Here is a 116,599-nt window from a genome sequence, read left to right as displayed (position 1 = left end):
ATGTCTTATGGTATGGGCTAGAGCAATTTAGTTACTTTCAATGATAAGTCTCGGTCTTATCCTTGGCTTTGACAATGTGAAAGTGACTGAGGTAAGAGCGATGTTAGCAGTGCCATTCCTTATGAAGCCAGTCCGTGCTATAAATGGTGTGAAAATATTGCTCAAAGGGTCGGCTGGTTCATGTATTTTAGTGGACTTGGCAGACTGCTATGTAATAGCAACATCTAACTCAGTGAGTGAAGCAATGGGAAACTACTTCACCCTTCATTTCTATAGTCCACCTCTTCAGTGATGCTTAGGCCTTTAATGACAGCCAATGGCGGAGCTGTTGAGGAACCAACCAACCTGCAGGCTGAGGGTTGAACAAACACACACACACACACAACGTTACCAACATACCTTATTTCGAGCGAGATTTGGATGGATATTAGTGCTCGGCAAACAAGTTGTTTTTAGAAGACGTTTGCAAAATAACTGTTATTCAAATACCGAAAAATTCCCGTACCACAGGATATTACGTAATACTTGACCGGCTGACTACCAGCGAAGTGTCAGCTAATGACTTGAACGTGTTTAGGACAGGGCAATCCTCATCACTTGGAAGAATGGGAATGGTCGTATTTGTGTCTTTAATATGAGCTTAAAGAATACTAACCCGAGCGAGTGGCTGCGTGGTTGGGATCATGTACACTGACTGACAGAGCAAATGCGACACCAAGAAGGAGTGGTCAGAACTTTATGCCAATTGCAGGGTAGACTGACGTCACTGAGGTATGCTCATGATGTGAAATGCGCCGCTGTGCTGCGCACGTAGCGAACGATAAATGGGACACGGCGTTGGCGAATGGCCCACTTCGTACCGTGATTTCTCAGCCGACAGTCATTGTAGAACGTGTTGTCGTGTGCCACAGGACACGTGTATAGCTAAGAATGCCAGGCCGCCCTCAACGGAGGCATTTCCAGCAGACAGACGACTTTACGAGGGGTATGGTGATCGGGCTGAGAAGGGCAGGTTGGGCGCTTCGTCAAATCGCAGCCGATACCCATAGGGATGTGTCCACGGTGCAGCGCCTGTGGCGAAGATGGTTGGCGCAGGGACATGTGGCACGTGCGAGGGGTCCAGGCGCAGCCCGAGTGACGTCAGCACGCGAGGATCGGCGCATCCGCCGCCAAGCGGTGGCAGCCCCGCACACCACGTCAACTGCCATTCTTCAGCATGTGCAAGACACCCTGGCTGTTCCAATATCGACCAGAACAATTTCCCGTCGATTGGTTGAAGGAGGCCTGCACTCCCGGCGTCCGCTCAGAAGACTACCATTGACTCCACAGCATAGACGTGCACGCCTGGCATGGTGCCGAGCTAGAGCGCCTTGGATGAGGGAATGGCGGAACGTCGTGTTCTCCGATGAGTCACGCTTCTGTTCTGTCAGTGATAGTCACCGCAGACGAGTGTGGCGTCGGCGTGGAGAAAGGTCAAATCCGGCAGTAACTGTGGAGCGCCCTACCGCTAGACAACGCGGCATCATGGTTTGGGGCGCTATTGCGTATGATTCCACGTCACCTCTAATGCGTATTCAAGGCACGTTAAATGCCCACCGCTACGTGCAGCATGTGCTGCGGCCGGTGGCACTCCCGTACCTTCAGGGGCTGCCCAATGCTCTGTTTCAGCAGGATAATGCCCGCCCACGCACTGCTCGCATCTCCCAACAGGCTCTACGAGGTGTACAGATGCTTCCGTGGCCAGCGTACTCTCCGGATCTCTCACCAATCGAACACGTGTGGGATCTCATTGGACGCCGTTTGCAAACTCTGCCCCAGCCTCGTACGGACGACCAACTGTTGCAAATGGTTGACAGAGAATGGAGAACCATCCCTCAGGACACCATCCGCACTCTTATTGACTCTGTACCTCGACGTTTTTCTGCGTGCATCGCCGCTCGCGGTGGTCCTACATCCTACTGAGTCGATGCCGTGCGCATTGTGTAACCTGCATATCGGTTTGAAATAAACATCAATTATTCGTCCGTGCCGTCTCTGTTTTTTCCCCAACTTTCATCCCTTTCGAACCACTCCTCCTTGGTGTTGCATTTGCTCTGTCAGTCAGTGTAGCTGTTGGCTTGCATAGCGGGTTTGAACCCCACTGTCGGCAGCCCTGAACATGGTTTCCGCGGTTTATCATTTTCACACCAGGAAAATGGAATAGCGTATGGCTTTTAGGTCACGGTCTTTATCGTTATCTTGAAACCTTTGAAGAACATTTAGATCATCTTAAGTAAGTTCGAAATCGCCTTCCTAAGGCCGGGTTGATAGTTAAATAATCTAAGGTAGGTTTTGCTAAGCCTTCCATGCCTTTCTCTAGGGCATATAGTGTCGCCCGAAGGAGTTTCAATAGACCATTCTAGAACGCAGGGTATTCGTGACTTCAAGCCTCATAAGGATGTTAAAGGAATTGCTAGGTTCATCGGCATGGTGAATTTCTTCAGGAAATGTATTCCCAAATTCGCTAATAGGGTGGCTCCCTAAACCTACTTCGTAGGAAAGGTGTCAAGTTTGAATGGGGGCCATCGCAGCAAGCTGCATTCGAAGATTTTAAGTTAGCTCTCTGTAACACCCCAGTCTTAGCTATGCCAGATTTCTCTAAGAAATTCATAGTTCAAACCGATGCCTCATTATCTGCTGTTGCTGCTGTCCTCCTTCAAGAAACCGAACTCGGAAGGCGGCATATTCCCTATGCGTCTAGGACCTTATCGGCTCAAGAAGCCAAGTACTCCATCCATGAATTAGAAGGACTCGCAGTCCTGTTTGCTTTGGAGAAGTTCCGCCTGCACCTGGAACATTTTAAGTTTCAGCTAGAAACGTACAATCGGGCTTTATGTTGGGTTTTAGCGAGGCCCCGTCGTACAGGACGTATCGCTCGTTGGGATATCAGTATTTCGGCTTTTCAGTTTGACGTGTGACACCTTAGGGCATCAGAGAATGTGGTCGCGGATGGGCTAAGCCGCACGTTTCCCGGTGGCGTTGAGTCCATTGAGCAGGAAGAAAGTTCGTCTCCTTCTATTTCCATACCTTCTTGTGTTGGTGCGATTTTGACTGATGCCCTTATGTTATTCCGTTCCGCAGTTCCGTGGTTCTAATCCTGGTTACAGAATGTAGTTGACAAAAGCGGAGACACAGAGATTTTCTCCGGGTACTCCGGTTTTCTCTGCCATCTTTCATCCCAGCAACACTCTCGAATGTTATTTATTCTGCTAGTTATTAATCATTGCGCAGCTAAAAGCCTGCACCCGGGGGTTTGAACCCTACTGTTTTTAGCTCTAAAGATAGATTTCCGCTGTTTCCTATTTTCAATACTGTCATACCATTATAATTAATTGAGAAACAAATTTCTAAATAATAATAACAACGAATAGTCTTCCCTCAGAGAAGGCCTAATGGTGGTCTGTTTTATTTAACACCCTTGTAGGTGACTTGCATGCCGTGTTGAAGTTGACTCAACCAGTACGCTAACGATTTCGCCTAAAAACCCTATGTTAGCAACCGTTTTCAACCGTGTTCAGAACTTAACTGCGGTCAGCACGACGGACGATATTCTTTGATTTCTAGACCGGAGTCGCTATCTCACTATCAGAGGTTAAGCAGTCCTATAAATGCTGCAACCATTCCGGGGCTGTGCAGCGGGGCAAATGTTATAGGAGAGAGGATTTGCCATGCTGACCCCATGACACCTCGTAATCTGCAGGCCTTCGGAGATTGTGCAACGGCTACTTAGTGGGCCAAGGCCATTCAAGGGGTAAAGTGCTATGGAGTTTGGTAATGGGATTTACAACGCGCAGGTCGCCAACGGGTCAGGTTGTGATGTTTGGAACATCACAGCATGTACACAATTTTCGAACTTTTGCAATTAATTGGAAATATGTATATATTTAATTAGTGGCAGGTCATTTTTAATTATTATGCTTATACATAGGATTTTTAGTTATCCATTTCACATCATCATCACATTCCTATGTATCAAGGCTCTAACGTATTCTGAACGAATGACTTCTTGAGTAAAGTCTTACATCACTCATATTAATAGCTTGCAGTAAATTTCCAGTAGCCGAGGTCAAGTGCCCCGACTGACCATGTTATTTTTAATCCTTTATCAGGAAAAAGACGTCATTAAGCTTGCAAGAGTCCTTACCCCTTCCATATTCTGAAGAGACAGTTAAAGCCTTGTTAACGCCTACTTTTCGAAGTTCGCTGCATGACGCTTTGATTGCCCGGGAAAGTTCAACCCATATGAATGGACGTTATGGAACAAGATGATGGATATACAACGATGGATAGGAGAGGGGATGGTACATTAGATCTTACTGGACCGTGTGATATGGTATATGGAGGGAGATTTTGGAGCCTATATACATCCACGACAAGAGCTGGAGAGGGTGTAATTCTAGTCAATTCTAATGTATTCTATCATTACATCGGAAGAGGGCTGTGCGTCTTAACATCGGAGAAGGTCTTAACTGCTGAAGATCTTAACTTAGTTCACTTCGCATCTGAACAGAGCACTACTCAAAATTACTGTCACCGAGTCCTGATTACCTGAGAGTTAAAGTCAACGAGAGGCCGGTTTTGACTGGTATAGGACAGGAGAAATTTTGTTATGTATTTAGTTATGCTACAATTCTGCAATACGAAAGAATACAAGACGTGTATTCTGTCCATGAACGTAACCTAAGTTGGTTTTGCTATTGGATTTTTTTTATTGGCTTTACGTCGCACCGACACAGATAGGTCTTATGGCGGCGATGGGATAGGAAAGGCCTAGGAGTTGGGAGGAAGCGGCCGTGGCCTTAATTGAGGCACAACTCCAGCATTTGCCTGGTGTGAAAATGGGAAACCACGGAAAACCATCTTCAGGGCTGCCGACCGTGGGATTCGGACCCACTATCTTCCGGATGCAAACTCAAAGCCGCGCGCCTCTAAACGTATGGCCATCTCGTCCGGAGCTATTGACATTAGGACTCATTACACCTTTATGTAAGGTGTACTGTAGGAAGTGTTAAAGTCAGGAAAGTCATTGTTCAATTAGTGAGCTATGCACGAATCAGAAATAGGACTGGTACTTACAGCGAGAGATGACGACGTCAGCACGAGAGGTCCATCAAACATCAGCTGCTACATAGATCGTGTCCAGATAACAGTTCAGTTTATTCAATTTATTTCATTCAATCTTTCTTTTGATCCGTAAATTCAGAGTTCGTAAATACGCCGTCACGTTTTTCAATCTTAATAAATAGTTATCTAATTGGTTATTGCAGAAATTATTATTAACGATCCTTAATTACCAAGTTAGAGTGCACTTACTGGTTAGTGTTCCGTCACCCCACTTCTGTGCGAGAGTGGGTACGCCACAAGGTCTCGGGGTTTAATTCCCTGGGCAGGCCAGGATATCCGATAGAGAGGTAATCGAAATTGAACAGTGTCAGAATCGAATAACAATATAACAGGTAGTCATACTGTTAATTTTATAGTTTTAACATTTTTTCGATAACACCGCGGTGCAAATGTGATAATTATTTAAATCTAATTCTCATTGCAGTATGAAATGGGTACTGTAAGTGAAAAGTAGTGTACTTGCATGTATATGCTGAATCATACATCCGGTCTAGCGTGTGCAGGCAGACGTGTAACTGTTTATTACAAAAATACATGTATATTTCTAATTTATGAGTAAGGTAAGGTAAGGTAATAACAGACTATGTATGCTCTAAGCACGATATTGTGCCATCTTGCTCTTAGTAGAGGGCACAGCTCAATGATTTTCCGGTCTACTGTAACAGGATGGAACCTGCACAGATTGCTTATGCACTGACGACATGTTTAGTTCGATAAGAAGAGGTCACGCTATGACGTCGTCGGATGGGGACGTAAAGCCTTGAGCAAAATGGCAACGACGCACTGCACCATGCTCGCGAGTTTAATATCATAACAATGACGTAAGTATATTTGCAACAAAACAGGTAATAGATGTTATTAATGTATAGTTAACATGTAATGATAAATGATTTAGTCTGATCCTCTCATCCGTTATTCTTTGCAAACTAGACCGGGGATTGATATCAGATAGCTCTTTAATTGTGTTAATAACAATATTATGATTTTTGTTTTGTTCGAAAACCGTAAAATTAGATGTAAATTATTGTTCATTACATTATTCATTTTACCTTCCTTGCGTTATAAAGGGCATCCGGAGGAGGAGGCACAGCACAATGCTTTTCCGGTCCTCTGTAACAGGATTGATTGTCGACATTTCTATTCTTGTTCAGGTTGGTTCGATTCCATGCAATCATCGTCTGCCTGCGTGTCAATTTCTATTGTTTTGTTTAATGAACAGGATACCGCGCCCTCCTCCAACTTTTTCTGTTCAGAACACGAGGGAATGTATGTTGACTATTCAAATCTTTACTAAAAGATAACAACAGACCATGTATGTTCTAAACACGAAAAATCGTTGCTCCTGGTAGAGGGCACAGCACAATGCATTTTCCGGTCCTCTGTAACAGGATTGACTGTCGACATGTTTAGTCTTGTTCAGGTTCGGTAAGGAGGGGAGGTTACGCGTCGGATAGAGACGTAAAGCCTTGCGAAAAATGGCGACTGGAATTCCGCGCGGGAGGAGGAGGGAAGGGGCATCTGATAGTAAAACTAGGTCAACATCGCTGTTTACACTTCTTTTTATAGATTTTGTAGTTCTATAAGAAAAAAGGAAAATGTGTTATTACTTATATTTACATGACAAACAGTTCTACTTGTAACAGGTAGACAATTGTTGTTGTTATTGTCGTTGTAGTGTAAAACTATACATCGTATCTACCTAAGTGTACAAGTTAATATTAAAACATCTACTATGTTTATGTGTGATCTTTGTAGTGTGATTGTTTCAAGACGACATAAAGCTGTAAAGCATAACTTCGGAATATATGTATGCAAACAATATACTGCTACATTCAACAGCCGTAATAATCTCACACGACATGTGAATTCTAAACACATTTTGTTTAAGTAATCTGCCAATAGAAGGCATAGAAACTTTGACAAAATGTCGAAAGCGCGATGTAAAGAAACACGATGGAAACGATATGACATCGTCTCAGCCTACTACAAGTTCTGTTACTATCCTCACACCACCCGATAAGGAGAAGCAAGAAGAGGAGATGCATGAGAAATAAGAAGAAAAAGAATAACTCAATGTTTCTTTTCCATCAGAGCTTTCTTATTCTACTTAATTTCTATGCCAACTACACGGTCTGTTGCTATGCAAACATCTCAAGAAGAAAAGCAAAATGCGGTAGTAGAAGATAAAGAAAAATAAGATTTTACCGCTTCTTTGCTGTCACACTCTGTTAAGTTTTTATCTATTATTGACATTGCAGAAGCACATATTACATTAAAACAAGTTTTTCCGTTTCCTAAGCATCAACTGTCTACATGTATTTACAATTTTAACAGCAAAACTCTGTTACCCTATGCAGATTACGATTACAACTCCTAAGATGCTGGTTACACAGTGTATGAACGAGAGATTCAAGAAATAGAGAAAGGATTACGCCGTAGGGGTATTATTGTGTAATAGCTCTTTAAGTGAATACACACATGAGTTACAACAACGAACTCATTGCACCTACCGTTGTAGACGGTGACATCACATGTACAAATGGGATAAAAAAACCATAGCAGTTTGTATAATTTTGTAAATAATTATACAATAAATATTTTATTAATTTTTAAATGTTCCACTTGTTGCATTCCCTTTGCCTCCTTCTACCTTTTGAAAAGGCTTGAGTTTACTAGAGAGTAACAAAGCTATGAGCAGACCTCTCACTAACACAGGCGCACAACTAAGTAGTCTGTCGGATGAGGACATGGCCCCTCCAAAATGGCTTCTGGAAGGGTATCTGACCGTACAACTGGACCAAGATACCGACTGTATAGTTAGGCCCCTCTCAAAATGGCAGTGGGGAGGGAGTGGTGGGAGGGATATCTATCCATAAAACTGGGTCCAAGGTTCGCCAGTCGATGCGCGCGCACCGACTATCGTAAAATTTCGAGATAAGTTTACATTTTCTTCTACCAGAGCGCGCAACTATTACCAATCGATGCGCACGCATAGAATATCGTAAAATTTCGAAATGAGTTTACATTTTCTTCTACCAGTGCGCGCACCTATTACCAGTCGATGCGCGCACATCGACTATTGTAAAATTTCGAGATGAGTTTACATTTTTTCTACCAGAGCGCGCAACTATTACCAGTCGATGCGCGCGCATCGACTATCGCGAAATTTCGAGATGAGTTTATATTTTATTCTACCAGAGAGCGCAACAATCGCCGTCGATGCGCGCGCATGGCTAAATCCCGTCATGATAAAAGCTGCGAGGTTATGATCGTTCACTTTTCAAAATTCCGCGCCTCATACCTGTTAGAAGTACGTGGCTATGTCCCGTCAAGATGACAGCAGTGAGGGTAGCCACGTTATTTTATTCAAATTCCGCGCCAAACAAGTGCACGTGCTCGAATAGTCAGGTCAGGACCTGTCAAGGTAACAACCGTGAGGTCAGGGTCGTTCAATTTTCCATAATTCCGCGCCTCACACTTAACAAAAGAACGTGGTGTGTGGCTAAGTCCCGTTAAGATAACAGCAGTAAGGTTAGGGTCGCCCTCTTATTCAAATTCCGCGCCAAACAAGTGCACGAGGTTAGGGCCTGGCAAGATTACAGCAGTCAGGTTAGCCACGTTCTCTTATTCTAATTCCGCGCCAAAACAAGTGCACGTGGTTTGGATCTGTCAAGATAACAGCAGTGAGGTTAGGGTCGCACACTTATTCAAATTCCACGCCAAACAAGTGCACGTAGTTTAGGACCTGTCAAAATGACGGCTGTGAGGTTAGCCTCGTTATCTTATTCAAATTCCGCGCCAAAACACGAGTACGTGTTTAAAAGTGAGGTTAGGACCCGTCAAGATGACAGCTGTCAAAATACGAGCACGTGGTCTTGTTTGTAAACAATAGCACGTGGTTGTGACGTCATTGGGTCAATGACCTTGCCAGGGGTCAATGATATTGTGAGAAAATGCTGACGCAGCACCCATTGTTTTAGAACACACATTGCTCATACTACTTATCTCGTAACTTTAAGAAATTCGTTTCATCTAGTCACCTCCATAGTATAGGCTTAGCCTCTTTAACGTCGGGCCATAAGCCAACATAAGGTTTTAATTATGTTCTGGTATATTCCCAAGGAGTGTAAGTGTTCGCCTCCTAACATTTTGATTTTCGGCCAGTAAGTTAAACCTTTTATTTTTTTAACTAAGACCAGGTAGAATGGGCACTTATTGCCCTTGTTAAAGTTCACTGCTTTCATTCTAATTTCCTATGTAATTTCGACGGTTGAGCAAATAAGACAGTGTCTACTGTTGGTTTAAAAAATGTAGATTGTGCGTTAAAGAAGGCCTGGAACTTGTAAATATTCGAGAATAGTCTCCTTGTGAGTAATTGTGTAAATTGCTCCTTCTACTGTTGTAAATTTTGGAGATCAGTTTCCTTGAGTTTTTATGGAAGAGAGCAGTGGTGCTCTTTGTTGTAATTGTAACTGGGGAGCCTCGAGCTCAGCTTTTTAAATCATGTTCTAGACTTTTCTTGTAGTGTTTCTCGAGCTCACGAGCTAGACATTTTACCTGATTATTTGATATTTGCTTAGCAAAGTGTAAAGTTTAAAGATAAAGGAAAAAAAACGAGGAAAGGAGCATATTCCAAGATTTTAAAGTTTTAAATGGCTATTTAATCTTTTACCTATCCAACTATTCATGCCCGCACCTTCTTTCACATCTGTCCACCACAGTATCACCGTAACATATATATATAAGAAAACATAAAGGACCAATAATACTGCCTTGAGGAATACCCATCTTAATTATTACAGGGTCAGATAAAGCTTCACCTACTGTAAGTCTCTGAGACCTACTTTCTAGGAATATAGCCACTCATTCAGTCACTCTTTTGTCTAGTCCAATTGCACTCATTCTTTCCTGTAGTCTCCCATGAACACCCTATCAAATGCCTTACACAGGTCAGTCGCGATATAGACCATCTGACGTCCTGAATCAAAGATTTCTGCTATACGGTATCTTGCTGGAATCCTACAAGTTGAGCTTCAGTGGAATAACCTTTCCTAATCCCGAGCTGCCGTCTATTGAACCAGTTATTAATTTCGCACACATGTCTAATATAATCAGAAAGAATGCTTTCCCAAAGCTTACATGCAATGCATGTCAAACCGACTGGCCGGTAATTTTCAGCTTTATGTCTAAGCACCCTTTCCTTTATACACAGGGGCTACTATAGCAACTCTCCATTCATTTGGTGAACCAAAGTTCATGTTTTGTTAACAAAATCTACCGAAAATGTTATTTATTTTCTTATCTATTTCAACCAAAAATAACAAACATATAACATAAACAATAGAAATAGGAAGCTTAGGACTTAGTAAATTTATATGAGAGGAGAAAGAACTCCCGTTTGGAACATTTAAGAAAGCTCATACCAGGAAGTCTTACCAATTTACATTTATCAGAGACAGACTATCCTTTACAAGAGCAGGAGGAAAAACAAAGAGTCAGTCCAGGTCAGATGAAGAAACCATAGCTTCTAGAATAAAATTACATAGGACGGATCTTGTTCCTTGAAGTATAATTTGCAATGTATACCTTATAAGCGCCCTTTATGGGGCTAGGAGATTACATTAATGTTTATAATCAAAAACCTCTAACACTTGAAGCAGCAAATACATTATGCTTTGGAAAGCAGCTAATACCATTAATACCGTCCGGCTCTATGGCTAAATGGTTAGCGTATTGGCCTTTGGTCACAGGGATCCCGGGTTCGATTCCCGACAGGATCGGGAATTTTAACTACCATTGGTTAATTTCGCTGGCACGGGGGCTGGGTGTAAGTATCGTCTTCATCATCATTTCATCCACATCACGACGCGCAGGTGTCCTACGGGTGTCAAATCAAAAGACCTGCACCTGACGAGCCGAACATGTGCTCGGACACTCCCGGCAATAAATGCCATACGCCATTTCATTTACCATTACTACCCTTATCAGATAGGGAAGGGGCTTTCGAAGCACCAACTGAAAGATCCAGAAATTCTACAGGAGCCAAACCCCATACTACACGGTCATAAACAGTAGAGACAAAGCTTAACAAGAAAAGCCAAGAAAAAAATATGAAGCCGGAATCTGGAAACATTCCAACACTCCGAGTACGATACCAAAAATAACTCCCGACAGGGCATAAGACCCAAAAATTCAGGAGGTAAGTTATTCTTTTTGGTGACCAAGAAAAGAAACAAAATCCAGAAGGGGAAACAGGAGAACTTTTAATTTTAAAACTTAGCCTCCAGCAAACAAGGAGGAGCAAGATCGAACTGGGCTTACTTTAATGTAAGGTTTTCCTTTGGTTTGAATGTAATATGTAGCTTTTCTGGGCTGTCGTCGGACTTAATGTAATCACCCCTCATGGGGACTTTTGAAGTGTAAGGACGCGCGAGTGTGTATCCACTTTTCTTTTATTCACTTTGTTTTCTGGTCACAAGTTTCTTATTTTTCTAAATTTAGCTACCCTCTGTAATGATCTCTACTCATCCCCGCCGCATTCATCATATTCTGCTGCTTTCTTCCGCCGTTACCTCCGCACACCGCTACGACGACGGTAGGAATACTGCCAGCCGAATCACCTGTCATATTCAGATGACGTCATCGGTTCTAGACTCTACTCTGCTTCCTGGATGTTCTCAGTGTTTACAGTGCTATATGTCATGTCATAACTTCGTATGTGCCACTCCAGTCCGGGTCTATGTATAAATGGTTAGCGCGCTGGCCTTTGGTTCATGGGGCCCGAGTTCAAATCCCGGCCGGGTCGGAGATTTCAACCTTAATTGGTTATTCCCACGGGCTCGGGGACTGGGTGTGTGTGTCGCCCTTAACTAGAAAATAAAAGGGAAATAATGAGAAAAATAAGAGAAACATAAGTAATTAAAGATAATAAAAAATAATAAAGTTGTCTCTCCAACTGGCTCTGTTTGTCTTTGATTTGAGTCGTATTTCGGCTGTTGTAGAGGGAGGAAGATCTTTGTGTAGCACTGGTGTACATTTCTATCCATTTTTCCATTCCTGTATGGGACTTTAAAATTCGACCATGAGGTATTTTAAACTTCATATTTGCACACTTCGCATCTATATGAACAGGTTTTTGAGTGGTTGTACTCAATCATTTTTCGATAGGAGGGCGAGTGAAATATTTAAGATGATACAAAAGAATTCCATTTGAATAGTATCTAGACTAGTAACTAGACTATTGTATTTCTTCCATATGAAAAGCTCGCTGTCTTAAAAACAATAATGGTCGTCTGTGCCGAAGATTAGGGCAGTAGTACTATTTTACTCCAATCAATCTTTATATGCCGAAGATTAGGGCAGTAGTGCTATTTTACTCCAATCAATTTTTATATGTCGAAGATTAGGGCAATAGTACTATTTTACTCCAATCAATCTTTATATGCCGAAGATTAGGACAGTAGTACTATTTTACTCCAATCAATCCTTTTATGCCGAAGATTGGGGCAGTAGTACTATTTTACTCCAATCAATCTTTATATGCCGAAGATTAGGGCAGTAGTACTATATTACCCCCATCAGTCTTTATACTCGAGGACAGGCTATTTCCTTTACGTCGCACCGACACAGATATGTCTTATGTCGACGATGGGACAGGAAGGGCCTAGGAATGGGAAGGAAGCGGCCATACAGCCCCAGCATTTGTCTGGTGTGAAAATGGGAAACCACAGAAAACCATCTTCAGGACTGGCGACAGATGGGTTCGAACCCACTATCTCCCGGATGTGAGCTTACAGTTGCGCTCCCCTAACCGTACGGCCAACTCGCCCGGTCGAGAAAAGGCTTGCTAGTATTCATTTAGAGAGCTTCTTGAGTCGCTGAAGAGTTAACGTTTTGGATAAGAAGTTAATGGCTTACTATAAATACAGTTATCGTTTACGTCAACTTTAAAGTTTAAAAGAACGCAAATAAGGAGGGCGACATGTTAATAGTTTTAGGTGGATGGATATCATTTCAGAACGGAAGACAGAAGAGTAAATGACTAATGAACTAAATCGTGTGGCTAAAAATAAGCTATTAACATCGCAAGCGATGACTTGTGCTTTTATGGATCTTCTCAAACAGTTGACCATTTACTGTTCGACTGCGCCATGTTTGGAGGGACAAGATTCCAACCTGAGTGTCACCTAAACAATTGAAATACGGAATTTTCAAAGCCATTATACCATCTGTTTAGGAAATCCTGTTGCTACAAACAGTCCCTTAAGTTCATTCACCGAATCTCCAAAAATTTAGTTTCCTTATTTTGTGTCAAGGACCAATAGTTAATTAACTGATCGAAACTATAACGCTAATATACTCATGTACAATAGGGTTCAAACTGTTAGGATATACAATAAATAAATACATATGTAAATCGTATCACTAATTTATTACTACATAGTTTCTAATAAGTACAGTGCAGATGAATTATTATCAGCTGTAATGTGTCACCTGGCGGAGCAACTCCAGAGCAGCGTACGGATTGTCTGAAGGCACCTGGAAGGAAAACAGAAAGGGTTTCACTTTAACGAACAAGACCACTTTTCATTGCAGCGACAACAATGCATTTCAGGCTGAAAGTCTCTTTATATATTCCTGGAATCATGTTAAAAGTGAATAGTGATGTCATCACTAATCTAATATCTGCTAGTGCAGATTGTGGTTGGGGGAGGGGGGATAGAACACAGACCATGGTATCCAGTGCGGTCGCGACCTGTCGAAAGGGGTGGAAAAAAGCTATCAGTGGGAGTGGATACCATTGGGTCCCTAGATGAGTCTGACATTAATTTACTAGTACCATGCTTCTGACTTTAATTTTTATAATTTGACTTCACCTAGTCGATTTTTGTTCTCTTCCAACATAGACGATATTGAGTTTGCGAGTCCTTTTAAGATTCTGTAATTTATACGCCCTTCGAGGGCCTTACATTTCTTTTGCTGAAAACTTATTCTTCGCGGGGTTGAAACTTTTTATCTATGATTACCGTTAAGAAGTGGCGGTTATCTAATAGCATTGCCATAGGAAAGAGAAGTATCAAGGGATGACAGGAGATTGTGTAATAGGTGGCCTAAAGAGTGAATGACAAGGTCAAAATGTAAAAGCAAAAGAAAACTAGTAGAATTATATAAAGTAAGTACAAATTTGACAACGAGGATCTAAATCTATCATAATAAAAGGAAGTGTCTGTCTGTCTGTCTGTCTGTCTGTCTGTCTGTCTGTCTGTCTGTCTGTCTGTCTGTCTGTCTGTCTGTCTGTCTGTCTGTCTGTCTGTCTGGCTGGCTGGCTGGCTGGCTGCGTATGTGTGCGCGATGCTCAGCCAAATCTACGGCACGCAGAGATGTGAAACTTTGAACATAGGTAGATGGAAGGGGGTCCGAATGCTTCTCGAAGCCGGATTTTTCTTTTTCGCTTTCGTTGGTTAGTTTTGAACGAAAAACCGTCGGAAAACGTGTGTTGGGATAAGACAAACCAACGTGCTGTCACCAAGATTAAATTTATAGATTCACTGTCGCTGTGCAACATACATAATATAGGTAGAAAACACAACTCAAGGAGCCATTTTAAGTCCAAGGTGTAGGAAACCATTTTCGGTCCCAGACACGAAGAGCCATATTCAGTCCTTAAAATACGGAAGTGTTTGTCTGTGTGTATGTGTGCGAAGCCCAGGCAAATCTACGGCACGCAGGATCTGAAATTTTCAACATAGGCGTATTGTTCGACGAATATTTATACAGGGAAAAACCTGCCTTCATTAATAAATTGTTCATATTACTTTTAATCGTTTTAATAATTTATGTATTTATTTACTCATTATTTACTAGATATTCATTTCATTCACTAATATTTCAGCGAATACGAGGATTTCACTATACCAGCAATAAAACGTGAACAGTATTTTCTTTCAACTAACTCAATTTTATCTCTTATTATTTAATTCGGAGGAAACATGTAAGTAAGGAACAGTTCATTTTTCCAATAAATCCACTTGTTTTTTACATATTTATCCTATCCGGCTGTCCCCATTTTACCCCATTATCAATTATTAATGTCGACTTTCTTAACTGTATTATTTTCTTCCTTAATTTCTCCGTATGTATGCGAGTGCTAATCCCAAAACCTGGACATTGTTTTCTTGGAGGAAAAATTCCAAGCTGTTCAAATGTTTAACTTTTGGCCCCGAATAATATCGAAAATTGAAGACAATTTTAATTACGGTTCATATCTTCGTTTCGGGGTAATTGGTGGCTGAACAGTAAGTCGTATAACAAGACAGATATCACAATCGTCGCTCAGGTTGGAGATATCTACAACTTTAGTCTTATGACTTTTTGTCGTATCCCTTGTACGTTAGATAGAGCTGCATTCCTGTATTTAATCAAATCTCTCCAACACAACTGTGCATGGCATTAGGGAAAAGGAGCCTGTCTTTATAATGAAAACTCCCGATCTCTATTGTGAATGGCAGGTAAATGAGCCTGCAGTAACAGTAGAAATTCTCAAACTCGATTTTGAATGGTAGTATGAAACGTAGCCTGCCATTATCACCAAATCCCCAATGCGCACCTTATGTCGGAAACAACTTCCGGGGTCCTCCCCGTGGTGTTTCTAGCGCTAAGAGACATGCAATTTAATATAATCTTACTCACTGCGTGAACAGTTACTTTCGTAGAAATCCGTATACAAGGTAGAATACCGTAGTGAAGGACGGGTACATTTGCTAGTATGTAGTACAAGCAGAAATAAGTGGGAAATGAAATCTAAAGCTAGTAATAAGGGTATTCATGAATATGTATCTTAGATTCCATGATTTAATTAAAGGCTACGAAATACCACTTAAGTATAAGTTTAATTATTGAAGATGCGTCCGAGGAGAATTTATTGGATATATGTAAGTAGATTATATATTCACAATTTTTGTAACATTTTGTTAGTTGTAATATCTTCAGTATTTTGTATTATGCGCAACTACTGTATTATATATATCGGTAATGCTCATCGCCGATTGTGAGAGAAGAGTATTCATTCATTCGCTGTCCCACTTCCCCGTAAAATGATAATGGCCATTATAGATTCCTCAATTGTCAGTCTCGTGGATTTCTTCCTTTGTTGGTTTGGGTAAAGAAGGTTTTCTATGCTTTCCCATTTTCACACTAGGCAAATGTTGGAACTATAACTTAATTAAGGCCACGGGTGCTTGTTCTTCTTCCTCTTCTTCTCGTATTCCTTTCCTATCCCATCGTCACCATAAAACCTAGGCCTATCTGTGTCCCTGCGACGTAAAGAAAGCATAACCATATATTTAAAGCTAGTCTCCTCTCAACTCACAAAGCAATAGCCTACTATTCACCGGGATCAAACCGTCCCAAACAAATTCATAAACACGCACATTTAAACTGAGATTATGTTTTTAAGTTACACTCAAGGCGGCATACAACAGTATAGCATAAGCAGAATAGTGATGAGCCTAATCGTCATAGATAAATATTAATCTAAAGGCACACTTATTTCGTTTCGATTCTGATATGCACTGTAAGCAGACCACTATTTTGTCATTCGCACGGAGCTTAACAGCGTTTTATCGGCGTTACCCAGCAAATATCATGTCATGTTGTTGTAACCACAAAGACGCACATAGGAGATGCTGTCAATTATGTACATTGTTTTATTTAAAAATTATATACGCATTATACATACACACACACTAATAAACTGCCGTCTTGGACAAAACACTCCTACGAAGAAGACATTAGCATGTCAACCGACTACCAACACAACAGGGTTTACACACTCGGCTAACGACTTCCACTACAAGTCTCGCTAAACAACTCAACTCCACTACCCACGACTGTCTCTTTATATACATTGCCTGGCCAAGCTTGTAGAAGAGTATGACACAACATTTTTTCCTCGTAATTTCTAGAGTTTCCAATAGCCTATTTACAAGAGATGAATTTTCTATACAATTCTAGTGACAAGATACGTTGTTCTGGACTATTACTGTGTGTTGCGCAACATTACACTGGATTTATACATTATATTTACAGGCAGTAATAAATTATATACTATTAATTATGTGTTCTTACATTGAATAATGTCATATTAATATACGGTACATACACCACATGTATCATGACATAACCTCACATGTTTTGTTACACAAAATTTACAACACGCAAATATTACGATCAGGATTTATACCAAATGAAGTACGTACATAGCTATGCAAATAATAATAATAATAATAATAATAATAATAATAATAATAATAATAATAATAATAATAATAATAAAAGTAAAAAATTTCATAGCCACACCTCACAAGTAATAATAATAATAATACCAATAATATTAATAATAATAGTAATAATAATCGAGCTCGATATTTTCATTGTTTACCCATGGGTTGGAGAATTGTTTCTTATTATACTAGTCCATTACACTTGAATCAATGTATTGCGTAGCATAAACCATAAACAAATGAAACAATGCTATGACTCAAGAGTTTCGTGAAGGCACTGTGCGGATACCCAAGCGGGTAAAGAATGATCACTGCTCACTTAAGTAGCATCTCTGTCTCTCCCTCTCTCTCTCTCTCTCGCTCTCTCTCTCTCTCTCTTTCTCTCTCTGTCCTTTTTTCTGCGTATTTCCTCTCTGATAACAATTTATCCTTGTTTCTACGACTAACTACCGATCGTCCAAGAGGTCCGTGAGGTTATGTTTATGCAGGGAATAAAACTGTCGGGACTTGCTGTATCAAGTGAAACAAAAACTATTCGTTCTTTTATGGAACAATATGAATCAAATTACTTACCATGTGTCCTGCTCTTGCGATCCAGTAGAAACTCAGGTTCAGGTTGCTCTTGACGTAGCCCTCCAACATTCCGTTAACGGACAGCGGCTCATGAGCAGCATTACGCCAACCTTCTGCTCCAGGCCACTGCAGTTTCTGCACCCAGCTGAGTGAACCTGCATAACAATGGGTATATTAGATAGGAGAACGTGTTCTGGTGGGTTATATTTTGTAGAAGAAGCAAATGCTTGTCAACACAATCTCCTGTTGTAGATTTTGTTGGTGGTTTGTCTTAGAAATTCGAAGCATCGTGGTTGGAATTCCCGTGTACACTTCATAATACAAAAAGTGTTCAATTGAAAATTTCGAAATCTCCTATGACTAACACGGATAGGTAATACACAGAGGTTAGCAACACTTTGTCAATAAGCGAGAGAATTTCAGTTAATTCAGAAAGTGTTTTAGTTATGATATTCAGTAGCGGTGATTAGGTGCGGCGGGGTGGGGGACAGTCGTCCCCATCCCCCACTTTGTGGAGAAAATACTACATTTTATTTCGTTTTACCCGGTTGAAAGTAGGAATTATTGAAATGTTGTCTTATCACGTATTCTTTCCTTTATTTTCTTTAATTATCAACACAATTTATTAGAGGAAATACGCACAAAACGTCGTTCGTCGCGGCTAACCGATTTGTATAGCGCCACAGCAAGTAGTGAAAACTTTGCATGTTCTGTGAGGAAGGGTAGCAGGGGTATATTTTTTGCCAAGTTCATGAACACTGAGGTACCCGCGCGCATTCGTCAGTCTCATTAATGTATGCAGTGTGTAGTCATATGGTTCCTTCGGTGGACGTTTTATTGAATAGTATTGAATCACAATTTCAAAAAACTATTATTACCACACTTAAGTAGATAAACTGTCAACCTTTACTTCTCTGTTGAAATTCGCTCAGATTGCATTCTGTAGTATTTTTCTATTTCGAAATATCCCGACCCCGCCCGCTATATCCCATAAATCCGGGTACCTTTTGTTGTCTGTATATCATCTACCCTCACCCCCACATCTAATTCTCAATCGCCGCTGCTGATGACATTCGCAATAAATTGCCCTAAACGGTGCTTGTCACTTTGAGGGCCTGGGACTTGCCTTAACAAGTGTTCGACAGCATTATCGTGATGTTTTCAGCTTTCAAGTTGCGCACGTCTGCCCTCAGATTATCCCATAGAGTTAGTAAAATATACCACCGCATTATCCAACCAATGCATTCTGTGACGCCTGACGGGACGGTACTTTTCCGCTCGAGTATGCAGAACTTCTTTAGCAATCGGTTGTCATCCATCTTCTATACATATTCCAACTATCTTAGACTTCGAATTTTGATGTCCATAATAGTATGTGTTCCACTGCAGAAATCCCTCAAGCTAAGCATTTGTTCTAATTCTCCATTCATTGTTCATTCATATGACACCATACAATTTACATATTCCATTCCAAAATACCTTCTTCTAGTTAGGATCTAAGTTTCTTATTCATATAAAACCTATGGTTTGATTATTGTTAAGTACGCCAAGATTTTCAAAAGTTTTGTCACTATGAAGGATCATAAAATGCTTTTTTTTTTAAGCTACATCATTATTAATGACAGGATTTTAGTGGTGAGGTTGAAGGTAGAGAGAGGGGAATTAACCTTGGTAGCCGTGTATGCTCCTGAAGAAAACAAACAGGAAGAATCTGAACGGTTTTATGAAGTTCTTCAATCAGTGTTAGATAACATATGTAGAAATGACTTTGTTGTTCTGGCCGGTGATTTCAATGCTCGAGTAGAAAACAAGCCAATTGCAGAAATAGTGGTAAATAAAGGCGAACCAACTTTAAATGAAAAGGGTAAATTATTGATAGAATTTGCACCCTATAATCTATTAAAAATTACTAACACCTTCTTTGAGAAGAAAGATATACATAAATTTATATGGACTGCAAGAGGTCAGCGATCAATTATTGACTATATAATGGTCAATAAAAAGTTAGACCCAGATGTAACAGATGCCAGAGTACATAGAGGCAGTGATTTATACACAGATAATTATTTAGTCATTGCAAAAATCAGAATTCTTGCTAAATGGAGAAAAAGGCTGAATAGAAATATCCACAGAAACCAAGAAATCTATAAGGTAGCCTATATTTATTACGGGATGATGGAATAAATTACTTATATCAAAATCGGCTGCAACAGGATTTAGTTCAGACTCCGACAAGTACTAATATTAACATAGAATGGGAAATCAAAACCTCAGCAATTCAAAGGGCAGCAGATGAAGCCATTGGAATGAAGAAGAAATTTAGGAGAAAAACTGGGCTTAAAATATGCAATAAAGAAATTTCAGAAGCTGTCAAGCAAAAACAAATATTATACTTGAAAAAAATACATCATAGTACCCCATAAAATGTGAAAGAATATAAAAACAGCAGGAACAAGGTCAAGTCACTAACGAGAAAAATCAAACAAGAATCATGGGATAGGTTAATAAACTCAATAGAAGATAGTATCCATGGTAGGCAAGAGATGGCATATAAGTTAATGAAGCACCTCAACAGTGATGAAAGAGAAACTGCTAATATAAATGTAATCGAAGAAGAATCATGGATACAACACTATAAAGAATTGTGGCATAACGGGGAGTATGGAGAGAGTCAGGAAGATCAAGATATAGATAACGACGTTGAAGAAATTGACCTCATAGATATAGAAGAACTTAATACTGTTCTGAAATCCTTCAAAAATAGAAAAGTACCAGGGTTAGACAATATAAATATGGAGTTGTTCAAATATGGTGGGATAATTCTTAAATTTAGATTGTTACATTTCATTAATCTTTGTTGGAAAAGAAAAAATATACCCGAAGTATGGAGGAAAGCTAAAATAATATCACTTTTCAAGAAAGGAAATCGAAGTTTTTGCAGTAACTATCGAGGAATAAGTTTTTTAAATGTTGGTTATAAAATATATGCTAAAATAATAAACAATAGACTTAAAATCATTGCACACAATCTCTTATTGGAAGAACAATGTGGATTTAGAAAAGGCAGATCCTGTACAGATAATATATTTAGCCTCAAACAGATACTGGAGAAGAGAAGAGAATTTAACTTGAATACTTATGTCGCTTTTGTCGACAATGAAAAGGCTTTTGAAAGGGTAGATAGAGAACAGTTACGGACTATAATGGTAAAAAAATCGATACCCTAAACATCTTATTCGAGTTATCCAAAGTCTGTACAAAAGGACGAGAATTGTGTTAGATCTAGGATACAAACTAACGGAAGAAATATTAATTAATCAAGGTGTACGTCAGGGATGCAGCCTCTCTCCAGCACTATTCAATATATAGACGGAGTACACAGAAATTGGAAACGAACTTTGCACTCTGGAATAAAATTGAACACAGACACATACATAAATACTATGCTCTTTGCAGATGATCATTTTATCCTGCAAGCTGATGAAGATAAACTCCAGAAATCAATACATCAGTTAAACACCATTTGTAAATGTTATAATCTTCGGCTACCCAGAACGAAAACCAAAGTTATGGCATGGCAAGGGAAATATCCTATCAGAGCGAAGATAGTAATTGACAATCAACCAGTAGAACAAGTCTCAAATTTTATGTACCTTGGTTGTGAAATATCTTTTAATGATGATGACGAGGTGAAAAAGAAGCTTCATCGATTTCAACATATGTGTGGGACAATTCGCCGAACACTGAAAGGAAAAGTAAGAGAAGATACTCAACTTAAATTCTATAAGACTATGGCTGTACCAACTTTGTTATATGGAAGTGAGACATGGGTGGATCAAACAAGCTAGCCTGTAGGAATAAAATACAATCATCTGAAATGAGATTCCTAAGGTCAGTGAAAATATACTCCCTAAAAGATAAAATACGAAATGAAGAGATAAGATAATAATTAAATATACTCTCAGTGAATTAAAGAATATTCCAAAACAGGATAAATTGGAAAAACCACGTTCTGAGGATGGATAACGACAAAATCCCAAAACTTGCCCTGAAGAGATATTGGTCGTCCTATGAAGAGATGGAATGCAATCTGACGTCGGAACAGTCTACTAGGCTAATCCATGAAGAGGAAGTAAAAGTAAAAGTATTTATGTAATGTGTTCCTTCATTCAATACCCGCAGGCGTTTTTCGCTTGTTTGAAATATGTCCACACCGAATGTACTATAGTTATAAGGGCTTAAGTGAAACTCTGCATTGACTCACATTAGCGTTCGTAGTGGTACGAAAAACAAACTGCTAATCTAATCGACTGGATAACGATGATTAAGGAAAGGATTGTAATTTTTTGGAATAAATAAAGAATTTCTTATACTTTATTATATTTTGTTTACCTAAAATTCGAAGCTCATATCCCTAGGATGTTTTCAACATGGAGTTGCTTGCTGAAGAGCTATAACTGTTGATTTTTAACTATAATGGCATATATTTCCCATTCCCAACAGCGATTTGATGTCTACAGATACCTCATTGTCTTTTGTTATTAGTCCTCCAAGATATTTACATTTTTTGATCCACTGAAATTCTTATCTCGTCTTGTTCTTCGTGTCAGTCAAGTTTATTGACGTTCTCTGTTGATTTCTATCATTGAAATATCATCTTTGAAGGTTACGTCTGGCATTGTCTGACCGAAGATGTTTGAGGACGGAATGGAATTCATTTTTATCTGTCCATATCTCGACCCCTTAGAGTAGGTTTCCCTTAACCTATCACTTCCCAAACTCAAGCTTAGTTCACTGCAGATTTACGTCGATCAATGATGTACTGGAAACTTAATTGTTGCAGTGAAGTGAGATGTAGTAAATAGACTCGTTATGTTCTTCAGTATATGGCTGTAAACAACAGATGAAACCAAGAAATGATCGAATGATCGAATACTTTTATTATAAGGCGTTAGATGTAATCTTAAACTGTCCGATTCAGGGCCGAGAGATTTCTTGGTGTATTCAGCTTCCGGACTGTTCTAGTCCCTATTTAAGGCGGACCAGAGCAGTTCGGTCTGAAAGTGAGTGCTACTGTGGACATTGACAGCTCGAGTGGAGGTTGAGCCTGAGTTAAGAAGATAGTTTGTGTGTCAGTCTCTGTAAGCAGAAGCGACGAGTGGGAATAATAATTGAGGGGAGGGGCATAGAACAGTCATAAAGTGGTGAGTTTTTTATGCTCTCTGAGCGAATTTCGATATACACATAAAGGTTGACAGTCTACTAACTTATGCCGGTAATAACAGTACTATACAACAGAACTTTCACCAAAGGAACACTAATTACGCATGCATTAGTACGGCGTGATTATACAATTTAAAAATCATTTAATGTTTGACTACACAGTAACAAACCAACAGACACTAGATAGAACTGTACAGAAACACTGACTGAGCGAGACTGACAGACCGACGAATGCGCGCGGCAAGCGGGTGACCTTGGCAAAAATATACCCCTGACACCCTTCGTCGTAGAACATGCTACACATTGCTCCGAGGGTCTCCACTACGTTCTTTGGCGCTGTACCATTCGTTTAGCAGCGACGAACGTGATTTTGGCGCATTTCCGCGAAGTATATTTCTTAATAATTACATAAATTAAAGGAAATAATCAGCTGAACGGACAACAGGATTTGCACATCTCTTTTATGAGTCCTAGCTTTAGGCGGCTATAATTGAATAGAAACGTATTTTTTCTCCACAAAGTGCCCCCCCCCCCATCCACTAATCACCGCTACTGTCTGTAAGTGTTCTGTCTGTGAAACTGTGTCTGCCTGTCGCCACAGGAGTGAAATCTCTCGGTCCAGCTGCTGTGAACGAGAGTGATCTCTGGTGCAGCGTGGTGGGATCGGCAAGGGGCAGTGCACGAAGACTGTTGGAGTGAACGGCAGGTGTGCATCATACTGGATTGTGAGACTGTTATGCGCGGGCGCTGAACTGAGTGGCTGTGGAACTGATTTAGACTGTCAGTGTCAGTTGTGGAAGAGTGAGTGTGATTTGTCTTAGTGATAGTGTGACTGAACAGTGAGAACAGAGGGAGAGAGAGAGCGAACGAGTGTAATTGTGTGGACTGTGTTAGCCTAAGGTGTGGTCTTGGTGTGCCTGTGCAGTTGTGTTAATAGATCTCAGGTACTCGTTTTCGAGAATACGTTTTTCTCCTCCAATTCTTCTCTCTGTTGGCTCTGTGGAGATGTCGCTGATGACTGATCAAGTCAACCTACGCATGAAATATGCGACAACATAGGTTACATCTAAAGTTGGGGGTATGGGTGTAGACGAGATTGGATCTGACGTAGTTTCCGCTTTCCATAGGTTTCAGTTCCTTGGCTGCGACGTGCCAGCTCAGACATTGAGACAACTTCTGCAGTAGCTTTGCGCCAACAAACACGGTTATGTGCAGTTGTTTTCCAAGTGTTAACATTTATATTGGTGCTATTTATAGTGTTCTTAAGCGCATCTTTATAACGTTTCAAAGGAGCACCTCGAGTCCTTTTGGCATGACCATTCTCACCGTACAGAAGTTGTTTAGACAGTCTATCTTTCACACGCTGGATGCGGCCATCCCATCTAAGGCGATGAGTGATAATGAAGGCTTCTATGCTCTTCATATGCGCCTTGTCAAGAACTGTCATATTGCTTATGTACTCATCCCATTTGGTGTTCGTGATGTATCTAAGTTTCTGCTGATTTGAAGCTCCATTACGCAAGTATTAGGAGTCAAACTTTGAAAACGGAGCCTGGTGCGATTGAACAGTCCAGCATCATACCGAAACTTAATTTCCACACTTGCGTGTTCGATAGTGCCAAGTTCAGACCAAAATGGGTGGAGGCAAGCACGTAGCCTTGCTTAAGACCATTTGTGATAGGAAATCCTTCTGATAGCTTATTCAGGTGAAGAAATCGTCCAACCATTCCATCCTGAAGAGCATGGAATAAACCTGCAAAACGGTCAGGACAGCTAAAGCGCCGTAATTCCATATGTATTAGGTAGTTTTTTGAATATTATGCTGTTAGGGTGCTATTACACAACATGCGATGCATGAAGAGTGAATTCAGAATAGGTGATAATTAGTTAGTTCGCTAAAATGAAAAGCTACGCTCTTCGCGGGACGCAACTTACGTTCCTCTAAAGTTCAAAACCCTAACAACCGGCTCCCGATCAGTGCCCTTGGCTTAGTATGAGATAAGGATTATACTTATTACACATATTCTTATTCTAATAAAATACTTCAAATATGTGTGTGTCTTACCTGGAGTATCGAACGATTAAGTCCAGTAACGCTGAGTACCACCACGTCCAGGTTTGAAAGACGTACTTGTTTATTACCGGTTAATATCCCGTTTGATGTGTTGTAAGTCTTCCTTAAATCAAATCCATCATTATCAATCTCTAAAGGCAATGCCTTGTCTATGCATCCATTATATTTTGTCCTCAGCTCCTCATTTCACTTCATAATAAGAACGATAATGAAGACTGTGCCAAGTCTTGGAGGAATTTTTTCCTCGGTCGTCCTAGGAATCCCTTCTCCGTGATTTTTCCTTCCAGCAGATTGGTAAAAAAAGGCATTGTGTCGCAGGATATGGCCAGTAAATTTAGCTCTTCTTCTCTGAATCGTTAACATCAATTTTCTCTTCCAAAATCAAATTAAGAAGGTTTACTGTCTTCAGACTAAATACAGCATTCTTAGATTTCTCGAAAAGTAATAGAAAGGATAGTTTCCCAACTGAATTTCCTCCTTAAACAATAATTATCACCACTAGTAATTGGAGATCTACGGGCGATTCCATTAAAAATGGCAACAATGTTTGGATTCCGGGTATTAGGCCTACGGTCTGTGGACTGATGTAAAATTGCTTGCTTGAGACTACAACAATAACACAATGATGCCATTGGGTGAAAAAATCTTATTGCAAGAAAAATATTTAAAATAAATTAATTTTACCTGGAGTATCAACGATTAAATCCAGTTGTCCTGAATACACCACCACGTTCAGACTTGTTTCGTTCAGCAGCCTCTCCACTGCGAACAGAAATAGAGTAAAACATGAAATACAGATCTCTCTCTTTTCTTTCTTTATTCTTACAAGTTGCTTTACGTCGCACCGACACAAATAGGTCTTATGACGACGATGGAATAGGAAAGGCCTAGGAGTGGGAAGGAAGCGGCTGTAGCCTTAATTCACGTACATCCTCAGCATTTGCCTAGTGTGAAAATGGGAAACCACGGAAAACCATCTTCAGGGCTGCCGACCCATATCTTCCGAATAGACATACTGGATACTGCCACAGAATTTTATAATGTAGCCCAATATAAAATATCTCCGGTATTGATTATGGAATTCTACCTCTTTTATTCATATAAACGAATACATTATGATCTTTTCCTACATGTTGGTGTGTGGTGGGGTGGTTGTAATTTTACTTCTCCCTAGCAAAATTGTGCATATTAAATGTTTAATTTTCAGAGTAGTTGAGAGTTTGCTAAAAGAAACAGGAATTCATTGAAATATTTTACTCTCAATATCTAACAAACTGTGCTTTGTAAAACAAGGAGCTAAATACACTTGCATAACCTTTTAGTTGCCGGACTCAGTGACTCAGACGGTTGAGGCGCTGGCCTGCTGACCCCAACTTGGCAGATTTGATCCTATCTCAGTCCGGTGGTATTTTAAGATGCTCAAACATGTCAGCTTCCTCTCGGTAGATTTACTGGCACGTGAAAGGCCTCCTGTGGACCAAATTCCGGCACCTCGACATCTCCGAAAACCGTAAAATTAGTTAGAGGGCCATAAAGCCATTATTATTATTATTATTATTATTATTATTATTATTATTATTATTATTATTATTATTATTATTATTATTATTATAACATTTTAGCTTAGAGTGGTTTTTCTCAGGAGTGTTGACGTCAGTTTTACCCACGTCGAGCTGTGTTGTTAAAAATAACTAATTCATATAATCACCATCGTGTTTCAGTAGTGTTATGAGAGCAATGTGACACGTTAAGTAACAATAATGATGTCATCGATACCACCTGAGATCAACGCCTCTGGTTTTTGAGTAGTTTCGGAACCAAAGTTGAGCGTTTCAAAATATCAGAGTTTTAAAATCCAAATATTTTCTAGAAAACACTTGCGATTACTGTGTATAAATTCTCATTGTAAAGAGGACAGGTCAGTGTAGCCAGCAGAAACTGTACGTTCCCGGTATAACGTCATCGAGTGGTGTGTTGTTCAACCATCTTCCTTCCTTTCTTTCTTTCTTTCTTTCTTTCTTTCTTTCTTTCTTTCTTTCTCAGCTCCTTTACCCTGCAAAGTTGGTTCTTCCCTGAGTCTAAGCGAAGGATCCCACCTCTACCGCCTCAAGGGCAGTGTCCTGGATTGTGAGACTTTGGGTCGGAGAATAAAACTGGGAAGTAGGACCAGTACCCCGCCCAGGCGGCCTCACCTGCAATGCTGAACAGGGGCCTTGTGGGGGGATATCTGAAGATTGGAAGGGATAGACAGGGAAGAGGGGAGGAAGCTTTTTTTTTCTTGCTATTTGCTTTACGTCGCACCGACACAGATAGGTCCTCTGGCGACGATGGGATAGGGAAGGCCTAGGAGTGGGAAGGAAGCGGCCGTGGCCTTAATTAAGGTACAACCTCAGCATTTTCCTGCTGTGAAAATGGGAAACCACGGAAAAACATCTTCAGGTATGACGACAGTGGGATTCGAACCTACTCCGCTTTCTCCTCTTCCCATCCCACTCACTTCTAAGCACCTAAGCAGCCCTTTAAGATGCCGGTTGTGAACCTATAGCGAAGCACGGTAGTGACAGTTACGTCAACGACGGGTACAGTAGCACAGGATACAGTGTGATTCAGCAGCCCCTTCTAATATCGGCTGCTGCAGCCCAACTAACGCGCACATGGTTATAGAGGTGCTGTTCCCTTACAGGCGTACTATATGGTACTAATGTTCAGCGAGCACATTTTGCATACGATTCTGAACTCTAGCGAAATGTTATATCATCAGTTCTCAAAACATGACGCCTTGAAATAATGTAGCAACGTCCTTTTGCCATGTAACTATGTAAATGTGACGTTCCTCGTGACCGGGTGTAACGAAGAGGGGAATCAATGCATAAAACTAGAGAACAGCGCAGTAATTAACATTCGAAAAGCCGAATCCGATGGTGTGTGTACTCACCTCTCGTCGTACTGTAAAGTGTTCCTAACTCCTTTACTAAATTTACAAACATATAAAACTGCATTTAAATTGAAAAATATGCAATATATGCATTTAAAATGGAAAATTGTGAAAATTAATATTCATTAAATAAAATCCACAATCGTCGAACCCTGGACTCACACTTGCTTCTTACCTGCTTACTTACACATACGTTATTTGAAGGGCGCCAGCTACCACTCAGTGCAACAATAATAGAATGAGAATCTTGACTATCTCTAGGGTGTGGGGTAATAAGCTTACTTTTGACAACATACCATATAAGTTCTCGGAAAAGGAGATTGGCGTTCGGTTTCCCCATTAAATTTGAGGTTATCTAATTCTGTCATTGAAATAATGCTATGAATTCATTTGATAGTACAAATATATTCTTTAAATAATATATAAAAAATAGTGAGTCTTGTTGCAATAAAACAGATGAGAATATGAAATTATGGCATTGCAACTGAAAGAAACTAGGCATGAATTTGAATTCTTCTTGACCGGACATTTAACAATTTATAGAAAACATATCCCCCACTGTTTCACTTGACTGTACCTTCAACACTTTGAGTGTAATTACGACGTATTCCTTAAATCTGGTGTTTACTGTAGATGTGTCACGCCTAATTTGGTGATGTGTCCATATGACTGCTTCTTCTCCATACCATATGATTTCTTGGTAAATCTGTATGGTCTTCAACTAAGTGACCGACCAACTTTGGCCTCACTGTCTCAATGACCAAAGACTAATGGCTCACTGAGTCTTCTCCATCTCGTTCACACACGTTGACTCTCGTTGACTGACCGACTTAGGCCTCTCCATCTCGTTCACACTCCGACCAACTGTCGCCTCTCCTTCCAATTGAATAATGAACTCACGCTACAAGATACAGCCACCTTATATAGGCACAGGATGGCACATCTACGTAATCCCCAGAAATAACAATAATTTACTCCCACCCGCCTCAAACCGTTGCATGTAATGGTGAAAACCCCTGGGGCGGCCTGAGTATCTGAGCGCATTGCTAAATGCTCACGATGACATAGCCATGACGTGGCGATGACTTGACAGAAATGTCAGCAGTATTGCACAATATAGCAATGTCATATCCAACATCTGATATATAACAATTCTCACTGTACATGTCTTGAGTGTTATTCTACACATACGTATATATGCATACATTTAACTACAATTATGCAAGCGACAAGCGTTGCAGAATTGAATTGAATAAGAATGATAATTACAATAATAGTAATAATATCACAGATAAAATAATAATAATACTGATATAATAATAATAATAATAATAATAATAATAATAATAATAATAATAATAATAATAATAATAATAATACAGATAAAATTATAAAATAATAAAAATACAGCTATCATCTTGTAACGGGATTTGAACCGTTACAGTACTACCAGCACGTTGCCAGCAGTGTAGCGTAGTGGATGTGGTTAGGCGTTCGCCTAGCAATCGCCAGTGGTGGTTTGAATCCTGCATAGTTCAAATATTTTTGCATCGGTATAATGTTTGAATACGTTAAACAGGTCCACGTTTAACATTTTGAAACAGTAGAATGACGCTGTATTTCATCTTGTGCCCTGCACAAACTCCGCTGGATAGGGCCTGAATGTACCGTAATCTCTGCAGTCATTCGGCATGTTTTCCACAGAGGAATACGTTGACATGCTCCTCATTTATGGAGAAGCAAGAAAAAACGCGTGCGAGGCACTACGTCTGTACGAGGAATGGTATCCCGACAGGCAACACCCGGCTACTACGACATTCCGCCGTGTTGTAGGACGCCTCAAGACAAAAGGCGTGATTTACAACCAGCCACCAGTCCGCGATAGGCCCGTTACATCGGGTGAAACAGAAGAGGCCGTTCTGGAGGTACATCGTATTAATCCACACGTCAGTACAAGGACGACTGCACGACAGGTGAACACCAGCCAGCCGTCCATCTGGCGAATACTGCATGAATATAAATTTCTCCCATACCATCTTGGACTACACCAAGAACTCCATGGACGCGATTTCGAAACTCGAATGGAGTTCTGTCGGTGGCTATTAGGCAGGCTGGACAATGATGCAGGACTCGTATCGCATATCTTGTTCTCGGACGAGTTGCGTTTCCACAATAATGGGAACGTCTATCGCCACAGCATGCACTGTTGGAGTCCGGACAATCCTCACTGGGTGCGACAGGCGGTCCATCAAGTACGATAGGGAGTGGTGTGGAATCCTGGGGGATCGCCTAATTGGACCTTATTTCTTCGAGGGCCATTAGACGGTCCCACGCTACCTGCACATTCTGCGTCAAGAACTCCCACTGCTGCTGGAGGATCGTTTGACGATGTGGTTGCAACAGGATTGGAGGTCCACCACGTTGGACTTTGCCCGTTCGTAACAATCTGAACGAATAACTTCCAGGGAAACGGATAGGACAAGGAGGCCCTGTTTCTCGGCCCACCAGATCACCAGATTTAACGCTGTTAGACTTCTTGTGAGGAGATTTGAAGAACGTCGTTTACACCTAAGCGCCGGAAAATTTCCGACCAGCTCCGGTAACTCATCACGGACGCCTGCCGAGCAATTACACCTGGAATGCTTCAGCGCGCAAGGCGACCAATTGGACACCGGGCCCGAATGTGAATAAACAAAAACGGTCATCAAATAGTGCATTTGCTGCGATAATACATTGCAGGGCAGTTGTGTTCTTATTATTTCCGGTCTGTATGTGTCCAGCCTGCTAACTAATTGGCCCTTCATAGGGCCACAAACACATTTATCCACACACAATTTGCCTGAAAGCTGGTATTGAACTTACATTGTGTGCGGAACGTATAAACAAATATTTCAAAAATGTGTAACCTTCACCCCGAAATCGAGCCTCCCACCTGACATGCAACCCCCGCTCCACCAAGCCTTTACCAAGTACACTACGATTCCGTACGGCACACGGGGCAGCTTATAGCAAGTATTAGGTTTACTGCGGTCACAATATCAATTTAGTGTTTCGCTGGCGTGTCAGGTTCATATGATGTAGAAGGCACACGTTTGTCCTCCAGTGTTTAATACGAGTACTGTATAACAATACCGTGTTCTATCATGGCGAGGCGGCAAATACCTAGATATCTGGTTGTGTTGTCTGAGCATACCGGCAGGGCAGATATTTTCAGGACGGAATGAATATTGTGGGTTGAATAAAACTACATTGGAAGGGGCGGCTGGATCACCTGTATAATTTACTGCCGTCCGCCTTTGTGGTGTAGTGGTTAGTGAGATTAGCTGACACCCCCGGAGGCTCGGGTTCGATTCCCGGCTCTGCCACGAAATTTGAAAAGTGGTACGAAAGCTGGAACGGGGTCCACTCAGCCTCGGAGGTCAAATGAGCAGAGGTGAGTTCGATTCCAACCTACGCCATCTTGGAAGTAGTTTTCAGTAGTTTCCCACCTCCTCCAGGCAAATGCCGGGATGGTACTTAACTTAAGACACGGCTGCTTCCTTCCCTCTTCCTTGTATATCCCTTCCAATCTTCCCAGTCCTCCACAAGCATAGCAGGTGAGGCCGCCTGGGTGAGGTACTGGTCATTCTCTCCAGTTGTATCACCTGACCCAATGTCTCATGATCCAGAACACTGCCCTTGAGGTGATAGAGTTGGTATCCCTGGCTGTGTCCGAGGGAGAAAACAACCCTGGAGGGCAAACAGATTAAGGGCCGGTTCTACCATCTACTGGTAAAGTGGCTGGCAGCTGCCCGGGAGGTAAACTACCTGGGGGTGTAAATCAGCTGGTACTTTGCCTTGCGTGCAACCACCTTCGCGCAAGCGCTTGGTAACTACCCGGAGCTCGACACCAATATACGGAGTTGGCTAGACTGATTTTCATCGACTTCTCGCTTTCGAGTGTGGTGCTATCTATCGTCAGATGTACGAAGCTCATTTCGATTGTCTTATTTTCCTGTGCTTGCATCTGTTGATTATCATCAAAAAGTCTAACAAGGGGAGTCTTAAGAGTTATGGACAACGATTTATGTCAAGCTTTCGTGATTTTAATCTATGAGCTTCAAAATCAATACCTAATTGGGATTAAAATCTCGAGATTACACTTTCTTACGCCAGTTATAACCTGTCATGTAAGGCAGCGTTTTTGGAAAGTATTCTCATAGTAGATTGGTCAAGTCGCTCGCTCCGTAATAGAAGGTACGCAGGTTTTCATCGTCTTTCTAATTACATTAAAAATTTGTTTTCGTTCCCTGTCGTTCTTAACTCTCTTCCACGCGCTTCCATATGCGTATATACACCCACATCTCCCTTACGACTTATTGCCTTTGAGCATTTTATCTGCAGGTTTCTATGAATTGATTAAGTATCTCCACGATGCTCTATATGCAACTAGCTCTGTGTTCTCGTTTAGTTCCACATGCTTCCATTTATTGATAATGCATTTCATTCTAATGTTTAACTTTTGGAGGGTACCGTATTGTAAATGTAAAGATCTAATCGAGGTAAATATCCATCATAGGAAGAGGAATTCGGGAATAGAATACTTTCCAATTTCTTCAAATTCATTTACAAGAAGACTATGTAAAGAACTGATTGGGAATCTGCTATCTGGGCGACAGTCCTATATGCTATATTAATCGTAACGTCACTTTCTATAAGTAGCACACATATAAAGCATTTTCCTAGTGACATAATATTGTGATTAAACATTTCAATGAAATATATTGTTAACTAAAACGTATGTAAAGAGGCATACAGATTAATACAACGCTGTATCCAGTAATCGGGAGATCGTGGGTTCGAGCCCCACTGTCGGCAGCCCTGAAGATGTTTTTCCGTGGTTTCCCATTTTCACACCAGGCAAATGCCGTGGCTGTACCTTAATTAAGGCCACGGCCGCTTCCTTCCACTTCCTAGGCCTTTCCCATCCCATCGTCGCCATAAGACATATCTGTGTCGGTGCGACGTAAAGCAAATAGCCAAATAATACAACGTTAATAATGAAAATAAAAAAGATTCGTCATAAAATAGACTCGAACCTGCAAACCTCGCATTATGAACTGAGTGCGTTAACCATCACGCTACGAGGAAGCTTCGTGTAAATGGGATACATAGGATTAACTTATACCTGGTGTCTGAAAACTGAAAAAAATAGAAAATTAAATCCCATTTGAAATTATTTCCAAATAGGTTTTGATTTTATATCCTTTTAGAGTTTCTCTGCGAAAGCTTGACGTATAAAATGTATTCCCTACCCTATCAATGCGAGAGGCTGGTGTGACCGTTGCAACTCAAAGGAAGCGTAAATGCTGAAAATCCTGCAATACAACATCGATTACTGTTACAGTATAATGCTTTTTTCAGTATACTAAGCTAATTTGAGTTGCATATCACCAGAAATACAGCTAATAATGTTCAGCTCTCAGAACTTGCCCGACAGGTAAAGTCTTATCGGGCCCTCGAAGTGGCCGATGAATTACGCGCCAGGTAACGACGATTCATCCTGACGATAGCGCTACCTGGGAGTGGTCAGACGGAAACATCCTTTTACGCGGAGGGCAAATTACGCGCTACTTTACCAGTAGGTGGTAGAACCGGCCCTGGGTAGCAGATTCCCTATTAGTTGTTTACATAGTCTTGTAAATTATTTCGAAGAAATTGGAAACTATTCCATTCCAGAATTCCTCTTCCTATGAATGGATATTTATCCCGATTAGTTCTTTACATTTACAGTACCGGTACCTTCCAACTTTATCTTCATAAAGTTAAACATTAAAATGAAATGCTTTATCAATAAATGGAAGCATCTGGAACTAAACGAGGTCACAGAACTAGTTGCAAATAGAGCATCGCGGAGATACTTAATCAATTCACAGAAGCCTGCAGATAGAATGCTCAAAGGCAATAAGTCCGTAAAGAAGATGTGTGTGTGTATACGTATATGGAAGCGCGTAAAAGAGAGTTAAGAACAACGGCAGGGAACGAAAATACATTTTAAAATGTAAATTAGAAATACGATGAAAACCTGCGTACCTTCTATTACGGAACGAGCGACTTGACCAATCTACTACGAGAATACTTTTCAAAAACGCTGCCTTACATGACAGGTTATAACTGGCGTAAGAAAATGTAATCTCGAGATTTGAATCCCAATTAGGTATTGATATTGAAGATCATAGATTAAAATCACGAAAGCTTGACATGAATCGTTGTCCATAACTCTTAAGACTCCCCTTATTAGGCTTTTTGGTGATAATCAGCAGACGCAAGCACAGGGAAATAAGACAATCGAAATGGGTTTCATGCATCTGACGATAGATAGCACCACACTCGAAAGCGAGAAATCGCTGAAAATCAGTCTAGCCAACTTCGTATATCGGTGTCTAGCTCCGGGTAGCTACCTAGCGCTTGCGCGGAGGTGGTTGGACGCAAGCCAAAGTACCAGCCGATTTACACCTCCAGGTAGTTTACCTCCCGGGCAGCTGCCAGCCACTTTACCAGCAGATGGTAGAACCGGCCCTAAGAAGAAGAAAAAAATACTGCCAGCCCCGCAGGCTAGGCGTAGCGTACCTGACTCTCACTCGGAGGCCCAGGATTAGATTCCTGGCTATGCCAGTGACTTTTACCTGTATCTGAGGGCTGGTTAGAGGTGCACTCAGCCTACGTGATTGCAATTGAACTATCTGGCGGCGAGATTGGAGCCCCAGAGTATAAAGCCAAGAATAACGTCCGAGAGGATACGTTGCACTGACCAGGTGTCATTTCGTAATCTGCAGGTCTTCGGGATGTGCAGTGGTCATTTGGCAGGCAAAGACCCATCAAGGCTGTAGCGTTATGGGTTTTGGGTTTTGTTAGGTTACGTGATGGAATAAAATGACTGATTAAAGTTGTTCATTGGTTTCAATACTTCGCAAAATGAATATTTCAGTTAGTTAAGGTGGTCGTTCTAATTATTTCCAAGAATGTACTGTTCCAGGTTCAATCGCTTCTTGTCCCATACCTTGGGATATTAATGATATGGAGTGAATGGTTTATGCAGTAACAGCAAAACAACGGTCACTCACGCCGAAGAAGGAAACGAGCCTGAAGCTGATAACAAGGTCACACCCTCCCTAGTGGACAGGCACCTGGCAGCATGCATTCACCATTTTCGTTCTCGAAGTTGTCAACATGTTACTGACAACATCGCTTTCCTCAGCACTTAAATACTTCCTGGACGTACTTACGTGACACTACACAATGCCTTCATGGAAGACTGTACATTCTGTATTTATGGGAATCCTTAAAGGTATTTCAGAAACTTTATATACACATAAATATCCTTAGAGGTACAGTATTTCAGAAACTTTATATACATATAAAATATTTAATAGCTTTCCTCCACATCATCAGGACTGACGCCTGAGAACTTCCAAATATTATATTTTGATTACGAAAGGGAACTGTTCAGTGTTACTTACCTATTTGGGTGACGGGCTTCATAAAGTCTCCTATTAATGCTGCGTATACTAATTCATTTTCGAACGTCCAGGTCACGTTTGAGGGAATTTCCAGTTTACTCTTAACTTGGCCATTCATCAGTTCAGCTAGCTGGACTTGGCCTTCGTCACACGACGAGGGTTGCTGGCTAAGGTTACCTGTTCACAATATAATGTTATTGGTAACACTATTGCATTGGAAATATTAATAAAAACAATATAACGATAATTATAACATATACTATACAGTATTAGTAATGTAACATGTTAACCTCAAATAATTCATAAACCGTTAAGGATATTGTAAATCTGTTTCACTTTTAGTAATTTTACCAAGGAGCACATAATTTAACTTGTAGTACTTTCCCAAAATGTCAATATCTGCCAAGATAACGGTACTATTTTTTAAAATATAATGTGAAATAGAATGTGAACATATACGCATAATCGAATTATGCCAAAAAGGATGGTCAACAAGAGCAGTTGCTCGACGTGTTTCCCGCTATCAAAGTGATATGGTTCAAACACGGACGCCGTACAGGGAGTCAGGAACTGTTGACCTGCCTTGCACAGGTCGTCAAAGGGCTACACTGCATTCGATGTCTGTTACTTCGAATTTCAGCTCGGAAGAACACTGAATGCAATGCTGAATTATGATATCCGCATTTCAACTGAGATTCCACGAGGCCGTAGTTCACTCTAGTCGCCATTGGCGATACCCAGCTCTCAAACTTAGACATCACGTGATGTGTTACAGTGAAGCGAGTTTGATTGTGGTACAGATGAGCCAAATATTATGCCAAATCGTCTGTTCAGAATTGGTATAAAGTCCTTTCCACTGATGAGTGTCGCATAAGCCTTGTCCCTGAGGATCGTCGGTAACCTGTTTGGAGGCAATCTGGTTGGGCTTCGCGTCTCAGACACACTATCCAGCACGTGTAGCAAGATAGTGATTCCCTGATGTTTTTGGGTGACGTCGTGTAGGACAGTGTCGCGGCTCTACGATACAGTGACAAATCCCCGCGCCCCACAGTGATACCATATAGCCAGCATTTTGGAGAAGAATTTGTTAATGGACGATGATGAGCGATCTATCGCGCGGTTCTCGTTAATGACTTCCTTCGCTTCCAACTGGGAATTCAGTTCATTTTCCGAAAGTTGCAGGACAAAAACATCATCAACCAAGAGGTTCTGAACATTCTGAAAGGTGACACAAAAACTTACATTAGAACTGACTCTGCAGGATGCGATGATGTTTATGAAGTTGGATGCGTCGTAATGTTCTCCTTCACAGTCTAATGCTGGTTTGTGCAGTGAAGCGAGTTTGACTGTGGTAAAGCTAGACAAAAATATTGTTCATGTAGAAATTCTAATGATACAGGAAGAACTTGCTTTATTCCAAGAAGAGATTCAGGAATTTTGAGATATTATTCGTTCTTAAATGGAGGCAATTTCCTCTAAATCTAGCCTTCTCTGTCACAGTCAAGAACCACACGGACAAACATTACTTAGATTCGGGATAAATCTCTCCACTCCGGTGTTTACTCATGGATAACTGTATGTATCTTGTACTGCAAATCTATAGACGTAAACGTACAACTCTCATCTACTACACTCAATATTGTTCGAGAGGAAATGTTATGATACCTGTATGATTATATACTGGGTAAGTCCTGACTTTTCTGTTGTTAGGCATCCCAACGAACATCAGTGGTGCGATGGTCGATTCTCTTTTGCCGTGTACCAAACTACAGTTGACTTTAAAACACTTAGTGCGCCATCAAAACAAGACTTCTGCAAAATAATGCAGGCCTTCGTGAAAGGTATTTACACAATGCATCAGTCATACGGTTACACAAAAAGTACGTGCCAATTACAAGCTTTCGATCGGATATGAAATTAATGCTAAAAGTGATGAAAACCGGGCGAGTTGGCCGTGCTTTTAGGGGCGCGCAGCTGTGAGCGTGCATCCGGTAGATAGTGGGTTCGAGCCCCACTGTCGGCAGCCCTGAAGATGGTTTTCCGTGGTTTCCCATTTTCACAGCAGGTAAATGCTTAGGCTCTACCTAATTAAGGCCACGGCCACTTCCTTCCCACTGATAGGCCTTTCTTATGCCATCGTCGCCATAAGACCTATCTGTGTCGGTGCGACGTAAAACAAATTGTTTGAAAAAGTGATGAAATACTGATATAAAACTTATGTGAGTTTGTGAAATGGGATGTGCCGTAGTTTTACACAGATTATGCTTTCTGATAAGCTCAAGGCAAGAATTCTCGTGGTGTAATGGTCGAAGTACGGAGATGGTACCACGTCTGTATTAGGGTGGCGTGTGCGAAACTCACTGCAACCAAATCATTTTATTCGTATCATGAGCTTGAAGGAGTTAACACAAGGCCAATCGTGCGGCATTCAACAAATAACATGCAATGTTTGCGAATGAAATGGCGTATGGCTTTTGTGCCGGGAGTGTCGGAGGACATGTTCGGCTCGCCATGTGTAAGTCTTTTGATTTGACGATCTGCGCGTCGTGATGAGGATGAAATGATGATGAAGACACACATACCCAGTCACCGTGTCGGCGAAATTAACCGATGTTGGTTAAAATTCCCGACCCCGCCGGGAATCAAAACCGGGACCCCTGTGACCAAAGGCCATCACGCTAGCTATTTAGCACAATGTTTGCAAAGAAAGAAGGACATGCAGCATCAGGCCGTCCTGATGTGTCACAGAGTCGGCGGTGAGAAGCACAATGTTCTTTGAATTCCCGTTGCTTCATGCCATGGATTGTGCCTTAATATTTTTTTTGCTAGGGGCTTTACGTCGCACCGACACAGATAGGTCTTATGGCGACGATGGGATAGGGAAGGCCTAGGAGTTGGAAGGAAGCGGCCGTGGCCTTAATTAAGGTACAGCCCCAGCATTTGCCTGGTGTGAAAATGGGAAACCACGAAAAACCATCTTCAGGGCTGCCGATAGTGGGATTCGAACCTACTATCTCCCGGATGCAAGCTCACAGCCGCGCGCCTCTACGCGCACGGCCAACTCGCCCGGTGCCTTAATATTACTCCTGAGTGGATATGATAACCCAAAGCAACTGAACATGAATCGTTTGCCAACATCAAGTAGTGGATTAGGTGTACCTATCAGAGTACTGGATATATTATAACTTCCACCGATCACAGGCCGCGCAATCGGTTAGCGCATGTAGAACAGGCACGGACTAATATGCCATGTTATGAGGTTAACTAGAACATCAAAGTAACGTTAAATACAAGAGTGTACTGATAGAAAATATGAGTGAATTAGAGAAGCGGAAGAATATGTACATCCAGTAGGCTTTCTTGGGATCGGGTAGGCAGTGTTACCGTGGTGCCATGGACGAAGCACAGACATGCTGACCTGAATATTTTAATTCACATTTTAAGTTTTGAGGATCAATTACAAGACCATTCCCGACGCATTCGAACAATAGCACGTTCATTTTGTACTGACCTGACACCTGTGCAGATCATTTCTTCGCTATGTATTCAGCAGATGAGAATGTTAACAAACTTGCTTATCTACGGTGAAGCAAGACAGAACCCACAGGAATTACAGTGCCTGTACCATGAAAGACGACAACCAATCGCAAATACGTTTAGGTGGGTGAAGCGACGTTTGCGTATAATAGGGGTGTGACAAACTGTTATTTTGTGTAACTGCTACATCTGTCACTGCTACAATAAAGTAATTGTGAAAAGTATCAGTGAAAAATAACGTCCACCGTTACTCACCTTTTACCGGTCACACATTGGTATTCTGTGCGGTCACAGCCTGGTCACGGCTTCAAGCTTGTCCCCGTTTAACGTCCAACGTTACTCACCTTTTACTGGTCACAGCCTGGTCACGGCTTCAAGCTTGTCCCCTTACAGCTGTGTTGCAAATTGTCATTCATTCACTCACACATGCGCGCACGCATCACTACACACACTGTTGAACGGCAAAACACGCATTCCAATTTGCTATAAAGTTATCAAGAGGCAGACAGGGGATGAAATGAGAAGACAACATAGCATCTTTTTCTGAAATCTAGAGGAGTGAGTTTGACAATTCCCCAGTTAAGGATGGAAGACAAGAAAACATGATCTGTCTGCCAAACCTTGCACAAACCGGTACAAGAGGATCGTTTAAGTAAAATGAAGAACCGATAATGTGTTATTTTGTTATAATGGATTGTGTGAAATGAATTAATAAAAACTTAAGTGGGTGAAGAGACGTTATCACGTTCGTTTCATTCATGACAATCTGAAATGTTTATTGTACTTGTTATGAATATTCAAACAATTGTGCTCATTGTGTTCCACGGTGTAGGGGGCAATGCGCCCGCCTGTCACCTGGCGGTCCCGGGCTCGATTCCCGGAGGGGTCAGGTTTATTCAATTATAATGATGTCAAAGTGAAATAGTATTACAAAATGCATTTTATCTACGTTCATTCTACAATATCAGTTCAGTATGGAAAGTTAGCATAATAATTTATTTATGGTACAAGAAAAATTATACGGGTGAAACTTATAATATTATAATGTAGGTAGCCTTGCACGAACAATTGAATGTGTGATAACAGTTTACACTTTAGTTACCACTACCAGATGACAGCAGGAACTTAAAAGCAATCTCCTACGAAACCGCTCTCACTTGGAAGACATGCGTACTATCTGAAGGTCACATTCTGTGTCTGTAAGGTGCTACTAGTGTGCAAGCTGCTACTAGTGACTGGTCCCCACTTCCCAGTTACTGTTTTCACTAGTATGTTTTTCTGTTGTCGTTACTCGATAACCTGTTATTTCTCGTCCTCGTTACATTTGTAACAGTGACAGACATGTAACTGGGACAAAATAACTGCTACGTTATTTTTCAGCCATCTCTAGCGTATAACTTCGTCACTTTCCCGTACAATTCCTGTTAGAGAGGAGCCAATCGCGTTCGGTTCCGGAGGAATCCTCATACGGAGTACAAGTACCCGCGCAGTAGCACAACAGGCCAAACTCAGCCAGTCATCTGTTGTAAGAATCTTGCGCACCAGTTTGTTTCATTTACAGGCGAGATTTCGAAACTCGTGTTGATTTCTGTGCGCGGATACTAAGGCTGGTTTCTCACCGAACACATCCAGTCACGTCTAGTCCGTCAACAGGAAAATCCAACACGGAAATCTCCCTTTGTTTTGGGCTACCACAGCTATATTTCATTCACACAGACCAAGTCTCAGTCAAGTCAAGGTTAAACCAGTCTCGTCAAGTCGAAGGGGAACCAAACCGGGCTTGATTCTGATGCGTCCAGTCCAGTCCAGTCCAGTCTCATTGTTTTAACAACACGAGTCACATTCTGATCAGTGTAGTTATTTAGCGTTTTTTCCTTCTTGCGTTTTGTGCATGAATCTGGAAAAGTGGCTTTTCTTTTATACAATTTCCTTAAAAGTCTGCGCTTTGTAATTATGTTAATATCACTGTAATTATAATATTTATGTTAAAATAATATAATTTGTATTGTAATTATTTTGTGTGGTGTAATAAATACGTATTTGCATTAAAGGTAGTCATCATCATCATCATCTGTTTACCCTCCAGGTTCGGCTTTTCTCTCGGACTCAGCGAGGGATCCCACCTCTACCGCCTCAAGGGCAGTGTCCTGGAGCTTCAGACTCTTGGTCGGGGGATACAACTGGGGAGTATGACCAGCACCTCGCCCAGGCGGCCTCACCTGCTATGGTGAACAGGGGCCTTGTAGGGGAATGGGAAGATTGGAAGGGATAGGCAAGGATGAGGGAAGGAAGCGGCCGTGGCCTTAAGTTAGGTACCATCCCGGCATTCGCCTGGAGGAGAAGTGGGAAACCACGGAAAACCACTTCCAGGATGGCTGAGGTGGGAATCGAACCCACCTCTACTCAGTTGACCTCCCGAGGCTGAGTGGACCCCGTTCCAGCCCTCGTACCACTTTTCAAATTTCGTGGCAGAGCCGGGAATCGAACCCGGGCCTCCGGGGGTGGCAGCTAATCACGCTAACCACTACACCACAGAGGCGGACATTAAAGGTAGTATTTGTGTTAATTTACCTTTAAAATATTGCTAGCCGAAGCTCTGGTTGTATAGCCTTTCGGTAATTAGTGTTTTTCTTTTCACCTTCTTTCGAACCAGATCATTAAGCTTCACAAACCTTCATACCCCATTCGTAAAAAAATAAAAATTTGAACGGATCGTTCACCAAGTCGGGAAACAAATGAGAGAAAGCACCATAGATATCCCTTCTGAAATTAATCGGATGAACCCACAATCGCGATCTTGCTTTTTTTTTCCGGCGAACTATCCGGCGCAAAACTATAAATTTAACTAGCTCAATTTCCATTTCCAAGGCAGAAGGACAAATGAATTCTATCCACACATTGTCCTTTCTTCTGGGGATGTAACTGGACTGGACGTGCTTGGCTTGAAACCACAAGACTTAACTAGACGGGCTTGGCCGTGACGGACCTAGACGTACCCGAACGTGACTGGATTGACTTGTAAAGACTTCCTTGGTGTGAAACTAGCCTAACGCGAGTGGCAAACGATCCCGCGTTTGTGTCTCACATTTTATTTTCGGACGAGTCACAATTTCATAATAATGGCTCTCTGAATCGTCATAATATGTACTACTGGAGTGTTGAAAATCCCCACTGGGTAAGGCAGGCAACATTTCAGGCACGATGGAGACTAAATTTCCGGTGTGGTATACTGGGTGATCACTAGAGCCCGGAGGTCCATGCACTGTCATATCTCAAATATGCATGGATTCATGCACTATCATATGGCAAGACATGCACAGTAAACTGAAAAATATTCACTATAAAAATTCATTTCCTTTTGATGTTTTGTACAACAACTACTCTAATTTATCCAAATTGTCTTGATTTAAGCTTATCCGTTTATCTGTCAGCACATCCCTAAGCACAGAAAATGATCTTTCTACGTCACAGAAAGTGACAGGTGCATACATAAATGAAGATATTTGGGACAAAGTGAGGTCAAATTGTACGTTTCTTGTATTTTCACCACAATACGCACTTATAAGCTTGACGAATTCAAAATAAGGATTTGGACGGATCACTTTGGTCCTGCAGCTACTTCTCCGTGCGATTATTGCAGACACATATGAATGTCCTCAATAACAGGTAACGATTAGCTGCTGCGATAACAAATACGTGTGCTGAGTGAGAGTTCCGGGTAGGAAATTCCAGGACAAGAACGGAAGAGGGTTCAGTGCAAAACCAAGGTTTGTAAGTCGCTATCTCATTAACGCGATGTCACAGAAGTGTGATACAAGTTTTGTTTTGTTCATCTAATATAGACGAACAAATGCGCAGCCAATGAGTAATGCAGAATTTGCGGTTCAATTTAGAGCCATGTATAACTGGGACATCTTATTCCTAAGAATTACTAAGATCGGCGTAGGGCCTCCGGCTTACGTCAATGTTTACTAAAGCAACAAATAAGAAAGTGCTTGGTTAATTGGATTATAGGATCTCTACCGTATTTACCAACTTGGGTTATCTCATACGATGCCAGGAATAAATTCTGTGTCTCTCAGTAATAGACATACTGTATAACGTGGAGAAATGTCCCAAATTTTGCAAACCAATATTCATAAAAGGCACTAGCATGCAAGTTAAGATTATATATGCGCCAAAGTCAGAAGAAACGTCATATTAGGTAATATAAACATCCAAATATGCGCTATCAAATCCAAAACCTTCCACATATGCATTATGCATGTATTTTATCTTAAAAAGGCCAAAACATGAAACCTTGCAAGGAAAAAGAACGGTTATTTGGAATCCTTATGCCATGAAACGAATATTTGCAAAGATAGAGAGAACTGTAACTAGCTTATTTCAAAACATGCATTTGCATGGAAATCCGGGCTCTAGTGATCACCTACTTGGACGATATTTCTTTGACGGTCATACGACAGGAGCCCGGTATCTACATTTTCTTCACGACCAACTACCGCTAAGGGACGTGCCCCTGGTGAGCGTGTAACCATGTGATATCGTTTTCCTTTCTTTTTGCAATTGGCTTTAGCCTAGTCGCACCAACACAGATAGGTCTTATGGCGACGATGGGATAGGAAAGGCTTAGGAGTGGGAAGGAAGCGGCGTGGCATTAATTAAGATGTCTGGTGTAAAATAGGAAACCACGGAAAACCACCTTTAGGACTGCCGACAGTGAGGTTCGAACCCACTATCTCCCGGATGCAAGTTCACACCTGCGCGACCCTAACCGCACAGCCAACTCGACCGGTCCATGTGGTATGAACACGATGGAATTCCCCCTCACATGTCAACACATGTTCACTAACGCCTGAATGCTATAAAACCCCTGTTGATGGACAGGAAGAGAAGGACCTGTCATCTGGCCTGGAGCTTCGGACTCTGGGGAGGGTGACCAGTACCTCGCCCAGGCGGCCTCACCTGCTATGCTGAACAGAGGCCTCACTGGGGAAGGGAAGATTAGAAGGGATAGACAAGGAAGAGGGAAAGAAGCGGCCGTGACTGAAATAAATATCTGCAATTATTTTTCATCGTAGAATTATGGGTTCAATACGTCCAAATAAGGTTTTAAGTATTTCATGTCAATTTCAAGGAGTGCAAGTGTTGGCCTCCTAACATTTTCCTTTTCGGCCATTAACGTTAACCTTTCCGTTTACCAAAGGCCATGTAAAATGGGTACTTGTTACCCCTGTTAAACTCAAATTTATGTATTTCATTTTAAGGCAATAAATTAGACTGTTGAGCCAATTACACTGTGAATACTGTTTGTTTTGTTAAATGTAGGTTGTGCTTTTGATAGGCGTGGAACTTGTACATTTCGAGAACAGTCTCCTTAAGAGTAAAACTTGTAGAGCAAGGAAGCCCTTTCACTGATGTAAAAAAAATGGGGAGATCAGTCTCCTTGACAGTTAATTAAAAGGAGCAGTAGCGCTCATGTAAAATTGGTAAGTAGGGAGCTTCAAGCTCAGGTTCTTAATTGGTTATTAATAGTTTATTCTGATTTTCCCTAACATTGTTACGAGCTAGTTTTGTACCTGATTTGTTATTTGCTTAGCAAAGTGTACAGTTTAAATAGAAAAGGGGAAAGGAACAGAAATAAATATAGCTCAAATTTCAAAGTTTTAAATTAATCTTCTGACATTTCTATATTCATCCATTGATGCCCGAACCTTCTTTCATCTCTGTAAACCACGGTATCCCCGTAACATTCATAATAATAATAATAATAATAATAATAATAATAATAATAATAATAATAATAATAATAATAATGAGATTGCTTTCCCTTTTGACAAAAAACATAAAAGCAGAATAGGTTTCACTACTCACCAACAATCTTTCTAGACTTTAAACGTGCAATCTCAGCTGGAACTGAGCAAAGAATATTGTAAACATTCACACCGTATGCCTGAGTTTGTATTAGATTAAACAGAGTGTCAACCTCGTAGAACGCATCTTCCCATCGCTCAGATTCCACAGCTCCCTTCACTCTTTGGGCTGCTTCGTTAATTTTCTCGAATCCCTCGTAGTCAACCAAACCCTGGGAACAGAAGTGAAAACAACTCATTAATACGTAGTGTACATGCATACATGTGAACGTACATACTGTCCCCTCCCAAGTGCTCGCTGTCAGCTGAGATGTGCCAGCGAAGTACAGTTATATTTCCTTCGAGTGTTATTTAAACGGAAGGGTAACTTGCATAATTTTCTTCTTAATATATAAAAATGAATTTTTGTTTGTTCATCTCGAATAGACTCAAAACCTACTGACTCGATTTCGCTGAAAATTTTAGGAGGTAGTTTAACGATATGCGACAGGTAAATTTTTATGATGAGTAAGTTTATGTAATTAATTGAATGGCAAAGTCGCACCAAGATTTGGATTGACCTTGATGGACAGACTCTCGCTAGGTGACAGCGACTTACTCTGTATCATGTTGGTCTGGTAAGAAATGCTGTATATAGGAGGATGGGAACACACCACTATGTTTTATGAAATACCTTCCCACATCTCCTCCTTTACCGCAGGAGCAATTTCAACCAAACCTGGTACACTTGTGACTTACTGTCTGGAGACAAACACTGTGGAGATAATGCACCCCTAGCACCTCTAGGGGTGGGAATGGGAAGGAGGGGGCATATAAAAAATAATCAAAAATAGTGACGAATCTATAGTTTTCGTGGTCGCTGAGATGGACAGTGACACTCCAGATACCGTTTACGTCAAAGTCCGGCCCCAATAGATACAGAGGGTGAGAAGAAAATGTCAAAAACTGATCGAGATTATGGATGTGTGTATATTCCAGTATAGCTCTCAACCAAACTTGGTACAGATATGACTTACTATCTGAAACAAAAATCTGTGGGGGCAAGATACCCCTAGTACCGGTAGTGGAGGAGCTTAAATGTAAAAATTATCTAAAACCACCGGTAGCGTCAAATCCTTAGATTTTGGGGTCGCCAAGTTGATATATGACACTCCGGCTGTCGTGTAAGTCAACCTTTGTACCCATATGACTTACTATGCGGAAAAAATACTGTCGGGTAATACACCACTAACATCCTTTGGGGCGGTGATGAGGAGGGGTAACATGTAAAAGTAATCGAAAACGACCAATGTTAACGTCGAATTTATAGTTTTGTGGGTTACTGAGACGAATAGTAAGACTTCGAATGCCATTTATATCTAAGTTTAGTTCCCATCGGCATGAGTGTTGAGAAGAGATGAAAACGTATTTCCGAAATGGCCGAGATTGTGGATGTATGTGTGTATGTTCCAGCATAGTTCTCAACCAAACTTAGTACACACATGACTCATGATCTGAAGAAAAATACTGTAGGGGTAAGACACCAGTAGCCGACCTAGGAGCAGGGGATGGATAGGGGTAAAATATAACAATAATAGAAAATGACCAGTATTAAGGCATAATCCATAGTTTTCGGGGTCACTGAGATTCATAGTGTTTCTCTGGATTTCGTTTAAGTCCAAGTAATTCCACTGTTAGCATAGAATGTGCGAAGGGGTGAAAAAAAGGAAACGTCCAAAGTAACCGAGTTTATGGATGTATGTGTGTATGTTCCAGCATAGCTCTCAACCAATCTTGGTACACACATGATTTACTATCTGGAAAAAAAGACTGTGGGAGTAAGACACCACTTGCACCCCTAGGGGAGGGGTTGATATGTAAAACATAAGTGAAAATAACTGATAATTGTGTTAAATCCATGGCTTTCGGGGTCGCTGAGATGAATTGTGACGCTGTTTAAGTCCAAGTTCAGCGTCCATCGGCATAGAGGTTGAGAAGGGGTTAACAAGAAAACTTCCAAAATGACCGATAGGCCTATTTGTGTTGAGACTACAGTTTTTGGGGTCCCTAGACTGATTGTCGAAAACCCCAGTGACCGTCAGAATCGTGCACATCACACCTGTAGCACGAGAGGTTAATACATGCAGTTATAAATTACTTTTATTAGTTGTTTGAAAGAATCAGCTATTTCTCTGTTATCTGGACTACCACAATGAAATAGTTTAACGCGAAATTATAATCCAAAACAAGAACTTACAATTAAACCCCTAACAATAACTCTAAATTTACAAATGTGTTCGTAACTACGAGTCAATGTTACAATAAAGAAATGTACAAAAATCACTTCAAACAGATAATGGAAATCCGAAGTTATTTTATAAATTATTGAAACAGTGAGCGAGTGTCTGTATGAATTTATCTACGTTAGAAAGGTATACCTTACCCTCTTACTGCGTGTGACGTGTGTATATTATTCTTTTGTCTTCCGGCTATACGTCAACTAAATCATACAGTGACCTAGACAATAAGATCTTATCATCATTCCTGCGTCACGAAAGGTGGTGTATTTTATAAACAGTGGGAGTAGATTTACGTTCTCATTAATATTTCGTGTTCTTAACGAAGTAGGGTTCAATCTTTATGGGTATGGTTTCACAGTGAGAACTAACACTGCAGGTAATAATGACTCGTAGCTTTAAAAGAGACGTTCTTGTGAAAGCTACGTTAATTTGGCCACATAGCTGAACCATTTTTAGTGCTCAGGTATTGAAGAAAGCAGAATATTACGGTAATAGTCATCTTTCCGGTCACAATATAAATTTTTCATCTGGATACACGAGGCTTTGCAAGATTTCATCTGTAGCTTCAAGGTGCTAAAGTTGTGCTAAATGGGCGCACCACTCTGATCTCAAGACGAAGACGACCTCTGAATCCACCTACACCACGAGACCATTCTAATATAAACTAGTTAAATAAGTACAAATTTAAGGAAACTAGATTACTTGATTTTCTGTGAGTATTGTAATTTCCACCTTGTAAATGTCACGATCTCTTCCAGCAGAATAACTTGATGTCGTAAAGCAGCATTCGTTGACATGGCTTTGGGCAGTATTACTCTCGCTTTTCCACCGTTTTTCGACTACCGATCTGTTGTAGCAATTGACGTTCACATCGTTGTGTTCATATCCTTTTCTTTCTTGAATGACCTGTAGCTATGTAGATGTGAATTATATTCTCCGACATCATTATTCTGATAGGCGACGTCGTGAGATGACAATATTACAACTTAACTTGAATAATCTTAAATACAATAAAAACTTTCCAGTCTGTCAAACACGCAGCAATTACAATGTAAATTATATATAAAAATGCCTGTAAAATACACACTAATATACAAGAATGACATGTCATTACTTTAATACTTTTGATACCTAAGCAACTTCTGGCACCAAACACAATGGTCGTCCTACTCCAACTTTTTACATTTAAAAAGAAGCAATCCGAAAAAGGTCGTCATTGACAATAAAATACGTAACCTAATGATTAAACAGAAAATTCCAGAAAACATTAGCTACAACAAACTCGCTAATTTTCACCCTAGATTAATTAACAGATCAGACACTACCTTTTCAAAGAATGAAATAAATCTGCTAGAGAACGGTCTCAAATTCAATTGCCACGAACGTCATAACGAAAACAAAATAAAACGTAGCCACCAATGAAGCCCTAAAAATAATCACACAAGAAAATTCTACCAAACAGAAGAATTATGCCACTCAATACTCGGCATTAAAAACAGTCAAGAACAAAATTAAGAACGACAACCTTATCGTCACGAAAGCGGATAAAGGTAACACAACAGTCATAACGAAGAAAGACGAGTACACAGAAAAAACAATAGAATTTATCAACAACAACAGTATTCAAGATTTACAACGCGATCCTACAAATACATTTCAAAACGAAATAAAACAAGCTATCAAGGAAACAGAATTTATTTTCACAAAATAAGAAAAAGAAAGCCTTATCATCAAAAATCCCAAACTCCCCACACTAAGAGCACTCCACAAAGTACACAAACAGTCGTGCCCCATTAGACCAATAGTAAATTTTAAAGATGCGCCAAGTTACAATTTAAGCAAACAACTAAATCTAACTCTAAAAGAGAAAATTTCATTTAAAGAAGACAGATCAATTAAAAACAGTCTAGAATTAATTAAAGAACTAAGTAAACTTAAAATAACAGAGAGCACCCGTATGATATCCTTTGACATCACCACCATGTACACCAACATACCAAGAGATGAATCCATTAAAATTATCGAAAATCTTCTTAAAGAAAATACTTCTCTACAAGAAACCAAAGAAATTATTAGCCTTCTTAGGACAGCACTACACCAAAATTTCTTTGCATTTAAAGGCAAAATCTATTGCCAAAAGGAAGGGTTAGCCATGGGCTCACCATTATCATGTATAATAGAAAACATTTTTTCTGAATAACTTCGAAAACATCTTCTTAATGGGCCAGCATTCAAAAGGAATTTTACACTGGAGGAGATACGTGGATGACGTCATATGCATATATGATAATGACATCACTAATGCACACCAGTTATTAAACACACTAAACTCTTTACACAGGTCCATCATTTTCACAATGGAGCCAGAAACTAACAAGAAAAGAAACTATTTAGACATCACAATCAAGAGGAATAATGACAACCTATCTTACAAAGTATACAGAAAGCCCATTCAGATGTAGCACACTATTGACAACGAGTCGAACCACCCAAACATACACAAAATAGCAGGACTGAATACAATGATACACAGAGCTATTTCCATACCAATGAAAAAGATGTTCTTGTAGAACGAAACATGCCATTCTTGTATATTAGTGTATTTTACAGGTATGTTTATAGTGTTATAATTTATATTGTAATTGCTGTGTGTTTGACAGACTGGAAAGTTTTTATTGCATTTAACTAAGTCGACACTGGGAAATATGGCTTCATTCTTAACAAATAATCTTAAATAACATTTACACTTTTATAAGAATAGTAGGTGTGGATTTGAGTAAGATGACCGTTGTGGATATGTTATCTCGTGCCAAATGCCGTTAGCCAGCTCATCTTAATATCTTAATTAATAGTTTTTTAATGCTATTTCTTCGGGGCATCGACTATGTGGATCTTTTGCCCCTACTGGCACCATATTGTATGAACCTATGTGTAATTGGAATGGCGGTAGTGTGGAATGTTATGTGTGAGGAAAGGAAGATTAAGGACGTCACAAACACCCAGTCCCCAGGACGGGACTGTTAATAATTATAATTTAAAAACCGTGACCCGGCAGGGAATCGAACCTGGGGCCACCGGGTGACAGGCGGACATATTGCCCACTACACCACGGGGCCAGACATACTAATAGTTAGGTCTCCCCCAAAGTTTATACTGGTGTCGTATCTCCGACTGTGGTGTTACCTATTAAGAAGTGTTTGAACTATTCTATATCAAAGAAGTTCTACGTATAGAGTTAGAGTTATCTAGCAGCAAGTGTCTAGTGCTACCTTGTGTTTGTTTCTGTCACTAGCTACCGAGAATGTTTATGTTTGGAGGTTTAGTAACCCGATCTCTCTTCAGTTGTTTATTTATTACTTTGGAGTTATTGCCACTGTTCTAAGGTTTATCAGCAAATTTAAATCTTCATTACCTCATTAAATTCCACCAATAAGAAAATGCATTTCATCATTTTTCTAGAACTATCAGCCAACCCCTCTATAAATACTGATAGCTTTTTGAGCTGTTGAATATTAGAGTGCGTTCAATCTTAGTGTGTTCTACGTAACTGAGGAGGTCTTCCTCTGGAGATGCTGGGGCTGGGGCTGGCGCGAGAAGGTAGCATCACAAGGTAAAGGCGGATTTTCATCTATGTGAACATTAACTACGTATGGCAAAAGGGAAGATTAGAGCTTCCCCTTAGCATGTTACGGTTAGGTCGACCTGCATTTACTTGGACTTTAATTTATGTAGGTGTCTCTTTCTCATTTAAACTTAAAGTATAGATTTTCTTGTCAGTCTTAGGGCTTAAAAGCAATCATCTCTAACGGGCACTTGGGAAATGAAATGACGTATGGCTTTTATTGCCGGGAATGACCGAGGAGAAGTTCGGCTCGCCAGATGCAGGTTTTTGAATTTGACTCCCGTAGGCGACCTGCGCGTCGTGATGAGGATGAAATGATGATGAAGATGGCACATACACTCAGCCCCTGTTCCAGCGAAATTAAACAATTAAGGTTAAAATTCCCGACCTTCCCGGGAATCGAACCCGGGGTGCCTGTGACCAAAGGCCAGCACGCTAACCATTTAGCCAAGCAGCCGAACGTGGACTTGGGAATACATAAGGACGCATGGGTGTGTAGCCTCGTTTTCCTCCTTCAATTTTGTCCTTGTATGAATAAATTTTCAAATTTTCTAAATTTAACTACATTCCTTTCGGACTTTAACTTTGTTTTCCTTAGTCACCGAAGTATGACTTATCCACTGCTCTGTTAGGTGTTTCCTTAGTCTTAAACTTTGGAGCGCTTGAGAGCTTTCAGCTTCCATGATTCATATTTTGTTCTCAGCATTTCTTTATAGCCGTTGTCTTTCAATTAGTCACTACTGATCTGCATTTAGGGCAGTCGCCCAGGTGGCAGATTCCCTATCTGTTATTTTCCTACAATTTTCTTCAATGTTTGCAAAGAAATTAGAAATGTATTGAACATTCCTCTTGGTAAGTTATTCCAAACCCAAACTCCCCTTCCTATAAACGAATATTTGCCCCAATTTATCCCCTTGAATTCCAACTTTACCTTCATATTGTGATCTTTCTACTTTTAAAAACTCCACTCAAACTTATTCGTTTACCAATATCATTCCACGCCATATCTCCACTGACAGCTCGGAACATACCACTTAGTTGAGTAACTCGTATCCTGTCCCCCAAGTTTTCCCATTTTTGTAACGCTACTCTTGTTGGAAATCGCCCAGAACAAATCGACCTGCTTTTATTTGGATTTTTTCCAGTTCTTAAATCAAGTAATCCTGGTGAGGGTCCCGTACACTGGAACCGTACTCTAGTTGGTGTCTTACCAGAGACTTTCCTTTACATCCTTACTATAACCCCTAAATATCCTCCATTTCTGTTTATAGCCGTGTAGTATGGGCTTCGGCTCCTGTCGAACTTTTTGGATCTTTCGATCCACGCCTTGAAAGTAGGTTCCTTATCAGATAAGGGTAGCAAAGGTATTAGCTTCTTAAGTTCTTAAAGCAGAATATGTTTGTTGTTTCAAGTGTCAGAGGTGTTTGACTATAAACATTAATGTAATCTCCTGGCTTCATAAAAGGCGTTTGTAAGATATAAATTTACCGTACTCGTTTGGAAATAATCTGCCATAAACATCGCACTCCTAACTTTCCGTGTCTCTTGCGTAAATAACTGTTAATTCAAGCAAATTATCAAGAGAAGTGTGTCTCCTAAGCCATCTGAGGTGAAGTTTCCAGGAAATATCTTTTAAATGACTACCTTTTAATTTTTACAATATTTTTCAACATTGGAATTGTCGAACGAGTTAACCATGCGCGCAGCTGTGGGCTTGCATTCGGGAGATAGTGAGTTCGAACCCCACTGTCGGTCAGCCCTTGAGATGGTTTTCCATGGTTTCCCATTTTCACACCAGCCAAGTGCTGGGGTTGTACCTTAATTAGGGCTACGGGCGGTTCTCTCCCACTCTTAGCCTTTTCTAACCCAACGTCGCCATGAGACCTATCTGCGTCGCTGCGACGTAAAGCAGATTGTAAAAACAAAACAAAAAATACAACATTGGAATTCTACTCTATAGCCAAATATCTGAACATTTTTCTCTCCATAAAACAGCATTATTCAACGCGGGATTGGAGACGTGGTCTCGACGAGGGACACGAACGTGGTATCATGGGTGATGACAACACGACACCGGCTGCCTAACATGCTGTTCGCTGAACAGCCCAGTCCTGAGATCCAGATTACGGGTGATAAGAGTGCTTTTCAAACTCTTCTTTTTAAATTCCACAAGATTAACTTTTCGTTGGTGAAATATTAAAATCAGTGACTCTTGATAGCAGTTCAACAAACAATTTATTGACTCTTACTGAGAATCGTAATAGTCCAACAGTTTTATCACAGTGTTTAAACCTCAAGTCATGAAGAAACAATAAGGCCGAAATTTGTAAGATGAATTATTTTGCGATTATTTATGAAGTGTTAAACATTTAAAGAAACTCTAGAAAAAACTTTCACAAATTCAAGTGTTGGATATTTTAGGAAAATTTAGGAAAATTTTCCATATTTTCACGTGAAAGAAACTTAATTTAAATTAAATAATTTTTTCTCTCATAATTCAAACGTGTTCATGAAAGAACTTTTAGAACTTTTAAAGGAAGAAATTATACTTTGAAATGGAATTTATTTTGAAATGACAGACAGTCATTACTATTAATTGATAGTAACTTCAAGACGAAAGTGGATTATTTTATGAAAATAACTTTTTTCAGATCAAGTGAATGATAGGGAAAATGCAAGTCATACTCAATAAAACGATAAGACCGAACTTTGTAAGATGAATTATTTTTGTGATATTTTGAGATGTGTTAAACATTTAAAGAAACTCTAGATTAAACTTTCACAATTTCAAGTGTTAGACATTTAGGAAAGACTTTAGGAAAAATGTCCATATTTTCAAGTGAAAGAAAATTTAAATTAAATAATTTTTCCCTCACATAATTCAAACGAGTTCTGGAATGACAGACATTCATTACAATTAATCTGATAGTAAATTCAAGACGAAATTGAAGTCGTTTATAATTTTTTCTGGTCAAGTAAATAATAGAGAAAATGCAAGTCATACTCAAAGAAATTAATAAATGTTGTTTTTAAAAATCAATCATTATTTCGATACCTCTCTCTGTACCTGCTCCATAAGGACCTTTACCCCACTTTGTTGACTCCCATGCCCTTCTTTATTCTCTAAATTTTCCTGGTACAATATTATAACAAAGTATCCCGTGTGTGCGTCCGCACGCCTTTCATTTTACGCTATTCGTCATGAGTGTAAGAACACATGCTGTATATAATTCTATAATTCCATGAATAAATCCAAACTCTAGTGATAGATTTATTGATAGATAGATAGATAGATAGATAGATAGATAGATAGATAGATAGATAGATAGATAGATAGATAGATAGATAGATAGATAGATAGATAGATAGATAGATAGATTGATTGATTGATTGATTGATTGATTGATTGATTGATTGATTGATTGATTGATTGATTGATTGATTGATTGATTGATTGATTGATTGATTGATTGATTGATTGATTGATTGATTGATTGATTGATTGATTGATTGATTGATTGATTGATTGATTGATTGATTGATTGATTGATTCGATAAAAGCAAACTCAGAAGTGATATTCACAAATATAATACCAGTTTACTTAAGCAAATTGATACACCTCATTACAGGTTACAAAATACAGGTCCACTTTAAATTGTTCAATAAGTTGCCATCGAACTAATAGGAGATGCAATTCATTGTATTCAGATGTAGCCTTAAAAAGTGGCTAGCTGAGTCTAACCCGTACCAGCCTGCTCATTATCAATCAAAGCTGAACAGTGGGTCGCCCAGTTTTTCTTTGCCATCTAACAGGAAGCCGAAATTTTCACGTCATATCACTGTAGGTGAGACCATACGAGCAGTAGTAGTAGTAGTATATTTGTGATAAATGTGCATTGTACTTACAGTGTTTAGCAGGAAATTGGCGTAAGACATACAAAAATCTAGCGGAGATATCCAAGAGTCCCCAAGAGCAACTCCTTTCAGATTAGCCTGCACGTTACCAGCTTCTATTTCCTGAAAAATAAAGGATTATTTATTTGGAGCATGTTGTAAGGCCAAGTGAAATATTAAAATAGTGAAACATGTGTCGTCAATTTGGAGAATATACCATGGATTCGGGAAGCATCAAGTTGCATTCAACAAACAGCATTATACCCTTCATTATTGTTTTCAAACATGTATCACCGGGTGTTATTGGTGTCATTTATTTCTTCATCGTAACTTTTCTTTGTTCCTGACTTGTAAAATCAGTGGTAGAGGGTGCGGATCATGAGCTTAAGTTCGCGGGTTAATCCTGGCTACGGCAAGTGATTTTGAAAGATAATTCCAAGTCTTGACTTCACAAATGTTAGTATTGTAAGATCTCTGCTGCCACCACATAAAATTAACACAGCCTAACTAACCGTCAGTGATTAGGTGTTTTCGGAGGCGATATCTCAAAAACTATCGTTCGAAATACTTCCCGTAAAACCTTTTCACTGTGTTTAAATTTAGTCTTGTATGGAACTGGTTATATTTTAAAGTGTCTTAAATTTTTAGCAATAACTTTCTGTAAGTGAAAACTATAAAAACGCTTATTGCGTGCTACTTGTTGGAGACAGACATAATGTTCCCGGTTACATTTTTGTAGTGGAGCTGAATGTCTCAGTCGGGAGAGCACTGACATTCTGAGCCCAAGTTCGTGGGTTTGATCTCGGCTCAGCATTTAAAAGCGCTAAAATATGTCAGCCTCATATTAGTAGATTTTCCGGTGCCTAAAATAACTCCTATGGGAGAAACTTCCTCAACGTGATGACTCCTATAAACGAAAAATAGTTAATGGGACCTAAGACACAGAACATTACATTAAATTGATCATTTTCAGGCTTAGTTATAAATCATTTTGTGACCGTGTATATTGTGTCAGCAATCACTGGGAAATGCCAACACAAAAAGTTAAAGTCGAGCGTTACATTCCCTTTTACTACATCCACGTGGTTCAATTTATCTTTATAGAATATAACCTAGTATTCGACTTAATAATGCAGCTAGATGTATATCAAATTAATTTAAAAATCACCAGACGATTCCGAGTTACCGCGGAACAAACACACAAACAAACATCGTAGTATAGTTTTGTTATATGTATAGAAGATTCAGCTGCCCTCTCAAAGCAATCGTGCATCATAATTCACTTGGTGACATTCTATAAAGCAGGAATCAAGCAGAAGTCTGAGTTCATGGACAACTATGGCAGATGGATGACTGATTCAAGAGCTCTCCGAAATTTAAATACTGTTGTATTTGTTTTAGATTTTCTGTCGTACCTTCTGGAGATAGAGAGCGAATTCTGCACTCATCTTCCCTCCATAAGACTCGGTAAAGATGTAGGTTGGTGTGGTGCGGAACTGGGAGTGCTCTTCCATGAACTGACGTGTGAAGTTGACCAGATCTGTTGCTATCTGCTGATTGTTAGTCACAAGCAGGTCATCTGATTCTACGTAACTGAAACCCGAGCCCACTGGGTTGTCGATAAACAGCACGTTTACTTCGTTCACCTAGAAGAAACAAAATGATTTTCTTGAAATACCAATGACTAGCAATGTGGCTTAAAACAATCAAATACTCCTATATTATTTAGTTATGTACGAATTAGATATAAGAGTACTATAATTTGTAAGAATCTAATTGTAAGTTTTAACGTAAATAAAGTAAGCTTATAATATTCTGCTTGCAAGTGAATGCATGCCGCTCCACCATGTCAGGCAATACAAATTGTGTATTTATAGATTTTACCGTTTTTTGATGGAGCAAAGAGGAGAAAGAAGGTGCGGGCATGAATGGGTCGATATAAGGTAATCAGAAGATATATTTAAAACATTAAAATTAGATCTATTTTTCGTCATCTGCTTTTTCTTTTCTTTTTAACAAACAATTCACTAAGCGAAAACCAGATTTCATATACAAAACTAACTCATTAGTTTAGGTACAATGTAGGGGAAATCAGGAAAATCAACGAAGTGCCAGTCCACAATGTGAGCTTAAATCTCCCAATTTACAAATGTGACTTGAGCACTACTGCTCCATGAAAATGATCTAGGAGACTACTCTCCTAACATTATACCATTTCAGCCTTCCAAAGGCACCATTCAACATTTACATTAACACTATTACCATAATAGAAAGAGCATCTATGCTCTACAAAATTTACACTTAACGTCCAGGCCTTTCAAAGGCACAACCTACATTTTACAAATTCGAGCAGTATTTACTGTCTTATATGCTCAACAGTCTAACCTCTTAACATAAAAGGAACGAAATCGAATTTCACAGGGGTATTGAATACTCATTCTACCGGGCCTTTGTGAAAAACAATAGGTTAAAGTTACAGGCCCAAAAATCAAAATTGTGTGGAGGCGGATATTTGCGCTCCTTGAAATTTGCAATGAAAACTTAAAATCCTATTTGGGTTTATGGCGCGAAGTTACAGAGTCTAACCCTATACTATACTGAGGTGACTAGATGGAGAAAGTATTTAAGTTACAAAGGTTACAAACAGAAAATGGTTACGAAAGCATAGTCACCTCAAAATCAAGTTGATAGAGAACACGAGAGGGTAGCTCACTCTCTATTCCCTGAGTATGGTTAAGATCCCTTGACTTGGTTGAAATTAACATTAGAAGTTTGAAATTTACATTTTAGAAAATTAAAGTTATATTATTAAAGATTGTAAACCTTCTCCTCGAGCTAGCTGTCAAAGACTGTCACTTAGTTAAACCAGGACTGCCATTACCTTGAGATAATGGACTACTCGATGATGGACGAGGCACCCCTTGCCTCTCTTCACAAACACACACACTAGACTGGAGCGATGAATAAGACCACCTGGTAAAAAATGTGCCAGCTTTGATGGTCAAGGGGAAAGTTCCAGAAAGCTCTGGGCTAAGGCCTGACATACCCCCAATTCTTATTGGGTAGTTAAATAAATACTAGACACAATTTGATTGGTTAAAAAATAAATATATACTCAAAATACCAAAAGCGTTTCAAAAGCGTTTGACTCGGTTAGCAGGAATCTGATATTGAAAAAGATAGAAAACATCATAGGAGATCATTACATCTTGCGGATAATTAGAAGTATCTTATCAGAGAATTATGTCAGTGTGGACGTTAATTATCATTGTCAACACCCATATTGCAGACTGTAGGAGTACTTCAAGGAGAACCTATCAGCCCTTTATTATTTAATAGAGGAACACATGATGTAGTAGAAGCCACCGCCTCAGAACAAGGTTTTGTTATCGCCGAATGTAGGACAATTACAGGAATACCTGGACAAACTAACTAAGTGGTCTGAAGAGAATCAGTTAACTATCAACAGAAATAAGACTCTAGGCATGATATTCAGAAGGGGAGGCAGAACCTCAGGCAAAGAAACTTTAATATGTGAAGACGTCAAAATTGACATAGTCAATAAGTGTAAATATTTAGGAATAACCATGCAGACCAGAGGGATAGTGTTCACGGAACACATCAGAGAGAGAGAACCATAGCAGGAATATTGACAATCAACACCATCAAGCACTTAGACCAGATCTCTATTGATACCGCAAGGATATTGTTTAGGGTTAAAATAACACCTGTGGTTACCTACGGAATACAACTCATTTGGGATTATCTTAGCAAACATGATCTAAGAGAGCTGGAGAAGGTAAAAGCGATCTACCTAAAAAGATTTCTAAGTGTATCAAAATTCACCCCATCTCGTTTAGTATATGAAATGACAAGAGAAAACTTCTTTATTGAAGATCTTCGGATTCAGATGCATCTGCCTTACACTACGAGCTATGAAGATCCCTTGGACGAACTTAAGAGCAAGAAAGAAGAAATATGGGAAGCATTCTACTCTACTGATGCGATGACAACGACGGAGTGGACAGGTAGCGGTTACGAATTGAAACATTCAGTGACCCACTTTGCTATTCATGGGTTTCATCGTAAGTGCTGCCAACGTAAGGCGTATCATGTACCAGATCTGCAATGTGTGTGCTTGTGGTGTGGCAAACGATGTGATAGATATCATGCTTCGCATTGTCAGGAAAGAAATATGTCCTTATCTGAACTAAGTAAGGAATAATTCATGTGTATATCCTGTAATCCTGTAATTACTTTTGGCCATTCGCCGCAATAAACATTATTATTACAATTTTCTATTGGCCAACATCCTAAGTTGGCGGGAAGAGATAGAAGTATTGTAAACTTTAACACACCTAAAACAAAGAATAATCAATTCAGTTTAGGAAACCTAGGAATACAAAATTACTTTTTGATTTTAGTAGTCAATCTTAAAACCAGAGGGCATAACATAAATTTATAGTAGAGACATCTGTAGAGAAATGTCAAAACTACTTGTATTAGTTGTTGCGACTTGTGGGTGGTAGATAGCGTTCTTCAACGTGCTTCATTTAAATGAACGGGGCGGGTGTAGCTCCCGGTACAATACACTGAATGGTCAAAGGTCACGGGAAGGGGTGTCCCATTAGAAAATGAGCCGTGTATGACCCCTGAGCGTCGCGGCTAGCTGTGGCGTAGCTGAGCAGTCTGTCACAGACACCAGTGACGTGAAGATTGCAACACGTCGCGAGTTAACCGACTTTGAACATGTGATGATCATTGGCGCATGGGTCATAGCATTGCGGAGATTACACGCGAATTCAGGTTTCCGAGGTCGAAAGTGACGAACGTGGTTCTTCAGTATCCAAGAGGGAATTACCGCACGGGAAGACCACAGGTGTTTAAACCGAACGAACATCACCCCACTCCGCAGAACCATACTGGGCGTTTGACGGGCTACTATGAGGCAGATCACCACCCAGTTGAATGTTGGGAGTCAGGAACTCAGTTTTACCATGACTGTAAGGAGGCAACTAGACCGTATAGGCTTAACCAACAGACGACCAACGCGCGTACCTTTGCTGACACGTCGACACAAGGCTCGACGACGTGCATGGGCCCGCGAACATCGGTCATGGACCATGGAACAGTGTCGGCGTGTGATATTGTCCGATGAATCTCGGTTCAAGTTGTATCGAGCTGATGGGCGCGTGAGAGTGTGGCGTATGCGCCATGAAACCATGGATCCTGCATGTCAACAAGTTTGTGTCCAGGCGGGAGGTGGCTCAGTTCTGGTCTGAGCGGCGTTCCCATGGTCGAAATTAAGCACCATTGTCCGGCTGCAGGGAAAGCTGACAGGTGCTCGTTATGAGGACATTCTTTCAGGCTGTCTGCATCGCTCTATGGCCCTAGAGTACCCTGATGGAGATGCGATGTTTCAACAGGACAATGCGCCATATCGCCGCTCTGTGGTGGAACTCAGGTGGTTGGAGTAGCACTCCAGCTAAGTTACGACCATGGATTGGCCTTACAGATTCCCCGATCTTAATCCAATCGAGCATTTATGGGATGCTATAGATTATGGCGAACGCCCAATGAACCCCGCACCAAATATACAAGACCAATTGTGGGCATCAGTGCAAGATGAGTGGGTCCAGATCCCTCCAAAACGATTCTAACACTTCGTAGAGTCGATGCCTCACCATATTGCCGCCATTTTGAGGGCTCGCGGAGGAGCGACTCGCTATTAATGACTTTCGGCCACTCAGTGTATGATACATGTTTTGAGAGTAGACAGAAAAAAGGCGAGAACCGTGGTAGTGAAGAGATGAAGTCTAGGTTAAGAATTAACACATAGGATGAAAACCATACATATGAAGCAGCTTCACTTGTGGGGCTTATAAGATGCATAGAAGAAGGTAAATCTCAAGAGAATACTGGACTCGACCCTGAAGGGGAGAGGCTGATTAAGCAGAGTATTGTTCTATTCGTTTTTTAAGTATTTATATATAAAGGTGTCGAAGCAATTGTGATTACAGCGACAATTGCAAATGAAGTATAATGGAGTCACTCGATTCACCCTAGAAGCTGCAGACTGAACATTAAAGACATAACTGACCATAATGGTAATGTACAGTACTAGAAAAAGGCCCATCTCTTATAGTCATAGAAGTTTATGTCACACAGAGCATGTTACATGGGGCGTTATAGCTGACACATGACGGGGTTTAATCAATCATTCACTACTGTTCTGCATTTAGGGCAGTCGCCCAGGTGACATATACCCTATCTGTTGTTTTCCTAGCCTTTTCTTAAATGATTTCAAAGAAATTGGAAATTTATTGAACATCTCCCTTGGTAAGTTTTTCCTATTCCTAGGGTTAATATTAGGTTTCACCGGGCGCATAAGAGGAGAATATGTTATTCTTTGTCCAACGTGTCTCCGTTTTTTAGGCGTCTGTAGCGTGGCGTGTGTCTTTCAGGTAGAAGAAAGACAGAAAGGAAAAGATGAGAACAGTGGACCCTTCGTAATTTTAGTATCGTTACAGGTGATGTGGTTGCTGTCTCACAGCCGTCATTAAAACAGCATAGAAAAGAAGTGGATACGTTTTTGTGCCCAAAAACACATGGGCATTTAGCCGTTATCTGGCCCATGGCATAGAGGTAACACGAAAATACATTAATATGTGGAAGATAATATGTCTTCTTTACACAAAACAAAGAAGAAAATGACAAAGCATAACAAACTAGCATTCGGAACTAATACTTCGTCCATGTGCCCTAGGTTTACCGAGTTACGAAAATAGTCCCGTTCTGAGCGATAGCTTGAGAGAGCCTGAGAATTTGACTCCACAAATGGTCGGCAATCTTCGATGGGTCGTCTGCATAGACACCAAGCTTCTTTCATTTGAACATCACCCATACGTTCCCTATGATTTTCAGGTCCGTTCACTTCGGAGACCAGGTTTAAACCGTGATACCGGGCCTGTAGGCCTGAAAGACTTCGGCTTGTTGCACGTAATAGTTATTCTGCAGGAAAACGAATCTTTGAAGATAATGTTCTGGAGCGGTAGGAAACAACGCATTCTCCAAAATGGCAATATATTTACGAGCAGATAACCAGCTGCGCTCCGAGAAGCCAGTGGAGCGTCGTCGGGAGATATCCAGTCCCAGCAAGACACGCCAAGGCGACTTTTGACGCCAATTCACACTGTGGGTTATAACTGGTACCAGAGTCACGATACGCTGTAACGGGGCCTGTCAGTTGAGATGCATGCAAGTTGATGCTTCCCCAAACCATGGCACATTCTCCAAACTGACGACAGAGGCTCCACGGGCCTCATCATGCTCCTCTGCCGTGGCCTTATTCCCAGTTACCCTCCACTATGAATATTGCGACTCCTCAAATGGTTGATCCCTCTGTGTCTCAATGGTAGGGTGTCGGTCATATGATCCAAAAATCATGGATTCAAACCTGGGACAGTAACTATCAGTTGCTGTGGTCGTGCTAGAGGGCTCATACCATCTCTCACGGGGAGAAAGGGAAATTCTAGTAGCTTTCGTCAACATTACTACGCGCAGTTCCTATTGGAGTGTTATCAGGCTTACAGGATGTTGCCTGTGAACACTCAGACGAAGTTTCGCGTTTGAACAGTATCATGCTCTCATCATAGAATGAGTAAGCCCGGCGTATAGTGTCACCGGCTGCTCGGAAGCCCGGCTCCGATTCCTGATACTATCAAAATTTCAGATTGGGAGCAAGGCTTGCATGTGGTTAAAAGGGCACGTGCAAATCCCTTCCGTAGGGGGTGAGCTTGACAAGAGCTGCACCACCTTGCGCGCCGAGGATATGAATTTACCCTACGGGCTTTGGACGTCTTTATTCTTCACCCTCAATTTCTACTGTAGTTGGAGTACGCATCGTTGTAATGAAATACAGCTATAATGCAGTGCTCAAAGAAATTTCACACGATATACGTCACGGTACCTCAAACAAATGAATAGTAGGAACTGTAGACCAATTTTAGAGGCACGTAGCGATGTTAAACACACATCAGGTTCGACGTTTCTCTGACAGGTGGCGTTTGTCGTGTCGCTCAATTTAACAATATATCATCACTTGTAAGGTCGATACTGTATAGATAGCATGTGTAGGACCGACGTAAAAATGACAACAGTGCCCATTTCTGATACTGACCGCATTCGAATTGTGATATTGCTACATGAAGGATGGTGACAAGAGGATGTCGCCGTTAGTGTTGGAGTGACATCGTGACGTCCCCATAGTTTGGAAAATGTTCAGCGAGACGCAAACGGTTCGTGATAAAAAATGGACGGGACGCCGGCACAAATCAACTCGCAGGGAGGGTAGGTATTTGTTGCATTTAGCTCGTCAGAGGGCCGCTGCTACATCTGTCTCGTTCCGCCAAGATCTATGGAGGGCCATCCGAGTGAATGTGTCAGATCAGATAGTGAGATGACTGAGATGAAGGAGGCCAGTGCCAAAATTGCTCTTAACAGGGCAGTTCGTGTGAGGTGGACAACAACTCATACCCCACGGCATCAGGAACAGTGGAAACGTCAGCACTTTTCTGATAAAGTCAGTATAAACTTGTACCCATAAACCAGGAGCATTAGAGTCTGGAGACGATCTAGTGAGAGATGGAAAGAGCACCTCATCTTAGAGCGGGCACAATAGCAAGTGGGTTTGCGTCATGTTTTGGGGTAGGTTCATATTGAACCCATGACCTTTGTGCCCTAAGAACATTATGCATAATGTAACAATTAAATTAAAAGTTGGATTCTTGATAGCATGGATTTGACACGTGACGAGGGGGTGATTACCTTCGGTCCCACGCTCTGGGGTACGTGACGTCAGCCACACGTGTCGACGGCGGAAGAATCTCAAGTCATTTTTTTGAACTATTTCAAATCGCGTGTACATGGCGTGACCCAAGCCAAGTCAAAAAATATAGTGCCTATCAAAGGGGGTCAATCATCTCACAAATCGAACCCGTAAAAATTTTAAATGTCCATGAACACTACCGCCAGAAATGTAGCAAGCATGTAGTCACTTTCAAAACTCTTAAAATTACAGTTTAGGTAAGTCAGAAAATTTATAGAAATTTTCTTGGCGGCAAAGGGAGATATCCGAAGAGAGGGGGTAACTGCTATAAATATGAAGGGACGCCATGACGAAGTCTCCTTCTCCGGCATTTGTGATACAAAGCGGACGAAAAATTGTTGAGCTGCTCTGCGAAATCAAACCAACGAAAGTAGACTGAGTTCAACTGCAGATTTTAGCCATTGTGGCTAGGTCTTGTCTCCATGAGGAGATAGTTTTCTTGAGTGAAATAATTGTACCAGATAGGACGGTCAAAGTACAGAATAAATTCTAATGTGATTAAGTAATTCGTGTGCGGAAATAATTATAGCCCATCGTGTGCGCTCAGCAAACAAGTGAAGGGTATTTTCTTTTTTTTATGCTTTATTCCAGGAAACCTGAAGAAAATTAATAATGAACTGTGAAGCCATGAATTTAAAAATGGCTAAATAAAATGCCAGGGTCGCAGGTGAGCCCTATGACGAACAATGGTGTGACTACATGAGGTAGGTGACTTTCCATCTTACTACCTCTTATATCTTGTCTCATGATCTCTAAAAGTGTATTTGAATGGGGATATACGACGCAGTGGTCACCCCTACTAAGTTTTGTAAATGTGAGAGTACGACTAAAAGAGTCATTTGTTTTATTTTCCACTTGGATAAAAATTTTGAAGTCTTGCGAGTGCCGTATAATGTTGTAAAAGTTATTGAATAGGGTTTCGAAGTGATATCACGTCCAATGTAGATCGTCATCCGTGTGAGTGTACTGCCTATATTTTGTGATGTCAAATTAAGATGTTCATTCGACGTAAAATTTTTCTGTCTGCAATTTGACGTTAATAATAATAATCCATGGTTACTCATTTTCAATCGAGTGGAAGCGCGCTGTCGGGTGAGAATCTAGGGTGATGAATTTGGTCACGGAGAGAAACGTTTTTCTAGGCCCATTTTAAACTGTGTCTGACTGACAATAAAAAGATCTAGTAGAATGTTTCAGTCATTTCTCGTAAAAATCAAGTTATTAAATACGATATCATTTATGCGAAGTTATTCATGATTAATGCATTGTGCGATATTAGACGTCGAGATTTTTAGTGAGGATTTTATTCCAGTTCTTTGTCGATGATAATTGTGGAGCTGGGAAACAGAGGTTAGTTTTGTTGATATGAGATTTGTGAATCAGGTTGGACCTGTCATTGAAGCCGGGACATGGAAGCCCGAGGAATGTTTTATATGAGTTGAGATGAGATGTGCGAATCAGGTTAGAGTCCTGTCATTGAAGCCGGGACACGATAGCCCGAGGTATATTTTATAATGTTGGGAATGGAAAGAAATTCATAGAAATCCATTGCGGTATTAATTGGCGACCCGTATAATTAGTGTGGGCATCTTGAAGCTTTATCTGTGCATTTTGTTGGTTAGAATATCGTATTTGTTTAATTTTGTCGGCAGAGTTTAAAGAGAGCATTTTGAGAAGCCAGTCAACTGGAATAAACCAGGTGTTTCATGTAACTGCCAAACGAACTTGGAGACGAGAGGCCTCAGCTGTGATAACGGGACAGGCGTGGAATTGAGATTGTACTGTATTCTCGGCCGGGGAAAACGTTAAAATGCTGGATTTAGTTGAAATTCATAGCCGGTAATGATCTGAGTATTGTGAAATACTGTAAGATTTGTTTAATTGGGGACGTAATGAACATTTGAAATCACGAACTTTGAGTATAAGGAACAGAGTAACCAAATTCAGGGTTGTCCAAAATATAGAGCGATGGTCGTGATGATTGGTTTGTCTGTGAGGGGTGTGCAAAATTCATAAATGGTATGACGAGATAGGACATCGTAATTATATGGCGAGTTGTTTGGTTTGTACGTAGATTATTAGGATATCCAAGTGTTAATAACGGTTAGGACTAGATTAGATTTTAAAAGTGTGAGATCAGGAGACAAGATATATAACTGGACATGAATTATGTAACAATTCTTTTCCAGCCAGATAACATCACAAGATTGAATTTACGTCACAGCTGCGTAGGAATTTGTGAAGAAACCAGAGTCCGCGGAGATAAAATTTGTTGTTCGTTAACATTTCGTCAAATCATTTAAATTTATTTAATTATTAAATTCAGTGAAACCGCATTTTGAAATAACTTTAATCAAGCGAATAACTTGGAGATGCATTCTGGAAATTTTAGTTTGTTTTCTGGGGAATATTTAAAAAATAAAGTAACGATTAAGGGAACATATCCGAAGGAAATGGATTTTACTGCCACAAAGTTTGTGAGCATTGCTATTGTTATAATTATTGAACTTTGATTGATTGAGCAGTGAATGTGCTGGGATAGTAAAGTGGAAACTTTGGTCATCAACCGATGTAACTTAATTGTGTTTAGCCTTCAGCCTAGAAACTTGGATGGTACTTTGATTGATTGAGCAGTGAATGTGCTGGGATAGTAAAGTGGAAACTTTGGTCATCAACCGATGTAACTTAATTGTGTTTAGCCTTCAGCCTAGAAACTTGGATGGTCAGGGGGTCATCAACCTCAGTGACTTAGATTAGGGCCGTATGCCATTGTAGCCTCATTTCCTTGCGGTCATCATCCACAATGACTTTAAAGTAACTTAGAAGATTAGATGTCGGTCCATGACATAGACGCAGGTCACATCGATTCAATTAAGGGTCCATGCCGTAGAACCACTGTGTGGCACACACCGATTGGACGGCCTTAATTATACCCAGAGTCCAGAGTTCGTGTTACGAGGGCTGGACCATAACGAATCACTATGATGGTACATGTGGTCTCACATGGAAGCCGAATTTAAGGATTTCCAGACTTTCCTTTCTTAAATGATTAATAATTGAGAGAATGGTTTCTAGTATGAATGCCCGTCAGGCAGTTACGTTAAAGTCTCACACCAGTGTTCTGACCTTTATGTAAAAATGATTGTGGTGTCCAGTGGACACAATTGACTTCTATGACACCGTTGACATATCAGATTGCTTCAGAAATTTCCTGAATAAATAGGAATCTTTTAAATAGACCTTTCATTCCAGTAGATAGATTAGAATTACTGAACCCTACCTTTACCTCAGCAAGTGACGAAGAACCCGATACGATCCAAGAGACAGATCTCATGAACTTTGCTGATAGGTAAGAAAGGTAGGTATCCCTCAATATGGACCAAAGGGTTCAATATATGGTCGACGTCCGCCTCTCGTTTCTATCCGGGGTAATATGACTAGTGTGGTACACAGAGACAACTTTCCTCCAACGTAACAGGATTTGCTAACACCGTGGGCAAGGGATTTACACTAGTGGGTGATAATGCTTCTGCCCGTCGAGACAAAGTGGTTGATCAGTTCCTTGAGATGCATTCCGTGAACTGAAGAGAACAATTACTCCCGTCCTAACGCTCTTATAAAAATTCAGCAGCTGACTGAAGCTGCGATCCAAGAGTGGGATAATCTGCCCCAAAACTAACTGGATTCTTCAGTGCTGAATATTCCTCGTTGTGTTCAAGCATGCCTCACGGCCAGATGGGGCTATATACGATATTGGTCTGCTACACAATGAACAATAATATTTATGCTCAAAATCCCACAATGCCAAATTTGTTTTTCTTTGTATATGATCTTTGTAATGTACAATGTGCCTACGTACATACACATAGCAAAATAAAATGTGCACTGAACCAGTGTATGCAAAACTTTTTAAGAGCAATGTACATAAACCATGGATTTGAGTGAACGATCTAGAATTTGAAAGTACCAATTTCCAAGGATGAATGTCTAGCATGTACAGTCGCTGTCAGTTCAGGATTCGAATATCGAACATGTGAACGATCTGTTTCCAAGTCCTATCGTTGTTCGTATGTTAACCCACTCATCTACAAAAGTGAACCTCTGAATGCCGTACATTGTATTTAAAGTGTTGCATAAAGCATACTGTCCACCTGTGGTTAGCGTTATTAGCTGCCGTCCACGGAGATTTAGAAATTAAGTTTGGCGAGAGGGCAGTAGTGACGATGTAAGCGAACCTGACAAAAGTAATAGCGAAGTGTCTGGAATTGAACCCTTAGATGACGATTAATGACAGCGCAGTGATTCCCTTTAAGTGAAGAAATAGGATAATATGTGAGTAGCACACACAATAAGATTTCTCCTAGTAGACAGTCTTCAAATATAAGGAAGAGGAGAAAAGTGCAAATTAAACAGATAACTTACTTTCAAGTCAGTGAAACAAAGGAGAAACAAGGTAGATTTATCGGCACGTAAAAGAACTCCTGTGGGGCAAAATTCCAGCACTTCGGCGTCTCCGAATCCGAACGTAAAACAAATAACATTATTAAAGGACTAAGTGTCGATGATTACTTGAGCCCAAGCACCTTACTCTACGGAGCCAGCGTCTTGACTATTACAAACAAGAGGCTTCTCAGATTGCTGGCTTATATATATAAGCTGACCGTAGCCCCAGTTTATCTCATATACACCGGGGCAAGCAGCAGACCAGTCAGATGTTCAGTAAAGGCCTGTTCATATTACATGTGCGGATCCGTTGTTCGTCTCCATGGCTAAATGGTTTGGTGCAAGTAGCCCCGGGTTCGATTCCCCGCCGGGTCCGAGATTTTAAACTTAATTGGTTATTTCCAATGGCTCGGGGACAGGGTGGGGGGGTGTGTGTGTGTGTCGTCATTAAATAGAAAACAAAAGGAAAACAAAGAATGAATGAGGAAAGTAAGAAAATATCAGTAGTAAAAAAGTAAAAAATTAAGAAATGAAAAAGAAAAATAGAAAAACTCGTGTGAGCAGGTTTCCCGGAACGAAGTGTTCATCCTATTGATACTGTATCTTCTTTAATGTATCCAAAAAGGCGCACAAAATCAGAATAGGGCATACGAAAATACGGATAGAATTTCGTATTTCGTCTACCATTTTCCATAGAGTGCGATATTCTCCTTCCCCTTTCATTTTTTAAAACACTTTATGAATTCAAATCCGATTTCTATCTCCTCCTTTTCTTCCAAACTGAGTGCTATTTTCATTCAATTGTTGGAAATGACAAGATGGGTTTACGCGGAAACGACCTGTGTCGCTCCGGTTGGGGCGTTCCAGTTCGGATCGACACGACTCGACTAATGTGAAGACGGGGGTGCGATCCAGGCCTTGAACATGAATTTGATCAGCACGGCATAATACATGTAATCTGAACCGCACTTAACGTTCTTGATGATGATGCTTGTTGTTTAAATGGGCCTAACACCGAAGGTCATCGGCCCCCACTTAAGGTTCTTACCGCAAACTCCAGAGTTTCCCTCGTTCCTCATAGGTGTCAATATCACAATTTTGAGAAGTAGTCTTCAATGAGAAATACACTTAAATAATAATTTGTAACTTATAAACCTTCTACAGATTCAATACAAACCCAGGATGTGTTCCTTTCCTTGAGGTCAATATCGAGCAGACCTATCTCCTGGAAGTTACCGTAGCCAGCTGAAGAAGACCCAGGTCCTCCCTGCAGCCAGATGACAAGAGGGCGGTCGGAGGACGCCTTGGTGTAGTATAGCCAGTAGAACATGTGAGCCCCTGGACGAACCTCATAGAAACCCCAGTCTTGATCGCCAGGTCCAAACCCTTCCTTTCCTGTCACGAGGAGGGAAAAAATATCTATATTCATGAACCGAAGAAAAAGATACAAAATGAAAGTGAAATGAGTCCACTTTTACACTCTCGTGTTCGGTATATCGGCATCTGTCTCCGTATCTCTTAAAAACAGCGCTCCTCACTATCGAATAAACGTGTATGCGGGTAATAAAATATCCTTTTATTAATTACATGTACCCGTACCGAGCGAGTTGGCTGTGCGGTTAGGGTCGCGCAGCTGTGAACTTGCACTCGGGAGATAGTAGGTTCGCACCCCACTGACCCGAATATGATTTTCCGTGTTTCCCATGTTCCCACCAGGTAAATGCTAGGGATGTACCTTAATTACGGCCACGGACACTTCCTTCCCTCTCCCAGCGTTTTCTTCTCCCAGTGTCGCCATAAAACCTATCTGTGTCGGTGCGACATAAAGCTAGTTGTAATAATAAACACGTACCCGTATGACTCAGACGGTTTCACGGTTAGTTTTTCACGCGTGGTCACGGTCTGAGAACCGTGTTTTCATTTGAACGTTACATTGCCTCCGAGTTATTTAGCTCCTCTTTCTTCCTCTATTTCTGTACCGACGCTGCATCTAACAATATTCATAAATTTTCTAATCTCTTTAGTTGAAAAACACAAAACTCCGCTTTAAGAAAGAAACGTTTTCTACGCTAGGTCACATAAAGCTTTAAACTAGATGAATAAGTACTGCTAATTAGGCTATTAGCATGCTGATGGTATGAGCTATCTATAGGTTCACAATATGTCAATAGAATGTCGTCATTGGAACATGTTTCTGCCTGAAAGTACCTATACATGCACTTCCATTTTTCACTAAAATTTGTATAACCCCCAATTATGCTTGCCATCATGTTATCCTTAGCTGATTTATTTGCTAGATTCAATTTCCTAGTAAGTTTCTTCAATTTATCCTTACTTCTACAGCCATTTCTAACTATATTTCTTTCCAACCTGCACCCCCTTCTTAGTCTCTTTATTTCTCTGTTATAATATAGTGGATCTTTACCATTCCTTACCACCTTTGCAAGTACAAACCTATTTTCACATTCCTTACCAATTGCTTTAAACCCATCCCAGAGTCTGTTTACATCTTTATTTACCGTTTTCTGCCGACCATACTTACCTTTTAAAAACTCCCTCATGCCTGTTTTATCAGCCATATGGTATTGCCTATAATTATTTTCACGAGAGTTTAATACTGATATAAACATGATATGTCTACGCCTCCGCCAAAAAAAGGGTTGTGATTTCCTGAGCGTGTAGTACCGACCTCCACCCCGTCAACGTCTCGTGTTCGCATCGCATACGACAACAGTGCGAAGATCTGAACTGCTGAATGAAGGAGTAAACCTGGATTCAGTTCACTTAGTTTATTGAGCACATTCACAATGCACCTATGATCACTTCTGAGCGGTTTTCCTCTTTTGTGCTTCCCTATACGCGATGGTCCTACCTCTTGTTCCATTTCTATCACTATGAATACTGACTCACTGGTTGCTGGAAGATGCAACATCTTATCTCCACGCTGTACAGCTAGGGACTTTCCCCCTCTACGAGAAGACTTCATGTATTACACCACGCGTTGTGCCTTCATTACTCTTTATTTAATCGCTAATTTAAAAACAATCATATATAAATATACATATATACACCGGTATATCTGATAACCTAATTTTTATTTGATTACGTACTCTTCCAAACTCTCTAAATGTAATAAAATAAATTAAAATTAATGCGGCATACTACTTTTCTTCGAACTCGCATACAGTCGAGTGAGTGCGACGGTTTCTTCTCCAATAAACATGTCTATGTCCACGTGTAAAGGCAAGGTGCTCCGCCTATTTGTTTACATCAGGAATAATCTCTTGTGAAAAGAAGTATAACAGTCCTACTTTTAATACCATTCTTTCACATTTATTTTTAACTACAACAAAGCAGCTTCGTGATCACTAATACCATCTATTACTTCGGTTTCTCTATAGAGCTCATCTGGTTTTAGCAGCCACGCAGCCAAAATATTATTCCCTCTAGTTGGTTCCATCACTTTCTGAATCAGCTGCTCTTCCCATTTCAACTTATTTGTCATTTGTTGGTCATGCTTCGTGTAGTTTTCATTACCTTCCCAATTGACATTTGGTAAATTGAGATCACCCACTACTATCACATTCCTTTCCATATCGTTTCCCACATAGCTGATTATCGTACCAAATAATTCTGAATCAGCGTCAGCGCTACCCTTTCCCGGTCTGTACACTCCAAAGACACAAGTTGTCTATTATCTTTATTAAGGATATACCAAATAATGTTTGATTCTCCAAAATAACTCATGGACACATACCAAAACTACCTTCATTTCCATCGACAAGCATTGTGCTTTCTTATTCCCTCTAGTTGGTTCCATCACTTTCTGAATCAGCTGCTCTTCCCATTTCAACTTATTTGTCATTTGTTGGTCATGCTTCGTGTAGTTTTCATTACCTTTCGTCTATTACAAAGTGGTTGATACATGAAATAATTATTCAACCATAATTTGCGGTGAAATACTTCTATAACCTTGAGAGTCATGTAGTGTATTTGCAGTGATGTATGAATATGAAAACAGCATAAATGGTGAAATTCTTTCGCAATTTCTGGTGAAGTGACAACTATTGTAGAAGTAAAGGTGATCTTTGAGAAATGCACTGCTTTTTCTTTTACAAGTGGCTTTAAGTCGCACCGACGCAGATAGATTTTATGGCGACGGTGGGATAGGAAAGGGCTAGGAGTGGGAAGGAAGCGGCCATGGCCTTATTTACGGTACTGCCCCAGTATTTGCCTGGTGTGAAAATAGGTAACCACGGAAAACCATCTTTAGAGTTGCCGACGGCGGGGTTCGAACGATCTATCCCCCGAGTACTTGATACTGGCCGCACATAAGCGACTGCAGCTATCGATCTCGGTAAATGCACAGGTAAGTACCCTGTTATTTACATATAGAGCCCACGGCAAAGCAGCCCATCAGGGCCTTGACTTGTTAAGTCGACTGCCTGCTGGTACTGGAGTGCACGTGGTTAACGTGAGGACATCCTTAGATTTCTTGAGCGGCTCCGCTGCTTCTCGTGTCAGAGAGCTGCTCACTTGTCCAACGAGTTTCAGTGAATACCGTTCCAGCCCTCAGCTAAGAGTTAAATACCCAAACAACCAAGAGTCTCCTAGCAAGAGTCAGGCCCTGCACTACGAGTCTGACATAAACATAGGCTATACAAACTTCTTATACTGTCCACATTCGGAGGCGTGATACACTTTGGAATGAGGCTCGACAAACGTTAACCTGACCTTAAATTTGTTCCGGTTTCTGTAGTTAAAGTTGAATGTACCAATTCTGATACACGTGCGAAGTGCCAATTGCAAAGCAAAGTTCACAGCAAAGTAAGAAAAGCAGTGAATTGGGGACCCCTTGATGATTTTCCCCGGACAACAATGGCAGAAAACACAGAATTCAATTTAAACATTATAATAGCAATGTATCATGATAATATACTGTCATCCTGACGTGATTTTTGGGTAATTTTTTAGTATCGCCTTCAGAAAGTACTCATGTGTGCTGCTGTTCTGGTTCACGATCCTCTTGTTCAGCTTAACTAACAGCTCGTCTCGTAGTCTGATCCTTCATGTGGATACTATTCGGACCGGAATAGCTTTTCTTGTGGCAAAGTCGATAAAACTTCAGAATGTTCGAAAGTGTGTATATGTTATGCTACAAAAAGAAACAGCTATTAGTGAGAACAGAACAGACAGAAAAGCCGATATGGTAAAGTTTCTGAGCAACGTATGCACTCCGGATACGCGACTTGCATGTACCCGGGAACCTGCTACACGGGTTACTCCCTGAGCCCAACTTGAAATCATTTTACTGAACCCTTTAACTTATCGTTCCATCGCTGGTCATCTGCCTATCGTACTCTTAGACCTTGGGGTCGTTGCGAATATTTTTTTTCTGTCACTACAACGACCAAACGATAGCGTTCAGAGGAGAGCATAACTACTTCAAATAAGGGGCAAACAATGTGCTTACTACAATATTTATTCAGTTTTAATCACGATAATTTATCTATCAACTTGGCAAGAAAAATCACTTAAAATTTTCACATGTTTTAACGCAGTCACAATACATAACGTGACTGGTAAAGTTTCATTAAAATTGTTCATTATTGTTTTTCAAAGAATGAAAACGTAGTATAAAAATCGTGGACAGCAAAATCCAGAAAACGTGAATAAAACCTGAAAATCTGGCACCATCGATCCAAACGATAACCGAGAGTTAATCCAAACGATCCGTGGAAAATCTGACCTTCAAGAAAAAGAAGAATTCCAGGTATACATTTAATTAAGGTTATCCACCAATCTACTATCCTATCGGATATTGGAAAATCCCCCGAATGGATCCTTAATCGAACCATATGGACTATCAATTGCTTTGGATAGGTTGCGAAATATTACAAGAAAGCATGGTGTTCGTTACCAGTTAACAGCAATTGTCACAATCAAAAATAAAATTCCACCATGTATTGTCATCTCGTGACACCCTTAAGTTACTGAGGAATCCCGATGTTGAAACATGCAACACCCCAAACAGATGTTCAGAAGGAACCAACAACACTTGATCCGAGGTGATCTTACGTTACATCTTCCTGAAGGAACAAAACTGCGAAATGCAGGAAAACCTTAATTCATTATGCATTCAGAAGAAATGCCAAACCCTGAAGTTAAAGAAAAGTGATAAATCACTTGAAAATGTTCTTACTAAACCAACTTTCAGGTTATATAACAATTACGTCGTTAAGTTTGTTAAAATACAAGTCCATATTAAAACACAATAAAAGGAAATCTTTCCAATTTTCTATAAATACGACTACCATTACAAATCTGTCTACCTACGCTTGTCCTATTAAACTAAACTACAAGTGATCGGTAGATCAAGTCTCTCAAAAATAATGTGAATAACGAAAAATGGAAATAAAATATATTAACAGCTGACGAACCCAAACCGCATTTCTAGTGTAAATCCTACATAAATCAACAAAGAGTCGACACATGGCATTATCAGAATATATCGGACACCCGAACAAAAAATCTTAAAGTAAAGAAAAGTAAATAAATATGAACAAAATTTCATCGAACTTGAACACGCGCGGCTAAGCAGTAAGGATCAGTCTCCATATTAGCTAGGTTTCCACGTGGAACAACCCTTACATTAATGCCACTACTGATGCAACGCTGTTATGGGAGCACCTTCTGGCTAGTGAGAATTATGCCGAAACATGGCCTGAATAGTACCTGCTAGGTTTGTATCTTCTACATTCGTATTTTCCACTGCAAACAATAACATCGTTCAAGTCGATTAACAAAAATCCCTAACCTATGACTTGACTAACGTACAGACGACGCCCTAATCCTGTCGTTGAGTCAGCGTTATTGTGTCTACTCATCCTTAAGTTATATAATACACACAGCATCCTAAATCTATTGTTCAGCCAACGTTATGGTATCTACACATCATTCATAATGTCAAGCGAAATCGAAATTTTAATACAATATCCGGATAATAAAATCTGATCCTTGTTGAGACTCTAACACATGAAGTGAAATTCGCTACAAAAATTCGCTACTCGAACCTGGAAATATTACTGTCTAATTCTACAATAAAGCGTGAAATCGAAATTGAACATGTCCGAATAGTTTAATCCAGGCATCGTCAATCAAGAGCGAAATGCCTTCAGAGCCAGTTTGCTCCCCGCTCTTGAGGAACGAGAGCAGCTTAGCGAGCTAGTAGGGGAAGAAGTAGGTGAAGTGCATGATGTAGTACGTACTGCAGGCAAGTGGCGCAGAAGTATAACACATCTTTCTGGACAGGTTAGGTTGCGACACGATACGTGTTAACTCATATGAGATGACAGTAGTGTGTTTCCGTCTTTATCCTCACACCACACGACGCTCAAATCTAGTCGGTTAACGTCGCATTTACTATGCGAGAGAGTTCAGCACAGCGTAGGCCATTGACGCCAAAGGGTTTGAAAACCTTCCTGGGAAGAGGAGTATTTAATAGTTCAAGAAAATAACACAGCAAAATGTTTAATATGTAATAAGATATGGATTCACATTAAAAAACATTAGAAGAATACAAAGAGGTTTTAATGTCACTATATGATAATTTTGAGAGTAGATTTCACGATATTGTTCGCCATGTCCTTCTCAGTGGATGTGCAAACTGTTAGACCAGAACTTCACCTAGAACTGATTGACTTACAGTGTAATACTCAAATTAAAGATAGGTTTGCAAACACAAACAGATTGACTGAATTTTATGTTCGTTTTCTACGGGAGAGATTTCCTAGATTCTACACATTAATACTCATCTTCTTTTTGTAAGTATATTCGGATTAACTTATTTATGTGAACAGAGGTTTTTATTAATGAAGATTTGTAAATCTAGACACAGAAGTAGGCTCACCGATGAACACTAGAAATCTGTTTTGCGGCTTGCCAGTACGCAAACGATAGTACCAAACATTGATACAATACTATCTAAACGAGCCAAAAGTCCCATGAAGGAGTACACCAGTGATATGTTTCAATTCGCATGTTTAATTTGTTATCATAGTCATAAATACCATACAAATATTGAAATGCATTTTAATGAGAGTGCAAAGACTATGTACAAATCACATAAACTGTATTTTCTTTCGGTAAATGTACGTGTCCCAACGCTTCATTTGATCGTGAACATGTATTTATTCAGGAAATATTGCACACTGCTGTATATTTCCTTTGTCAATGAACAATTTTCTTGTCCTGTTATACTCAGTGTTGCTAACTTAGCGGATTTTCCGCTAAATTTGGCGGAATTCGAAGACTGTCGGCGGAGAAATATATCATCAAGCGGACAGCGAATTGTTTGGCGGAATTTTAGATTTATTATAGCGGAATTTAGTGTTTTATACATTTTTACGTTTTTTAAAAGTTTGTACTCCAGTCTGTCTCCAACCTATTCCATATTTCTTATCAGGAGCTAGCAGTCACATGAGGAAAACATGTTATTTGGATATGATGTTATGAGATCATGGTATCAAAAATTTGTAATGCGTGGGGAAAGGGTACTTTTCTCTTTGTTGACGAATGACGACAGGTAATGAAACTGTGAGAGAGTAGCATTTATATTTATGCTATGAAGGAAGACCGTTTAATGAACTGGCCAGTTTTGTGTGTGGCTCTTGAGATAGGGGATTCACCTAGTTTGCACCCGGCACTAAAACGCCTATAAGTTCTAGCTCTCCGGCTCGCAGGCAGCGGGTCAATCCCAGTGAAACTCACAGATCAGGTGAGTGCTGACATTTATTATTATTATTATTATTATTATTATTATTATTATTATTATTATTATTATTATTATTATTATTATTATTATTATTATTGCTCATTTCATTGCTCATTATTTGAGATCGTATTTCTTGGCGAAATTTTAGCGGATATTTAGTAGTATTTAGCGGATCTTGAAAATATAAGTTGGCAACACTGGTTATACTCTATAATATATGTCCTGTTCGTCTCACATGATTCATGCTCCAAATAATAATAATAATAATAATAATAATAATAATAATAATAATAATAATAATAATCATAATAATTGTACCGGCTGGTACACCTCTACGCCGCTCATTTGAATTTTCCGCCTTAAAGTACTCCTCTACAGGAGAAACTCTGAACTTTAACAACTGTATCAACTCATAAGTTTTTTCAGAAGATGTCACTACCGTAAATTTTGTGATTACGAAGTTGTCAGTACTGTGTGGAGTTCAACTTGTTTTGTTTTCCATTGATCAAGAAGTGTGGACATTCTCTGATAGATGTCTCTACAAAAAACTATGACCATGCACCCTGGTGCGAAGTGGAAGAACTTTATTTGAAGAAATTTTGTATCCATAAGTTTTTTCTTTACTAAATTTCGTTCTTTCATTTGTGGGTTGGCAATATAAATCTTTTCTTTCCGCCAGTTTTGAACTTAGCCAATCCAGAATTTCTGTAATTATTTTTGACCAGTCGTGTCTTTCTTCTTCGATTTTGATGTGTAACTGTAAGCTACCCAATAAACGACTGTGGGTGTGTCTTAATTATTCATGAAAGATCTCGAATCTTCCCCGAGAGTATATAAACTGCTGATTTTCCTGTCTCTCCACCACTCGAACAACATCTAGCCTAGTGTATGGAAGTGTAGCAGGGGGCGGGTAGCGCCTCTTCCTTCGGGCAGCAGGTCTTCACAAAGGTAATGACCGTTTAACATCTTTATTTTCTTGCTAGCTCAGCAGTTTAACCCTCGGGGAAGGTCCGAAACCTTTTTTGATGTAACCTATCTGTCCAAATATGTAACGTTTGCCGTTTTGATGTAAAATTTTCATATAACTTTAACTATAAATCGGGGATACCCTCTCGAGCTCCCCTTCATTTTGAATTTGAGGTGACTACGTTTTCGTAACCGTTCCTCTACTCTTCCTTAATGTGTTAAATTTATTCTTGTATACGAGTCAACTCCATAGTTTGGGAATAGCCCCTGCTTCATCGTCTTAGTGCCTCTTAGGTTTTAAGAAGTTTCATGTAGGAGTACAAATTAACGCCTCCATTCAGTTTGCATTTTGGGCCATTAACTTAACCTATTATTTTCCTACTAAGGCCCATTAGGTTGGGTACAAGGTACCCCTGTTTCTTTGTAAGTGTGCCTTGAGGGCAGTTAATAGTAAAGTCCGTTGTGGCCTTTGATAGGCTCAGAATATTGAGAGCGGGTCAGCTCTTTTATTTGTGGTAAATGTGCCTCTAGGAGGCCTGACATTGCTAGGTGAGAGCAAGTGTTCCATGTAATGAGGAGATTTCTGCCCTTTGGTAATATGTGGTTGTGAGCTGAGTGCTCAGAAATTGTAAAAATTAGGGCTTGTGGCCCAGATTGTTAAAATATCTCTAAATCTTGGCTTTCCTGGTATTGTACCTGTTTTGACTTGTTACTTGTTATAATCTGAAGTTTTTTGTGAAAATTGTTTTGCTATTTTTGAAACTATAACCTTTAATGCAATTTTAATAAATATCTCAGCTTTGTAGTTAGATCCATTCCAGCCCGCACCTTCTTTCACCTCTGCATTCCACGGGTAACCCCGTAATAATAATAATAATAATAATAATAATAATAATAATAATAATAATAATAATAATAATAATAATAATTGTTAATTAATGTTAATGAATTGATAATTGAACATCAATTGTTAATTAATGATGTTAATCAATTTATTATTATTATTATTATTATTATTATTATTATTATTATTATTATTATTATTATTATTATTATTATTATTATTATTATTATTATTATTATTATTATTATTATTATTATTATTGTACCGGCTGGTACACCTCTACGCCGCACATTTGAATTTTCCGCCTTTAAGTATTCCTCTACAGGAGAAACTGTGAACTTAAAACTGGATCTACTTAAACTTTTGCTCTGAAGATGTCACTGTGTTAATTTCGTCGTGTTTTTGTTGACTATTTATCAAGAAGTTTGGACATTGTCTCATAGATGTCTCTACTAAAAAATTATGATCATGCACCCTGGTGCGAAGTGAGGGAACTTTCTTGAAAATATTTTGGACTCATAAGTTTTCTTATTACTAAATTTCGTTTTTTCATTTGTGGGTTGGCAATATTTATCTTTTCTTTCCGCCAGTTTTGAACTTAGCCAATCCAGAATTTATGTAATTAATTTTTGACCAGTTGTGTCTTTCTTCTTCGATTTTGATGTGTAACTGTAAGCTACCCAATAAACGACTGTGGGTGTGTCTTAATTATTCATGAAAGGTCTCGAATCTTCCCCGAGGGTATATAAACTGCTGATTTTCCTGTCCCTCGGCCAAATCATCAACATCTAACTTAGTGTGTGGACGTGTAGCAGGAGGCGGGAATCGCCTCTTTCTTCAGGCAGCAGTTCTTCAGTAAGGTAATGGCCACTTAACATCTTTATTTCTTGCAAGCTCAGCAGTTTAACCCGCGTGGAAGGTCAGAAACCCTTACTATGTAACCTATCTCTATAAACAGGTGAAGTTCTTACTATTTATGTAAAAACTTCATATATCTTCAACTGTAAATCGGGGATAGAGAGTGCTTTACCCTCTCGAGTTCCCCTTCATTTTGATTTGAGGTGACTACGTTTTTGTAACCGATTTTCTACTCTTCCTTAATGTGTTAAATTTTCTTATACGAGTCACCTCCATAGTTTGGGAATAGCCCCTGTTTCATCGGCCTAGTGCCTCTTAGGTTTTAAAAGGTTTCATGTAGGAGTGCAAGTACACGCCTCCATTCTACTTGGTGTTGTGGGCCATTTACTTAACCTGTTCTTTTTGCTAAGGCCCAGTAGGTTGGGTACAAGATGCCCCTGTTTCTTTGTAAGTGTGCCTTGAGGGCAGTTAATAGTAAAGTCTCTTGTGGCCTTTAATAGGCTCAGAAAATTGAGAGCGGGTCAGCTCTTTTATTTGTGGTAAAGAGTGCCTCAGAGAGGCTTGAAGTTAAAAGTTGGGAGTTAGTGCTCCAGGTATGGAGGGGATTTCTGCCCTTTGGTAATATGTGAGCTGAGAGCTCAGGAATTGTAAAAGTTGGGGCTTGAAGCCCAGATTGTTAAATCTCTAAATCTTGGCTTTTCCTGGTCTTGTACCTGATTGTCGGTTATTTGTTGGCATGTTGTTATTTGTTAAACTTTGAAATTCTATGTAAAAATTGTTAAGTTTTGCTACTTTCGAAAATATACCCTTTAATGAAATTTTAATTCATATTTCGGCTTTGTAGTTAGACCCATTCACCCCGGCACCTTCTTTCACCTCTGCCGATCCACCAAACTACGGTAACAATTATTATTATTATTATTATTATTATTATTATTATTATTATTATTATTATTATTATTATTATTATTATTATTATTATTATTATTATTATTATTATGCAACCCGCCTGTCCGCTGCCCTCTTGTCACGTGAATGACAGCCGTCCAGAGCGGAGCAAGTAACAATGGCTCCCTAGAGCAACTACGTGATGACGTCTGGATTAATCTATTCCTCAATACGATATCAGCACATGCAGTGAAGTTCGCTAAGTAAAAATAAACTCAACTCAACTTTCGTTTGATATTTCGTAATAGCACTGAAAAACAATAATCACTGCCATCGCGATATCCATGGCACAACTCGAGTGTGAGGCTCCAAACTGACCTTCCATGTTAACACTCCAAACAGGTATCACCGTGAACTGTCCAGTGAAGGAACTCCCCACCAATCTACTCAAGCTAAACTATCGATCTAATTAAATTCATTTTTCACACCCGCAATATTTCTAGTCAGCAATAATTTCGTCTCGTAAAGATACAGAATAGAATTCAATTTACAATAATCAAGTATTATCTTGACCGTGTGTCAGAATGTATTTCGTTCGTGAGGTCGGCTATCACAAAAATGCACTTAGCTGGTATTAAATAGAACCGTCACTTAGACTTAATTGCTGTTACCTACGGTCTTACATAAAATAGTTATCATGGGAGAACATCAACTTGTACTTAAAATAGACGTTACCACGCACTCACTTGTATTTGACAACCTTTATATTCATCAAACGTTTTGGATTGCTACAGGACATCGTTCCACTTATACAGCATGTCTCAGAAGTATTACACCTCAACCTATACACCATAATCACAAAATTCCTCTCCGTCGAAATACAGGGCCTCTTATCCTCAGCATCCTGCTTATTCTACATCACTCATGAAATAAAGACTTACTCTGGCTTTAACACCTTCCTAACTATTCTTATAACATTTCCATTACAATCATTTCCTTTATACTTGAATTTTTTTTAATACAAGCGATCATCGAGTTTGGTGGAGTCATACCGGTAATTTGCGTTCCACAGCAGAGAAAAGAAACTAAAGATCTGAAAAACATAACGTAGAGCCGCTGTTCGTACACAATAGAATCATTTCAGAGTATGAATTGTGTACCCAGAACTCACACACATTATGCTCCCATAGAGCAAAGTTGGCCTGAAAATAGAGGGATCAGTGTCTAAGCAGACCTTCCTGTAATATACCATCTTAGACCTGCACACAATTTCACTTTGTTCCTCTTCATTCACTGCCATCCTGGGGACAAAACACTGCCTAGCTACTCCTATTTCATATGTCCTGCCAGGCGTTTACCTCTTTATTTAAATTTAGGTTGCTTTTCCGTGGTTTCCCATTTTACACCAGGAAAATGCTGGAGTCGTACCTTAATTAAGGCCACGGGGCTTCCATCCAATTCCTGGGCCTTTCCAATCCTATCGTCGCCATAAAATCTATCTGTGTCGGTGCGACGTAGAGCAAATAGTAAAAGAAAAATAATTATTTAGTTTTTATTTGTAAGCTTGAATGGGCGACAACCATTCTGGATAAAATCTAGTAGGACACTGAAAACTTTGAGACTAGAAACTGAATGTTTTGTTTAAAACACAAATTTATTACAATTCATTGTTATAAATTATCAAAAATTCTCTTACGTGCGTGTATTTGAGGCTCTTAAAATATCTGAAATTCTGGCTCCCAGGATGAATTGTTAGCGTATTGACGTTAAGTCCACGAGTTCATTTAAAGGCTGGGCCGAGGACATCAACCACGTCTGGTTGATTCTCCAAGCTCGGAGACCGAGTGCTTGTGATAAACCTAATAGTACACCTTCCCATACATGCAACATATCACCCTACTAACCACCAGAGGAACATGCAATATTAAATATATCCCGTACGTAGGGTTGGCTTCAGCAAGACATCTGGCATCCGTAAAACAAGGCTTAATCCACATTAGTGCCGATCCCAAATAACTGGGAAAAGGTCAGGAAAGTATCCGGATAGATTAGCTACCTATAACTGAACTATGATCACATGAACTGATAACAAATGTGCAAAAACGTGAAGACAACCGTAAGTTTTTGGCCATATAACAATTCAAAAATATTTTCAGAAGATATTTCAACACTTACAATATTTAGACAATAATTTATCTTTTCCGTTTTCTGTATTTATACGACGCTAATAAAAGGCCCTAGCAAAACATTTTAGACAATAATGCCTTGTTCTGGAGTGTAGATGGTAGTGCAAAATTTATTACAGACATTAAAAACAAGCAATATCACAAAAATTGAAATGTTCATTTACTTTTTCAGTAAATGTTTTAAATATATTCATGGAAAAACCTTTAAGGACGGCGCAGGTTTATAGGTTAAATGAAATTGTTTTATTTTTCAAAGTCTTTAATTTCATAATAATTTTAATTTAATGGGTTGAATTTACGAAAACCCGTATATGCTGTCAAGTCATTTCCTAGTTCGGGCCTTGAACCCCACTAACACCCCGAAACCCTGGGTACAGTCTCGGCGAGAGATATCGAATTATTTTTAAAAATTACTTATCAGTATGACTAACCCTCGAACAACCGCATTCCCGGTTCACGTTATTTTCGACAAGCCTGTATATGTGCCAAGTGCTAAACTTTCGCCCTTCATGCCTATTTTCGTAAGGGCGCAAACATTTTGAAAATACTACTTTAGGAACATCCAGGGAAGCCACACGCTTCCTTCCATCGACTCTCTGGCGACAGAAGAAGCAATTTTTTTAGAATTTTTTGAGTGTAATGTGGGGACCCTCATAATGCGGCGGTCTGTCCATCTAAAACCTGAATATTGATTGGTCTTCGAGATTGCCTCGTGCAAGCGTTGCTATCTCCTTGGAAGCTCATGTTCTCCGTCGTCTCCGCTCTACTTCCTGGAAAGCGGAGTTGATGGAAATTCCCTTTAGTGTGCCGGGACGAGTGCATCAGACGGTTGAGGCGCTGTTTTTCCGACCTCAACTTGGCAGGTTCGATCCTGGCTCAGTTCGCTGGTATTTGAAGGTGCTCAAATATGTCAGCCTCGTGTCGGTAGATTTACTGGCACGTAAAAGAACTCCTGCGGGGCTAAATTCTGGCACCTCGGCGTCTCCGAAAGCCATAAAAGTCGTTAGTGGGACGTAAAGCAAATGATATTGTACCGGGCGGTACACCTCTACACCGTTTATTTAAAAGTTGTGCCAGTTGAAACTCCCCTTCTGGAGGAAGGTTGAACTTTACCTACTCTATTAATTCTCTACTTTCTCAGAAGATGTCACCACGTGGAAAATTTTGAGTTTTTGAACTGTGTCACTTTTGATGTGTTTTTGTTTCGCTTGAAGTAAGAAGTGTGAACTTTCTCTTCTAGAGGACACTACTGAAGATCAACAATAGTGCACCCTAGTGCGGAGTCAAAGAACTATTTTGTTGGAGAAATTTTTATTTCAAAAGTTTGTGTTTTGTTAAATTTCTTTCTGTTATTGTTTAAGTTGGCTGTATACCCCTCTTTTTCCCCTTGTTTTAGATTTATCCAATCCCGAATTTCTTTTAGTAATTTCTGACCAATCTAGTGTATCTTCCCCCAACTTGTATCTGTTGCGGGGTCCTATCCAATAAAAACATTGTGGGCGGGTGTTTTCATTCCCCTAACGCCTAGAAACTTCCGCGAGAGTATATAAACTGCTGATTTTAGGGTCTCCGGGCCACTTCTGTTCCATCTTTCAGTGTATTAAGTACATCGCAGGAGGCGGGAAGCGCCTCTTTCTTCGGCAGCGGTCAACAATAAGGTAATGGCCGATTAATAAATTCTTTCTTTTCTTGCTCAGCAGTTTAACTTTCGGGGCGGGTTCTAAGCGTTCAACCATGTAACCTTTTCCTAAAATGTAAAAACAACTGGTATCTATTCTATTTTAAAACGACATATCGGGATAGAGAGTGCTTAACCCTCTCGAGCTCCCACTCACATCGTCTTGAGGTGAACTTATTCTCTCAACCTATTCTTCCGTAATGTAATGTAAATTGCTATTAAGTCACCTCTGTAGTATGGGATTAGCCCTTGTAATAACGGCCTAGTGCCAAAGTAGGTTTTAAAATCAAAGTGTATTAGGAGTGCAAGTTCGCCTCCTCTCAAATTGTTTTAGAGGTCATTTAATTAACCTGCTTTTCATTTAATAAACCTCAGTAGATTGGGTATTTTACCCCTGTGTTTATGTCCGTTGAGGACAACTTGAAGGTGGAGTTTGGTGTGGCCTGGGAGAGGCTTAAATTAAAGAGCGTGTGGCTCTTTTGGAAACGGAGTGTTGTATGCCTCGAGAAGGCTTTACTGTGTAATTTGGAGCAAGTGCTCCAGGGTTTGATTGGGGTCTTCTGCCCCGTTGTTAAAATTTGTATATCGGAAAGTTGGGCTAGTTGCTCAAAAATTGTGAACTCAGGGCTCGAAGCCCAAACTCTGTAATCCCTGTAATTGTACATTTCAACTTGTGTTTCGGCTACTAAGTACCTGTTCTTTGTTATTACTTAATTTTGAAAAGAAAATATAACCTGGTTAAATTTTACTTAGTTTCTCTTCCGTAGCTTGAGACCCGTTCACGCCCGCACCTTCTTTCTCCTCTACCTACCACTAAAATACGGTAACAAGTGGTAGCAGAGCGTGGTTGAATGGGTCTCAATTTAGCCCCTTTTGACAGCTAGACATTGTTTTCATCCGAACTCTAACCATTTTCTCAGTTGCTGGAATTTTTTGATTTTTTCCAAATTGTTCTGTCATCATGCCCGGCCCTCGCGATGTTCTCCTTCTTAACTATTTGCGCAAGGAGGAGTTGATCTATGAATTGACTATTAGAAATGTACAATCTGGAGGCACGGTTGCAGTGGACACTAACAAGCTTAGAGAGTCCCTTGATTTGCCCATTTCCATCCCCAATTTGGGAGAGAAAGAAATTGACGACTCTCTTTCCACGATCACGGAGAATATTACTGGGCTAGCTTCTGTAGTTAGTTTTTTTGACGAAAATGATCCGTCTCCTAACCAAATTAAGCGTGTGCAAGGCAGGCTATATCATTTTTCGAATAGGGTTAACGATCTGTTGTCTCTAAAACTGAATGACGTTCAGAGGAAGGAAGCTAGTACGCTCCTGGAAAATATTTCCGAGTTATCTAGTAAGGTCACTCAATTGTTAACTGGGGAAGTTCCTCCCAAATCTGATCAACCCACCATAGTGAATCCAGGTAGTGAGGAAGCGCCTCCCAAGGGAGAAGTTAATAGGATAACCGTTGCTGCTCAAACTATCCCTGCCCCATTGGACAACGAATCTGAACGTCGTGCATCATTGAGTAACATCCGTTCTGAATTGACTTCCTTGCCATTGAAACCTTTACCTACTATGTCACCCGGATTTAGTAGCTTGCCTCATCCATTGGCAATGTTGCTCAGAGGTATATCCAAGTTTTCTGTTAATACCACCAGTGACGTAATTTCATTTTTAAGATTTCTAGTGGAATTTCAGGATCATGCCCTTGTTTTTTCTCTGTCTCCATGTCAAATCTTGCAAATTATCTATCCGTATGCTATTGGTATTCTCTCCGACAAAATAGTAAGAGCCATAGCTGAACAGTCATCCATCGAAGATTTTCATGCACATCTACTTGCTAATTTTATTCCTGCCCGCGCAAGGTCATCTCTGATTCAGAAATACTATTATCGAGTACAGAGGTTGGATGAAAACTTGGCTGATTTCATACAAGACATTAAGTTTTATACCAGGGTGTTTGCTCTTCACTTCCCTGAGGATCAAATTGTACAAGCTATTGTGGAAGGCATTTCACCATCTTATAGGTCATACTTGTGTTTTGCGGCGTGCCCGCAAACTTTCTCTGAACTTGAAGCGTTGGCCGTCTCAGCGGAAGGAGTTAGATACGCCGATTCTTTGCGTGTAGCGAAAGAACCCCCGCCTTCCTTTAGTAACACTCGGCCTCCACCTCGCCGACCAGTCACGCCCCGTAAATGTTATGCTTGCGGGTCGCCTGACCATCTGCGCAACAAGTGTCCGCTGATCAAGTCAAGTGGGACGAGGAATGGAGCCGGGTCATCACAAGGCTGTTTTAAATGTGGGGCTTTCTCACATATTGCCAAGAATTGTCCCAACTCAAATAGCACCCCCTCCTGCTCAACTTCTGGTGCAAATTCCACCTATGCCAATAATAAAAAGTGACTAGTGGCTTCGGCTGAGTCGACTAATCCATCTTCCCGAGACTCAGCCCCTAGTAAACAGATTGTAAATGCAGAGAACGATCAGCCTTCAAGTTCATCTTTTGAATGCCCTAAAGAATGTCTTAGGATTGCGGCGGATACCCCCGCACCTGTTCCTTTTCTTAAGATTGAGGTAAATAACGAGCCTATAACAGCTCTCTTAGATTCAGGCAGTGTTTGTTCGATTATTTCGGCTGAATGGTATTCTAAATTGAAATCGGTTTGTAAACTTCCTGACTATGTCTCTTCTCCTGTTCAATACGTTTCGGCTAATTCATCTCCATTAGAAATTCTAGGTTCCTTACTGGTCAAAATTCGTGTTTTTAAGTTTACATGGAAAGTTAAATTGTTTGTGGCCAAGCAATTGTCTTGCCCCATTATATTGGGAGCTGACTTTATTTCTCACACTGGTCTTGTGCTCGATCTCAAGTCTAGGTCGTGCACATTCAAATTTGCTTCTAGTTGTAAAATCCCACTATTAAAGTGTAATTCTGTGTCATGTTCTTCTATTTCGCCTACCCAGGATGAGATGTTGTTAGACCTTAGACATCTACCTGAGGAGCAGGCTGATAGTATTCGCAAACTGTGTCAGTCGTTTCCCGAGGTGTTCTCTGATACTCTTGGTGTTACTGACCTTATAGAATACAAAATTGAGGTTACGGATTCGATTCCTGTCCGTTTTCCACCGTATAGGCTATCTCCACCTAAAATGAAGGCTCTGAAGGAAATCATCGATCAGATGTTGAAGGACGGTATTATTAGGCCCTCTAAGTCAGCGTATTCTTCGCCTATTTTTCTAGTACCGAAACCCCAAGGAGGCTTCAGGCCTGTCATTGATTACAGGGCTCTCAATCGGAAGGTGGTGTTACAATCTGTGCCCCTTCCCGACCTTCATTCTTGTTTTTCATGGTTTCGTAAGGCCAAGTTCTTCACCATCTTGGACTTAAATCAGGCCTATAATCAAATTCCCCTTGCCGAAGAGTCTAAACACCTTACAGCGTTTGCCACGGACTGGAATTTATATGAATACAACCGCGTGCCTTTCGGGCTCCCCACGGGAGCAGCTGTGCTCACTAGGCTGCTAGATAGGGTCTTCTCCGACATCAAATTCGAGTACTTATATCACTACTTAGATGATGTCGTAGTATTTTCAGAGACTTTTGAAGAACACCTAGATCATCTGCGAGAAGTTCTTGATCGCTTTCGTAAGGCTGGGTTAACTGTTAAGTTGTCCAAGGTTGCCTTCGCTAAGCCCTCTATGTCTTTCCTAGGGCATATTGTGTCACCCGATGGTGTAGCAGTTGATCATTCTAGAACACAGGCCATCCGTGATTTTAAACCTCCCAAGGACATTAAAGGTATCGCCAGGTTCATTGGTATGGTGAATTTCTTCAGAAAGTTCATTCCTAACTTTGCTAATAGAGCGGCGCCCTTAAACCTTCTTCGTAGGAAAGGCATCAAATTCGAGTGGGGACCTTCTCAACAAGCCGCTTTTGAAGACCTTAAATTAGCTCTTTGTAATGCCCCTGTACTTGCTATGCCTGATTTCTCGAAGAAATTCATCGTCCAAACCGACGCGTCGTCGTCAGCAGTAGCTGCAGTCCTTCTTCAAGAGACTGAACTAGGGAGGCGACCCATCGCCTATGCGTCTAGGACATTGTCGGCTCAAGAATCCAAGTATTCCATCTATGAGCTCGAAGGTTTGGCAGTCTTATTTGCCTTAGAAAAGTTCCGTCTCTATCTGGAACACGTTAAATTCGACCTGGAGACAGATAATCAAGCCTTAAGCTGGGTCTTAGGTAGGCCGCGTCGTACTGGTCGTATAGCCCGCTGGGCTATTCGTATTTCCGCCTTCCAGTTTGATGTTAGACATATCAGAGGTACCGAAAATGTTGTTGCTGATGGACTCAGCCGTATGTTTCATAACGACGTCGAGACCCACGAACCGGTCGACAGTTCATCACCTTCCGAGTCCATGCTATCTGAGGTTAATGCCATCCTAACAGATGCTCCCATGCTTTTTAGGGATATCGAGAAATACCAACGTGAAGATCCGACGCTGGCTCCGATAATGGAAACCCTTTCTTCTGGGGAACATGTTGTCCCTTATGTTCTGAGGAATGGTGTTTTATGTTGCCCTTCGAGGCATGATAAGATGATGAAAGTTGTTGTTCCAGCAGTTCTTGTACCTATGATCTTCAAGTATTATCATGAGACCCCATTAGGAGGGCATCTGGGTATCTTTAAAACTCGTGAAAAGATTCGCGACATGTTCATCTGGAAAGGTATGGACGGTGAAATTCGGGAACTTGTAAAAGCTTGTAGATCTTGTTTGATCAGCAAACCCACCATGTCCACTAAAGTAGGTCTTTTGTCTTCTCATCAAGCGTCGCGCCCCATGGAACGCCTGTATATTGATTATGTAGGACCCTTCCCCCAGTCGAAGGGAAATGCCAACAAATTCATCTTTGTATGTGTAGATGGTTTTACCAGATTTTCTTGGTTATTTCCGACTAAGCTGGCTACCGCTCAGTCCACCATTACCTGTCTAAATTCTATTTTTGCTTCTTTTGGTCCGTGCCAATATATTGTATCTGATAATGCTAAGGCGTTCACATCAAATCTTTTTCGTAAATTCTGTTTTGACTTGTCCATCTCTCATGTAACCACTTCTGCTTATTACCCTCAACCATCTCTGGCTGAACGGGTTAATCGTAATCTCAGGTCCGCACTTATTGCCTATCATCATGAAGATCATTCTAGGTGGGACACGTCCCTGCATTGGTTAGCTTTTGCTTTGAATTCGGCGGTTCATGAATCACACAAGTTTACTCCAGCTTCTTTGATGTTTAAGTTTGTTCCCAACACGCCGCTCTCTAACCTCTGGTCTCTGAGTGACATTCTGCCCGAGACAATAGATCCGGACAATATTAAAGATCTTTGGAAGAAGGCTAAAGCCAATCTTAAAGTGTCTCATGAAAAGGTTAGGGAAAGGTATGATCGTGGACGGAGACCCACCCCTTTGAAGGTAGGTGACCAGGTTATGGTCAAAAATTTTGTTCCCGCGGGCAAGCTTGCCCCCAGATTTCATGGGCCATGCATCATTCTCGATTTTCTCACACCGGTTACATTGTTACTAAGCAATCCAGCTACCGAGAGGATATTTAGGGTTCACCTGTCCCAGGTGAAACCGGTGTAAATTTAGTTTCAACTTGCTTCATATAATTTGAAAGGATATGAAGGTTATATTTTTTTTTGAGTTTCACTTTTAAGGCATTTTGCACTACCTATAATATTTTGTTTCAGATGTAAGCATTTTTGTAAAACCTGTCCCGACCCGTTAAACTGCCATTCTGTCCTTTCCACGGCCATTACCACGCTCCCGTCTCCTGCTCCACCTTACACTGTGGCTTCATAATATTTAATGCCATGGATATCTACACGCCGCTGGCCCCTCAACCTCTCCATAATGCCTGTACCCTCAATGAAGACGATGGTCCAACACAATTCTGCCGCCTAGCTTTAATGTTTCAGTGCCCCCGCAGCCGCGCAGCGCCGTGCAGCAACTGGGGAGGGGGATGGGCCCCCTCCTCTCCAGCGAGGCCGACATGTGCACGGCGAGCCGGAGCTCTCCTCCCGGCCAAGGCGGATGTGCGGCGCACGACCTGCTACTGGCCCGCAGCCTGTATATGTTCACCGCGGGCGCGGCGTGTTTCAACACCTCTGCTCCCCTCATAGTGCGGGCGGGCGGTATCTCAGGGTACTTAAGGGGTCCGAGCGGCCTCCTTTTGGACGCAAGCTGCAACGGCCGGTCCGGCCATCCAACTTCATCAACATCAACTACATGGACAGTTACTATAAGAGATAACTACACTTGGGAATTCAACAGCAATATTTGGTGGACATTGCAAATTTTTTCTTCACTTCTAAGTATTAAAAGTTTATCTTCAGAAATTCAAATTCTACAAACTTAAAGACTTTCATTCACCTGCAACAATAACATTTTGAAACTGAATTAAGAAATCTTGTAAATGCTTCTGCTATCTATCAACATAATTACTTGGACTTTGTTTCAAACTGATTTCATGTGTCACCCCTGGAGGAACTTTTGGGGGGGGGAGGTCTGTACCGGGCGGTACACCTCTACACCGTTTATTTAAAAGTTGTGCCAGTTGAAACTCCCCTTCTGGAGGAAGGTTGAACTTTACCTACTCTATTAATTCTCTACTTTCTCAGAAGATGTCACCACGTGGAAAATTTTGAGTTTTTGAACTGTGTCACTTTTGATGTGTTTTTGTTTCGCTTGAAGTAAGAAGTGTGAACTTTCTCTTCTAGAGGACACTACTGAAGATCAACAATAGTGCACCCTAGTGCGGAGTCAAAGAACTATTTTGTTGGAGAAATTTTTATTTCAAAAGTTTGTGTTTTGTTAAATTTCTTTCTGTTATTGTTTAAGTTGGCTGTATACCCCTCTTTTTCCCCTTGTTTTAGATTTATCCAATCCCGAATTTCTTTTAGTAATTTCTGACCAATCTAGTGTATCTTCCCCCAACTTGTATCTGTTGCGGGGTCCTATCCAATAAAAACATTGTGGGCGGGTGTTTTCATTCCCCTAACGCCTAGAAACTTCCGCGAGAGTATATAAACTGCTGATTTTAGGGTCTCCGGGCCACTTCTGTTCCATCTTTCAGTGTATTAAGTACATCGCAGGAGGCGGGAAGCGCCTCTTTCTTCGGCAGCGGTCAACAATAAGGTAATGGCCGATTAATAAATTCTTTCTTTTCTTGCTCAGCAGTTTAACTTTCGGGGCGGGTTCTAAGCGTTCAACCATGTAACCTTTTCCTAAAATGTAAAAACAACTGGTATCTATTCTATTTTAAAACGACATATCGGGATAGAGAGTGCTTAACCCTCTCGAGCTCCCACTCACATCGTCTTGAGGTGAACTTATTCTCTCAACCAATTCTTCCGTAATGTAATGTAAATTGCTATTAAGTCACCTCTGTAGTATGGGATTAGCCCTTGTAATAACGGCCTAGTGCCAAAGTAGGTTTTAAAATCAAAGTGTATTAGGAGTGCAAGTTCGCCTCCTCTCAAATTGTTTTAGAGGTCATTTAATTAACCTGCTTTTCATTTAATAAACCTCAGTAGATTGGGTATTTTACCCCTGTGTTTATGTCCGTTGAGGACAACTTGAAGGTGGAGTTTGGTGTGGCCTGGGAGAGGCTTAAATTAAAGAGCGTGTGGCTCTTTTGGAAACGGAGTGTTGTATGCCTCGAGAAGGCTTTACTGTGTAATTTGGAGCAAGTGCTCCAGGGTTTGATTGGGGTCTTCTGCCCCGTTGTTAAAATTTGTATATCGGAAAGTTGGGCTAGTTGCTCAAAAATTGTGAACTCAGGGCTCGAAGCCCAAACTCTGTAATCCCTGTAATTGTACATTTCAACTTGTGTTTCGGCTACTAAGTACCTGTTCTTTGTTATTACTTAATTTTGAAAAGAAAATATAACCTGGTTAAATTTTACTTAGTTTCTCTTCCGTAGCTTGAGACCCGTTCACGCCCGCACCTTCTTTCTCCTCTACCTACCACTAAAATACGGTAACAGATATTATTATGATTATCGTTTTAGTGCAGCCCTTAAATAGATCGGTGATGGGAACTTGGCACGCACTCTTCTGGAACGCCGGCTCTTTACTTCAGGAGAAAGACGAACCTGCTGAGCGAGTCCACACACACCATGCAGATATTACCTTAGCTGTGGAATCTCAACTTAAATCTATTTACGAATACACTTGCAAAATTACGTTCTGTACCGAAACGACCGACCCGATGATAGAACCGGTGGAGGTACGTGCATTTCTATTAAAAATACGCTACCACACACTCGCCGCACAGCACTCAGGTCCACAGTAACAGAAGTAGAGACCAGTAGGCGACCCCTAGCTGTTGCAACCTGCTATTTAACACCTTTTGCTGAGCTTAATACAAGTGATTTTGACACAGTACGAAGGATCAAACCGAGACCAATCCTCTGAGGAGATTAAAAACTCTAAAAACATCAGATGAATGAGCCGGCTAACCGCACAACAACTAGCTCCATGGCTAAATTATTATTATTATTATTATTATTATTATTATTATTATTATTATTATTATTATTATTATTATTATTATTATTATTATTGTACCGCGCGGTACACCTCTACGACGCAAGTTCAAATCTTGCGCCAATTGAAACTTCTCTATAGGAGAAACCCTGAACTGTAACAACTGAATTAACTCTCCTGTTTATCAGAAGATGTCTCTAGGTGTATTTGATTTGCTTTTGTTGATCAAGAAGTGTGGACATTCTCTAACAGATGTCTCTACTAAAAACTATGATTATGCACTATGGTGCGAAGGAATGAACTTTCTTGGAGAAATTTTGTATTCATAAGTTTGTCTTTACTAAATTTTGTTCTTTTATTTGAGGGTTGGCAATATTAAGCTTCCTTTCCGCCTGTTTTGAATTTAACCAATACTAAATTTCTGTAATTAATTTCCCACCAATAAGGTGTTTCTTCATCGCATTGTGTATAAGTTTTTGCGCCAATAAAACTTTTGTGGGCGTGTCCTAATCATTCATGAAAGGTCTCGAATTTTCCGCGAGGGTATAAAACTGCTAACTTTCTTGTCTCCGGGCCACTCGTATAACATCTCAGTGTTTGAATATGTAGCAGGGGGTAAGAAGCGCCTCTTTCTTCAGGCAGCAGCTCTTCAACAAGGTAATGGCTCTTTAACATCTTTATTTCTCGCTAGCTCAGCAGTTTAACTTGCGGGGAAGTTTCGAAACCTTTAATATGTAACCCTCCTCTTTAAAATGTAAATCCCTTTTCTGTCTATGTAAAATCTACAAATCTCTTTAACTGTAAAGCGGGGATAGAGAGTGCTTTACCCTCTCGAGCTCCTCTTCATTTTGAATTTGAGGTGACTATGTTTTCGTAACCGTTATTATTATTATTATTAAGAAATACATCCCAGTCAGGAAATACCCCGGTAACAATGATCACATACAGCAGTGTGATAATAAAGTTAAAACATAATTACACAACAACAACAACTACTACTACTACTACAAGAGTACAACAAACAATTCCAGCGAAAGAAATTATATTACAAGAAATACTACTAGTTCAACATTCTAAATCCAGCATCATCCAGCGAGCGTGCTGGCCTTTTATCCAGAGACTCGAGGGGTACGATTCTCGGCCGCGTCGGGGTTTACAGCCTTCATTGCTTAATTCCGATGGCTCAGGGGCTGGGTGTGTGAGCCGTCTTCATCATTAGAATCTTCATAGAAGCTCATGTCGCCTATATGGTTTCAACTCGAAAGACCTGCACCAGGCCCCTTCATAGGCCACGCGGCATTATTATATCACCCAACGAGGTGGTGTTCTCGACAGGCACTGCCTAGTTCACTCTGCCGACAAATCTACTTATTTCTTTCACAACCCTGATGTTCTTCCTGACTAACCGAATGTAGCCCTATCATGCAACCTAAACTTACTTACCGGTGTCGTCCTGATCGCGAACAGTCCAGATTGCGAACAAGTGGGAAATACCAAGTTGCCCAACGCGCTTGACAAGAAATGTTGACTTGGATATGAACAAAATTCTAATTTGACGGGCTGCAGAAAAATTAACCCTCAGTTGGTTCACCAAGTTCTGGTACACACAATCGGAATACTGGGTAATGCACAAAAAAAAGTTAAATGCTTGTAAGAAAAACCCCACTAGTTTCCAAATAAACTATTTCACTTATGTATTATTTTGAATAATAATAATAATAATAATAATAATAATAATAATAATAATAATAATAATAATCAATATTCTAAAGTCTAATGCCTTGTCGATGCGACCACTCACTTCTTTCATTGTCATAATAATAATACCGGGCGAGTTGGCCGTGCGGTTAGGGGCCCGCGGCTGTGAGCTTGCATCCGGGAGATAGTGTGTTCGAATCCCACTGTCGGCAGCCCTGAAGATGGACTTCCGTGGTTCCCATTTTCACACCAGGGAAATGCTGGGGCTGTACCTTAATTAAGGCCACGGCCGCTTCCTTCCAACTCCTAGGCCTTTCCTATTCCGTTGTCCCCATGAGACCTATCCGTGTCGGTGCGACGTAAACCCTCCAGCAAAATAATAATAATAATAATAATAATAATAATAATAATAATAATAATAATAATAATAATAATAATAATAATAATACAACTCTCACTAATCCACCATAAATAACTACCCGTCTAGTTATGTTATACAATAAAAAAGATAATCTTCTAAATGGTAAGATTACCTCAAGCTAAATTATTTAACATTTTCAATAAAACATATTATTAAAAATATGGTTATCTAAAACATCCCAATGTACCAGTTAATGTTAATACTACGAGAACAAAAATTACATATGAGATGTTTTGAAAATTGTATCTGTTTTATGTATCTCACGTCAACACTAATCTCTTGTTCGCAATCTGGACAGGGTAACTTATATTTAGTTGTTAGGAATCTGGAAGGTTTTTGCCTTGTTCGCAATCTGGACTGTTTGCAATCAAGACACAACCACAGTACTTCCTTGAGTTAGACCATAAACCTGTCTTTCCCGCTCTAGATGGCTCCCCTCAGCACATACCAGACGCTATCCCGCTACACGCTCGGTCTATCGACTGGCAACTTCATCGCAGTACCCTGAGCGAAGCCATTAATCCTAGCATTCATTCAGCTGAGAACGTAGACCTCTAAGCGGAAGTAACTACGACGACCATCAGGAATACAGCTGAAACTTCCAACGTGTGACCTACTACCCGAAGCCAGTGAGGAGCTTCCTCCCCTCTGAGGTACTAAAGCTACTCACAATTAAGAACAGAGTTCGACCCGTGTGGACGAACACCAGAGACCTACGTATGAAGGCGCTCTGGTACAGAGAATAGCGCCACCATCGAACCGTACTTGAACAGCACCGTAGAGCTATATTCCAGTGGAAATTATCTGAATGAAGTACAAAACAGGCGGTTACGTCTATCTCATGGTTCGCAGGTTTACTGGTAAAAGGACAGGCATGCCCGCGTTACACGGGCAGAGAAGTTTAAACTACACTGATGAGGAAAAGGCTGACGTACTGATGGACACGTTAGAATCAACCTGTTCTCCTAATGCCGAACCTGCGAATGAGTAGAGCTGGGACAGATACAACGCAACCGTTTCGCGAACATAACCGTTGTTGAATGAAACCGTTACAAGAAAGTAACAGTTTGCAGTTGCAGTGCCACTCTGTTATTGCGTTCTACACCAGCACCGTTTCATAACCGGTACGTATAAAAAAACGTCGTTCGTATGCGTTGCATTTCTTGAAAGTGGGGTTTTCCAAGGTCAGGTAGGCCATTCTAGAGATTTGCGCTGCTATTGGCTGATGCGCCTGACGTCCCCAAGACGAGAATACAGTGCTACACAAGATTCAGTGGCTTGAGTGTTGCAAGGAACGGTCAGCCAAGTATTTTTTTTTTGAGATAATCTTGTTAGTTATTCGGATTACCGGGCGAGTTGGCCGTGCGTGTAGAGGCGCGCGGCTGTGAGCTTGCATCCGGGAGATAGTAGGTTCGAATCCCACTATCGGCAGCCCTGAAAATGGTTTTCCGTGGTTTCCCATTTTCACACCAGGCAAATGCTGGGACTGTACCTTAATTAAGGCCACGGCCGCTTCCTTCCAACTCCTTGGCCTTTCCTATCCCATCGTCGCCATAAGACCTATCTGTGTCGGTGCGACGTAAAGCCCATAGCAAAAAAAAGTTATTCGGATTACACTCCACTCAGTCATGAAATACAAAACTAGCGGATATTTAGAAGCCGCAACACTTATCGTTTAAAACTGACACGAAACCATGACTTCAAATCCCTCTCTGTAATGACAGACACTTTCACAACGGGTCGGGTGGTGGAACGCTGGCCTGAGACAAACTTAGCAGTTCTGATCATTTTTCAGTTTCGTGGTATTTGAAGGTGCTCACATACGTCAAACTAGTGTCGGTAGATTTACTGGCACGTTAAGGAACTCCTGCGGGACAAAATTTCAGCACCTCTGCGTCTCCGAAAACACGTTATCTGATCGAATCCAAATTTTAACACAATATACAATGGAATGCTTGTATACATTGTTTATCAATTTCAGAATGTTAAATTTCCATGGAAAAAAGTTATTAATTTTGAAAGACAAATTTTTGGTTCAGGGTAGTTGGAATACTTTGTTCTTTGTTACTTTGTTGTATGACTGAAATACGTAAATTAATTTACTTCTTTTATATCAGTTTGTACTGAAAAGAATGATATGGATCACTGGCTGTCCGGTACGGGGAAAGTCGTGAGACGTTGCCACGGTTGACCAAGGTTGACGCACTTCTTCATTTCTATCCATATTGACACGAGTACGTTATTTAGCAACAGTTTTATAAAACGTTTGTCTGCGCGCAACTGTTTCGGCAACAAGCGTTGTCTAACAGAATTGTTTTTGCCCAGCACTACGAACGGGGACTGCATAGACGAGATGGAGGAAAATCTGCTTGAAGCGGACGACACCCCACCCACCTCTTCTTCTTTTCCTACCGCTTGTTCCCATACCTGTGGGGTCGCGGGTGCGAACTGCGTCGCACATGTGGATTTGGCCCTATTTTACGACCGGATGCCCTTCCTGACGCAACCCTATACGAAGGGATTTAAGCACTATTGCGTATTTCTGTGGTGGTTGGTAGTGTGGTACGTTGTCTGAATATTATGAGAAGAGTGTTGGGACGGACACGTATACCCAGTCCCCGAACCAGAAGAATTAATCAGAAGCGATTAAAATCCCCGACCCGGCTGGGAATCGAACCCGGGACCATCTGAACCGAAGGCCAGTTTGCTGACCATTTAGCCAACGAGTCGGACACGACCACCCACCCACCTATGCAATTCAAATTCATCACTCCTGCTGAAATCATGCCACATATTAAGAGACTGAAAAAGCGTAAAACCCTAGGACTTGAACGGATGATTATTGAGACGTCTCCTGAGTTAGAATTCACCATTATGCACGGGAATGACTCAGACCACTGGCCTCAGGGGCTCTGAACTTTGGAGCGTGGGTTGGCGACCACGGGGCCCTTAGCTGAGTCCTGGCATTGCTTCCACTTACTTGTGCCAGACTCCTCACTTTCATCTATCCTATCCGACCTCTCTTGGTCAACTCTTGTTCTTTTCCAACCCCGACGCTATTAGGTTTGCGAGGGCTAGGGAGTCTTTCATTTTCACGCCCTTCGTGGCCCTTGTCTTCCTTCGGCCGATATCTTCATTTTTCGAAGTGTCGGATCCCTTCCATTTTTCCCTCTGATTAGTGTTATATAGAGGATGGCTGCCTAGTTGTACTTCCTCTTTAAACAATAATCATCACCACCACCACGTCAGACCACTGTTAATGTGATGAACGATCTATATTCTATGTTTTCGTGCGGTTGAGAGCGTTCGAGATCAAGAGTCTGATCGAGCTCTTCTCGGCCGACAAGCGAATTGCCTCGGGGTACAGCCTGTTCAGATACTGTCAATAGTCAGCACTTAGCCCACGTAGCGGCAGGCGATCGCTGTGTAACCGGGAGCTCACTGCGAGGTCTCTTCGGCCGGCGGCGTTTTAATTTGAAATCCCTGTATATTTCTAATGATTTTACTTGTTCAGTAACTAATTCACCTATCCTCAAAAGCACGCTTTTAGATTTGGGTAAGTTAAGGCGTATCATTGGATTTGATTTCTTCAGTGACTGGACACGCCTTAAGATGTACTGATTTCCATAGCGACGTTTTACTTCAGCAATAAAACTTCAGATTCATTGATAATACCACATTTGATGTTGCCACCCATACATTTACAACTGCTTTACCACAAATTCCGACGCCACATTTAGAGTTTAACATCCTGAATCACCATACATATGTTTCTATTTTATAATTTCCTTCACTGTGATTCGATACACCACTTTGCTTGGAATTAAAACGCTAGTGCCGGAATTAAAAAATTCAAGATCTTCGATAATATAGTGCTTACAGTTAATTAAGTTACCTGAAACAGCAGCGATGCATAGTGCCAGAAATATTCCTATTCTAGTCATCTTGGAGACAGAATTATGAAGCTGCTCGAATTTCGTTCATTATTTATATAATGTATTATCTATATGTATGGTTAAAAAAGCTTTCGGAGAGTTTCTAACAATGGTACTTCAAACTTATCTAGAAAGATACCCACGTGTATCGCATCACGTGCAAAGATATCATGTACTCGTTTCAAACAAAGAGATTTATATTTCTGTTAGATATGATCACTTCACTGAAGGGCCTACTTAAGTAGACAATCAATACATGTCTTTAGATTGCGCTCATTAAGACAAATACCGCACTTGCCCACCCGACTTCTACAAACAAAATAATCTTCATCTTATACAGGATTGTCAATAGCTATTTGGCCATATGACTGCCGTATGTTGAAAGCGGCATGGGAACAGGATTAACTCAGTACAGTGACCGTGAATCAAGCTGGGTAACATGCCTTTGATGGCGAGACCCAGTGTTTACAGTGCACTGTATCTTCTTGTATGGGCTAGAGCAATTTGGTTACTTCCAATTATGAGTGTCGGTTTTATAATTGGTTTTGACAATGTGAAAGTGACTGAGGTATGAGCGATGCTAGTAATGCCATTCCTTATGAAGCCAGTCCGTGCCATTAATGGTGTGAAAATATTGCTCAATGGGTCGGCTGGTGCACGCATTTCAGTGGGCTTGGCAGACTGTTATGCAATAGCAACTTCTGAATCAGTGAAGAAAGCAATGGGAAATTACCTCACTCCTCATTTCTCTAGTACGCCTCTTCAGTGATGCTTAAGCCGTCTATGACAGCTAATGGGGATATACTGAGGATCCAACCAACATTCAGGCTGAGGACTGAAAGAAACACACACAGGGTTACCAACGTATCTTATTTCAAACGAGATTTGGATAGATATAAGTGCTGGGCAAACCAGTTGTTTTTACAAGACAGTTGCAAAATAACTGTTATTCAAATACCGAAAAATTCGTACCAGGTGCATTCCCGTACCGCAGGAGACTACGTACCACTTAACCGGCTGACTACCAGCGAAGTGAAAGTTAATAACTTGAATATATTTAGGACAGGGCAATCCGTATCACTTGACAGAATGGTAACTATTCCAGCTTCATTATGGTCGTATTTATGTCTTAAATATGAGCTTAAAGAATACTAACCCGAGCGAGTGGCTGCGTGGTAAGGATCACGTAGCTATCGGCTTGCATGGTGGGTTTGAACCCCACTGTCAGCAGCTCTGAAGATGGTTTTCCGTGGTTTCTCATTTTCATACCAGGCACACGGTCGCTTCCTTCCCACTCCTAGCTCTCTCCAATCGCATCGTCGCCGTAAGACCTATCTATGTCGGTACGACGTAATCACAATGAAAAGAAAGAAAAATCGATAGTAGCAAACATTGACACAATACTATCTAAAAGACCCCAAAGGTCCCGTGGAGGAGCAGTACACAAGTGATATGTTTCAGTTCGTGTGTTAAGCTTGTTGTCATAGTCACAAATGCCATACAGGTATCGAAATGTAGCCTATGTTAAAGCGAGTGCAAAGAATGTGTACACCGGGCGAGTTGGCCGTGCGCGTAGAGGCGAGCGGCTGTGATCTTGCATCCGGGAGATAGTGGGTTCGAATCCCACTATCGGCAGCCCTGAAGATGGTTTTCCCAGGTTTCCCATTTTCACACCAGGCAAATGCTGGGGCTGTACCTTAATTAAGGCCACGGCCGCTTCCTTCCAACTCCTAGGCCTTTCCTATCCCATCGTCGCCATAAGACCTATCTGTGTCGGTGCGACGTAAAGCCTCTAGCAAAAGAATGTGTACAAACCCCATACATTTTCTCTCAATAAATGCACGAGTCCCTAAACGTTATTTACTTAAACATGAACATTTATTTATTCAGGACATATTGCACTCTGCTGTATTTTTCCTTTGTCGATTGCACTCTGCTGTATTTTTCCTTTGTCGATGAACAATTTTCTTGCCCCCTTATACTCTACAATCTGTGTCCTGTTCGATCCATATGATCCATGATCCAAATCATTATCTATTATTATTATCATTATTATTATTAATATTGTACCGGGAGGTACACCTCAACTCCGCTCATTCAAAACAAGCGCCTTAATGAACTCCTCTATCGACCAAAAGGTGAAATTGCTACTACAGGAAGTTGGGACATTAATCAGAAGATGTCACCATTGAAGTATTGAGTAAGTGTGTTGTTGTGAAGTTGCCTAAACTGACAGAATTTATTCGCCTTGTGTTTGTTTACTTCAAGAAGTTTGAACTTTTCTCCATAGATGGCAGTACAGAAACTAAGGTCACGCACTCTGGTGCAAGGAAGAACTATTTGCTCAACAGTTTACAACTTTCTGTTCCTCAAGGGAATTTCACATCAGAACCAATTCCACACACCAAAATAAATTGACAGGGGCATAATTACCATACTATCTGGCCGTAATGACAAAAGAAAAGGTTAGTTGTAACCGGCCATAAACAAAATGCACTCCTTCTAGAAGTAGGCTACTTAAGACCTTAAGTGGGCTTATGGCCCAATGATACAGAGATTGAGCCTATTTTAAAGCAGGGTGTCTAAGTAAGGGATATTAAATAACAAATAACTGTTAAGAATTTTGGAGGTTTTGAGAACTGTAGTCACCCCATGCCAAGTTAAACGGGAACCAACCGAGGGTAATCACTCTTTGTTCCCTTACATCACAGATTTCCCAGTAGGGAATAAAATATGGTCCACAGACTTGCGAAAAATTCTAAGTTTAATCAACCAAATGTAGAACTTTACATAAATAAAAGAGGTTGAAACATTCCCCTCAAGCTAACAGCCGGAGCTATCTCATGTTTATGAAAATTCTGCCATTACCTTACGTTGCTAGGCCTTCCAAACGCCCGCGGCCCCTGCCTCCCTTAGGACAAGCCGCACTCAAATAACTGGAGCAATCAAGACAATACGGCCCTAAAGCGTCCAGCTTTTATAGTATTTATGAGGAGAAGCTTCCAGAACTCTTTACTAATGGGCTTGATTCCTATACACATCCCCAAGTTTAATTGGCTAGAGAAAATAATTACAAAATTCTGATAGGTTGATTGCTATTAAAGAAGGAACCAGTAGAAGTGTTGACAACTTTGATACATGAACAAAACAATCTTCAGAACCTAAGGTTTGCCAACTGTAAAAATATAATCTCCTTTAAGAATTAATTATCGTTGATTCAGCCAGAGGGGGCACTTAAACTGATGATAGAGACATCTAACAGTTGAAAACTAATGTATCTTATAATACATCAGTTCAAGTCAGATTACATAGATGGCCTTATAGAAGGCGCGCAGTTTAACTGACCGGGAAAAGTGTACCCCCGGTACAATTATTATTATTATTATTATTATTATTATTATTATTATTATTATTATTATTATTATTATTATGGTAACGTTATCTCCGTGCGGTTATTGCAAGTACCGCCACAGTACGCAACCGACCTGTCGGCTGGTCTCTTCTCACACGGCAGCCTGCCGTCCCGAGCTGAACAAGTACCGCCTGCTGCCTAGAGCAACTATGTGATGACGTCTGATTTATACGAGTAAATGTCCTATACACCATATAGAGTATAGCGAATGCAATTACTATACCGTTACCCAGGTCCCAGAAACGGACAGAAATACTACTATATTGAGTTGAGCGTTAGCAAAACTCTTTGGTGTATGTTGTAATATTTTGGTGGCATCAATAGCCTTCTCGTGACACCGGCTGATGGCACTGGTGTTAAATTTTCAACGGCAATAGTGTTGGTGATTTCTTTCTTTCTTTCTTTCTTTCTTTCTTTCTTTCTTTCTTAATCCGTTTACCCACCAGGCTTGGGTTTTCCCTCGGACTCAGCGAGGGATCCCACCTCTACCGCCTCAAGGGCAGTGTCCTGGAACGTGAAATTTCGGGTGGGGATAAAACTGGGGAGGAGGCCCAGTACCTTACCCAGGTGGCCTCACCTGCTACGCTGAACATGGGCTTGGTGGCAGGAAGAAGGGATACATAAGAAAGAGGGAAGGAAGCGACTATGGGCTTAAGTTAGGTATCATCCCAGCATTTGCCTGAAGGAGAAGTACGAAACAAGTGAAAAGTACTTCGAGGATGGCTGAGGTGGGAATCGAACACCTCTCTACTCAGTTGACCTCCCGAAGCTTAGTAGACCCGGTTCCCGCCCTCGTACCACTTTTCACATTTCGTCGCAGAGTCGGGAATCGAACCCGGACTTCCGGGGGTGGCAGCTAATCACACTAACCACTACACCACAGAGGCGGACTTGGTGATTTAGAAGGTCAATATCTATTACTTTTTAATTTGCTTAGGAATAATGATAAAACATCTGGACGTGGTGGTACGAAACGTTAAAATCAGTGTTTACGATGAGCTAAACATGGGTGCACCAAGATTATTTTTTAAATAGAAAAGCAATTAACCCCTGTATACCTGTACTTTGCTCAATTAGGTAATCCTGGCAGTAAGGGTCTGCCTAACCGAGGCGGTAAAGGCATGCTCGGTTGATGCGGAAGAACGTGTGTTCAATTTCCCGTTAAGAAGACAAAAATTTAAGAAATAAGATATCCACTTCTGAAGTGGCACATGGACCTGAGGTTCATTTGGCCTGCACAAAAATAATAAGTACAAGGTTAATTCTTGGGAGCAAAGGCAGCCGGCCAAATATCTAACCACTCTATCCCACTCAGTGCCAAGGTACGGAACAGTAGAAGCCTTTATCTCCCACTCCTGCAAGAGGCTTCATGGCCTATATGAAGGTGGCTTTACTTTGCTAATCCTGGTAAGTAAATTCGTGTCCATGTCCCGAGGTGGTGCAGCTCTTTTCAGGCACTCTTCCATTGGGGGTGAGGTGCATGTACCATCTTAACAATATATCAGCACTCACGCCATTCTTAAAACTCTGGCAACACCGGGAATCGAACCCGGACCCCGAGAATGTCAGCTAATAGTGCTAACCGATACGCTATGGAAACAGCCGCTAATCCTGGTAATAAAGCACAGACAATAACATCAAGTTTTCTGATTCGCAACACACACTATCTTTATCCAGGCTTTGGTCTGGCAAAACGTTAATAAATAATTTATTATCATTTTTGTTAGTTTTAAATCAACTGTAGTTAAGCTCTGGTCATTTTTCACTTGTTTTATGCCTTAGTGGCTCAGGTGGCAGCATTCAGGCCTCTCACTGCTAGAGGAGTAAGTGGTTCAAATCCCGGTTACTCCATGTGAAATTTGTGTTGGACAAAGCGGAGGCGGGAGAGGATTTTCTCCGATTAATCTGGTTTTACCCGTCATCTGTCATTCCAGCAGCACTCTCCAATATCATATCATTTCATCTGTCTGTCATTGATCATTGCCCCAGTGGAGTGAGACAGGCTTCGGCAGCCGGCACAGTTGCAACAGGGAACAGGCTGTGGATTTTCCATAGATTCGATATTTTACACGTGACTGCTTGAAGGGCCACTGATAACTTTATCTCCTCTGGATCTTAAAAAAACAAATAAAAACAAGCAACACTTCTTCGATTGTTACTTTACACAAATCCAAGAATGTAATAGTATCGTCCTTCGCCTGATGCTTCTTCCCATACGCGTATCTCTCGAAGCGCGCATGCAAACCGCCCCTAGTCGTAGTGCACAACTCCTTTTTACAATTCCAATTAAAACCTGCACAGTGTGAACACTTCTAATGTTAATTGGTGTGATAATGAATTCAAACTCAAGAGGGGTTGCGACCCCCCCCCCCCACCATTTGGAATGTGGAAACGGAATATGACGCGAATATATGACATATACCATTGGCGGAATTGGGGTGGAATTCTCATCTTACGTTTTATATTAAATATCTGACATCAAATGGTACGGATGATCCTAGCGTAAATATTTGGGGATTGCGAGAATAACCTTCGCAGGTACAGTAGCCTCAAGGAAGGAAGATGTCTGGCTCGCGCATTCGCAGGCATATTCTTTACACCACGGTGATCTATACTGACAGTGAGCCATGTACAAGCACCATCTAAGTAAACGAGTCAGCGACCAACGGGATACAAGTGAAAATAAAATTATGTTGAAATTTAGTTACTTAATGAATTTCAGAGTATATGTTTGACACATTTTGACAAACCATTGACCATTTTAATTATCCTTTCATATTTTTCCCTCGCGAAAACTGACTGTTCTTTTCTCAGATCGCTGTATACAATTTCCTACTTATGGGCTAAATGTGTTTTAAAAACTGTGACAAATTCAATCTTATTTGATAATCCATTAGGAACTGTGTGGATAACTTTTACTAATGGCAAAATGAATTGAGGCGTCTAGTATCAAAACCGGCCAAGTCACAAAATTTACGAAAATGAGTTAAGGTTATCAATTTGAAGTAGAAGTACAGCACTATCAGGTGAAACAAGAATATGCTTTAAAATCGTCCATGTCTTCATGTTATAGAGCACAGAATTCTTCGTCGTGCAACAGAATCGGCCAAGTCGTGCAGCCAGTGAATTCAAAACCCGCCAAGTCAAGGAACGAGCGACAATCTTTATGATGCAGCATTATTGTCTGGAATCTTGTGTTGTTACATTAAGCAACAATGTGATAATATCAGTAGGCAAAATCATTCCTTGTAATGTATATTCTTTGAAGTCATAATATTTTGTTTTTTGTTCGTTTGCAACACTGATTTACGTATTCGCGGGCTTCTTACCGTCATTGGCGCCAAAGCAATCCTATTTCCGGTGTGCTCGTATTTTGTCATTATTGTGTGCTGTAACGTGGATATTGTTCCGAGTGGTGAACTGAAAGATTTACTTTCATACCTTGTGAAATTGTACAAAACTGCAACAAAAACGGCCAAGTCAAAATTTAAATTAACAAAAAGATGGGTTAATTATGAGTTATATTTCTCAAAACAGCGGAACTTAAATATTAAACCATTAAGGATATAACTGTGAAGAAAAATCTTTTCTGACCATCATTGCTTTGTCTCTACAGGTTTTTCGTCCATATTGAAAAATATGCCTTGAGTGACTTGGCCGGTTTTGATACTAGACGCCTCAATTATTGATAATTCTTGGTCGAACGGGTATTTTGTCTTCTACCCCTTGCTTCTTTCCTAATTGATTCTCCCAAACAGTCGTTATTATTTGATATTACTACCATCCGTGTTATTCGAGCTAATGACATCTTTGTGTCTTGATGCCACTCTTGGGTAATTTCTACCCAGTGCGCGTGCTAACGTAACTATTAGATTGAGTTTTAATTTTCTCGTTGATTTAGGTTTGTAGTTCGCAGTGGACAGGCTAGTTTAGCTGTGGAGTAGCATTCTCGCACAGCTATGATGTAGTGAGGTTGGATCGCTCACACCGATCTTCTGTGTTGATGTTTGTGAGAGATATTTAGCCCCCGTAAAATGTAGCACTCACCGATTGATGCGAAATTTAGGTCTATAATGCTTAACCATGAAAATCTCCTATTACCAGTTAAGGTATGGAATTATTAAAAGGAATGAAACAGCGCCGGCCTTAGAGTCTCTAAGCTCACTGTGTCACGTAGTGGAGCAGAGAATGTAAAAAACCAGTGTAGTTTAGACGTTTGTATGGTAGTACAGTGTACTTCAGTTAGGTAGAGAAAGAGAAAGTGACGCCTCAAAAACCACGAAAGCTTTGTTTGGACTTTCATACTATGCTGGTACGCTGCGATCAGCTCATATACAGGGTTATTCACCTAACATGTTACACGCAAATAACTTCTAAACCATTAAAGATATCAGCATTCTGTTTTCATATTCGTAAATGGTACGCAGGGTCTTGTAAAATAACGTGCTATTGAGTCTCATGGGGTGATTAACAACCGAGATATTGATACTAACTCCATATTTTTAAATAGAACGGCACAAATTTATACAGCTGATTTAAAAGTTCATCTGCGTACAAGTTCAAATATGTAAGTATTTTCAAAATCGGACAATTACTTTTTGAGATATAAATAAGAACAGCATGCGCATTTTTGCATGCCGCATTAGACGACGTGAAGTGAGCAAGGACATATTGAGGCGCAAGCTGCTTCCTGGCCTTGATTCCAGCCACAGAACGGATACTAGGCATGTACTGTAAACATAATGTGATGCACCGTAACATACCCTGGGTGTGCCACGTTATTGTATGACTGGCGAACACACAACGGAGAAGGTAGATTAAAGTTGTATTGTTATGTTTTGATATGTAATAGGCTGCGCTCAGTTTAGCGTTTTTTCTGACGAATGGGAATGGGAAGGATTTGGAAAGAACGTCGGCCGTGGCCTATCACAAAGTTACCTATCCGGTATTTGCCTGGTGTTGAACATGGGACACCATGAAAATCAATGTCAGGTTGGGCGAGGCAGGACTCGAACCTACGCTCTCCCGAATGCACGCTACTACAGTCGCGCTGGAGCTCTGCGGAGATTAATGCGTGTAAAATAAAACATAAATAATACTGTTGCTGCCATCACACTACGATCAGCTCTGAACATTTGCTTTTCTAGAAGGAGCTCTTCCGGTGTTATTGTGTTATATTTATTTCTCAACTCATAGAGTAGTATGATCTGTACACTAAACCCAATGACAATTATAGCTTTCGTTATGTTCCTTTCAAGGCAAAGTACTTATTTTATTCGTTTTAAACACATCAACCCTTTCTGTCCTGTCATGTGTTCGCCTGTCATACACACTTTGCAAACCCATCACATGTGTACGAGGTGCTTACATGCCTGGTACCCATTCTGTGGCTGAACTCACTCCCAGGAAACTGCTTGTGCCTCAATATGTCCTTGCCCGACTTCACGCCGTCTGATGCGACATGCAAAACAGCGCATGTTGTTCTTACTTACAGTATATCTCAAAAAGTAAATGTCAGATTTTGAAAATACTTACATATTTGAACTTGTACGCAAATGAACTTTTAAATCAGCTGTATGAATTTGTGCCGTTCTATTTAAAATATGGTGTTAATATCAATATCTCGGTTGTTAATCACCCCATGCGACTAAGTAGCACGTTATTTTACAAGACCCTGGGTACCATTTACGAATATGAAAACAGAATGCTGATTTCTTTAATGGTTTAGAAGTTATTTGCGTGTAACATGTAAGGTGAATAGCCCTGTATTACAATACTGAGCGCGCGTCCTGACGGATTAAGTAGGTAAGAAGTTATAGGTGTGTTACTGATGGAAAATGAAAACAGGCCATTGCAACTTTTAACAAGAAACTCCTGATGAATTCCAAGTATTATGATTTCAGACTTATTTGACTCTAAATTAGTTCTTATATATTCCCTCGTAATTCAAAAGCTACCTGAGATCTAGAGGTGTACTTTATTTCTAAATGACAGTACGCAACTCAATTTAGGGCAGTGGGCCTCTTTTGCCGCAAAGCTTTCCCTCAGCGGACACTTTCCTACGTTGAGGCCACTGTAATTAACTACCTAGATGGCAGGAGATGTCCAGAAAAATCCAGTGGTACGGAATGCCCCTGATAAGAATTATCCGGACACCTTGTTTCTAACAATAGAGGAAGAAATGAGGTGCTAAACTGCTCAGGTCATCAGCAATATAGTGATATAGGTTTACTTGAATTTAGTTTTTACATTGCTTCCCTATTCATATAACCTGGTAAGGTGGTTTACAGAAATATACACTAGTGTCCAAAAGTTAATCTGCGCGTAGAGGCGCGCGGCTGTGAGCTTGCATCCGGGAGATAGTAGGTTCGAATCCCACTATCGGCAGCCCTGAAAATGGTTTTCTGTGGTTTCCCATTTTCACACCAGGCAAATGCTGGGGCTGTACCTTAATTAAGGCCACGGCCGCTTCCTTCCAACTCCTAGGCCTTTCCTATCCTATCGTTGCCATAAGACCTATCTGTGTCGGTGCGACGTAAAGCCCCTAGCAAAAAAAAAAAAAAAAAGTTAATCAAAAGTTACGAGCAAGCAACACAACAGGAAATAGACCGCAAATCGCACGACATTTGCACCTACCAACCTTACGTGTTCGTTCTGTATAGGAAAGGAATGTTCCCTGCTTTGACTAGCGGCGTAATCGCAAGGTAAATACAGCCAGTGCCTGCGCCCCATATTCCCTCAGTCGTGTTTGCCCTGTTAAAGTGTGCGGAGTGTAGCCTCGTGGTGAACGTGACAACATTATGGCACAAAGACGCCATTTGGACCCCGTTTTTCAGAGTAGAATACTCGGCCGCCTGGAAGCAGGCCAGACACAGACCGAAGTTGCCGTATCCTTGAATGTGCCACAAAGTGTCATTTCTAGGCTTTGGAGACAATTTCGAGACAAAGGAAATGTTAGTCGTAGGCCAGTACCAGGTTGACCAAGGGTAACCACCCCACAGCAGGACCGATATCTGGCCTTAACCGCCCAACGAAATCGGAGTGCACCTGCAAGACAACTGTGGGCAGAACTTGCAGCCGTCTCAGGGGTTGCCGTTTCTCGACAAACTGTGTACCGGAGGCTCAGAACAGCAGGGCTGTTTGCCCGACGTCCAGCGGTGTGCGTCCCGCTCACTCCAGCACAGAGACGGGCCCGTTTACTGTGGAGCCGTCAACATCGAAAATGAACCATGAATGAATGGAGCCATGTGCTCTTCACAGATGAATCCCGCTTCAGTTTGCAGAACGATTCCCGTCGCACATTAATCTGGAGAGAACCGGGTCGTGGATACAACAACAGGAACATCGTGGAACGGGACCAGTATGGTGGTGGTGGCGTCATGGTGTGGTGCAGTATCATGTTGAATGGCCGGACGGACCTACACATCTCATGGTTGGTCCGAGAAACACTGTTAATGCTCAAGATACAGGGATGAGGTACTGAGACCACATGTTCGTCTCTTCAGAGGTGCGGTTGGTCCAGACTTTCTCTTAATAGACTATAATGCCCGACTGCACCGCGCTGCTCTGGTGCATGAATGTCTGGCTGGGAAGACATTCATCGCATGGACTAGCCAGCGAGGTCTGCGGATCTGAATCCTATAGAACATGCCTGGAATGCATTGGGGAGGCGAATTGCCTCACGTCAGCCTCCACCAAGGACCCTCCAAGCCCTTCTCATTGACCTTTCGGAGGTAGGGAATCGACTGCCACAAGAGCTCTTGGACTATCTGATAGAGAGCATGCCACGTCGCTGCGAAGCATATGTGGCCGTTAGGGGTAACCATTCACCTTATTAACAGCATATTATGTTGTGGGAGACATTGCAAAGTTTGGTTAGTTGTTGTCAAAGGTGTACCTTAGCTATCAGAACCTTTCTGACACTGTCTTATTGGACAAGTTGTGTGACATATGGTGTGTGAGTCAGCTTCTGTTTGTTCAGCAATCCGTCTGACATTCCTATCAGGTGGTATGGCCTCGTTTAGTGAATATGCTTAACTTTTGGACACTAGTGTAAAATGTTAAAACATTGTGCTTGAAACCTCTTTAATTTTATAGTGTCTGTACATAGTTGCCTAATTGGTGTAGGCACGTCATTGCGTCAATTACCTGACACATCTACTCTTTTTGCTAATAACTCATACTAGGCTATAGCAGAACTTGCTTCCGCTCGTAAATTTACAGCAGTGGTCTCTTTTAACACCAGTTTTTTTTAATGCTTAAGTTTGATGACAGTGATTTTCTTTTCTTTTTCTTTTTCTTCTTTTTACAATCTGCTTTACGTCGCACCGACACAGTCTTATGGCGACGATGGGATAGGAAAACGCTGGGAATATGAGGGAAGTGGCTGCGGCCTTAAACAGGGTACATACCCGGCATTTACCTGGTGTAAAAACAGGAAACCACGGAAAACCTTTAGAGCTGTCGACAGTACGGTTCGAACCCACTATCTCCCGAATGCAAGCTCAAAACCACGCGCCCCTAACCCCACGGCCAACTCACTCGGTGTTGATGATGATGATGATGATTGTTACTTAAAGGGGCCTAACATCCACTTCATCGGTCCCTGTATTTGAAAGGCAAGATATTTGCAGCAGAGCGGCACTCCATCTGCTAGTGTTATGCTCTTGGGCCGATGACCTAGATGTTAGGCCCCTTTAAACATCAAGCACCATCAAGCATCATCGTGTTGTTTTGTACAACGCTTATGTTCCAGAAATGGTTGTGAAAAACGATTCCATTGTGCCTGTCCCGTCTCTAATAAATGTATGGTTGTGTGGTGCTTGTTGCAGACTCCTCAGCTCGAAGTGGTACATCCATAACAGACAGTAGAAGTCTAAGCGTCACTGAAGAGGACGAGTAGGAAAGTAAATGAAATAGTTTCCCGTGCTTTACCTCACCGAGCCAGACGGTGCACTAGACATCAGTCATCCAAGTCCTTCGAATGTATACATCAATCTAACCCAGAAATCACTCCTTCTTTCCGGTGTTGTACAGGTGTGTTTCTGGGACTCTGTGAAATAATTTGTAATGCTGGAGGACCTATCGATTATACATTTAGTAAGAGAAAATGCATGCGGTGCAGGTACAGCACAGGGTATACGTAAAATACCGTTCAACAATCAAAAGGTATGGTGAAGGGGATCAGGACAACTGAAATGAGGATACGATTCATCTAGTCAACTGAGGAAAGAAACGTAATGTAGCTGTACAACCACAGTTCTGCTTGGTCTCAGGTGTACCTGTACTTTCGAACAACGATCCATCTCAGTTATATTCTAACTTTCGAACAACGATAGGTCTCGGTAATATTCCTACTTTCGAACAACGATAGAGCACACTCTTAAATTCAAACAACGATAGGTCTCAGGTATATTCTTACTTTCGAACAACGACAGGTTTCAGTACATACTTTCGAACAACGACAGGTCTCAGTTATATTCTTACTTTCAAACAACGATTGATCTCAGCTACACTCTTTCTCTTACTTTCGAACAACGATAGATCTCAGCACACTCTTAAATTCAAACAACAATAGGTCTCAGGTATATTCTTACTTTCGAACAACGACAGGTTTCAGTACATACTTTCGAACAACGATAGGTCTCAGGTATATTCTTACTTTCGAACAACGATATGTCTCGGTTATACACTGACTGACAGAGCAAATGCAACACCAAGAAGGAGTGGTTCAAAAAGGGATGAAAGTTGGGGAAAAACAGAGACGGCACGGACGAATAATTGATGTTTATTTCAAACCGATATGCAGGTTACACAATGCGCACGGCATCGACTCAGTAGGATGTAGGACCACCGCGAGCGGCGATGCACGCAGAAACACGTCGAGGTACAGAGTCAATAAGAGTGCGGATGGTGTCCTGAGGGATGGTTCTCCATTCTCTGTCAACCATTTGCCACAGTTGGTCGTCCATACGAGGCTGGGGCAGAGTTTGCAAACGGCATCCAATGAGATCCCACACGTGTTCGATTGGTGAGAGATCCGGAGAGTACGTTGGCCACGGAAGCATCTGTACACCTCGTAGAGCCTGTTGGGAGATGCGAGCAGTGTGTGGGCGGGCATTATCCTGCTGAAACAGAGCATTGGGCAGCCCCTGAAGGTACGGGAGTGCCACCGGCCGCAGCACATGTTGCACGTAGCGGTGGGCATTTAACGTGCCTTGAATACGCACTAGAGGTGACGTGGAATCATACGCAATAGCGCCCCAAACCATGATGCCGCGTTGTCTAGCGGTAGGGCGCTCCACAGTTACTGCCGGATTTGACCTTTCTCCACGCCGACGCCACACTCGTCTGCGGTGACTATCACTGACAGAACAGAAGCGTGACTCATCGGAGAACACGACGTTCCGCCATTCCCTCATCCAAGTCGCTCTAGCCCGGCACCATGCCAGGCGTGCACATCTATGCTGTGGAGTCAATGGTAGTCTTCTGAGCGGACGCCGGGAGTGCAGGCCTCCTTCAACCAAGCGACGGGAAATTGTTCTGGTCGATATTGGAACAGCCAGGGTGTCTTGCACATGCTGAAGAATGGCGGTTGACGTGGCGTGCGGGGCTGCCACCGCTTGGCGGCGGATGCGCCGATCCTCGCGTGCTGACGTCACTCGGGCTGCGCCTGGACCCCTCGCACGTGCCACATATCCCTGCGCCAACCATCTTCGCCACAGGCGCTGCACCGTGGACACATCCCTATGGGTATCGGCTGCGATTTGACGAAGCGACCAACCTGCCCTTCACAGCCCGATCACCATACCCCTCGTAAAGTCGTCTGTCTGCTGGAAATGCCTCCGTTGACGGCGGCCTGGCATTCTTAGCTATACACGTGTCCTGTGGCACACGACAACACGTTCTACAATGACTGTCGGCTGAGAAATCACGGTACGAAGTGGGCCATTCGCCAACGCCGTGTCCCATTTATCGTTCGCTTCGTGCGCAGCACAGCGGCGCATTTCACATCATGAGCATACCTCAGTGACGTCAGTCTACCCTGCAATTGGCATAAAGTTCTGACCACTCCTTCTTGGTGTAGCATTTGCTCTGTCAGTCAGTGTATATAGAAATCGTATACATGATATTATTAGTTTTTATTATATCTGTAATATTGGAACAGATCAGTAGAATAGAATCGTTTTACTGTCACTTAACAACATACGGTTTTAGTTAACAAAGTCAATCACATGGTAAAAAGATTTAAACGCTTATGTACATGTAAACACTCTATAATTTATCCATACTGAAATTATGCTCTAAAAATTACAATGTTTTCTTCAACTTATCCCAGATATCCGTGCGGACACTGGAGCTACACGTGTTTTTGAGATGGAAACCTCCACCCAGGATCGATTGGGATTCGAAACTCAGTCTTCCGGGTGGGAAGCATGCACCTGAGCCACTGGTCTAATGAAGCCCCAAAAGCTATCGTTTACTAATTACTGAATTCATTTGAAACTATTAAATGTACGGTAATATTTACTATTGATACCAGTGTTGGTTTAAGTCGCACCGACAGACAGGTTTTATCGCGGCGATGGGACTAGGAATGATGTGGCCGTGGCCTTAATTATGATGCAGACTGGTGTGAAAATGGGAAATCATGAAAAGCCATCTTCAGAGCAGCCGACAGTTGGGTTCGAACCCACCATCTCCCGAATGCAAGCTGACAGCTACGTGACCCAAATCACGTAGTCACTCGCTCGGTTGACTGTTTATGATTGTGATGGACAGTGTCATAAGCGACAGCGCAAGGAGATCACAAAGGAACTGTTTGTTGAAATTGTGGTTTGAGGAAAGGATGTGAGAGAAGTCTGAAGACAGCCTAATGCAGTTAATAGGAATGGAATGAAGAGAGAAGTTGGAGTGGGGGATTTAAGAACTCCCAATTACTATGGATAGGGCGTAGGGCAGTGTGACTTCGACTGGGATGTGATGGTGGAAGAACACAAAAGTGAAATGGAGAGGAACAATATATGACCTGACCTGGCTTTACGGGGATAAGTGGGAGTATTGGTATCATCGCTGAATAATGTAAGATTACATATTTATATTTACTTACGGCGATCCGCAAATTTTTCCTCAAATACAAGTATGCTATAAAATCTATTCGCTATTTTGAGTTGTTCTGAAATAGCTTTAGTGTTTATAGGTAAGGTGTGTTAAATAAATTCATAATGTCTGTGGTAGTCCTGTGTTTTCCTTAATAAGTGCGTATGTCATGCCTCTTCCATGTACCACCTGAATATACTTCCCAGCTCACTGAATATTTTAGTATGTGACTCGAAAGGTTGTCCACGTCCACCGACTGACTTTGCCTCGAAAAATTAGTTTAGGGAACAAAACGGGAAGAATGACGATACCAGCAGCCTATGCTTTCTCTGGAGAGGGCATATGGATTTTCCTCAAACGCCATGTCTTGAGGCTTCTTGTCACAACAGAAAAATCTGTCGAAAAGTCGACATATTGCGGAGTGGTTGGCAGATTCCACAACTGCAGTCGTGAGCAAGGATACTTCTCCCAGCTCGTCTATTTCCGACAGCTCTACGATTAATTGGCAATGTGAGGAACGTCTATATCATTAAGTTCGTTGATTGGGACGTAAGTCTTCCTCCCCAGATTCATTTATCATAGCAGAGGGATATGTTCGCAGAAACCAGAACATTACACAGTTATTCATAAAATAGTGTGCATGTACTATACAGTCGTTCAAAAATGAAAAGAATGAACGTATGACATATAAGTTCTCGTAGGTACACTTTCCTCAGATACAATTGAACCTATAGATATGATGTTTGTAGAGGGTGTCCAAAGGGTTTGTATCTAGATGGAGGTGAATTATATTTTAATAATAATTGAAATTAAGTCTAATATAGTACTAAAGGCCAGGAATATACAATACCATGCACTCATTTTCTTTTAGAGCGACTGTACCTTCACATGTGGATACGCTATGTACGAGCTTACACATTCACATCATTCTATTCACCAACAATTAACTTGCTTCAATTTAATCGTCTCCCACAAATACGTCGATCAACTGACTTCAAGTTAAGACAAGAACTAGGAAACAAATATACGTCATATTTTAGCATGATTAAATAATAGATAATAAGTTTTAATGTGCTTTTACACTCAGCGTATCGTTCCATATTCACGTAGTCACTTTTATGAACTGATATTCTAGTTATCCCCAGTATAGGGACCAATTTAGTTTTTGTAATTATCACTTGATCTCCATCAAACGTGTGCAAAACTCAATGTGAGTGTGGGCATGTTTCATTGGTTTCACTTTCTATGAAAACAAATATTAGGAAATACCGAGTTTTTAGGTTTATATTTGGTCATTGCTCTTGTTATACTTTATATTATTCCTATTATGGCGTCTATTCCTGAGGATGACCTCATATGTTAAAAAGAGGTCGAAACTAGTCCCACAAAGTATAAAGTACAGATAAACAGATTAAGTGTATTGAATAGATAAGCCTTCCTACTTTTGATTGTGATCAGTTCTCAATACGAATCCAGAATGAACTGTATTCCCTATCATGCAAATGTTTGTTGCGACAGATAACTTCCTTTTAAACTACTGTCAGTATGACTACGCATATGTTACAGAAAAATATCTGACCATCTGTATAAAATTATTCACACGAAATTTCGAAATAATTAGCCTTTAATGGCTTTAGACTGCTATTTTGACACCCTAATACTCTAAATATATTACATACAAATAAGTAAAATGTTCACTGTATAGAATAAATCTTGTAAATCATGTGTAGACCTGCGTGTGTTTGCACCAGGACACTTATATAGCCAGGCTGAAATAAGAACGCGTCAGTGCTTCAGTGTCTGTTTGGTTCTTGGTTTCGATGACTAATCAGGTTTAAGATTATCAGGAACTTCAATCAATCAATCAATCAATCAATCAATCAATCAATCAATCAATCAATCAATCAATCAATCAATCAATAGCTGTCTACAAGCGCAATTTTCTCGTTTTCTTGTTATCACATCTACGTACGAGCACTTGTTTTTATAAACTTTCATGAGAATAGCGCA

General features: G+C 40.8%; 1 protein-coding gene across 1 annotated transcript; it reads right to left on the bottom strand.

The window, feature by feature from the left end:
* Positions 1 to 13,575: 13,575 nt before the first annotated feature.
* LOC136873915 (retinoid-inducible serine carboxypeptidase) lies at positions 13,576 to 99,116 on the bottom strand. The gene is made up of 9 exons (XM_067147251.2): positions 99,039 to 99,116; positions 69,462 to 69,679; positions 56,370 to 56,600; positions 54,967 to 55,077; positions 45,160 to 45,370; positions 35,749 to 35,925; positions 25,999 to 26,076; positions 18,018 to 18,172; positions 13,576 to 13,701 (listed from the first exon to the last, which is right to left on the bottom strand). Exons 1-9 carry the CDS (start codon positions 99,085 to 99,087, stop codon positions 13,639 to 13,641), a joined length of 1,293 nt encoding a protein of 430 aa, XP_067003352.2. The 5' UTR covers positions 99,088 to 99,116; the 3' UTR covers positions 13,576 to 13,638.
* Positions 99,117 to 116,599: the final 17,483 nt, after the last annotated feature.

Source organism: Anabrus simplex, chromosome 5 (genome assembly GCF_040414725.1).
Source record: "Anabrus simplex isolate iqAnaSimp1 chromosome 5, ASM4041472v1, whole genome shotgun sequence".
Taxonomy (NCBI): domain Eukaryota; kingdom Metazoa; phylum Arthropoda; class Insecta; order Orthoptera; family Tettigoniidae; genus Anabrus; species Anabrus simplex.
Note: the sequence above shows the minus strand (reverse complement) of the source record. Positions and strands in the feature narration are given on the sequence as shown.

Excerpts from the sequence above, each read along its gene's own strand:
- LOC136873915 (XM_067147251.2), bottom strand. The coding sequence starts at position 99,087 with ATGACTAGAATAGGAATATTTCTGGCACTATGCATCGCTGCTGTTTCA. Across the intron at positions 56,601-69,461 it reads AGGAAAGGAACACATCCTGG|GTGAACGAAGTAAACGTGCT; the intron begins GTTTGTATTGAA and ends TGTTTCTTCTAG. Across the intron at positions 35,926-45,159 it reads AAAGTCTAGAAAGATTGTTG|GTAACCTTAGCCAGCAACCC; the intron begins GTGAGTAGTGAA and ends TATTGTGAACAG.